The sequence below is a fragment of the Abramis brama genome (genome assembly GCF_963993115.1).
Source record: "Abramis brama genome assembly, chromosome: 4".
NCBI lineage: Eukaryota > Metazoa > Chordata > Actinopteri > Cypriniformes > Leuciscidae > Abramis > Abramis brama.
In genome coordinates this window covers 35,169,085-35,313,263 of record NC_139966.1, presented here as the reverse complement: position 1 = coordinate 35,313,263, position 144,179 = coordinate 35,169,085, and the positions used below count along the sequence as shown (strand labels likewise).

The following is a 144,179-nucleotide window of genomic DNA, read 5'->3' as shown; positions in this document are numbered from 1 at the left end:
ACTTTTCTTTAATTTATTATAATTCTGACTCTTGGTTTAAATTGACTGCACTTCTAACTCCTGGTCTTTATTAATTATATCTGGTCCTTGTGTCTTTAACTAACTGTAAATTTCCTAACAGTTAATGGAGGAGAGTGCACGGGCAATTATTCTTCGGTGATATCCGTGGCTAATCAACAAACAAGGAAGGAAATTTTACTTTTATTTTTGTAGTACTGTCTGTGTGGAAGAGGTTGAGAGAAGGGGGAGTGATAGTTTCACTCAGAAGTGAGTGGATATACACAAGGACCAGCGGGGTGCTGGGTGGCATTGGGTAATGATGTACTAAAGTCATTTGTAACACAACAGACACACTGAGTGGAAGAACGAAGGGCCTGTAGTGAGTACAGGCCGTGCATAGGGTGTAGGCACCCCCACTAGAGCAAAGTGTAAAGACACTTAGAGTAAAGTAAAATCAGTGTAATAACCTTAGTGTAAAATCGTGAACCTGACTCTCGATTTCTCTCCCCTTTCAGATAGTGGTACCCTGAACTAAGTGATTCAGGCAGGTATGGATTTAGGTATTAGATGAGCTAAATAAAATAAATAGAAATAGGGTTGTTTGCCAGGGATGTATCTGGAATGATCCTGAGAAAAATAAAAGTTGTGACCCAAAATTGGCTTGGACCAGTATATGTAACGCTGTGATTTTAAGTATACTTTGCAGTTTCATCACGTAGAAGCCAAGCTGTGTTCAGAGTTTGCCGCCTCCATCTCTGCTGTTATAACTTCAGATGAGTTTTAACCGTGACTAAGATATGGCTGACAAATTGAGTAACTTGATCAGTCCTGATACAAACAATGAGACAGATGAGAGCAAACACTGTAAGCAGCTTTGCTCTGAAAGCCCTCATTTCAAAGAAATTTGCAGAAATTATTAAGAAAATGGTTAGTCAGGGTTTTGATTCTGATTGGAAAGTTAAACAACAACTTGACTGGCTACAAACAAAGAACAAAGAAAGAAATGATAATTTCTAGCCATTTGTGCTTATTAATGGATTTGTAAAATGGGTGGGGCACCATTAACCCACAAAGGAAAAATACCAGAAGTAACAGAGGGATGGTACAATTTGATTACCAAATGTGATGTTTTTGAAAAAGCAGATAGCACAATGAATTGTAAGTCATTGCCTGTTATATCTGCCCCCAAGCTCTCTTCTCAGACTGTTCAAGCAGCTGCCGCTTTGGGCACCGCCCCACAGACTGAGAACCAGACTGAAGCACGTAGGGTGCTGATGAGGCTGGCACTTCAGGGATACGTCATGGATGGGTGTAGGTGCAGGTCCACCATCTGATCTGGATACGGCCGGGGTCCAGCTGACTTCAGTAAACAGGGAGAGACTGGTTTGGACTTCAGGACTGTGTTGTCATCATGTCCAGGCACAGGTCCTTCATCGGATCTGGATACGGCCTGGATCCGGTGGACTGCGGTAAACCTCGGATAAACAGAGAGACTAATATTAGCGTAGACACCATTCTTATGATGTAACGAGTACATCAGGATTTATGGGAAGTGTTTCCGGTTCCGGCTGACCTAAACTATGCAGCCTAATATTGAATTATAGAAGTCTATAATGTGTTATGTGTAAACTAGGCCAAAGAGATGAGTTTTTAGTCTAGCTTTGAACTGACAGAGTGTGTCTGCTTCCCGGACAATATTAGGAAGACTGTTCCAAAGTTTTGGTGCTAAATAGGAAAAGGATCTACCGCCAGCAGTCTATTTTGATATTCTAGGTATTATCAACTGGCCGGAATTTTGAGATCGCAATAGACGTGAAGGACTATAATGCGTTAAGAGCTCGCTCAAGTACAGCAGAGCTAAACCATTTAGTGCTTTGTAAGTAATCAGCAATATTTTAAAATTTATACGATATGTTTAATAGGGAGCCAATGCAGTGTTGACAGAACTGAGCTAATATGGTCATACTTACTGGTTCTGGTAAGAACTCGAGCTGCTGCATTTTGGACTAGCTGTAATTTGTTTATTAAGCGTATTACAATAATCTAGCCTTGATGTCATGAACACATGAACTAATTGTTCTGCATTTGTCAATAAGAGCATATGACGTATTTTAGATATATTTTTAAGATGGAAAAATGCGGTTTTACAGATACTAGACACGTGACTTTCAAATGAAAGATTGGTATCAAAGAGCACACCCAGGTTTCTAACCGACGACGAAGACTTGACAGTGCAGCCATCAAGTGTTAGACAGTATTCTAGGTTATTACGTGAGGAAGTTTTTTGTCCAATAATTTGAATCTCTGTTTTTTCAGAATTTAGTAGTAGGAAATTACTATAGTCATCCAGTTTTTTATATCAGCTATGCATTCTGTTAATTTTGTGAATTGGTAAGTTTCGTCAGGGCGTGAATAAATATAGAGCTGAGTATCATCAGCATAACAGTGAAACTAATACCATGTGTTCCTAATGATATCTCCTAAGGGTAGCATGTACAGAATGAACAGCAACGGTCCTAGTATTGAGCCTTGTGGTACACCATACTGAACTTGTGATCGATGAGACATCTCTTCATTTACTGCTACAAACTGATAACGGTCAGATAAGTATGATTTAAACCATGCTAATGCAATTCCACTAATGCCAACATAATTTTCGAGTCTATTTAAAAGAATGTTGTGGTCAATAGTATCAAATGGCAGCACTAAGATCGAGTAACACTAATAGCGAGATACAACCACGATCGGATGATAAGAGCAAATCATTTGTAACTCTAATGAGAGCTGTCTCAGTACTATGGTACGGTCTAAATCCTGATTGAAAATCCTCGCAGATATCATTTCTTTCTAAAAAGAGACATAGTTGTGAGGATACCGCCTTTTCTAGTATCTTTGACAGAAAAGGTAGATTCGAGATCGGCCTGTAATTGACTAATTCTGTACGATCAAGTTGCGTTTTTTTAACAAGCGGTTTAATCATAGCAAGCTTAAACGTTTTTGGTACATATCCTAATGACAAAGATGAATTAATGATATTAAGAAGAGGATCTATGACCTCTGGAAGCATCTCTTTCAGTAGCTTAGTTGGTATAGGTTCTAACATACATGTTGTTGATTTAGATGATTTAATGAGTTTAGCGAATTCTTCCTCTTCTATAGCAATGAATGAATCAAACTTTTCCTTAGGGAGACTACAATGCACTGCCTGATGCGATACTATAGTAGACGGTTGCATAGTTATAATTGTCTCGCTGATATTATCAATCTTATGAGTGAAGTTCATAAAGTCATTACTGCTGTGCTGCTTGGAAACTTCTGGGCTTGAAGCTTTATTTTTCATTAGTTTAGCAACTGTTTCAAATAAATACCTAGGGTTTTGTTTATTTTCTTCTAATAGGGTTGAAAAATAAGCAGATACAGAGAGGCCTTTTAAGGCAATCCTGTTATGCAATCGAGCTCTCTTTCCATGAAATGCGAAATACCTCTAGTTTTGTTTTCTTCCAGTTGCGCTCCATTTTTCTGGCTGCTCTCTTAAGGGCCAGAGTGTGCTCGTTGTACCACGGCATTGGACTATTTTCTTTAATCTTAAGAGTACAAGTAAAGGTACAACAGTCTGTAAAAAAAGACTACAGTATGTAACAAAATAACATAAAAATAATAAAAATAGTGACCAGCATCATAGCCTTATCATCATATTTTTGTTCTTGAACTCTTTGTGCCCCCCTTTTCTCTCTGTTAGAGAACTCTGTAACATACATGCTTATTGACTATTTAGAGAAGTAAAATTAAGCTTTGAGTCTATATTTGTATGGATGACTCCAATGCTATATTTTCTGAATGTCATAATCATTTGTTAACAAACAAGTATTCATTACTTCAATGAGCTCATTGTATTTGCATTAAATTACTACATTGTTTAAATTAATTCATTTTAGTTAACTGTGATTTTGTATTTGTACATTTCTGAAATACAGTTACCTGATTGCAGAACACTCTAAATTGTAATATGGACTCATTTGAAATTATGTGCATTGTGAAAAGCGCTATACAAATAATGTGAATTGAACTGAATTATTAAAAACGCAGAATGAATCAATAGCATGCATTTCAATCAATAGAATTGTAGAATTAGAATAGAATATAATTCATTCTGCATTTTTATTAGGAGTCATCCATACAAATATAGACTGAAAGCCTAATTGTACTTTATCTCTGGTCTTAAATTAATTTGGGATTCCCCTTGGTTGACCAATCGAGTCTATGTACAGACCTTTTCTAAATTTTTTTTATTATGTTATGCCAGTATTACAGATATAAGGCGACCAACATTACTTCTCTTATAATAGCTTTGGATTGGCCATGCCGTGGTTTCCCATGTACACTTATCTAAAGTAACATTAAATTAAAACAGAGGTAAGATACACCGAAATTTAGATTGGTCAAGCAGCATTTGCTGTTCTAAATGGAAATTCACTTCTTGCCTTTGCAAACCAAGTACACTTGAATTGATGCCAAATATTAGTCGTCACTAATCTGACGCAAAACTTGCGGGAACATATGAATCTGTTTAATCTACTTGGGAAAACAATTTCAGAGTCAGTGAGAATAAAATCAAATATAACAATTTATTTGTCACGGTTCATGAATTCACAGACTCTTTCTTGCTGTGTTGTTGTGTGTGTGTGGTCGCTGATCACCACTCTGATCATCGGTGCCAGCTGAAGCTAATCAGCGGCGCCTACTTATACTCACATTTTCATTGTGTTTGTCAGATCGTTGTGGATGTTTTCCCAGTGTTGTTGTTGTCTCCTGCCTGCTTCCGAGTTCCCTGAGTTTCTCGGTAGAATTAGTGGACCAGTCCAGTCGCTCTGCCTTCTTCTACTGAGGATATTTATCTTCGAGTTCCTGAGTCTGTTCTGAGTTCGTGTTTGGACTGCCTTCGTTTCTTCGCCCACCACGGAGGATCGGGTTGCTCATCAGCGTCCATGCGCTGCCAAGAGAGACTGTTTCCGGGCACTTGCTTCACCAGACTGTTCACTGCAATATTACCATCCTGTTCTCAATAAACATCATTTTACTTGCAATAGAAAACGCTGTTTTACTATGCGTCACAGAACGATCTGACCAATCATGGATTCAGCGAGTACACCTGGTTTGGGTGAGTTCCTTTCCCGAAGCATAGCTCGGATGGATCAACAGGAGGAGAACATGGCCGTTACTGGTCGCGGAGTGCAAGCCTTGGTAGCACAGGTGTCCAAACTAACCCAGCAGCTTCAACAACTTGTGGGTCCCGCTGCGCCACCCTGCCTGTTCCCCTCACTCTTCCAACACCCAGCCGTCAACCAGAGCCACGTTTGCCTACTCCAGAGTCTTATTCGGGTGAGCCAAATTTTTGCAGAGCATTTTTGACCAAGTGCTTGATGTTTTTCTCTCTTTTGCCACAAACATTCAGTACTGAACAGTCTAAGGTGGCGTTCGTGCTGACGCTGTTGTCAGGATATACGGCTCTGTGGGGAACGGCGGTGTGAGAGAATCAACATCAGTGCTGTTCATCGTTCCAGGCACTCTCTGAGGAGATGAAGATGGTGTTTAATCGGGCGGAGAGGCGGCGCGACAACTCACGGATCTTCGCCAAGGTAACAAGGTCTCCGATTACTTGATTGAGTTTCGTACTCTTGCTGCCGAGTGCCTTTGGAATGAGGAAGCGCAGTGGGTTGACTGACCGTATACAGAGGGAGATATACACTCTGGATCTTCCCAAGAACTTGGATGGACTTATTGAGCTGGCTCTATGGGTGGACTCTCATCTACGTCGCCTGGAGCAGCGAACATGTATGACCTTGGTCCCCGGGAGTTTCGAAAGTCCTCAAACCAGCGGCAGCGATACGGTCAGCCCCATCTTCGATCATGAACCCATGCAGGTGGGTAGAGCTTGGCTTTCCTGGGAGGAGAGAGAAAGACGGAGATCCAGGGGACTGTGCCTCCACTGTGGCGGAGCTGGTCACTTCCTGAACACCTGTCCTGTAAAAGACCGGGTCCGGCAGTAAGTATGAAGCTACTGTTGGGCAGGATCTCCATGGAAAAGACCTCATCTTCAACTCTCCTCCCGGTCTTTCTGGCAACCCGGTCCCACCATTGCCAAGCCTTACTGGACTCTGGAGCCGAAGGAAATTTCATGGACTTGACCTTTGCCCGTAAACTCCAGATTCCCATCACATCACTCACGAACAGGATTTCTGTTAATGCACTTAATGGTCAAGAACTTCCCACCATATCTCTCACTACTGGCCGTTTGACACTCATCACATCAGGCAATCATACTGAAGAACTTTCATTTCTTCTTCTGGACTCCCCTCTGGTTCCCATAGTCCTCGGTCATCCCTGGCTCATGCAGCACAGTCCTAGGGTTGACTGGGGTCACAATTCTGTGTCGGCTTGGAGCACTCAATGTTATGCGTCTTGTCTTGTGTCTGCTTGTTTGTCTGTGTCTGGTTCTGTGTTGCAGGAGGAGTCTGTGAATTTGTCAAACGTGCCCGCAGAGTACCTCGACCTGAAGGAAGTGTTCAGTAAGTCCCGGGCTGCTTCTCTTCCTCTGCATCGTCCCTATGACTGTGCTATAGATCTACTGCCAGGTACGTCTCCGCCTAAGGGCAAATTATACTCTATTTCTGCTCCAGAGAGGGAGGCCATGGAGAAATATATTTCTGATACTCTAGCAGCCGGGCTCATCCGTTCTTCCTCTTCTCCAGCGGGGGCGGGGTTCTTTTTTGTGGGGAAGAAGGATGGCTCTCTGCGACCGTGTATTGATTACCGAGGGCTGAACAACATCACGGTAAAGAATACTTTATACCGTTACACGGTAAAGAATAAGAATACCGTTGATGTCTTCAACCTTCGAGCGGTTGCAGGGAGCATCCGTCTTCACAAAATTGGATTTACGTAATGCTTATCATTTGGTCCGTATACGGGAGGGGGATGAGTGGAAAACCGCTTTTAATACCCCCAGGGGCCATTTTGAATACTTGGTCATGCCTTTTGGACTGTCCAACTCCCCTGCGGTTTTTCAGGCACTCGTCAATGACGTGCTGAGAGATATGGTTGACCAGTTCATATATGTTTATCTGGATGACATATTGATATTTTCATCTTCTCTCCAGGAACACGTTCAGCACATCAGACGAGTGCTTCAGAGGTTGCTAGAGAATGGGCTTTTTGTCAAGGCGGAGAAATGAGCTTTTCATGCACAGTCTGTTCCTTTCCTAGGGTACATCATCTCGTCTGAGGATCATCTTCTCGCATGGATCCCGCCAAGGTTAAGGCTGTGGTTGATTGGCCAGTCCCAGATTCCTGTAAGGCCCTACAGAGTTTTCTGGGGTTTGCCAATTTCTATCGAAGCTGCATTTTCCAAACTTAAAAGCCGCTTTGTTTCGCCTCCCATTATGATAGCCCCTGATCCGTCACGTCAGATCGTGGTGGAGGTCAACGTGTCAGAGGTGGGGGTACGTGCGGTTCTTTCCCAGCGCTCTTCCACGGACGACAAGATGCATCCTTGCACGTTTTTTTCCCATCGTCTATCATCTGCCGAACGTAACTATGACATAGGTAACAGAGAGTTGTTGGCGGGCGGTCAAGTTAGCGTTGGAGTAGTGGCGTCATTAGTTAGAAGGGTCGGGGGTACCCTTTGTCGTTTGGACCGACCACAAGAACTTGGAATATATCAGATTCTCCAAAAGACTTAACTCCAGGCAAGCTCGGTGGGCACTTTTTTCCGGCTGTTTTGATTTTGTTCTTTCGTACCGCCCGGGTTCCAAAAACATCAAACCCGATGCTTTGTCTCGCATTTTTGATCGCTCCGAACGCCCGTCCACTCCAGAGTGCATTTTACCTGAGAGACTCATTGTCTCCACACTCACATGGGAGGTCGAGTCGAGGGTCAACACAGCCTTAGAAGGGGTAATGCCTCCGCCCGATTGTCCACCGAGTCGATAGTTTGTGCCGGAGGGACTACGGTCCGACGTTATTCGATGGGGGTCATTGTTCCAACATAGCTTGTCATCCAGGAGTAAACCATACCAGTTTTTTGGTCAGGCAAAGATTCTGGTGGCCAATAACACAGTAGCTCGCGACATTCGTTTTGGCTTGCTCGGTTTGTGCCACTGGTAAGACTTCTAATCGACCCCCAGATAGGTTACTCCAACCGCTGTCTGTCCCTTCGAGACCCTGGTCCTATATAGCGCTAGATTTTATCACCGCCCTCCTGCCCTCCCAAGGCAAGACGGTCGTTTTGACCATAGTGGACCGGTTCTTGAAGGAGGCTCATTTTATTCCCTTGCCCAAATTACCCTCTGCCATGGAGACAGCGGTGACTGTCGTAGATCACGTCTTTCACTTGCATGGCCTCCCGATGGACGTGTTTTCTGACAGGGGGTCCCAATTTGTGTCCAAATTTTGGCAGGAGTTTTGTAGATTACTGGGAGTGACAGTCAGTCTGTCTTCGGGTTACCGTCCATCCCCAAAGCAATGGCCAAACTGAGAGAGCCAACCAAGATTTGGAGAGAGTGTTGCGATGTTTGGTGTCTAAGAATCCTTCCTCCTGGAGCCAGCAACTTTCAATGGTTGAGTACGCACATAACTCGTTACCAGTGTCATCCACGGGCCTCTCTCTGTTTGAGTGTAGCTTGGCTTACCAGCCACCAATTTTTCCTAGTCTGGAATCCAAAGTTGCGGTCCCCTCCACTCACACCTTCGTCCAGAGGTGTCACTGCCCGTGAGACTCTGCTCCAGGTGGGGGCGCGCATCAAGGCTAAGGCCGATCGCCATCGGTTAAGGCCTCCCGTATACGTCGTTGGTCAAAAGGTGTGGCTTTCAACCAAGAACATTCCGCTCCGCTCCGTTTCTAACAAGTTAGCTCCCAAATTCATCAGCCATTCACTGTCACCAAAGTCCTTATTCCGGTGGCAGTCCGACTCAAACGTCCTCCTGCATACAGGAGAATTCATCCCATTTTTCATGTCTCTAAATTAAAACCCATGTTTCATTCTCACATTAGTCCGCCGGCTCCGGTTCCCCCACCGCCGTGACTCGTAGACGGGAAACCTACGTATTCGGTCAATCGTATTCTGGACTCGAGACGGAGGGACGCGGATTTCAGTACCTGGTGGACTGGGAAGGTTACAGTCCGGAGGAGAGAAGTTGGGTTCCTGCTAGGGACATTCTGGATCACTCCCTTATTGATGATTACAATCAACGGGTGAGTTCTCCTAGGGCGAGGGGTACTGTCACGGTTCATGAATTCACTGACTCTTTTCCTCTGACTCACAATGCACTGACTCTTTTCCTGCAGTTGATCAGCGGCGCCTATTTATACTCACAGTTTTCATCTTGTGTTTGTCAGATCGCTGTGGATGTTTTCCCGGTGTTGTTGTTGTCTCCTGCCTGCTTCCGAGTTCCCTGAGTTTCACGGTGGAATTAGAGGACCAATCCAGTCGCTCTGCCTTCTTCTACGGAGGATATTTATCTTCGAGTTCCTGAGTCTGTTCTGAGTTCGAGTTTGGACTGCCTTCGTTCCTTCGCCCACCACAGAGGATCCGGTTGCTCATCAGTGTCCCTGCGCTGCCAAGAGAGACTGTTTCCGGGCACTTGCTTCACCAGACTGTTCACTGCAATATTACCATCCTGTTCTCAATAAACATCATTTTACTTGCAATTGAATCTGCCGTTTTACTGAGTGTCACATTATTATGACCGCCGCTAGCGTAGCTAGCGAAAGCGGTCATATAGGGATTGTCAAAGTTTTTTTTTTTTTTTTTTTTCGTCATCTACTGAATTTTTTCGTCAATGATACCAGGGACACCGAAACACCGGGGAACATGAAATTTGGTGGGCATGTAGCCCCACTAGACTTTTATGGAAAAATTTCGTTTGGTCCCCGGGGGCCACTCCCCCCCCGCGCTGGGCCCCCCCAAACCCAAAAAATGCAGTTTTTCCTAAATAACTACCTGAACCGTGGCACCGAGGATGAAGAATTTTTTATGGTATGTTGGTCTACTAGACTTTTACGGAAAAATTTCGTTTGGTCCCCGGGGGCCACTTACCCCCCCGCGCTGGGGCCCCCGTGAATTTTTCGTCAACGATACCAGGGACACCGAAACACCGGGGAACATGAAATTTGGTGGGCATGTAGCCCCACTAGACTTTTACGGAAAAATTTAGTTTGGTCCCCGGGGGCCACTCCCCCCCCGCGCTGGGCCCCCCCAAACCCAAAAAATGCTGTTTTTCCTAAATAACTACCTGAACCGTGGCACCGAGGATGAAGAAATTTGTATGGTATGTTGGTCTTAAGGGCCCACATCAACCTAGCCCATAATCAGTCATTTGTGATTTGCGCCCCATAAAATTTTTGCGCATAAAAAATTAAAATGCAATATTATTCTGCTTTAATCGCCCCTATCTTCAGTTGAGATGTTCAGAACTGCACCATATTTCATGTGTATGATTAACTTGACATCCTCTGGGGGTATGCTAAGTTTCGTAGAATTTCATCCATGGGGGGGTATAAAATAAATTCATTTATGTGCACATTTAGTGACTGTACACTCATCGGCCTGTAGATGGTGGTGTTGAGCGAAGGGTTGCTGGTTTAGGATGATACTGTCACACACACACATGCAGGAATACAAACAAATGCAAGCATGCACACACACTGACATCCACACGCACAGACACACACCCATACACACACATACAAATCCACATGCACAGACATACACACACAAACACACACGCGCACACACATGTACTGTACGCACGCATACATACACGCACAGACACACAAACACATACACACACACACAGACAGACATGCACATACTACTACTTTTTTTAGGTATATACATAAACACGCAATACAGCCAAATTGCTCCACGTCATTTTTTTTTGTGGAAAGCCAGTGCAGGCCTGAGCGGCGGTCATATTTTGTACCGCCATGCGGTACATCTAGTTATGTCAGGTAAATGTATCATGCCAATTTCATTATCAGTTCAAAGATAATAAATACAAAACATCAAATGCTCTGTAATAAAAACATGCGAACCTGACATTAGAAAATACATGATGCTGAGAGTCTTGACCACTCTCAGCATCACAGGCTAATTTGAGCTACAAATCACCACGAGCCTTCTTCAGCATCTCCCTAAATACTCAGACCAAGGCAGAAACCTCTTTTCAAATGTAAAAGTTCACAGTGGGAGTTTGCATTAATCACCGTCCCAGACTAACTTGGGACAGAGGTTGATTTACATGGAAACATTTGCTAACAATGGGAATTTGCCTGGAAGACACACCCTCCTCTGTGTGTGAGTAATCTCTAAACTCTTAAATACCTTATTACCTTTTGGTTTACTTCTTTGGGAATGAGACCTTTGTACCAGTCACACTTTCAAATGATACCAAACATGTGTAATACTGTATGATAATTATTCACATTAAACCAAATAGATTCTTGGGTGAATTTAGGTGATCTCAGCATGAGAGAGAAGGAATGGGGGAAGAGGGAAAAAGATGTAGATTAGGATGATTCTGAGGTGAGACTTGCGTTTCAAATGGTGCACAAGAGTGAGTTCAAATGTTAATTTCCTTTGTTCTCTCAGAGAGTTGCCCTGTCTTCCAGTTTTTCCATCTCTTTAACCTGGCATACACATCCTGGCATACACATGGAACATTATACATTCCTATTATTCAGATCAGTAAAATGATTATTAAGCTGCGTAAACTAAGTCAGCCGGAACCGTGAACACTTCCTATAAACACCCAATGTACTCGTTACATCATAAGAAGAATGGCATCTACGCTAATGTTAGTCTTTCTGTTTATTCCGAGGTTTACTGTAATCAGCCGGATCAGGGCTGTATCCAGATCAGATGGAAGACCTGTGCCTAGACACGGCCACAACACATCCCTGAAGTGTCAGCAGAGATTGTCAACTGTCTAGTTTACCTGCCAGTACAATACTGAAAATAACATGGCAAACTAGTTGACATGTAAGCTATACATTTAATAACATTAGCCTATCCCAGTATCTCAGGCAAAGATAAACCAGTCCATCACTGGGATAATACAGAAAAATCATTAGCTCTTGAAGTCTCACCTATAGACAGTTTAAGGTGTTCAGTTCACCTACAGTATCTTGCATGTCTTTGGCAGAAATAGACATGTCTTTGACAGAAATGGAGAAAAAACCTTGGAAGAAACCAGGCTCAGTCAAGGGGCCAGTTTTCCTCTGGCCAGATGGACAAACATGGTGTGGTTATGATTCCAGGCTGCATCACAAGTCAGATTGTGGACTGATATCATTCAGTATCAGATATCATTTTTAATATTTCATCCAGTTCCTTCTGCTTGAAGATTGGGCTCTAAGCCTGCATATGGTGTGAGGAGTCATCGAAGCCTGCCATAGGTCTGCGCAGAGGACTTGTCTGGTTCTTGTTGTCTTTGCTGAAGACACTGTGGTGTCGATGAGGTCTTCACACAAGGTCTGTCTTTAGGGCTTGTGCAGTTGTTGTGGTCTCCGCTGACACTCAGGGCTGTTATGGTCGTGTCTAGGTGCAGGTCCACCATCTGATCTGGATACGGACCGGATCAGGCTGACTACGGTAACCTCAGGATAAGGATGCGACAAACTAATATTAGCATTAGATTCTTCTTATGGTGTAACAAGTATATCAGATGTTATAGGAAGTTTTCCCGGTTCCGGATGACCTAATTTATGCAGCCTAACAATCCTTTAACAGATTTGAATTTTAGAAATGTGATAATGTGAATGCTAGGTTAAAGAGATGTTTTTTTAGTCAAGGCAGACTATTCCAGAGTCTAGGTGCTAAATAGGAAAAGGATCTACCGCCTGCAGTTGATTTTGATATTCTAGGTATTATCAACTGGCCAGAATTTTGAGATCGCAGTAGATGTGAAGGTCTATAATGCGTCAAGTACGGGGGAGTAAACCATGTAGTGCTTTCTTAAGTAATTACACTAAAAACACAACTTGAAAGAAGTTGAAATGACTGATTTTGTTGTGTTGGTTCAGCAAAAATCCACACACTGTAAAAAACACAACTTGAAAAAAGTTGAAATGACTGATTTTGATGTGTTGGTTCAGCAAAAATCCACACTGTAAAAATCTCGTACAACAAAAAAAAACTTTACTATTTTCCCCTAGCTTTTTCTTGTTGACTCAATTTTTGTAAATAACAGTTATACAAACTGAAAATAAGTTGTCTGTGACTTTTAGTTGAGTCAACTTGACATTCTTTGTTTTCTGGAGAGGTGCAACTATTCCGTAACAAATCTTTTGTAGTTGAGCCAATTCAACATTTTTTGTCTATTGGAAACAGAAGTTCTTATTAAGAATAAGGTTCAGATGTAGATTTTTTTATTGAAAATGTTTGGTCACCATTTTGGTGATGAGCGTTTCCTTGAGTTGGGCAGTTTGACTCTTGACATTTTATGTGAGTTTGTGGTCTTTGTAACAGTGTATAACAAAACGCATAATTTGTTGCAAAGAAAGCCATAAACTAAAATGATCAGCTGATCTAGATAACGGCATCATAAAGGGGAATAGTTCACTATTCTTATTCCTGAAAAGTGATTATTTGTGAAAAGTACATTATTTTTATCAACAAAACTTTAATGCAACAGATCAGACATTCTGAATTTTGATTTTTAAATACATTGTGGAATTTTTTTTTTTTTTTAGAAACACACAGACCTCAAGAATCAGCATATGAATCTCAACAATGGTGACATGTTTCATGCCACAATGCATGCTGGGAGCCATGATTTTAATACTGTGGTGGCTCCCAGCATGCATTGCAGCATGAAGCATGTCACCATTGTTGAGATTCATATGCTGATTCTTGATTTGAAATGTATCAAAATACATTTACTGGTAAAATATTAATAGAAAAAAATAATCAATTTTGGTCAGAAATAAGATTAGTGATTTATTCTAGTTTATGAGGCTGAAAACTTAAATTGTTGCTAAGAAAAAGAAAAAGCAAGATGATCATGTGTTTTGCTAAACACTGTTACAAAGACCACAAAAACTCACACAAAAAGCCAAGAGTCAAACTGCCCAACCAAAGGAAACGCTCATCACCAAAATCGTGATGACCAAATGATTACCAATAGACAAAAAATGTTGAATTGGCTCAACTACAAAAGATTTGTTACAGAATTGTTCCACCTCTCCATAAAACAAATAATGTCAAGTTGACTCAACTAAACGTTTTTTTATATCACAGACATCTTATTTTCAGTTCTTCAAAAAAAATTTTTTTGTTGTTCAAGCTTAATTTTTTTTTTACAGTAAGAAGGATTTTAAAATGTATGCAATGTTTAATAGGGAGTTTCAGTGTTTGCAGAATGGGGCTAATATGGTCATACTTCCTGGTTCTAGTGAGAACTCTAGCTGCTGCATGTTGGACCAGCTGGGCTTTGTTTATTAAGCGCAGGGCAACCACCCAGTAGAGCATTACAATGATCTAGCCGTAAGGTCATGAACGCATTAAGTAACTTTTAACAGGTGTGATTTTAACCAAAATTTGAAAGTAGCCTAGTGATTTGGCTGATCTAATAGAGAAGGGGAGATCCAAAACAAAGTTTTGGATCCACTCGTGAGAAAGCTCTGTCTCCCATGTTTATATTTTGTCCTACGAACACATAAAAGATAGCAAAAAAATATACTTCCCCCAAAAGTATAGGCATTAGAGTACATTTGTCTAGTGTTACCGGCTCAACACTTTTTGACATCATTTTCGCTCAATGTATTGAATCCAGTGGCTTATTTTATTCTCCGATCTCAAGGATCTGGGGGGAGTATATATAGACAACATGTTGGACAGACCTGGGTGCCTGATTGTGAAGAGCCTTAAAAACAAGTATGAGAATTGTATACTGAATTCTGTAGCATTCAGGCAGCCATTTCAATGAAATTTATAAGCATAAATTCATATTTTTTGGCAGACTTGATCATCCTAGCCACTGCGTTTTGGACGGCAAGTGATATAGCATCAATTCCATAAAAAAGAAAGTTACAATAGCCCATTCATGTGAAGACCAAAGCTCTAATTGCTTTCTCAAGTCTTAGCAAAAAGACGTAAATAAAAAAAAAACTGCTTCTCATAACAGTTTATTTGACTCCATTTTTAAGTTACTGTCCAAAACAAAACCCTGATTTTTCACACTGGATTTCATAAAACCAGAGAGGGGGTTGATTTCAAAGATTGACTCACAACATCACTGTCGGAGCCGAACACAATTATCTCGGTTTTGTCTTTGTTAAGCTTTAAAAAACATTGCAGCCATCCAGGCCTTTGATGTCTTGTAGACATCATTTAATTTGTATTTGACTGTCTTACTGGCACATAAATCTAAGTATCATCCGCTGGCAATGAAATTCAACATTGTATTTTCGGAAGATAGCCCCCAAAAGTAACGGAGTAAAGAATGACCCTTGTGGGTCTCCATTGTCCAATGATAGAAAAATGTAATTTAACACCTTGACCAACACTGTCTCAGTGCTATGGCATGACTTAAATCCTGATAGAAGAGGCTCAACTAATGAATTCAATGTAATATAAGTTTGGAATTGTTTAAAAACCACTTTTTCTAAAACCTTGGCTAAAAAAGGTAAATTTGAAACCGGTCTGAAATTAAAGACAAATTCAATTCAATTCAAAGACAAATCTGTTGTGTTTAGTTTATTAAACTTATTGTGAAGTAATTATATGTAAAGAAATACGTAGACCTTAATGAAGGCACATAGAAGGTTTTGAATGAACTGCCTTCAAGTGATTAGTTTGGAGTTGTGAACTTTTTAAAACGTGTTTTAAAAAACTGTATTATGTTCATTTGTATCCTGATATATATATAGTGTATTACAATCAAATAAAGACATGCTTCCAAAAATATTATAAACAAACATTTTATCAGTGATTTTTGAAGACTATGCAAACTCGTACATCAGTCATATAAAATCAGCTAGTATTAACATGTTTTACCATAAGTAACATTCAATCATATAGGAGTATACATGACTACAAATTCACAAGAAGTATCATGCACTGAATACAACACTGTTGACATATCTGCAACAAAAGCTGCGGGGTAAAAGTCAGCTGGCATCACATCTTATGACCACATATAGTGCAAAATACAATAGTTAATTGGTGATATCAAGAGGCACTTGAAAACACAGAATGACAGAATAAAGTGAACGTGAGTTTTTTCAAAAAGTTGTTCAAAAACAGAACTGGAACAATGAAAGTACACACAACGTCCTGTAAACCTGAAGTGAAGTACAAGAAAATTAATTGACATTTTGCTGTACTTCTGAGGGAAAAACAAACAAACGCTACATCTTACATATTTGTTTTCTTATACATGTGTAAGTGTGTATAAAATGAAGGTCATTGTCATTTCATGAGGTAGAGTACTAATATTTTCTATTACTGCATTTTAAAAATATTCAAATTTATGCACTGTTTTAAGAGGAAGTTACTGAATGTATCAGAAATGTTTAACGTGTGTTTGCAATGAATGCAAATAATAATAATAATAATAATAAATTGCCTGAACAACTAGTTGACAAATCTGTCTTTAAAAAGCTGAAACTGGAATTCTACTTAACAAATTCTGTTTAAATTGCAGTTTAATATTTCAGCATGTGGGTTTGGTTTAGGCTTAATTCGATCTTCCTGACAGCAGTTCAATGGGTTTTAACTAAGGCTTTCTATTTATTGTAGAGCAATTATTTTGGTTAACTGCATCAGCTGCCTCTTTAATACCAAATAATTTCAAACAAATAGCTAATTGAACAAATTTAACACATATTTTGGAATATATCACACATGCACAGGACAAAAATACAGTATTGTAAAAAGTATGGTACAAATGATTGATGGAAAACGTCCTTGCAATTTTTGCTAATACTACAGGTAAGATTCAAACTTAAGACAAATGTAGCTTTTCAACATATTACATTTCCCCCTAATTTTGCAAGACGAAGCCTCATGCACAATCATAGGAAACGTGGCCACTCCTCAAACAATATTTCAAGGGCAATATCCATTTAAAAACATTTACAAAATCTCTTTTTACATAACTTCAATGATATCGAAGCATACCTTGTGTTTGCTAGTAACTGTAATAATAGTCACTTTTATTTAATACCCAAATTGATTTGCTTCAAGAAAAACATGAATGGCTCAGGTTAAACATACCTTTTTTGTAACATGTAAAAACAGGAATATAAATAACAAAATTGGGACAGGATAATGGTAAGACATTGTTAGCCGGCACTGATGCCACTTAAAAGGATCAATGCATTTTGAATCTGAGGAATGCAAAAGTTTATGATGTAACCAAACAGTCCTTTTGTAGTGCATTTTTGTAAACGTTCACAGTACTTGCTTATATATAAATAAATGTATGTATGTATATTCAGTGCAAAAAAAAAAAAAAAAAAATCCATAACATTTTCAAATTTGACTGTGTAACACAGCATGGAACAAAATATAAAAAGTCATTTAGTTTTTAGTTTAGTAATGCATTCAAAATGCATTTGATTGATTTAGCAAGAGAGTGAATGCTTATTCAATGACTGGAATTCAATTGCTTCTAATTATTCAAATGTACGATAAAATCTGAATTTGGATCTAATTTATAATAGTCATGATTCCATGTTGTAACAATAAAATCTGAAAAAGTACAAGAGGTTAAGATTTTTAATAGGTGCAGCATATATATATATATATATATATATATATATATAGCCTATTAAGCCTTATTTGCTGGTCAGTTAGAAGAGCTACATGAGCAAATATTGTATGTACATTTATACAAAAAAAGTCCAAGTAATGTTTACTGTCCTGGTGAAGCTTTGTGATGAAGAAATCTTCTTTTTGACACTCTGAAAAAGTCTGAAAGAGAGAAAAGCATTTTTAATATTAATATTAGTGGCTATACAACTAACAATAACATTATTTGTTTTTTTAACAATGTCCCTGCTCACATCAGTCTGGCTTTAACCCAAAGAAACTGAGAATGTAAAGTGTGCGACTGTATACCTGTGATGTTTGCTTGTCTGCGTTTGACCCCCAGCAATGCAGCCTTTCTCTTCTCTGGCTTGGTTCCCCTCAAAGTTCCTCTGGTCCAAAGCTCCAGATATTTCTCTGTGGCCTTTGCTGGAGACGAACAAGCACAGGATCCTCCTCCAACAGCTGCTTCCACCATTTGCTTTGCCATACCGGGCCTGACCACACAGCTATGGTAGAACGCTGGCACGTCCTGGCACCGCAGCTCCTCCCACTCAATGCAGCCAGGGACAGGCTGGTCCCTCTGAAAGTCAAAGTTCCAGCGTTGTTTGGCGTTCTCCACGCTCATGCAGAAGAGCCTCTGGAAGTCCTGCTGCAACTGCTGGTGGTCCACAGGGCCAAAGAGGTTCCGCCGAATTACTGCTGCCTGAGGTTTTATGTCCTCCTCCTGCCTGGCCAGCAGCCCAAAATCACATGCAGCTGGTGTCACGGACATGTTCCTGTCAAACATGGACAAAAGAGAGAAATGCCCCAAAAGTATAGGTATTAGAGTAAATTTGTCTAGTGTTACCGGCACAACAATTTACATCATTTTCGCTCAATGTATTTGAATCCAATGGCATTTTGGTGATTGCATGAAGTCAGTTATCCTCGTCCACACATTTGTGTGTTTAATGCAAAGGCATTCAGACATTTTAAGTGTGATTTAAGTGTCAAGTTACTTTTTGCACTCACTGTGTATATGGGTAAATGATAAATATAACTGTCCAACAAAGATGCTGTTTACAATACCACTGTAAAAACTATTTTCATGATTTGTTATCACAACTTTTTATCTTTTGTCAAATCAACTTAGAAGATGATTAATGTGGTTCAGATAACATCATATTTTGAGTTTCTATTAATTAAACCAATTTCCTTCATTGTATTAACTCATTTTTTATTTATTTCAATGAACTCAAATTTTAAGGCAACCAGGTAACTTACTTTTTTAAGTTAAACCAACAATATTTTTTTACACAAAAAGAATATGTTGGTTTAAAATGGTTTTCAAAAACCTTTATGGCAACTAATATTTTGATTAAATGATTTTAAAAATGGTAATACAAAAACAAAGAGCATAAACACAAAATTTTGAATGACTTGTTTTGGTTGAGAGTTAAAAAAAAAACATATTCATATCAATTAAAAACTTATTTTTGTCCAATAAATAATATGATTATGCAAAACTACTTAAAGAATCCTTTTATTTAGGCTTTCCCTGTTCAGGATCATGATTTCCTCAGGATGGTATACCCCCCAAAATATAAATTCAGAAACTGAACTAAAAGCTGTATTGTGTTTTTAAATGAATGTAAAAAAATAAGCGGTATATAAATAATTATCTAATATCAAATTATAAATATAATAATCGAATGACGCACTTTGTCTTGTGTGTTATTTTTTACAGTGTGCTTCAAAGAGTCGTACATGAATCAAATCAGTCATTTTAATTAAATGTACTCTGTACGATCGCACTATTTTAAACCACTGAAGGAGAAAATTGTGAGTGAGACTTGTTTACATCGAAAAAGTAGGCGCGGCACGCCTATTAAATTACGAGTACACTAACGTTACACTACTACACTTCACAAGCACGCGCGCACGAGAGGATAGAAAACAACAGGAATGACTGACACCTCCTGTTCCGTCACTCATTACCAAATACCTTTAAAAATCGTTACCAATAAAACAGAGGACAAGCATTTAAAATCCCCCTCTTTATTAGATCATATATATCAATGTCAAAAAAATAAAAAAAAATAAAAAATAAATAAATAAATAAATAAATAATAATAATAATAATAATAATAATAATAATAATATATATATATATATATATATATATATATATATATATATATATAAACACTCACCATTCGAGTAAAAGCAGAACTCTGGATGAGGGAGATTAAATCCACAGCTACCGTTACTAATGCACTTTCTGATCAATGACAGAAACTATCGACCTGAACTACAAACACGACAGGAGAAGCGAAGCTCTCAAACTCATCTGACTGCTAGTAAGTTGTTTGTTATGATGGCAGGACTGCCCACAGTCACGTGACACGCACAACACTACTGCATTCAATAAGAACATTTATGTAACGCAAAGTCAAAAACAAGAAATTATCGACTTAATGCATTGCTAACAACACAAAATAGTCTAAATATATTTGTAAAATTGACGTACCTTTTCCACGTCTTAACCTAACGTATCGTCATACACATGTGGAAAGTAGGTCAAATCCCCCACCACAACCCCCGCGCGCGCGCTTGACACACATTCAGTGTTTTTCTCATGTCACGTTCAGCTAGGCGCGCGACCAGGAACTCCAGTCACGTTGATCTGCAACGTGACGAGGAGGAGCTACACACTGCTTTTGATTTTCTTCTGCTACGACGAAGGGAAGGGATAGAGAGCAGATCTATGGAGCAGATACGAATCAATATGAAGCTATGCTGGGAGAAACGAACCTTTCCTAAGCATTGAATCAATTGAACCAAATGCTTCGCAAAATGATTCACTGTTTCGAAGCGCTCGGGACACACGCAACTGTGTAAATGCAAGAAAGACATGCATAAAAACATGCACAAACCAAAACATGCATAAAAACTTATTTTACAAACCCATTGCAAATGTATTATTAAAAGTATAATATATTAAATGCAATTATCAAATCATCAAATAACAATATGAAGTGTCTGTACAATATGTGTTCTTTTATCAAGTTGCTGGGCTCAAGTTTTGCTTGATTTATGGATAGCTTGTCTAAACAGGTCTATCAGACACTTATTAACTATTATTTAATTACACAAATGTCTCATTAAAAATGTCTACAAATTTATAAAAATGTATAACATTTTACAGAGATGGTACACCCTATTGAATTTATGCTTGATTTAGCTTGTCTAAACAGGTCTATCAGACACTATTAACTATTATTTAATTACACAAATGCCTCATTAAAAATGTCTACAAATTTATTAAACTTTACAGAGATGGCACCCCATATTGAACATTTCCAAACATTTGTGTTGTTGTCACTAATGGTCAATTATGCTGTGACCATACACTGTAAAAAAATATTTTTTTTTATGTTCATTTTCTTTAATTGTAAATTGTACTCAAAACTCTGTCAAATTACAAATAATATCTGTAAATTAGAAATTCAGCTGTTATTAGGTATTGGGACATTAATGACAAATTGCAGTAATTCATATTTTTTTATACAGAAAATATAGGCCTACTGTATTTTTCATACAGTATTTTTTCGTTTTCTTAAATTACATAAAAATATATGTAAAATTACAAATATAATCCGTAATTAAACAACGCGTTTAATTAATGATAAAACGGTCGAATGACTGGCAGCCCAAAAAACCCCTGTAACATTAGAGTAAAACATCCCAAATTAAATAAACTGAAAAACACTGTTATTTTACAGGTATTTCCTGAATTATCACAATATACCTTCATTCTAAAAAAAAATCGTTAAAAAAATGGTCAAACGGCTGCCAAACTAAATCGTAAAATTTAGTTATTTCACTGTTATTTCACAGGTATTTTCTGAATTATTACGAACAAATACCTTCATTGTAAAAAAATCATAAAAAAGGGTCAATTGACTGGCAGCTACGGCTGCCAAACTAAATCGTAAAATTTAAGTAAAATATGCTAATTTAAACAGAGGTGTATAGTCCAGGGGTCAAAAAGTAGAAGTCCTGCCATATGTTTATTCCACCCATGAACTCAGCCAGCTGATTTCACTAATTAGTTCTATCTCCTGGCTGAATTAGCAAATCCAGGTGATTGGAGCAAAATACTGAGGAGGACTTTTACTTTCTGAACCTGGACTTTACACCTCTGGCCACATGTCAGCCAAGAGCAAAAGAAATAAAACAGAACTGGACCTATCTGAGCCACAAAACCTGTGTATATTAAATATGGAGTCATCTCAGCCTTATTAAGCCTGCTAACAAGCAGAATCACTGAAGAAAAGAAGAGAACAGAAATAGAGCCGAGCAGAAACACAAGAACTACTACTGGCTTCAGCCACAGCCTTAGATGAAATCAAGTGCGAATTTAAATAAAGTGCAAAAAACATTGTTGCGATTCATTTACAGCCCATCTACAGCAAACACTGATCATCAAACTTTATTATTTTCAATACAACATCAACTTTTAAACCTTAAAAGTTTATTTCTTTTATGAAAGAAATAAAGTCTGGATTGTAGTAAGTGAAGATGCTGAGATCTTGAGGGATCTGTTAGTGTTCAATATTCTGTTGGGATTTAAAGCGTTTTTCTGTCGACTTTTGTGGGTCACCATTGTGCTGGAGAGTTGAGCCTGTTTTCAATCCAGGATGAGCAGAGAAACACTGATGCTGCATGTTACTTTATTTAAAAGACAGTAAATAATTGCTGAGGCAGTGATATATAGTCACAGAAAACCGCACGCGCTTTAAAAATCAGTAATGCTGAAAGTGAATAAAAATCATGGGCATAAAATATTTTGATCATGCAGTCACACTCAGACATCAAGATTTTGCATATGAATCACAACAACGGTGACAATCAAAACAAAAAAAGCTTCATGCTGCAATGCATGATGGGTGGCTTCATATATAATACAAAACTCATCCTTGATTCCGAAGCTTTTTTGTTTTTATTGTCACCATTGTTGCAACCATCACCAGCCAGCCGTTATCAACCTGAAGCTTTTATCTGCACTCCCACCAAAACTCAGAGGTGTTGAGCCCAGTCTTCATGTGGATGGAAAATCTCATCAGCTGAAAGAAAGAGGTGTTAGAGAGGCCAGCAGGTCTGATCAACTTGAGGCCTGAGTGGGCCCAATACAGTTGCAATAAGCTGTACTGTATAAAGGGAAACTCTGGTGTAAAATAGTCCCTACGGCACATATTGCCAACGCCCCAGTATGAAATTTGGATGGAAAAAATCGTCCAAATACGATTTTTGTGCATATCCGATTGATCCAATCGGATACACAAATAATCAAATTTGGACTGACAGTCTGAACGTAGCCTTTGAGTCCACACTCAAGAAGTAGTGTTAAAGTTAATGAGATAATTAAGTGATTAATTGAGTGTTGATTAACAATTAGTGATGAACACCTGATGTTAACAAGCAGAATCACTAAAGGAAAGAGTCAAGAGTCAGTTTTTATGTCGCCATTATGGAGATCAGTGTTTGCTTTAGTTTGGCTCTTGACCATTGATTACTTCACATAGCTTTTCTCTGGCTGTTATAATTCTGTTTATAAGGCACATTTGTTACAGCAAAGAAAGCCAAGAAAAAAAATCTGGTCATGTGTTTGTGGTTATGGTTTGATCTCATTAAATGTTTTTCAGTGTTAAAGCTGTGATTATAGAGGTGAGTTTAAATTATCTTATTGATTGTAACAGCCCTGGAAATCTTAATCTGTAAGTGATAGAGTAGATCAAACCTTTTCGAGCAGAAAAACTTTTGAAAATCCTTCAGTGTATGAATCTCAACAATGGTGACAATAAAAAAGTATGCTGCCGTGCCTTCTGGGTGCACCAATCGAAATAAAGACGGCACGCTAACAGGCTAGCAAATTACTAGCGTGTTGTGCTAGCAATAACGATTTAGATTGAAGCTAGTGATGTCAGGTTAATGTATGATGTTGAGTAAGTTATATTTAGCAGTATAAACAACAAGGAATGATAGTAAATAATGATCCAAAACAAAGATATACGAAGCTTTTCAGACGCACACAACGCAACACAGCAGAAGCAGGAAGCCAAAGTGAAATGAGATCAGGTGTTAGTGGTTACCTGTTGTAGCCTGATTCAATGTCAATTAAATTTAACAATTCTGTTGTGTTAATATCACATTTAGCCTACTTAACAAATTATGTCTTGCTGCATTAGTTCCACCAGTAGTGCAGCAATCAATTAGAAGATTTTAACTAACGTGAGCATAAACATTTGATTGTCTATGACACACACAGATATCAAAAATCAGCCTATGAATCTCAGCAACGGTAACAATCAAGAAAATATTCAGATAATTGGATCAACTCTGAATCATTGTGTCACCATGACACAATAGACTAATTTGTCATGCTCATGGTTGTTTAAATCTGATTGCTGCTGGATCACAGGGATTGTATCATAAATGTATTAATTGTTCAATACACTTGTTAGAATTGGTTAGATTCAAATGACATCAGTAAATCAGGTTCTTTCATAATGATTATATACCCATCAACAAGTAACCATCATCACCTGATCTCATTTCACTTTAGCTTTTTTTTTGCTGCTGCAAATGTGTTTAACAAACACACTGGCCATAAAAGACAAAAGATGTAATAAGAGTTGAGAGCCCCAACTAATGGAAACACTAATCACAGTTATGGTGACTTCAAATGAAACACATTAGAGTTAAACCTTTGTTAATTCTGAATAACAACTTTTGTAGACGTCTGACAGAAATAAAGTCAATCTGATTAGTAATAAGTGAAGCTGGTAATGCTGTTTGTGCAGTTGCTTAATCCTCCTCTGCTGAGATCTTCACAGATTTTATGTCTTCTATTCTCTTCAGTGGATTTCATCTAAGGCTGTGGCTGAAGTCAGTAGTAGTTCTTGTGTTTCTGCTCTGCTCTATTTCTGTTCTCTTCTTTTCTTCAGTGATTCTGCTTGTTAACAGGCTTATTAAGGCTGAGATGATTCCATATTTAATATACACAGGTTTTGTGGCTCAGATAAGGTCCAGTTCTGTTTTTTGTCTTTTGCTCTTGGCTGACATGTGGCCAGAGGTGTAAAGTCCAGGTTCAGAACGTAAAAGTCCTCCTCAGTATTTTGTTCCAATCACCTGGATTTGCTAATTCAGCCAGGAGATAGAACTTAGTGAAATCAGCTGGCTGAGTTCATGGGTGGAATAAACATATGGCAGGACTTCTACTTTCTGACCCCTGGACTATACACCTCTGAATTTAAATAAAGTGCAAAAAACTTTCCCAGAATTTGATGTCACCATGCTGTCAGTGTTTGGTTTAGTTGGGCTCATGACCCTTGAGTCGTTTGTTATGGCAATAAATGCAGGAGAAAATCTCATCAGATGATGCTAGTCACTTATTGGCGACGTTATAGTCATCATATGGCGACCTGATTCACTGATATGACTTTGAGTCAAAAATCTGAGTATATTATTTGAGGTTATGTAATATATAGAGATAATTTATTTCTGTGTGAAATTATATATATATAATTTTTAATGTAACAAATTTTCACATAACCCTTGTGATATATTGCATCAGTATTATGCAGTAGAATGCATGATTTGATTTGTTAAACATGAAAAGGACTGTCATGGCCGCTCGCGCTAACGTTAACCTAAATGTGCCCTATTATTATCTATACAATCTGATACACATTTGAAGATTTACTGTATCTTGAAGATTGTTGTATTCTATTGTATCTTCTGTTATAAAGATGAAGATTGAAATTCCGTTAATAGTACATAATGTTCTGTTAGTGTTTTGACTACTTTTTGAATTTTGTATAATAATATCTCTAGATAGTGAAGGTATATTAACAATAAAATCGTATATATTATATAAAAAACATACATACAATACATATATATATATATAAAAGGGCCTCATTGATTAATTTTGCCTGGGGCCCCCACTCAGTTTTGGTTCGCCTCTGCCTGTGGGGTACATATGCCTCGAGTGGGTCAGGAGGCTTTTGCTTGCTAAGGCTTCAGCAGATGCCATTGGGGAACAGGGTTTGACCCCATAGGTGATATATTTTCCCTTCAAGGTTGAGTCACGGAACATCACTGGAACAGAGCAATACATCCACACCAAGCAAACTCGAACTAATATAAACTTCTACTTATGATTATTTTTTAATCTTTTATCATATAGTGACCAGTGGTGCTGTAAATAGCTGAAGATTTACATATGCCAAGTGGGCATACGTGTAAGTGGATAATGTTGGTGTCATTGAACTTCAAGACCCTAGGCACAGTTGTTCATAAGTTGTTTATCCCCTCTCAGTGAAACACCCATTGTGAATCCTGTTGAATGTGCCCTAGTTATTGGCGATTCTTGACACGGAACGTTCCGAACACGGAACGTGAAAATAGAGACACCAGCCACCATAGCCACATGTTTGCCGGGAGCCAGAGCGCCTGACATCAAAGCAAATTTAAAAGTGCTGGCTAATGCTAATCGTAAATTCTCTAAGATTATTATTCACGTCGGCACAAATGATGTTCGACTCCGCCAGTCGGAGATCACCAAAATTAATGTTAAAGATGTGTGTGAACTCGCAAGTACGATGTCAGGCACTGTAATTTGCTCTGGCCCCCTTCCTGTTCGCAGGAGTGATGAGATACTTAGTAGATTTTCCTCACTCAATGGCTGGTTGTCTAAGTGGTGTCCGCAAAATAATATAGAATTCATAGACAATTGGAAAAGTTTTTGGGGCAGACCTGACCTGTTGAAAAGAGATGGTATTCATCCCTCCTGGGATGGTGCTGCTCTTCTCTCTAGTAATATGGCACATAGTCTTAGAGCTCAAACATGACAATCTGGGGATCAGGTCAGGAAGCAGACAGACTGGCTAAACCGACCGTCTGCTCTAGCTGTCTCACGTCACCAAGGTCAGATAAATCCCATCACATAGAGCCTCTTTCACCTAGATATCATCATATAGAGACTGTGTCTGTTCCCCGAATTAGGACATACTGTACAAAACACTTCCAAACCCATCTAAGGGTAAAAATTTAATTGATGTTCAACAAATAATAAATAGATATAATACAAATGAGCAAATGTTAAAGCTTGGGTTGCTGAATATTAGATCCCTTACTTCAAAAGCACTTATTGTTAATGATATGATTACAGACTATAATCTAGATGTGTTGTGTTTGACAGAAACCTGGCTAAAACCAAACGATTACATTACTTTAAATGAGTCCACCCCACAAGATTACTGTTATAAACATGAACCTCGTCTGAAAGGCAAAGGGGGAGGTGTTGCTGTAATTTATAGTAATATTTTTAGAATTACTAAGAAGTCTAGTTTCAAATATAATTCTTTTGAAGTGCTGGTGCTTATTATAGCAATATATAGTGTAAATGATAAATCACGTTTGAGATTTGTGCTGGCTACTGTATACAGGCCACCAGGGCACCATACAGGCTTTATCAGAGAATTTGCTGACTTTTTATCAGAGTTAGTACTGGTTGCAGATAAAGTCATAATTGTTGGTGATTTTAATATACATGTAGATAACGAAAAAGATGCATTGGGACTGGCATTTAAAGACATTCTTAACTCTATTGGGAGTTAGACAACATGTGTCAGGACCTACTCATTGTTGTAATCATACCCTAGATCTAATATTATCACACGGAATCAATGTTGATGCCGTTGAAGTTCTGCAGCAGAGCGAGGACATCTCAGATCATTATCTAGTCTCGTGTAAACTTCATTTAGCCAAGGCTGCAAAGCCGACTCCGTGTTACAAATATGTTAGACCTATCACTTCTGCCACTAAAGATTCCTTTATTAATAATCTTCCTGATCAGTTTCATCATCTCAGCATCCCAGATAGCTTAGAAGAACTCTATATTGCGACAGAAACTTTTAACTCTCGCTTTTCCAGCACTTTAGACACAGTTGCTCTGTTGCGCTTAAAGAAGATTAAAGAAAATAGTCCAACGCCGTGGTACAACGAGCACACTCGGGCCCTTAAGAGAGCAGCCAGAAAAATGGAGCGCAACTGGAAGAAAACGAAACTAGAGGTATTTCGCATTTCATGGAAAGAGAGCTCGATTGCATACAGAGAGGCCTAAAAAGCTGCTAGATCTGCTTATTTTTCAACCCTATTAGAAGAAAATAAACAAAACCCTAGGTATTTATTTGAAACAGTGGCTAAAATAACGGAAAATAAAGCTTCAAGCCCAGAAGTTTCCAAGCAGCACAGCAGTAATGACTTTATGAACTTCTTCACTTATAAGATTGATAATATCAGGGAGAAAATTATAACTATGCAACCGTCTACTACAGTATCGCATCAGGGAGTGCATTGTAGTCTCCCTAAGGAAAAATTCGATTCATTCATTGCTATAGAAGAGGAAGAATTCGCTAAACTCGTTAAATCATCTAAATCGACAACATGTATGTTAGACCCTATACCGACTAAGCTACTGAAAGAGATGCTTCCAGAGGTCATAGATCCTCTTCTTAATATCATTAATTCATCTTTGTCATTAGTATACGTACCAAAAACTTTTAAGCTGGCTATGATTAAACTGCTTGTCAAAAAACCACAACTTGATCCTACAGAATTAGTCAATTACAGGCCGATCTCGAATCTACCTTTTCTGTCAAAGATACCAGAAAAGGCAGTATCTTCACAACTGTGTTCCTTTTTTAGAAAGAAATGATATCTGCGAGGATTTTCAATCAGGATTTAGACCGTACCATAGTACTGAGACAGTTCTCATTAGAGTTACAAATAATTTGCTCTTATCATCCGATCGTGGTTGTATATCTCTATTAGTTTTACTCAATCTTAGTGCTGCATTTGACACATTCGACCACAACATTCTTTTAAATAGACTTGAAATTATGTTGGCATTAGTGGAATTGCATTAGCATGGTTTAAATCATACTTATCTGACCGTTATCAGTTTGTAGCAGTAAATGAAGAGATGTCTTATCGATCACAAGTTCAGTATGGTGTACCACAAGGCTCAGTACTAGGACCGTTGCTGTTCACTCTGTACATGCTACCCTTGGGAGATATCATTAGGAAGCATGGCATTAGTTTTCACTGTTATGCTGATGATACGCAGCTCTGTATTTCTTCACACCCTGACGAAATTTACCAATTCACAAAATTAACGGAATGCATAGCTGATATAAAAAAATTGGATGACTAGCAACTTCCTACTAAATTCTGAAAAAACAGAGATTCTAATTATTGGACAAAAAATTTCCTCACGTAATTAGGATTACTGTCTAACACTTGATGACTGCTCTGTCAAGTCTTCGTCGTCGGTTAGGAACCTGGGTGTGCTCTTTGATACCAATCTTTCATTTGAAAGTCACATGTCTAGTATCTGTAAAACCACATTTTTCCATCTTAAAAATATATCTAAATTACGTCATATGCTCTCAGTTACAAATGCGGAACAATTAGTCAGTGCGTTCATGACATCAAGGCTAGATTATTTTAATGCTATAATGGGTGGTTGCCCTGCATGCTTAATAAACAAATTACTTCTGGTCCAAAACGCAGCAGCTAGAGTTCTTACCAGAACCAGGAAGTATGACCATATCAGCCCAGTTCTGTCAACACTGCATTGGGTCCCTATTAAACATCGTATACATTTTAAAATATTGCTGATAACTTACAAAGCACTAAATGGTTTAGCTCCACAGTACTTGAGCGAGCTCTTAACGCATTATAGTCCTTCACGTCTATTGCGATCTCAAAATTCCGGCCAGATGATAATACCTAGAATATCAAAATCAACTGCTGGTGGTAGATCCTTTTCCTATTTAGCACCAAAACTTTGGAACAGTCTTCCTAACATTGTCCAGGAAGCAGACACAATCTGTCAGTTCAAAGCTAGACTAAAAACACATCTCTTTGACCTAGCATACACATAACACATTATAGACTTTTATAATTCAATGTTAAGATGCATAGATTAGGTCAGCCGGAACCGGGAACACTTCCCATAAATCCTGATGTACTCGTTACATCATAAGAAGAATGGCGTCTACACTAATATTAGTCTCTCTGTTTATCCCGAGGTTTACCACAGTCCGTCAGATCCAGGCTGTATCCAGATCTGATGAAGGACCTGGACGCGACGACAGCGCAGTCCTGAAATGTCAACTAGGCTCTTCCCTGTGAAGGCCTCCCTCCCCTCCCTTTACCCCTCCATCTCCCTCTAGCTGGACAATAACTTTATTCTAGAGCTGCTATCAGAGGTGTAAAGACCAGGTTCAGAAAGTAAAAGTCCTCCTCAGTATTTTGTTCTAATCACCTGGATTTGCTAATTCAGCCAGGAGATAGAACTAATTAGTGAAATCAGCTGGCTGAGTTCATGGGTGGAATAAACATATGGCAAGACTTCTACGTCTACTTTCTGACCCCTGGACTATACACATCTGGCTGCTATAAAGCCAAAATAATGTCAGTTACTTTAATTTCCTATTATCCCTATTCCTATTAAAGCGGCTTTGGAACAATCTACATTGGTAAAAGCGCTATATAAATGAAGATGACTTGACTTGATACTACAAATGTGTTTGACAAACACACTGTCACAGTAGCCAAAAAAGACAAAAGATGTCATGTTTTTCTATTTAAAGTTTTCTGCAACCAATGTAAAATTTAAGTTATATGAAATGAACTGCAGTTTCAACTGCAAAGTTGCATTTCTTTATAAATTTAGCTTCTTTATAAATGTGGTCCAAACGCTCAGGTTTTGTCAACACCCTTGGTATTACATCTGAAATTGTATTGGTTTATTTTCAAATAGTTGTGTTAACACGCCTGTTATTATTTCAGACCAGGTTCAGTCACATTCCCTAACATGTTGGAACAGGAATGCAAAATGATGGGAGGACTGTTCAACTGACAGCTCAGGTTTTGTTATTGACTGTTATTTGCTGAGCTAAATAATAACTTACAGTTCCAAAATCTGGTCTCTGTTATCATCTGTAGGTGCAATTAGATGTTTATTGGTTTGGTTTTGCAGTGTGAGTAATGCACCCAGCACAACCGCAAATACTGTTCATCATTAGCTTTGACAGAAATTTTCCTGAATGTCTATTTGCATTTCTTCATCTGTCCATCCCTCTGTCCCTCCCTCTCTCGCTCACTCTCACAAGGCTTCGTATTTCTCAGTTTCTTGTTTCTCTCTCTCCCGAATATTCATTTTGTGTTTATATCTTGACGCCTTTATACACATGGCATGTGATGACTCTTATACCGTCCTCATCATCCCTCTCCAGAACAGCCTCTACAGCCCTGATGCTCTGCACTGCTTCCACTGGGTAAGAGACTGGGGGGGGATGTTCCTCAGATGGGATGGGACAGTTCATAAAAGGGAGCAAATCATATAAAACCTCCTCTTGGAAAAAGCAGGACAGTCTATTGTGATTAAACTTAAAAATGAAAGATTGCAAAGACAAATGTTGAATGTAAATTTGTCAAAGCCTTGTCTGAAATTTGTAGTCTGAAGGTTTAAGACTTATGTAGTTTGCATACTTGGGCAGGTTGAAACGAAGTTAGAAGGTTAGATGGCTTAGACAAAATGAGAACTATGTAGGCCATGTACTGTATTTTAAATGCTTGCAAAGGTGTTCTCCGTTGTTGCTAAGCATGTCTTTGATGGTTGGTGAGGTGTTTTGGTTGCTATGGCATTGCTAAGTGGTTGCATTGCAGTTGTTAAGATGTTTGGTTTGGTTGCTAGACGTAATATGTTATGGATAATTGCTAATGGTAGCTAAGGTTAAGCTAAGGTTCTAAGCGGCTGCAAGGCAACTGCTATTCTCAGCCTCAGATGTCTGAGGCACACACAAAATTGTAAACACTTCAGGGCTGCGTCCAAAAGCTTAAAGGGATATCACCCAAAAGTGAAAAATAGCCCATGTTTTCCACTTCTGATGTCAATCTAGCGAGAAATTACTGTTGTAGTAATTAAATATTTGCTTAGTTTTCACCAAAGCTCACTCTATTTTGCTGTAGATCATTAAACTCTTACACTGCCTCAGAAGTCTTGTGAGGTACCTTCGTGCGCAAACGCTGCATGCAGAGTCATTGCATGATAAGCCTGCCTAAGTTTCGGACGCAGCCATGGAGTTTTGAAGTAGTGATCTGATTGGTTAAATTCCACAGGATTTCCACACGTGTGTGCCACGTTCTTTAACAGTCCGTTAGGAAACAAAGATGTGACTCTCATGGAATAAAAAAGCTGTCATGTTTACAGCTGTGACAATGAACGTTTATCATGGTCAACTAAACATTGGATTTTCATATGTGAATTTCATGGCATAGACACAGCTGTCTGTTATAGTAGGGAAATCAACTTTACATTTTCAGACTGTGAAACAAAACAAACTGTGATTTGTGGCTTTACATGTCAGTCAGACGGCCTTTTCAGCCGTGAAGGTCTGGCTACGCAAGACTAGAGAATTGCTAGGGAATTGCTAAACAGTTGTTAAGGCAGGGTGACTAATCTCAAATAAAATTGTAAATTAGATACAAAAGTGTCATGTCCTCCCCAGTCTAGGGTTGGGGATGTCAGTGACAAGGATAAAAATAAATAAGGAACTATTTTTTTTAACAGCTACGTCCCCTGTCCTGTCCAAGCTCACAGACAATCATGGGTCTACAGGACGAGAGTATAGTTGCAAAACAATGGCTCTTTATTCGCAAAACAACATAAATAACAGGAAGTGTGGATCTTCAGCAGGGATTCAGGCCAAAATAATAAACAAAAATTAATCTGACTAAAGGGATGAAATTTAATTTACCTATCACTTATCTATCAGAGAAAAATCCCAAATTAAATATGAGAGCCTTCCCTTACTCCTTGACTAACCAATAAACAGGAGAAAAAAAGATTCAGAAAGAAAAGGGCAACCTCCTCCCAACGGCTTCCGAAATAAATATTAGTTACAAAGAAACAAGGAAAAACCACTACCACAACGCTACAGCAATAACTGGATGTCTAGGGCAGGAGATGGAGGACAGAACGCCAATGATAATCACTGCGGAGCACAACAAAAAGCTCTCCATCACTGCCATCTTTCCCAGCATTTAAGCACTACTCAACGCAATCTCCCGCAGCTGATCCCAACTAAGCCCTGTACAGAGGGAGAGAGAAAGAGAGAGAAATGCACACAAAACACAATATACATCACATCACCAAGAATGCAAAACAACAACAACAAAAAAAAAACTTTACTTCAAGGGATGTAAGAAAAGTATGAATTCTTGCTGAATTAAATATTAGTTTTACATAATACTTGCATATTTTCTGTATGCTGATCAATTGTTTTTACTGCCAAGCAGGCAGGTTATCGACCAATGCAGTAATCTCAAAATGGCCAAATATTAGCTGATTATAATATAATATATCACAAACCATATATTCTCCAATATATGCTCTAGTCGTAATGCTTTATTCTGTCTTTTTAATGTGCCACCACACTTGCAGTTGACATTGCAGTGTGAGGTTAAATATTTATGCTCTTTCGCTAAATTAAGGTATTTCTTTCAGCTGAAGAGACTTAGAGATCTGGAAAGACAGAAGGACGTCCTGTGGGCTGGCCTACAGGTTGTAGAACAAATACAACTGTGGTACCAGAATCGCCTACGGCTGAATTTACGAAGGCACATTAGCTTCAGCACGGGAGACTTGGAAGGAGAGGTACGTACCATCACAAAACACACCTGAGTAAAGCTGTCACATAAAAACAGAAGTATAGGTTTAGGGTTAGGGTTAGAATAAGTTGACATGTAGTTGCAAAGTTACTGATAGTCAGTGTCTGTTGGAGGACATTCACAATAAAGAGTTAGCAGATATTAAGTAGACAGTCTACTAATTCTCTAATGATAGTTAGTTGACATGTTGACAAAGTTACTTTTATATAGTCAACAGAATGTTCAAAAGGGACCATCAAAATAAAGTGTTACCGAAGTATACACCTAGAGGCCTGTTCCTGCAGACTTTAATTCAAACCCTGCACATTTCTAAATCTCAACACCCTCTTTGGCTTTTTTAGAAAATATATACAAATGCAATTTCAGTTTGGAAGCATAACAACTAAACATCTACAACCAACTTAGAAAAATAGAACTAAAACCCCATCTAAAATATTTTTCCCAAATGTCAGATTTCTAAGGCTTGTTTTTTGATTAGCAAGGAGAGTTTTCTTTACAGTCATAGAACATTCTATAAGTTTTAAAAAAAAAATCAAAATGTGTGGTGCTGTGGATCCCTTGGACCAGGATTGAAAACCACTGGCCAACACGCTAAAAAATGGACTAACTCTAATCTAAACCTTAACAATGGGAGCCCTGGTGTAACTGATATCTACTATCATACTACTATGAAATTGATGTTGCTTAAAAAACATTATTATCTGCTGTTGAATGGCTATCAATGAATATAAAGTTTTTTTCCCCCAAATAATGGTTTTATTATGGCATCAACCAGAGGGTACTTAATATTGCTGTCACAAGCCGCCATAGAAGATCCTCCTTCCCACTTCTGTATTTGTGATTGTATGTCACGTTCAAGTGAAAAGAATAAAAAACTGGGGCTCGTATCATGATGGTAGTTAAACAAACTCAGGGTTATAGGATTAGTTTCGAGTATGACAAAACCAAACCAATATAATCAGGCTTTGTTGGTACTATGAATGCTGATAATCAAATTTGTCTGTTGACTCAAGCTTTGACCCTGAGTTCATGAAGTGTATGCACATGAAAGGATGAAGTCAGTAGCGAACAAAATCACATGCCTTGAAGAAGAAAATAATTTTAGATGAAAGCAAACATACTAAACTTTTTTATTTGTACTTTATTTGATTTTCTTTTTTGACATTATTGTCCGAAATGTGTAAATAATGATCCTGTACCTTACAGGGCAGTTGCTCCTGTGCTCTGCGGTCCTGTATGCAGCGTGTTAATGGGAGCCTGGGTAGTTTGATGAGTGACTCCTGTATCTGGAACAATCTGGCACCAGAAGAGACTGGAGGTTCAGATTGGGACCTCCGGTGGAGCAATGCTACACTGGTCAAGGTGATGATGAGTAATAATAATAGTGGTATTTTTGTTGTTTTTGTTTCTGTTGTGCAGTATCAGATTCAGCATAACATGCACTGTGTGGATTTTATATACAGGAAGTTAATAGACGGAATCAACAGATTTCCATGTTGGAGCTTGAGAAGGCACATCTTCAGCAGCTGGTGTCTTACAGCACATCTGATTGATCACATCTGCACATTTACAATTTTAATCGCAAAATGGTTTCAACCAAATCAAACAGTGAATTGTAAATAGTTAAAATAGCTTTGAAAAGAACATTTTCTATTGTAACCTGTGTTCCATTATTTATCAGAAAAAGACCCATATTGTTGTTTTTTCCCAAAATATTTGTTGATACACATCAAAGTCTGACTTATTAGTGATTCAAAAAATGTAAGCTTACATGAGAATTATGCTTCAAAACATGTTTTCTCTGACAAAATGTGTGATCAATGTAATTATGCAGCTGTCTTTATTCATAATAATTAATATAAGTTCTGGTTCTGTAATAAGGTGAGCGACTTCTGGTTCTCTCTCTCTCTCTCTCTCTCTCTCTCTCTCTCTCTCTCTCTCTCTCTCTCTCTCTCTCTCTCTCTATAATATATATATATATATAAAATATATATGTATATGTATATGTGTGTGTGTGTAAAGCCTTCAAAGAAAAAAATCATTTAGACATAAGCATGACTTTGTGATATGACATTTCGTCTACATCCAACGCACATGGCACCCTTTAGCGTCAATATGAGACGCAGATAGATATGGGCCAGAAGGCGCCTCCTAGCGGTCTAACCCTAACCCTACCCCAGACCTAAACCTACCCATAACCGAACAAAGCTCTGTGCGTGTCATATTGACGCTAAAGGGTGCCATGTGCGTTGGATGTAGACGAAATGTCAAAAGCGTCAGTATATGACGCCATAGGATGAGAATGCGTTGGATATGATGTTATCTGAAATTAAAGAAAATTAATTATCTCATGAGAGGATCAACCAAAACCTTCTAAAAGATTTGAAAACCCATGACCATGTAATTTAAAAGAATGAAAACAATTAATTAATATAATGTAAAATTAATATTACAAGATCACTTGTAATAGGTTTGCTTTAATACAGTCAAGGTCTTCTAAAGACCAGCCATGGAACAGAAATTAGAATATAATAATTTAACAACCTGAGGGATTGTTGGTTTATAGGGGATGAAGAGTGGGGTAAATGTTTATAAATGTTAAAATTACATGTCATTTTATTATTCTGTATTTGGGAAATACACAGACACACACACTATATATATATAAAGTCTTACAGGTTTGGAATGACACACACACACACACACACACACACACACACACACACACACACACACACACACACACACACACACACACACACACACACACACACACACATATATATATATATATGTGTGTGTGTGTGTGTGTGTGTGTGTGTGTCATTCCAAACCTGTAAGACTTTTGTTCATCTTCGCAACACAAATGAAGATATCTTTATTAAAATCTGAGACAGTTCTGTACTCTCCATTGACACAACTACCACTTTGACGCTTCAAAAAGTTCATAAAGAGATCGTAAAACTAATCCATATGGATTTAGTCAAAATTTTCTGAAGAGACACGATCACTTTGTATGATGAACAGATTGAATTTAGGCTTTTATTCAGAGGTGTAAAGTCCAGGATCAGAAAGTTAAAGTCCTCCTCAGTATTTTGTTCCAATCACCTGGATTTGCTAATTAGCACAGTTTCTCAGCCAGGAGAGAGAACTAATTAGTAAAATCAGCTGGCTGAGTTCATGGGTGGAATAAACATATGGCAGGACTTTTACTTTCTGACCCCTGGACATTACATCTCTGCTTTTATTCACATATAAACATTGATCAGTGAACATAAACAGAAGCTCAACCGATCCTGCTTGGTTCTTGCGAAAGCTCAAACGTGCTGCGTTACAAGTACATTACAAGTTACAACCTCATAGGTTCTCACATGTCAAGTGAACATTGATAAATGTTTATATGTGGATAAAAGCCTAAATTAAATCTGTTCAGCGCATAAAGCGATCGTGTCTCCACAGAAAATTTGGACTAAAAAGACGCTTGATTCAATAGAGGGACAGAAATCACACAGATTTTAGTAAAAATGAAAGTCCTGAAGAAACGAAAGGTTTACGTGTTTGGAACGACATGGGTGTGAGTAAATGATGACCGAAATTTCATTTTTAGGTATCCCTTTAAAGGCCACTGTAAATACTGATAATTGCACAAAATATGGCTCACAATATCTGCCAAATGTAAGACATAAATCCAAACATGTCAGATGTCAGTGACACAATGCACAAAGCATGACACAACATTACATCAACATTCATTGCCACTGTCACTGACATCTACAGTAATGTTAGGCCTATATGAAATTCTAAACCAGCAAACGCATTCTTCTTACAGTTTTTACCAACTGCTCATACTAACATAATTACCATAAGCAACATAATCTGTTAAATTAAACAGATGTATAAATTATTTTTAAATTTGGAATTTTATGTACATTTGAAATTATAATTAAATACTTTAAAGAAACAAGAACTTCAATATTATTGTTGTTGTTATTTTTATTATTATTAATGACTCAACCATCCTTTTGATTCAGCTCAATTCAAGTAAATGCAAAACCAAAATGGAATAACAGATAGTCCACCAGAGAGCAGCAGAACCTCATATAAACAATAAATGCAGCATGTTTTCAGAGATCCTGTTTCAGGTCTTCTACAGGTAAACGTTTGGTTCCCAGTCTGGTTTTCGACTTCACAGCTTGTTTTTTTTAAGCATTGTGGTTGTCATGTGAGATAAATCCTTATACTGTAACAAGAATTCATTATATTTATCTGATTTGGAATTTGCAAACCAGTTCTTTAGAAGCTATATATAGATTGGGATCAAGGCTTTACATTAACACCTGCCAGCCCACCAAATGCAGGTGGATTTCAGCAGTGGCATGTAATGTCTGGTATTGTGCCAAATTTTAACTCCCTGGCAAATTATTACCCCCCTCGTTGAGGCCGCTAATCCTAAATCCACCTATACTGGGGACTCAGAGGGGTAATAATCTGCCGGGGGTCAGAATTCAGCACAACACCAGTTCACACAGAGTCATTTACATGCATGGAGCATTTCAGCAGCTCGATTAACAAACTCCACCTTTGCATATGCTATGAGTTTGGGTTGCTAATACCGTTCATCAATACCGTACTGTAAGGTAAATAATTTATAAACCTACACCAACACAGCAGAATGTTTCTAAATATGCGAATTGTTGTTAATCACGATTTCAAAATAAAAGCTATTAATAAGAGTTTGCATGTTTTGGTGCCCACATGTTCTTGTTCAAGAAATTACAGTAGCTGTAGCATATCAATTGTAAAGAAGTGGCCAAATATTAAAGATTAAGTGGACATTTGAATTAAATGTTGATTGACCAATATTAAACAAGGATTGGATCATACTTGAAAGTGTAACACTTTATAATACATACAACTTATAATACATAATGTAAAGTTGATGTTTATATTATAATATTACATTATGTATTTTAAATTCAATAAAACCAAATTACATGCTTTTGATACTTAATTTGAACCAATTATTATTGTCCCATTGTTAATACAGTACATATGCATTTTAAGTCATTTTAAAGGCTATTGCTCACTTAAGTATTTTTATAACCACACAAAAAAATTATCCGATTACTCAATTGTCAAAATAATCGACTGATTACTCAATTACCAAAATAATTCTTGGTGACAGCCCAGATAGATAAAAAATAAAAATGCATCAGCATTGTTTTGCACTTTGTGACTTTCAGTTGAATAAAAGATTATTTTTCCAGTCATATATTTCCTCATTGAAGATTTGTTAAAAAATAATGTTAAAATGTTGTCTTAGGGTGCTCTGATTGATTGAGCACCGATTGTTATCAGTCAATAATAGCTTTTTGTAGTTTGCTCGGTGGTTTTTAACTTTATTTCTGTCATACGTCTACAGAGGTTCTTATTGAGAATTAACAGAGGTTTAGATATTGATGACTTATTGAATTTCATTTGAAGATACCATGATGGTGATCAGTGTTTGCTTTAGTTGGGCTCTTGAACCTTGACTTTAAAACACCAGTTTTTCTCTGGCTGCTGTAACTGTGTGTTTATAAAACACTTTTGTTGTGGTACAAAAGAAAATATGATCAGGTGTCGATGGCTGTGTTTTGATGATGAAAATCATCATTTAGTGACTTGATTCACTGATCTTTTCCAGAGCCTAATCTCTAATTAAACAGGTGATCTTTTATAAGTTTAGTATTATTCATTATAATAGAACTGTGATTCTACAGTGTGCATTGTTGTGACAATCAGATTTTAAAAACCTCTACAGTAACATGCTGACACACACAGACATCAAGAATCAGCATATGAACCTCAACAATGGTGACAATTAACAAACTATTCAGATAAACCTCTGAACATCACAAAACAAGCAACTAAAGTCATAACGAAACCCGCAAACATAAAAGCAAATAGTAAGAATAAAAGAAAATATACAATTAACCTGTGTTATTTATTAATGCCGCAATGCATGCTGGAAGCCATGGATACAATTTGTACTATGCTGGTACCCAGCATGCATTGCAGCATGAATCATTTTTTATGGTCACCATTGTTGTGATTCTTGATGTCTGTGTGAGTCTTAGTAATGACATATATTAAAACCTTTTTTTGCACAAACTGTTTGTAAAATCCTTCAAATTATCTGATTGTCAGAAAACTGCAGGCTTTTATACCGTGTCCTAACGCGATGTGACGCTGCGACATGTGATAAAAGGTATCTTTTCCATGTTAATCAGAGTTTTTATTCTAACCAGCCGCGACGATTCTATTTTTTAGAAACAGTTTCTTTTTTTCTGCAACGTCACTGCTGGAACAACAAACACAAAGTGTGGCAATGATAATCTCAGGTACTGTTTATGTGCTTTATTAAATGTTAAAAGCATGCAACGTGACTTTGAATATCATTTAGTGCTCCCAGCTTTGTAGCTGTAAAAGCAACAGTGGATAATTCACCTCAGATCTTGAAATTAAACAAATGGAAACAAGAACCGAGATTAGACTCATTCATTAGAGATCAGTGAATCAGGTCATTAAATGATGATTGTCATCATCAATACTTAACCATCAACACCAGATCATATTTTTTCTTGGCTTTTGTGCCATAACAAACGTGTTTTATGAACACTCAATTACAGCAGACAGATAAAAACTTATGCGTAAAAGTCAAGGGTCAAGAGCCCAAATAAAGCAAACACTGATCACCATCATGGTAACTTCAAATGAAACTCAATCAGTAAAACATCAACTTCTAAACTTCTGTTAATTCTCAATAAAAACTTCTGTAAACGTCTGACATAAATAAATTCATTTCTGGTTAGTAATAAGCGAAGCTGGTAATGCTGTTTGTGGAGTTGTTTAATCCTCATCTGCTGAGATCATGAGAGATTTAATTTCTTTTTTAACTTCAGTTTATTTCATCTAAGGCTGTGGCTGGAAGTCAATTGTAGTTCTTGTGTTTATCTTTCATTCAGTGATTCTTCTTGTTAACAGCAGGTGATCATCACTAATGCTAAATCAGCACTTAATTAATCACTTAATTATCCAATTATTATCCAATTATCATGCTGGGAACTAAACATTTTCTTTATTTCAACAAATTCAGTTTGAGTTCTGGTTCAATCATTGTGTCCACATAACTTTCGATAATATTTGAGTGCAGTTAACTCATTTTTATTTAGTCCATATAACTTTTACTGTGTGTAGTTTTGACAGCAATAACCTCAATTGAAGTAATAGAGTTGATAGCAATTCACATTTATTAAAATTAAAATGTAACCTTGAAACTTCAGAAGAGGAAACTTGTATTATTTGCCATATTTTGCCATATATTATTTAAATATTTGCCAGTTTCATACATAGTAAATTCCCAGTTGATACTGTAACTGTTCTCCTCTCTTGCTTTATTCCAATTTTTGTGAATTTCAAGGTTCATTTCATCTTTTACTTCACTATAAGTGAGAACTGAGTTGTTAAGTTTCCAGTAAGAAGAGAACACACTCACATTATCACAAGCTAGAAGGTGTGTGTGTGAATAAAGATGCTCTTATGGGCAGAAAATGGTTATGGAAAAAGTATAAAAAGAACCAGATAAAGAACCAGATAAAAAGAACACTGATCCCTTGTTAAGCTTACAGACAGAGCACACATATGATCATTCCAGAACATATAGTTAATCACTAGTTAGTTCTGCCAACCATTTTTCTTCATAAATTTGTCTCTGTCAACCATGACATGTGATGTGCATTGTAAGTCAGCCGGAGTCATAATATCTACACTTTGTAGTTTAACCCTGGCTGCGCATCCAGACACCACTCCTGGTACCAAATTGTGGTGGCAAACAAAATTTTATCACTGAATAAGAGACAAACATGTACCAATTGTCTTTAAAGATTATTTATTCCCTTGCAAGGAAGCAGCAATCATACAGTCATACAGAGTGGCTGCAGAGTGTGACAGTGAAGGGAGGGCATCCTTGTGTTATCTTTCTAGGCCAATTAAAATATTTTTAACTGTACATGGAACATTTTTAGACTTGTTCATCATATTCTATCCTTGAGCGGAGGCCCCTCTGTCACGGACATATAATGGTCACACATTTCTCATTTCCAGTCATGTATACAATGGTCATATACATCATACATTCATAAGATCAATAACTGTTGTTTGTTCTATCATAGTAGCAGATAAGTACGTGCAATCCTTGTGCAAATGATCTTATTATCTGATTATTGTCTTTCTAAGCAATTCCAATAATATAGAAAATCAAACATATAGAAAATGCAAATAAAATACATAACATATTACATTTCTTCCACAGTTCCCCTCTTTTTATCATTCATTGATAATAATAATACAGCAAATATAAGTCACTACATCACATTTATATTCTTCATCTCTGATTTTCATATAAATGATCACTCTCTTAAATTTGTGGAAAAAGATTTTAAAAGAAGAAAGCTTAGGATGTTTTTGTGGGGATAGTCCCTTTGTTATAAGCAAGCATGTAAAGATTTTTATCTGAAGCCGGGCTAAATGAATAAACACTGTTAAAGGGGTCATATAATGGTACATGCACTTTTACAAGTTGATTGTACTGAATTGTGTGTTGGCAGTGCCTGTACACAACCATCATAAAATGATAAAAATCCATCCAGTCTTTTTTTTTAATCACCTTATATGTTTTGCAATCTCTCAAATCAAGCCGTTCGACCTAGTGACGTCACACGGTTGGACGCCCCCCCCACGACTGTTGATTGACAGCAGCGTTTCAACATAGACCCGCCCCCGCATCATCATAGTCCGCCATTGTTGATACTGGAGCACTGTCTATGAGCAGAATGGCGTCTAAGCGATTGTGGTGTTCTGTTCTTGGGTGCAATAAGGAACACAGCAGTCATATTGATGTTCCTAAATCCGAAACGCTGAAGACACAATGGCTGAGTTTTGTTTTCGAAGGGAATATTCCCCACGATCAACGTCAATGCTTTCATGTTTGCACAAATCATTTCACACAGCAGACTGCTTTACAAACGAGGGTCAGTATAAAGCTGGTTTTGCTAAGAAGCTGCTCCTGAAAAAAGGATCGGTACGAGCAAAGCTCATTATCATTTAAAGACACATGCACTTAAACGGCGTGCTGAAAACAGAGTTGTTTTTGACCAGGTAAAATGAGTGTTTTCTTACAATACTAATGAGAATTTTTAATTAAAGTATATTACAAACTTTTAATTTAGACCCTAAAGAATCATATTAGCTTGTACAAAAATGGCATTATATGACCCCTTTATTGCACTCCTGACACTAGGTCAGACCCTCAGTCACCTCAGTATAAACAAGAAATAGTACAGATGCTCAGAATAGGAAAAACATCTAAACTCAATTAATACATTTCACTGTAACTTCTGCTAGTCGTGTCATCATCAACTTTCTGTGGTTTTGGATCCTCATAATTAGACATTTGAAGCATTTGGTATGAGACTGTACTTTTCACCAGTCTCTCCACTAAAAGTGAAATACATTGAATTACACATAGTAGGCACAGCAACACCAAACCTCCTATCACTATCACTGGCAGTACTGTATGACATATCCATTAGCTCCACCCTCCCCAGAGGTTTGGTGAACCATTCAAACCATGAGTTGTCACTTCTGGGTGGTTCTTTTACGCCCATTCTCATGTGCTCAATAATATTGGTTATGTTGTCACTATAGTCTGGAATGTAAAAACAACATGATGTTCCCAAAATTGTACATACCCCTCCTTTCTCGGCAGTTAACATGTCTAACAGCAATCTGTTCTGAATAACAACATCTCTAATTTGTTTCATATCCATCATTAACCATTGTCAAAGCATTCTCAGTACTGTTTGCTATTGCTAACACAGTCCATGCCAACCCATAGATCTTATTCAGTGCTACAGTAGTTCCTCCTAAAAAGATGGACCACCCCACATTAGCTCCCCGAGGTCAATGGGTCAGAAAGTACATATCCTTTGTGGCTACTTGGCAGGGTTCCTGGCAGCAACAGCCTGACAATTTCTTCGGTAGAACATAATAAGCCCTGTCTCCACATTCCCAAACTGCTGAAGTGTCACTTGGTCCGTCGAAAGGACACATAAAGGTCATGGTGTGGGTGCCGTTGGTCAGTGAACAGTTTATTGTAGCATTCTCCACATCAATTCTGATTCTGCATTCAGACCATCCTACTCTCCATCCTGGCTTTGTCGAACAAATGCACACATTCCCTCTTCTGGGCGTTATCCGCAGTGGTTTGTTCATTAAAACTGGTCTGTTTAGTCAAGTCAAGTCAAATTTATTTATATAGCGTGCTGCTTTTTACAATACAGATTGTTTCAAAGCAGCTTTACAGAGATAACAGGAAAATGCAACAAAGTAAGTTCAGTGACGTTTCATTTTGTTGTAAAAAAGTTATTAATTTAGTTAATTTATATATATAGTCGCACTGGAGAAAACCGTGATGTCATCGTCCAACTCAGTTCAGTTCTCATCTAATGGTGTCAATGCAGGCAGATCAATATTATTGTTGAATATTAAATTAAATGTTAAATTTAATGTCCCCAACTAAGCAAGCCAAAAGCCAATGGCAACAAAGGTGAAAAAGGGCGAAAAAGGCGACAGTGCCAAGGAACCTTGGGAGAAACCAGGCTCAGTCGGGGGGCCAGTTCTCCTCTGGCCAACGAACGAACATGATTCAGGCAGCATTATAGGTCAGAAGTCAGATTGGATTGGAACAATCAGAATATTATCCAGTTCCATCTGGTTTAAGATCGGAGTCATCACGCCGTTATGGAGACGAGTTTGTTACATTTTACATGCAAAAGTGCACCACATGTGGTTTTAGCTGCTGTTGTTGTTCTCCCCTTTTCCAGTTCAGCTGCTGCTTTCAGTACCAGTTTCAGGTTCATAAGCCCATTATGAAGCAAATAAAAACAAGGACCAAGACGTCGCCCGCCATGGCGCAGCCGGGGCCCCACCCTGGAGCCAGGCCCAGGGTTGGGGCTAGCATGTGAGTGCCTGGTGGCCGGGCCTCCTCCCATGGGGGCTCAGCCCGAAGGAGTGACGTGGGGCCGCCCTCCTGTGGGCTCACCACCTGCAGGAGGGACCGTAAGGGGCCGGTGCATAGTGGATGCACCGACGACCCAATCTCTGGACACAAAAACTGGCTTTAGGGACGTGGAACGTCACCTCGCTGGCGGGGAAGGAGACTCAGATTGTGCGGGAGGTTGAGAGGTACCGACTAGAGATAGTCGGGATCACCTCCACGCACAGCTTGGGCTCTGGAACCACACTCCTTGAGAGAGGCTGGTCTCTCTACCACTCTGGAATTGCCCATGGTGAGAGGTGGCGGGCTGGTGTGGGTTTGCTTATAGCCCCCCAGCTCAGCCGCCATGTGTTGAAGTTTACCCACGAAAGCGAGAACGAGAGGGTCGCTTCCCTGTGCCTTTGGGACTGAGAGGATATGTACTTTCTCACTGTCGTGTGTGCCTACGGGCCGAACGGCAGTGCAGAGTACCTGGCCCTCTTGGAGTCTCTGGGAGGGGTGCTGGAAAGTGATCCGACCAGGGACTCCGTCGTTCTACTGGGGGACTTCAACGCCCACGTGGGCAGAGACAGTGACACTTGGAGGGGCGTGATTTTTTTATTTTTATTTTTATTTTATTAGGGGTCATGTACAATTTTAAACATAAATGTCACCATTTGATGCATTGTACCAGAGTTAGCCAAAGGCTAATTTACATCTGCAGTCCCCAGGCAGGGAAAAAAACAACAACATACAAATAACACTCCTCCACCCCCCACCCCCTAAACACACATACACAAAACACATTTTGTCAGCACCACATCAGTGTCAGTGGGTACAGATTGAAGTGGTCTTCAGAAAAGATTTCAGTTGTGATTTAAAACTCTTAATGGAACTGCAGCTCTTTATGTCATCTGTTATTGCATTCCACTGTGTAGTGGCTTTAAAAGAAAAAGCAGATTGTCTAAAGGTTAAACAGCAAAGAGGTATGTTGCAGTCAAAAATAGAAGCTATTCTGGTAGATTTTACAGAAATTGCAGGGCGATTGCAAACAAAAACCAGTAAACATGCAGAGGCCAGGCCGTGTAGAATCTTATACACTAGAGTCAAGTTTGAAAAGAGTCTAAAATTTTCAAAACTCAATAAATTGTGTTTCTCTAGGATCTTGCAATGGTGGTACCGAAATGGCTTTTTATCAAGGATTTTTATAGCTTGCTTATATATTGATTCTAGAGGTCTAATGGCAGATTCACTGGCCTGCCCCCAACAGGTGATACAGTATGAAATATGTGATAAAATTAAAGCATGCATAAATATTTTGGCTACATCCATAGGGAGGGATGATCTAACCTGTCTGAAGTTTGCCAAGTTATATTTTATAATTTTTGTCATTTTATTGATGTGTTTCTTGAATTTAAGATTCAAATCTAAAATGATACCAAGATATTTAAATTCAGTAACTAGGTCAATTGATTCATTTTTAATAAAAATGTCTGCAGTTTGAATCTGCCCCTTGGTTTTACAAAAGAACATACCTTTTGTCTTGCTGATATTCAAGGAAAGACAAGATTGTTCAAGCCACACAACAACATCTTGCATGGCATGAGTTAATATCTTAGCTGCTAGCTGAGCATATTTTGCATGTGTGTACAGAACAGTGTCATCGGCATATAACTCCGTGACAGTGTTGTGGAAGATCATTGATAGGGATTGGGAGGAAAAGCCCCCCTGATCTGAACCCGAGCGGTGTTCTGTTATTGGACTTCAGTACTAGTTACAGCTTGTCCATTACGAACACCATGTTCAAACATATGGGTGTCCATCAGTGCACGTGGCACCAGGACACCCTAGGCCGGAGGTCGATGATCGACTTTGTGATCATTTCATCCGACCTCCGGCCGTATGTCTTGGACACTCAGGTGAAGAGAGGGACGGAGCTGTCAACTGATCACCATCTAGTGGTGAGTTGGATCCAATGGCAGGGGAGGAAGCTGGACAGACTCGACAGACCAAAACGTACTGAGTGGACTATGTTCTCCACCTCCATTGTCGACGCGGTCGCTTGGAGCTGTGGTCGTAAGGTCTCCGGTGCCTGTCGAGGCGGCAATCCCCGAACCTGGTGGTGGACACCGGAAGTAAGGGTTGCCGTCAAACTAAAGAAGGAGATCTATCAGGCCTGGCTGGCTTGTGGGACTCCTGAGGCAGGTGACAGGTACTGGCAGGCCAAGTGGACGGCAGCCCGGCTGGTTGTGGAGGCAAAAATCGGGCCTGGGAAGAGTTCAGTGAGGCCATGGAGAAGGACTATCGGTTGGCCTTGAAGAGATTTTGGTAAACCGTAGAACCTTGGATTCAGGAGGAACAGTGCGGTTTTCGTCCCGGTCGTGGAACACTGGACCAGCTCTATACCCTCTCAAGGGTGCTGGAGAGTTCATGGGAGTTTTCCCAACCCATCCACATGTGCTTTGTGGATTTGGAGAAGGCATTCGACTGTGTCCCTCGCGGCGTCCTGTGGAGGGTGCTCTGGGAGTATGGGGTCCGGGACCCTTCGCTAAGGGCTGCCCGGTCCCGGTACGACCGGAGCAGGAGCTTGGTTCGCATTGCCAGCAGTAAGTCAGACTTGTTCCCGGTGCATGTTGGCAGGGCTGCCCTTTGTCACCGGTTCTGTTCATAATTTTTATGGACCGAATTTCCGGTGTCCGGTTTGGGGAAAACACGGTTTGGGGTCTCTGGTTTTTGTGGATGATGATGAGTTGTGGATGATGATGAGTTTTTGCCGCTCACTTAGAGATAGGGTGAGGTGCTCGGTCACCCGGGAGGAGCTCAGAGTAGAGTCGCTGCTCCTCCACATCGAGAGGGGCCAGCTGAGGTGGCTCGGGCATCTGTTCCGGATGCCTCCTGGACGCCTTCCCTGGGAGGTGTTTCAGGCTGGAGGGATTATGTCTCCCGGCTGGCCTGGGAACACCTCGGCATCCCCCCTAAAGAGCTGGAGGAAGTGTCTAGGGAGAGGGAAGTCTGGGCGTCCATGCTTAGACTGCTGCCCCTGCGACCCGGCCCTGGATAAGCGGAAGAAGATGGATGGATGGATGGATCCTGTTTTTTTTTCCTGGTCATACCTGGTTTTGCCGTCATAGCCTGCACAGTAGGGAATGTTCTTCTCATAAGGATTACACTCGAATCTGGCATTTGATCCTTCCACCAGAGTGACTATGTCCCCTGCTAAACTGTGTACTGGAATTACTATTGTCAGTGTTGTTGCCCTTTTGACAAGGTGATGACTCACATTTGCATAACTGTTGGTACTCACAGTGTGGTTGTCAACCTTTTCAGTCTCCTTGATGACCTCCATGGAGTAGATGATTATCAAACAGATCCCCATGATAACACAGTGAATATGCACGTGGTACCCCTTATACCACACATCCCTGGAATTCTGAATGGGTGCCAGGGTCTCTGCACCGCCATTTCAGTCGGCCTGAGGAATAGCACAGCGATAGGCCCAAAAAAGTGCTGTCCAGCTGTACTTAAAGTTCTTTTTTCTCCTGTTGATAAATGGGCACTGTTTCACCTCCGTTCGTGCTTGCGCTTGTCGTCTTGGGGGAGAGCAGTCGAGGTCTGGATCCATTTTCAGCGCTTGCAGCTCAGCCACAGGATACAGATAAGGTGGTGGTGATGAAAGAGACAGAACAGGAAAAGGGTTAATAAGTGTTGGTGCAGTAGGTTTTTTCTCATTTTCATTTATTTCCCCTACTCCCCTAAACGCCAGTTCCCTCTGCATCGATTTTCTTTCTCTGCGCTCTGCCTCATCTAACCAGCACATTATTATTATTGGCTTACAATTTACACACACGTTTAGCACAACACCCTTTTTGTTTTTCACTCCCCTCTACAACTGAGTCTCTCACTGCTGTCAGCCTAGTGACACTTAAAATTCCCTCTTCAGGGAAATGGTATTTGATTAATCCTTTTCTCATCTTACAAAACACCAGTGTATCATATTGATAATTTTTACTCTTTTTACTCTGGGACTTCCCCATGATGGCCAGTTCATCTCTGTGATCGTTTTCGGCGCATGTATAGGAGAGCTTTCTCTCAGTTTTGGTCATCTGGACCCTCGGGGTCGCTTCTCCACTACGTTTCGTAGTCTTAGACTACCGTGGATTAACTGAACCCACTCGACTAGTTTTTCCAGTACCAGTCACCACAGAGTTTCATCAACCATCATGAGTCACTCCCTCTCAGGTACCTTTTTAAATTTAAATTTTGTCTCTTACCAGTCTGAGCTTATGCCACTTCAGTTCTTTTTGTGATTCCAGTGGTGTCCCTCCTGGGCCCTGGCGGTCGGCCCCTCGTCTCTCAAGTTTACAAGGTAGGGCTGGAACTGTTCAATCCAGGATGATCAGTCACCGTCACTGAATAAGAGACAAACATTTACCAATTGTCTTTAAAGATTATTTTTTCCCTTGCAAGGAAAGGTCAGGAATGATACAGTCATACAGAGTGGCTGCAGAGTGTGACAGTGAAGGGAGGGCATCCTACCTCCTTTATAGTCTTGACTCCCAGATTGTTATCTTTCTAGGCCAATGAAAATATTTTCAACCATACGTCGAACATTTTTAGACTTGTTCATCATATTCTATCCTTGAGTGGAGGCCCCTCTGTCACAAACATATAATGGTCACACATTTCTCATTTCCAACCATGTATACAATGGTCATATACATCATACATTCATAAGATCAATAACTGTTGTTTGTTCTATCAAAGTAGCAAAGAAGCATGTGACTCAACATGCAATCCTCGTGCAAATTATCTTATTATCTAATTACTGCCTTTCTAAGTAAGTCAATTAATATAGAAAATCAAACATATAGAAAATGCAAACATAATACATAACACATTTCTTCCACACAACTCCCTCCAACTACTGATTAAGAAGAATTTTTGCATAAATATTTCCAAGTATAAACTAGTATTGACAGGGAGTTTTGGCGGCCATATGTCTATCCTACTATCTAAAGCCACATTAACATTTCCATCCAAAATAAGCATGGAATTGGGATAATTGGTCAATAATTTTAACCAATGTTCCTCTAAATGACTAATAAAGGCTTCATTTTCTTTCTGCTGATGATAACCATAAACAAACAAGAATACATGTCAAATTTTAAATTTTAAGAAAAAGGCAGACATAACGTCCCTCTTAATCACTTTGAGAATAACCTTGCCTTCAAATAGATTTTTTAAAAATGCATAAACCGGCTGAATGTGTCGTACCATGAGATAAAGCATATCATTTAGTGAGATTTCTAAGCCCTAAGGAAACAATAGATAAAGACATGAATCCTTTGCTACTTAACAATAAAATATTTAAATAACCAATTACACTGAACTAGTGTGATGTTACCAGCACATGTTCAGAGATCTTCCTGTGCCCTCATGCCCTTGTTTCTACTGGCTGTGTTTATAAGGCCTTCCTTTGTGAGAACACGTTACAGTTTGTACCCTGGTGGTCTGGCAATGATTTTCCAGCAGCTGATAAGAGCTATCTCCATATCACATAGTACATTTACAGAAAAACCAACACAAAGCCATTTTTACTTATCTATAAGATAAATATGACTTCTTTCCTTTCCACAATTACATGTGGCTACATGCTTTAGCGTCAAATCAAACACAGCTCACAGTCTACACTGGCCTCAGAAAGTTTTTGGACATACAAATCACACAAAATATCAAACAAGGTGGTAGCTGCAAACACATGCTGAAAACTGCAAACACTTGCTCAGAAATAACTTCAGTCGATGACTTAAGGAAGCAATTGGTTTCAATGCGATTTCTTTGGAGAATTTGTTTCAAGGCGATTTCTACTTATTTTTAACAATAGCCTTGTTATTTCAAAGCTTAGACAAATAAGTACCTATTTTTTTGTAAAGAAAATTTGTTCTGTGTTTTCTGTGACATTTTGTAATGTATTGTCTTTTAGTTTGTATTTTGCCTTGTTCAAGCCTGTTTCCTCATCGTTTTTCATCGTCTGGTTTTGTTTTGATTTTGTGAGACATTTCCTTAATACAATCTTAAAAAAAAAAAAAATATATATATATATATTTTTTTTTTACTTGTTTAAAGGCACAGTATGTAAGTTTCACCACTAGAGGTCACATATTCAAAACAATAATAAAGGCGTAGCTTGGTGACACCGTGAATGAGCGTAGAATCATGGGAGGTGTCGTCTTCACTTCCACATCTGACAGGCAGAAACCATGTTCATAATGGATGAGCTATTAAAGTTTATTGAACAGTACTGTGGTATGAAGTCAGGCAGGGCCTAGAGCCTCCTGGGACATTTTACCTTGCTGTTTTAAGTCAAGTCAAGTCATCTTCATTTATATAGCGCTTTTAACAATGTAGGTTGTTTCAAAGCAGCTTTACAGAGATTAATTTAAGGTAAAAGAGATTGTTTTGGCTTTATAGCGGTTCTTTAATAAAGTTATTTTCCAGCTAAAGTTAGTTTTGATTGATTCGTTTCCGTCGCAACAATCATTTGTTATTAAATTAGGGGCCGCTAAGACGACACCATTCTCTCTACACAGACTTTAAACTCGAACCTGTGATAAACGCTGATGGCGTTCACATGCTGTCACTAATAGCGCCTCTGTGGCCCTTTCCGACCGAACACAGCGGGAACCATCACCCGAATATTAGTTCCGCCCGGACTCTTTTCTCACACGGACCCAGTACTTTTCCGTCTCAGCTGTGGCTCATCATCCCATTAGTTCCCAGTACTTTTCCGTCTCAGCTGTGACTCATCATCCCATTAGTTATCGCCTTTATAAGGCGCGGACTTTCTCTTGTTCATTGCGAAGTCTTATCGTTCCCTATGGTCGTAATTCTGAGCGTTTATCTCTGTGTTGGATTTTCTGTGTATGACTCTGGACTGTGTACCCCGTTGACGATTCCTGCTACCTGCCATTGCGACCATTGCCTGTCTATTGAACTGTGTCCCGGATTACCTACGTTGTTCCTGTTTTCTGGTGATTATTCCTGCCTGTTGACGATTCTTAATAAAGCCTTGCAGATGGATTCGAATGTCTCTGACTCCGTGTTACACATGCGCATTAAGAATTGGTTCTATAGTTATGTGCGTTTGAATATATGTGCGCAGGTTTGTAATTCCCTGCAAATCAAGCCTAAACAAAGGTCTTTCCATATAAATTTTGATACAGAATTTTATTTTGTCACTTCGGGGTAGGTACGCGAAACAAATTTTCCCGACAACGCTTTATCTGGAGTGGGAAAGGGATCCTCCATAGGGAGAGACTAGTTGGCACTTCAGCACTGCATTGTCATCGGGTCCAGGCGAAGGTCCTTCGTCAGATCTGGATACGGCCTGGATCCGGCAGGCTGCGGGAAAACCTCGGGATAAACAAAAACACTCAAATTAGCGTAGATGCCATTCTTCTTATGATGTAACAAGTACATCAGGATTTATGGGAAGTGTTCCCGGTTCCGGCTGACCTAATCTATGCAGCCTAACATTGAATTATAGAAGTCTATAATGTATTATGTGAATGCTAGGTCAAAGAGATGTGTCTTTAATCTAGCTTTGAACTGACAGAGTGTGTCTGCTTCCCGGACAATGTTAGGAAGACTGTTCCAAAGTTTTGGTGCTAAATAGGAAAAGGATCTACCGCCAGCATTCGATTTTGATATTCTAGGTATTATCAACTGGCCGGAATTTTGAGATCGCAATAGATGTGAAGGACTATAATGCGTTAAGAGCTCGCTCAAGTACTGCGGAGCTAAACCATTTAGTGCTTTGTAAGTAATCAGCAATATTTTAAAATTTATGCGATATTTAATAGGGAGCCAGTGCAGTGTTGACAAAACCGGGCTAATATGGTCATACTTCCTGGTTCTGGTAAGAACTCGAGCTGCTGCGTTTTGAACTAGCTGTAGTTTGTTTATTAAGTGTGCAGGGCAACCACCCAGTAGAGCATTACAATAATCTAGCCTTGAGGTCATGAACGCATTAACTAATTGTTCCGCATTTGTCAATGAGAGCATATGGCGTAATTTAGATATATTTTTAAGATGGAAAAATGCGGTTTTACAGATACTAGACACATGACTTTCAAATGAAAGATTGGTATCAAAGAGCACAACCAGGTTCCTAACCGACGACGAAGACTTAACAGAGCAGCCATCAAGTGTTAGACAGTATTCTAGGTTATTCTAGGTTATTATGTGAGGAAGTTTTTTTAATTGTGCATATATGCTGCAGTCTGCTGCTGACGCTCATTTCATTTAGTTGCTTATGTTTATTTTATGATAAAGTTATATTTAATGTCCACCTCCTTCTTCCATGAACTTGAACTTTGTTACAGTTACGTTTGGTCACTGAAATTCACAGGTCACTTTATATGACGAATTAAAATTGTGGAGTAACGCAACATTAATAATTAATTAATAATTAGGTTAATAATCATAATACTAGTTGCACACTGCAGTGTTTCACTAAGCTAGATCGATATTAGAATATCATATAAATAAAAGCTGGATGATTTGTCTTGCGAAATGGCATGTAATTAATTTTTTAAATATGCTATGGTGGAGAAAATGCTGTATTACTTTTACTACAATTAAAGCTCTTTCTGATTATGCTGTGCTAGCCACTTGACAAAATAGTGTTGAGCTAACCATGTTGAGCTATATAACAATGATTATATCAGAATGACCAGACTGGTTCGAGCTCATAGAAATGCAACAGTAACTCAAATAAGCAAGGTTACAACCAAGGTCTGCGGAAGAGCATCTCTGAACGCACAACCCATCGAACCTTGAAGCAGATGGGCAACAGCAGCAAAAGACCACTCATGTCATATAAGAACAGGAAACTGAGGCTACAATTCACACTGGCTCTCTAAAACTGGACAATAGAAGATTGGAAAAAAGTTGCCTGGTCTTATTAGTCTCGATTTCTGCTGCTACATTCAAATGGTAGGGTCAGCATTTGGACATAAACAACATAAAAGCCTGGATCCACCCTGCTTTGTATCAATGGTTCAGGTTGCTGCTGGTGGTGTAATGGTGTGAGGGATATTTTCTTGGCACTCTTTACCCTTAGTACCAATGAACATCGTTTAAATGCCACAGCCTACCTGAGTACTGTTGCTGACCATCCCTTTATGACCATAGTGTACCCATCTTCTGACTTCTAGCAGGATAACATGCTTGTCACAAAGCTCAAATCATCTCAACCTGGTTTCTTGAACATGACAATGAGTTCACTAAACTCAAATGGCCCCCACAGTTACCAGATCCTTCTGGAAATTCACATCATGGATGTGCAACTGACAAATCTGCAGAAATTTGTAATGCTCTCATGTCAATATTAACCATAAAAGGCGCTGCCTTTGTGCCCTCGATGCGGACTTCGGCGAAGCTCGTACTTTCGCACCCTTCGCACAATTTCCCTACCCAGGAATCATTATGAAGTTGCGAACGCCCAATCAGGTAAATGAGGGGAGGAGTTTCGTGGCTGTTTGACTTTCATTGGCAAAATACGCTCTTGTGGACTCGAGGCCAGCGCCCCTTAGGTCTGCACTTCCTGACGTCACCAAGTGTGAACTCGAAGGAGGTCCACAAGGCTGGAGTGTGCCATTTGGGATCCAGCCTTTGACTTTTACCTCCTATGTTCAACCTTACAAAAAAGAAGTTTGTTCAAATGTGCTATTAGTACACTTCTTTTAAACTAAAAACAAGTATACTTTCAGTCTACTTTTATGCACTTCTCAGAAATATACTTTATGTACTTTTTAGAAATATAATTAAAATTACACTTAAGTTTACTTGACTTATACTGACAGAAAACTTTACATAGCCTATATTTGGCCTATAATTTTAAGCCTATATTTGGCCTATAACTTTTTTTTAATAATGTGTGTTATTCTAAGTATACTTGGCTTGTAGTTGTGCTTGCTCTTTTGATTTGGTAGCCTATTCAATTCTTTTTTTCACATAGTTTTACACACTGTCTTATTTGATGTATAAAGAAAATAGAAATGTTCCTAATTCTGAGTATGTGAATTTTTTGTGTAGTCAGCTGCACATAGGAAATAACTTTAAACTTTAAATACATGTAAGTATTTTACTTTAAACTTAAAGATGCTTCTACTAAAAAAAAGTAGTTTACTGAGAGTACTTCAAGTGTACTTTTATAAAAATGTGCAACAAGTATTTTAGTAAATTATTTAACATTCACTTGTTACAGTGTAGTTGCAGTACAAATGAAAAACGTAGTTATAAACTAAACGTTCACTACTGTCGCACTTAAAAGTATACTTTTACACTAAAAACATTAAAAAGTGGGCCTATTTAGTCCCAAGTACTGAAATAGTAAACTTACAAGTATAATACTAGTCCATTGATATTAGTATACTTGCTACATAAAGTATACTTAAAACTATCCTTGAACTTTACGTAAGTATACTTTATAAAATTAACTTGAAGTAGACTTATTTTTTGTAAGCGCAATCAACATTAAATAAAAAACCTCCAGCAGGAAGTAAAAGCAAAAGTTTGTTCACACTTGGATCACTTTTCATCTGATAGATCTTGTGCACTTCTATTTGTGAAACAAAATGCAAGCTAGAAGATTTGGTTTCTAGCTTGGTGATGTTTCTGTGATTGTGATCTTGGTGGAAGGCTATTATTGTGCTATTTGCGTATTTGAACTTCCTCCCTCCCGCTGCCTACCACTGAACCATTACAGTCAGGGTACCAGCACCTCTGTTAATTACCAGCTCCTATTCACACGGATGCTGTGAAAGGGCTTTGTTGACACTCTCATTCCACCTTGACAGGCAGCGTTCTTCCAGCCTTCATGGTTCATTGGTTTTCCTCTTTGTTGGTTTTCTGTCTCCCACTGATTCCCGGTCAGTTGCGGTGGTTAAGAGTTTGCTGGTACATTAGCAAGAAAAGAACATGCATGCCACTTCCCAGTAGTTTAACTAAAGCGTGAAGAATAAGCAGAGGTGAAGAGGGTATTTTTGTGGCTTGATGTGGTTTATACTTCCTCTGTTTCCTTTTCAAAGTAAAGAATACATTCCAGAACATATTATCCAGATGGGGCAGGCTTGTTCACATAGGGATTGGGTGTTAAATCTCTGCGTACTTATAGGGGGAAGAGATGGTGAATATGATTTATAATAATATTACATGCTTAAAAGCATGAAGCAATATCAATCCTTAACCTTATTTAGCACATTGAAACAAATAAACAAGCTTTGTAGCATAATTTTCCTGTTATCACTGTAAAACTGCTTTGAAACAATCTGTATTGTAAAGCATGTAAATAAAGGTGACTTGACTTGACAATGAGAAGGACTCATTCTTTTAGAGAATAGTGAAATTAACTTAAACTATTTACTCACCCTCAAATTGCTCTGAACCTGTATGCATTTCTTTCTTCTGCTGAAAACAAAGAAAGATATTTTACAGAATGTTTGTAATCAAACTGTTGTGGGGCAACATTGACTTCCATAGTATTATTATTATTTTTTAAATATATATGTATATATATTAGTATTTTTCCATACTATGTAAGTCGATGGTGCCCCACAACTGTTCTTACACAACTGTTCTTTCTTTCAATTAACATTCTTCAAAATATCTTCTTTTGTGTTCAGCAGTTTAAATATATTTATACAGGTTCAGAACAACTTGAGAGTGAATAAATGATGACAGAATTTGCATTTTTGGGTGAACTTTCCCTTTAGATTTAAATTGGCCATAGCATTATAAAAACATTACAGCATACCCATACAGTATATGCACAGTATTAAAATTGTATCAATTTCTTCTAGAAGATATTAGAATAAAAGCTAGAAATAAACAACCACCTGCCAAAGCATCTCATAGCATTAGGAGTGCTTCTTAAGTACTGGGGCACAGGCCCACATTAAAATAAGTTTTATTTATGTATTATATTGTTATGGATATAAATTGTATTTGCCTGCAGTACAGAGTCGTTCTCAAGCTGCATGCGGAATAAAGAGCTGTCTGATAAAGTATCCCGTTACTATTTCGATGTGAATAAAAACCCCTGAAAATTATTCAGCATACAATGCATTTCAATGTTTGAATCAGCCCGGTCTCACCCCAAAACGTCACGTACTGACGGGTCTTGACCAAACGGCAACATACGACGAAAAGGGTACCCCTAAAACGTCCATATGAGACGAAGACATAAGCGCACCAGTAGCGCTTCCTAGCGGTACCCTAACGCATACCTAAACCTACCCATAACCCGAATCGTCAAATATGGACGTTTTAGGGGTACCCTTTTCGTCGTATGTTGCCGTTTGGTCAAGACCCGTCAGTACGTGACGTTTTGGGGTGAGACTGTGTTATTTGAATCAATCTAAGGGTACATTTAGACAACAATGATGTACTAAAAACAGAAAAGATTTTTCTTTGCGTTTTTCTTGAAGAGAAGATAATGTCAAAAAATTCCCTGTTCAGATAGATCCTTGAAAATGACTAAAAGCGTGTATTATGCATGCCAGGCCAGTAGCAGGCCACTTGAAACATTTTTGTAGTTTACACTGAGACAATAACGGTATCTTTTTCAAAACCTTGTCCTTTTGGGGGCATTTACACAACACAGTTTTCAACTAAAAACAGAATACTTTTTATGCATTTTGGTTTCAAAGTGCAAGTTTTTGAAAACGATAATGTTATCGTCTCCTTGTAAACTACAACACACGAATTTGTGAAGTTTTCCGCTTTTAGTTGAAAATGTTGTCATGTAAACAGCTTCTCCATCATGAAAATTTCTTTTTGCCAACCACTTTGACCAATTAGATCAAAAGATCAAAATTCCAAAATCTGACATTGCTAGTTTCAATTCTAAACACAACATTGTCAAGGATAATGACTTTCAGGTAATCTCCTTGGACTGATTTATCACTAATATTTTATATTATTATTACACAAAAAAATCTTGACAGCATCTTTGCATCTCCCAAGATTTTCAGTTCCTCATTGTGTACAGACTGATTCAATGTAAATCCCACTACCATATTTGTTAGAATGACTGCATCACCCGAAGGCCTGAATCACAACATTAGCTGAAGATGTTATTAGGATGTTGTGGCTATTTCTATCTAACTTCTCTTTTGTAGTACTGGGTCTTATTTATTGCTTACAGTATATGTGCATCGCAACAACTCAAGCTGCAATGGAAATTGATTTAATATTCAATTGCTGTAGATCCCATATACACTATAGTGAACAATACTTCAGCTTCATTGACTAATTTACAAGACCATTAGATTAGGTTTCAGACTGTTCTAAACTGTGGTTTCAAAAAGTATTTGTCAAAAAGTATATCGCTAGCAGTGTAGATATAGACAAAGATATAGTTTCATCAGATGTGAAATTACAATTATTCCTTAGGATCCCTTAATTTTTATTAACATTTTGGTAACACTTACAATAAGATCCATTTGTTAACATTAGTTAATGCATTAACTAACATGAATTAAACAATGAACAGTATGTTTTCACTGCACTGATTGATTTTTTTGCATATTAACAGATGCAACTTTTGATCTTAAAAATGTATTTGTAAATGTAAACTACGATTAATAAATATGATTAATAAATGCTGTATAAAAGTATTGTTCCTTCGTTTGTTCACGTTAACTAATGTAGTTACCTAAGTTTAACGAATGAACCCTTATTGTAAAGTGTTACCAACATTTTTATATATTATGTTTATAGTTGTAGCCTATCTGTCTATTGTGTTTAATGAAAATATGACACGGTCGTCTCGTTTTGTGCTAGAACAAAGTATGGACAGGAGAAAAAAAAAGGAAAAATAATTGTATGATTAAATGAACACATTAAATATTTATAAACATTTTTTTTTTTTTTAAATATATATATATATATATTTTTTTAAAAAACATTGCATATTTTAAACCAGTGTTTAACTTTTTTAATTAAACTGTTCAAATACCCTTTTTACCATTGACATTTTATAACATTATAGTTAACTTTAGTTACATTTTAGTTTAGTTATAACATTTTTTAGTTTTTGAGCAAAGGAATTCATAATCTCAAAAAGTTAAGATGCAGACTTAAAATGAGATTAGAGGCATAGTTTTATGAATGTCTTTTTTCATTTAAGGGCTCATTCAACGTTTTGTATTGGTTTGTTCCTTGATTAATTGTTGTTAAGTCAAAACAACATTCACATACATTTTAAGCATACCTGTACATGCTCCTGAAAAGAAACCATGAACATTTTCAGAATCATAACCAGTATGCAAACAAACACCTCTAAGACATTGGTTAAAGAGTGTATCATCTGGAAAGCAGTACATTTGTTCAAGCTTCATCACATCAGTGTTTTAAAAGTAACGAAACAATAAAGAATTTAATGGCAAGCATACAGTGTCCCAGATCAATGCTGCCGCTCACACTAGTCCTTGAGTTCCTCTGCCCTTCTCTGAAGACAGTCCTGACATTCTCTAAGGTAGACTGAGCTCCAGAAGCTCCTGCAGGTGTTTAATGTAGCTTATGGCCGCCCGCAGTGTCTCTACCTTGCTGAGTCTCTTATCCTCAAATTCCTGTGGTAAATGTTCACGGAGTCTGGCATATCCCTCATTGACACAGCGGACTCTCTGCCGCTCTCTCTCGTTACGTCTGTGGATGAATGCAGGTTCCAAGGAGAGGTCATGCACACTGAAGTTCCCATGGTAGGACAGGTAGGAAAGGCATCCGATGTACCGTTGACCGTTGACTTGCTCTTGGTCATTCTGGGGATTTTTCAGTGCATCTTTGAAGGGGAAATACTGGTGGTTCAAAGACGATCCAAACATCAAGGGATGAGCATATGACACTCGGTCCATTACGCCATGATCAGATCCCATTTCTCTGGAAAAAAAAAGGCATGAAAACATCACATTTCCTCCAATTTATGAAAAGATTTGAATTAGGACAAATAAACTGAGTCACCTTTGCACTGATGTGATATGTCTTTTCGCTTGACATAAAACATGGATGTCAATGCTGAAGATTATTCTTGGGTTCAGTCAGCATATTATCATCATCATCTTCTTTCTGCGAGTAAAAACTTCTTCCTTCCTTTCTCTTATGAGGGCTGGTAAATGAAGTGATGTAACTTAAGGAGGACGTCCTCTGTTCCTACGAGCCAATCGTCTTCTGTAGAGGGTTTTGAAAGAATAGGGGCAGACCGTGCATTGTGCAGTTGGAACAGAGGGACAGTTGAAACACGTTAAATAATTTGCAAGTGCATCACACCTGACCCATGATTTTTGCTCCAAACTTGCATAGTTGTGTCCTCTTCAATTGGGAAAAATTTAAAGGACGTACGGTTCTCTAATCTGTAGATTTTTGGGTGTAAGTTTTTCACTTAACCACCTTCCTTTAACACTGAATAGCTTTTTGTCCTTTTATGATCGTAAAACTTTGATATTTGTGATCTTTAGTCAGTCCTCTAAAAATTGCACATATTTCATAACCAGTGTTGGGGTGTGACGCATTACAAGTAACGAGAGTTACGTAATCAAATTATTTTTTGCAAGAAACTAGTAAAGTATAACCCAATACTTTTTCAAATAAGTTACTTTGTTTTACCAAAAACTGTATTGACCGACATGTCCCCATGTTGAGAGAAATCGGGAGAAATTCGTTCACTGTTCCTTGCTGGTGGAATGATCTTCCCAACCCCATCCTGGAAGCCAAATTTGTCCTATTTTAAAAAAACAGTGAGAACTTAACTGCATCCTGCTAAAAAATCTTCTATGCTTTTACTATTCCTTTGTCTATGCTCTCATTATTCCTTAATCCCTCCCTGTTCTAGCTTATATTATCTTAAACGATGACTGAAATTTTGAATTGCTGGCACTTCTCGTGTTTATTGCTTTCTTAAAGGCCCACTGAAGTGCCTTGGAACACGTAGCTTTGTATGATGCGGTGACGTAATTTCCACTGAAACAGAAAGCTATGGCGGTATATATAGAATGGCTCCTCCCCATTTTCAAATAGCAATAGCATTTAGTTTACCTCACAGACTTTCATTTTGAGAAGCTGAATACGCGGTGATGTTACGAATGAACATTTTGAATGCTTATATCTCCTAAATGCGAATTTCGTCATTGTTTTGGAACACCCGCTTATTCATAATCTTAAGACTAACATATTCATACTAATAGCTAAAAAAAACTTACATTTTGATTTCAGGGGGCCTTTAAGATAAAATCGCTTGTTGTATTTCTCAACTGTAAGTCGCTTTGGATAAAATAATAAATTAATAAATGTAATTGTGTGCGCTGTGTAAACATTTGCTCAACTCACTTGCACAAAAACAGACTCAGTATTCCTCAAAGTGAATAAAAACAGTCAAATGCAAACTCTGAATATTACGCAAACCTGCAATAATTAAATATGTTAAATAACACAAATATACTTTATGTGTTTAATCTCACTTTATTAACCATTGTCTTTGCTGCTGACCTTCAATGCTCCAATTCAACCATAAGAATAAGCAAAAATGACTTTAGATAAAGATCTCATTTGAGTTTCTTTTGATTGTTTTTATAGCTTAAGATGGTGCTTCTCAATACTCAAATGCATGCTTCCTCGTTTCCTTGCTTCTACGTCCTCAAGCGAGTGACCCGTCAGCCATCTTGAAGGACATCTCAATTCTCTAACTGCACCACGAGGAGGCGAGGAATGAAGAGCGAGGAAGCTTCCTGAGGAATCTCGATGCACAGGGATCCTTCCCTCACATACTAAGATGGTGGAGCTGAGACACGAGGAAAAGAAGCGAGGGAAGAAAATGAGGATGCACAAATAAGAAATGAGAAGCACCCAGAGTGTTGGGATGTGTCCGAAATCGCATACTCTCTTGAGCAGGTACTTATTTTGAATAAGTAATTACTTCACGACCACTAAAAAACGTTCTATATAGTGTGAATGTAATCTGTATGCACGACATTCGGCATGTTGTCATTATCAAGTGACCAAACAGCGACGTCGCTTCACTGCCATTTATAAATCCTCTACCGTGGCCTGGGATGTAAGGTGTCCATCGTATGCACACTTCAGAATCTCGCCAGAAGAGTAATCCGGGTACTTTTGCCTACTCTTTAATGAGAACTCTGAATTCGGACATACTTCTTTTGTCACATACTGTTTTTCACCTTCCATATAGAAGTATGCAATTTCGTATGCAGCCTTGCCTTGTGTCCCAATGTCCATTCTATTCATACTAAACAGTATGTGAGATTAGAATAAGTGTGTCCCAAAGCATATGTTGAAAAGAGTATGTCAAAAGTCCCCAGATGATCTATTTCGGTAGATTTTCGAAGTGTGGATCTGTGCACATTATAACAGCTAATATTGCCCACAATCCATTGTGCTTTGGAGGAGGATTCGATCAGAACTAATAAACACGAGTAAAAAGTGTTAAAAAACTACAAAACATGGCTGATATGCGCAACTGATAGTGAGAGGTTTAGATAAAGTTTTGAGTGACTAATAAACAGTCTAAACTGATAAAAAATATTATTTAATGTTATCTGTGTTATTTTCATCTGCAATAACAATGTGGACTTTTATAAAGATGCGTTTGTCTATTAACTTTTTACAATATGGTTACCATTTTAAATTTTCCTCTTATTGAATTTTTGTTAGCCTATTTGTTGTTGCATGTGTTGTAGTTCCATTTGTAATATGTTGTAGAGTTCATTAAGTTTCATAAAATAATTCATAATTTCATAAAATTTCATGTCAACATAACATGTTCTAGTTGTTTTGAACTTTACACATGCATTGAGTGAACTGATGAGTATTACTCATCATAGCCTATCTATGTGCTTTTGGGTCTGTTAAATATGCTGTGGAGTATGTTTGTGTGATGTGTTAATAAATCATGTGTTTTTAAGATTCAGGATCATTTTTGATAAATTAGGGATGGGTCACATTACCTGAAAAGAAATTTGTCTGGAGTGCATGATCTCAAAATGTTTATTGGTATATACCTTGCAAATAACACATATCAACTGTATTCAAAATGAAATATTAAAGTCGAACCTTAAAGTTAACAAAAGTAATAAAAAGAAATAAACATCTAGGTACTGTATCTAAATAACACGTTTAACAAAAAGTGTCCCACCTTACCTGCATTCAATCACACGGCCCAGATGTGGGCCGGATCTGGGCCGCCACTATGTTGCTGTCTGGGTTCTTATATGGTCTTCCGTTGCAAACTAATCTGGTTGTGCTATTTTACCTAATGCAACTTCCATTCTCAAAGCTTTGACCTTTTATCAAAAATATTACATTCTTAAACAAACGGCATGATTTCACTGAATCCACTCATTGTAGGCTTTAAAGATCAACATGGAGAAAATCATCCTAATATTCCCTCTGATATTGCTGGTGCTGCATATACAAGGAGGAGAGTTCTCCAAAAATCCAGTTTGTTTGCCTGCCGAAGCTCCACAGCCGGAAGTTGTGGAGTTCGACAACACAATCTATGCCACTTGTGAAGTAACTCCCAGCCCCAATTTGCCACGTAACCAGCCAAAGATCTTTGGGCAAATCCTCTTCAAGCAGCTCTTCCCCAATGGAGATTTAGAAGTGAAAATCAACCTCCGTGGTTTGCCTGCCATCGATCATCAAGAGCGTGCCATGCACATCCATCAGTATGGAGACCTCAGTCAAGGCAGCATCACTGTTGGTCCTCATTATAATCCAAACGGCATTGACCACCCTCATCATCCTGGAGACCTGGGCAACTTTGCTTCCGAGCGAGGAGTTATGAGGCAGTTCCTGACGCTTCCAGACGCCAAGCTCTTTGGGCCTTATTCTATTCTGGGACGTGCGGTGGTGGTTCATGAGGAGGAGGATGATCTGGGAATGGGTTCAGATGAGGAGAGTAAACTCAGTGGGAATGCTGGACAGATAATTGCTTTTGGTGTGATTGGTATTACTACTCCAAGTCTGTGGCAGAAGACTGAAGCGCTCCCCAAGAAAAGATGTGGAGGAAGGAACTGAGAGTCAAAGATGAGGGAGTCGGATATGGTGGAAGGGCAGATTCAAATAGGATAATCATGATTTTCCTTGTGTATTCTTTGTATGTGCTACATTAAATTATATTTCATAACCTGAACATTCCCATGTTTTTTTTTTCTTGGTCTTTTCAGAGGCTTTTTGGCCATAGCTTCCAATAGTAAATGCACTCTTAAAAATAAATGTAGGGTGAATGCAGGTAAAGTGGGCAGTTTAGTTTGATTTACTGTGCTCAATGGGTTAATGCTTTAAGAGAGTGACAATGGCCTTTAATTAAAGATACACTATTTCTTTAAATGATAAAATGGTTTTGGTTGATGCAATATGACACTGGAGGGTGTGGCTACATCTCAAGGGAGGACACCCTTATTGTTGAAGGTAGACATAACCTCTGACATAAGATTTTATTTTCTAAATTATAAGGTTTCTTGCTAAATGTCAACAAATGGGTATATTATTCTGACAGTTTGTTACTACAGTTAACAGGGAATCAAAATGCAAAAAAAAAAAAAGATTTTAAAATGTGTTGGTTTTCTTGTAAGGTGTTTAAAGCTACAATATGTAAGATTTTTGTAATAAAATAACCAAAATCACTTGCAACGTGTGATATATTTCCTGCAGTTGTGTACTTCCAGTATCCCAAAAGTTCCCAAAGATTTTTAATTTCAGAGAAATTCCAATTTTAAATAATGGCTCGTCCATGTTCACTTGTCGCCTGTCAATGACGTAATATCCGCGTTATCCCTGGTTTCCGCTCGTACTGCCATAGCGACAACTGCGTTACGTCTAGCGGCACGCTCATGGAGTTGTTTCGTTCAAACATTATGGACCATGACAAGCAGACTTTGGGACAAAAGGAGAACTAAAACGAGGATCAATATCGGCGTGGTGTTTTCGAGATGCCGAGAGCTCCACGTCCGTGACAAACTTCGACTTGACAGAGATGTTTTGCACGTACTTTATTAGACAGGTGAGCAAATGTACATAAAACTAATCAATGTTATATAGCTCAACATGATGAAATGTTAGAATATGATCAGTATGTTATTCTAATGTTCATCTAGCTTACTGCTAGTCTCATACAGACAAACAAACACATAGAATAACATTATAACTTTCAACACACTCAAATGCAGTTTAGTGTGATAGTGTAGACCAAGTGAAACAGCGCTGCGTTACCTCACAAGTTTAATTCGCCAAATAAACTGACTTGTTAACCCTTTTCCACCAAGGCAGTGCTGGTGCTGGTTCGGAGCTAGAGCCTAGTTTCAAATCGGTTCTTTGTTTTTCGACACCCAAAGCACCAGCTCTGAACCAGGAAAAGTGGTTCTTAAGTAGCACCAAAACATTGCTGGTCTAGAAGTAAGAACCACTTGCGTCAGGGGCTGGGGGCGGGGTTACCGTGACCAACAAGACGAACAGAAACTTGTGACCGCCATTTTTCAAATAGCACCTAATCGAGCTAATAGCAGCTTGATTGTAATCTCCGTCTATGCAAGTTACGGCGAGCTGCACAAACACGTTGGATTCGCCGTGTTTGGATGCCGATGTAGGTTCGCAAAGCCATGAGCATCAATAGTAACGCAACGACCTCCATTGTTGATGGAAGGCTTGTTCTACCCCTTTTCCACCAACAAGAACCGGGTGCTGGTTCAGAGCCAGAGCCAAAGCTGGTTCAGAGTTGGTTCGACTGACGAGCTTACTAAGAACCGGTTTGCCTTTCCACCGGCTAGAGAGCCACAACAGAGCCAGATCTTACGTCACTGTATACGTCTCATGTTGCCCAGCAACCGCTAGTGCGGTAGCGCCCAAACACAAACACGCCAGGCTTGTTCGAGATGCATCGGCTTCTCGCAGATCGATCGCCGCATGACATCAAAGCACTGCGATAGCGATCTAAAAGCACAAGGAGTCGTATGCTCTCCAAACACTCCCGCAGCTCCGATCGGTCCTCGCCGCTCCGATGCATCTCGAACAAGCCATCAACAATAACGGACGTTGCAATACTATGGATGCTCATGGGTTTGCAAAAATACATCAGAATCCAACGCGTTCGTGCAGCTCGCCGTAACTTACATAGACGGATATTATAATCGAGCTGCTATTAGCTCGACTAGCTGCTATTTAAAAATGGCGGTCACAAGTTTCTATTCGTCTTGTTGGTCACGGTAACCCCGCCCCCAGCCCCTGGTGGTGGTTGAGGATATTCCCCCTTCCATGTAAAGCGCTATATAAATGTAACGAATTATTATTATTATTATTAAAATGTAGATGCAGAATATAACACTTTAAAATATGGACACAATTTAAGTTCATTTACAGTGTTTAGAGAAAACAGACAGAAAAAAGGTTGGTAACACTTTATAATAACATACAGTTGTAAGTAATTTCTAAGTGGTTAGTTAATGATGAATTAATCATTTACATAAATTAAACATTCATAAATGATTAGTTAATGATGAATTAATCATTTACATAAATCTAACATTTTATGTATGTTTTGTAAATTCCGTTACAAGTCATTTACAAGTGATTAGTAAATGATTAACTAATTATTTACGAAACATGACTATGCGTTCATAAATGATTAATAAGTGATATGTTCATTATTGTATGTATGTTTTGTATATTCAGTTGTAAGTCATTTAACTAATCATTACAAAACATGAATATGCGGTTCATAAATGTTTAATAAATTATGTTCTTTTTTTTTTTTGTATGTATGTAGCAATTAGAGGGTGCAGAAAGTGCTGTAAATGCCTTATATACACGTACAGATAATTTGTAACAGGTAGGCTAAGTAACAGAGTTCAACACAATGATGTGTAAACGCATAAATAAATTATTTACAACACTTTCTGCATCCCCTAATCTAAAGTGTAAACTATTCATCACTTGTAAATGTGTTACACATCATTCGTAGATTACCACTTCAAGAATCAATAAGGCATAAGATCAACGAATCGTATCTACGAATGATGTGAATGATCGTATCTACTTTAGATTAGGGGATGCAGAAAGTGTTGTAAATGATTTATTCATGTGTTTACACATCTATAACAGGTGTTGAACACTGTCGTGTGTACTGCAGTGTAAGTGCTGACTGGTGAGGGTATAGACAGCTGTCTTCTCTGAAACACATGGAGTCTTTAAACACTGTGCACCTGATGTGAGCAAAACATACCAACATTTTTAAAAATGAAATAAACATTTATGAAACGCATAGTCATGTTTTGTAAATGATGAGTTAATCATTAACTAATCAAATGTATATGACATAACTGAATCTACAAAACATACATAAAATAATGAACATATCACTTATTAATCATTTATGAATACATAGTCATGTTTCGTAAATGATTAGTTAATCATTTACTAATCACTTGTAAATGACTTGTAACGGAATTTACAAAACATACATAAAAAGTTAGTATATCACTTGCTAATCATTTATGAATGTTTTGTAAATAATTAGTTCATCAATAACTAACCACTTATAAATGACTTACAACTGAACGTTATTATAAAGTGTTACCTAACTTTTAAATGCCTTATTATGCATTAATATGGGGAGAGTCTCCACATGAAAGACCCGTGACTGCAGATCAACGTGCTACTGCATTTCTCTCCAAAACGGTAAGAAATTAAATGAAATGTGGAGGACAAGATGATTGACAAGCCAGTTTACTGTGACAGGATTAGGGTTGCCAACTTTGTCACTATGAGATGAGGGACAAAAGGTGGCCTGGTTTTGTGTGAATATACAGTTTATGGTTTTAAGCCATTTGTCATAATGTTATGGATAACTTAATAAAATATGAATACATAACTCTCATGCCTTTGGCAACGTACAGTAGGTTTAATAATAGTTTGTTAATTTACAGCAGCGTTAACAGTCCTTTAATTGAACCATTACCTATTACATTTACTTTTTGTCTAAGACAAAACACTAGTGACTAGAGGTTAGAAAAAGTTATCCCCTTCATGATAATCTTGCATGTGACAAACTAAGAATAACATAGCTTCTGTATGCTGTAGTTTTGCAGAGGAATCAAATAGCAGAATCAGAACGTGCAACCTCTGTGCACACAAACAATGGTGGGGAATAAATACTTCACATTCTTATTCACTCAAACTATATATTGGAAAACTAAGTTGGAAAACAAAACTTGACAAAATAAATCATTTAAATGCAAAAGAAGAAAAGAGAAGCATGCCTCTGCTCACCAAGTCTACTTTTTCCATGGATATTTTTGACTGCTCTTCAAGCGATTCAAGCAGTCTTCTGTCCTTTTGTGCAGCCAGAGAAAAGTCCTTAATTGACAGGTCACAGTTCACAGATATTTGAGGTTCATTTTTGATAAGCTCTGTGCTGCATCTGTTTCTTGAGTCTGACCATTTAATGGTCATCAGAGAGAAAATTCTCTCTACAAAGGCATTTGAGCCTGGCACACTGAGGACAAATGAGACAATCCTGAACATGTTGATCAAGTTGGCTTTCCCTAAATTTTGGAAAACTGCGACCCACTTCTCACTGGTGGATTTTGTGGGATCCTGTGTGGCTTTCTTTATTTCTTTCTTGCTAGCACAAAACTCTTCATAGAGTTGGTCCATACTCACTGTCTCTGTCATTTTGAGGGTAACCACCACCTGCTCCAGGTTAGTGAAGGAGAGCTCCTCATGTAAGCCGATTGGTTTCAGTTTCATCATCACATTTTCTGATGAGAAATCAAACCATTTGTCAATGTATGCAATGACAGAGTCATAAAACTTCAGAAAGTAATTTTTCTGCTTTGATCTCTGTGCTGACACTTGTTTGTCCATCAGCTGCTTGGTCTGGTATCCAAAAAAGCAGTCTTCTTTCCGCTGAAGCATCTTCAATTTGAATTTTCCCACCTCCTCGTAAACATCTGTGATGCAGAGCTATGTTTCCTCCAGCTTTTTAACGAGTGTGTCAAAAACACACCCCACGTTGTGGAAAAAGCACAGATAAATCTCAGCAGCTGCAGTTTTTTCTTCGTCCTCAAAAATCCTCCTCAGTGCCACAGGACAGGTCTCCCCAAGGGACCTGAAGTATGAGGTGAGAGCTGGCCAGCTCTGCAGGAGACGATCAACAGCTGGATGAAGAGACATCCATCACGTGCAAACATGACAGAGAATTTCATGCCACTCAATGTCAACAAAATCAAAAAATGCATGCAGTTCCTCTCTTCTGGAAGCAGATACTGAGAAGTGGCTGTAGATCTTTAAAACCAGTGACTCAATATCCACAGAGAGCTGATCACAGGCGTGATTGCAGGTGTTATGAGCTATGTGAGCCGGGCAATTAGCTTTCAAAATGCGACTGTTGGCACTGCTCAATAACTGGTAAACGGAGTGGTGTTTTCCGAAGTTAACATTGGCATTATCTGCCTCATAGGCTGTGATGTGTTTTATATCCAGTTCATACATTTTCAGGCAGTTCATCAGAGCTCGATGAATACCATTTGCAGTTTCATCATTATCTTCGTAAAAGTCAAGTAACTGTCACCGCACTCCATCAGACACAGAAAAATATCTCACGCACATTGGAAACATTTTTCTGTTTCCCTTGTTTGATGCATCGGTGGCAACCAAGTAAAACACAGGCTCACCTTCAGACGGAGATAGAACATTCAGGATATCCCGCACAGTCTTTGGTCCTAAAACATTCATTGTGATCATCTCCACTTTCGTTCTCCCCATGCGCATCTTCTTCACAACATTTGAGTCATGAAACAAAGCACCGTGTGTGATACACGAACGAGGCCGCTATTTTGTCAGTTTCCACAGTATTTACCCCGAAGAATCCAACGATATTGCTTGCACCTTTAGCTAGTGTGGCCTTCTTGTGCATTTCTACCAGAAAGACTCGGGAGATAAAATGATGTAACAAAGCATACATTTATTGACAGCCCAGCAAGCATTATAAAGTTCTTTGGCGTAGGCCCCGTCCATAGTTCGTAATCTGAGGGTAGCGGATCTGCATCTCCTGCCTGAAGACGAAGGCAGGGGCGCAGCCGACCCCCCTGGAAGGTATGGACAGGACCATCCTGGTGGTGGTGGGGAGGGTGGAGGTTGTCGCGTCGGCATCTGCGAACTCAAACGTGTAAGTACCGATCTTTTATACAGAAAGTATAAAGATGTGATTGGATAGAGATGAAGGTAATAAGTGACGTAGTAATTAAGTCTTCCTGGCAGAACTTAAGCTAAAGCTTTCATTTCTGTGGAAGCATGTTTAGTCAAGTCATTCTCACCTCCATGGGCAACTGAAAATTCCCTGCGACATAAAGTACAAAAGGCTTTTGTTGAGTCACCGCTGACGGGCTTAATCCACATATTTTTTACTTCCCAATTTTTATTGTAGCTGCACAGTCTTTTCTTTTTTGCAGGTTTATAAATATTTGCAGTTTAATCCACATGCCAAATCAACTGAACAGCGTTCTTTTTGTTTGTTTGTGTGTGTGTGTGTGTGTGTGTGTGTGGAGGAATTGGCGCATTTATTAACGTATACTGATGAGGGGTGGGGGGCTGTGATTGGATGATGACAGGTGTCGGTGATCATTCTCAAGTGTCGTGATCAGCACTGCTGCTGTTGCTGTTGTATCAGTCAGTGGTTAGATCAGCGTAGTAGTCAAAAAACGGGACAAGGGAGGTCCCGTACGGGACAAATAAATTAGGCCCAAAATACGGGACGTCCCGCGGACTCCCGGTTAATTCGGGACAGTTAGCACCCTATACAGGATGCGTGTCAGGATGTGACAGGAGCAGAGACGTAATTGTGATATACTATGTCCCAAAGCTTGTCTACTCTTTTTGCTACACACTCAAAAGTATGTACTTTTTCTTCACAAAAAGAGTGCATACTTTTAGGGCATAGTATAAGTAGGCGAATTGGGACACAATTTCTTCTTCTGTGATTCAGAATGTCAAAGGTTTGTTTGAGCTGCGCCCTCTACTGTACAACCATGAATTTGCATTTCCTTCAGCCTGAGGCTTATTCATTTCACTTTGATGTGAAAAGGCCTTTACATTTGCCAAAAACAGAACTTTTTTGTTGTTGTTATTGTTGTTAAAAAACAACCAAGCAAGCCCAGCCCAGCCCAGGTGAGAAAAAGTAAGCAAAAGTAACACATTTCTTTACATAAAAAGTAACAAAATACGCAATTAGTTACTTTTAAAGGAAGTAACGCAATATTGTACCACATTATTTTAACTCTTTCCCTGCCATTGACGGAAATTTCCATAATTTGTGAGAAAACGCTTTCCTGCCATTGACAGAAATTTCCAGTAGAATCTGTCTGCAGTCTGCAAGACTACAGCAAGACTAAAGCTGCGTCCGAAATCGCATACTTCCCTACTATACAGTAGACGAAAAACAGTATGTGACAAAAGCAGTATGTCCAAATTCACAGTACTTATAAAAAAAATAGGCAAAAAAGTACCTGAATAACCTTCTACTTCCAGCCAGAATCTGGTGTGCATATGATACTATATAAAACATACTTTTTTAGCAGCCCTGAAGTATTACTCAAATTCAAAATAAGTACCTACTCAAGAGAGTATGCGATTTCAGACGCAGCCTAAGAGTTACGTCAACTGCAAAAAGTTACTTCAAGTTATGCTCATCTCTTGCAGTCCGCAGACTGACCCATCCCAGGATTTCCAGCTTTCCGTGTTATCACTGTTGGTAGGGGGCACTATGACACATCTTCTGAAAGAGTAGGCCTATTGAATCTCCTGATCAAAACACAGGCAAAGAAGAAGCAGAAACAAACATTTGCATAGGTGAAATAACACGATCATCAACATTAAACTGCATATCAATCAAAACTGCCTAATGTTACTGAATAAAATGTAGACCCAAGAAGGGTTAATGGCTATTTGAAGCTTTGGGGGTGTTGATGGACTCGATCTACTCCATCTATGTTTTGATTCTGAATCCCCACGTAGTCTTTGACAAAAATGCGATTTCCTCACGTTTTTGCTCAAAATGTTGCTTTTTTAATGAAACTTACCCACATTCAAGTGCTGATAAAAAGGGAATGCATGAAGCTAGAAAAAACTTTTTTTTTTTTTTTCAAAGTACAATTTTAACATAACAGATGCAATTTTTTACATCAAAGCAAATTTGTCCAGGTCTAAAAATATTTATGATCCATATTGGTGATTTAGCAATGTTGAAAACCATGCAAATAATTTTACTAAATATTTGCCTGAATTGGTAATTTGAGTTTATTTGATAGGAACAATGTACAACTAGACCAAATTCTTCTCTGATAAGAACCAGAAGATGCTTTTCACCAGATTATAATCATATAAATCTTTCCACCTGTAGTCCCTTATGGCCTAACCAGAAAACCATGCCAATAACCTTTTGTTTATTATGTTTCAATATGTTTATTCGTTTCAGTGACATTCATTCTAATTCAGATTTTATTTAATATTACTTAACAAACTCTCTGTTTAGTCTGTTTTGGGGAAGGTTACAACTTTGGTTTTCATCATAGTTTCAGAAATGCAAACAATTAAAGATATAGAAATTACAACTTCATTTGGTTTTATGTTAAGTTAGCTTTAAGAAAAGAAATATGACTATTTGTAAAAGTAAATTTTATTATTACATTTGTTTTTAAAAGAGGTAAACTATCTTTCAAATTTCACATTTTGAATCATATTAATTTATGTAGTAAGTTTAGTTTAGACCTGGTGCAACTTAACCACTGACTCGGATCAACTTACCCTTAACCTGGGGTAAATTGAGCCACATGAACACTTTTTTATAAGAAGCCACATTTTTAGAATCCTTTGCCATATATTTATTCTGTTCATTTAAAATGATAGCAAACATCTTGAAATTTCTTTCATTGTACTTCTGCCCAATTTTCTCTTATCTTGAGGACCACATAAGTAAAAAATGGCTCATCTTACCCTACTCTCCCCTACCTGCTGTAGAATCTCAGTTGACTCAAGGCTCAACATCTGACGCCACAAGTGAGTTTCAAGAGTAAGTTAATTAATGAGAATGTGAATGAGCGAGTAATTACTCCCTTACTGATTGAGTGAATGTTCTTTGTTTTTACAATTGTATAACAGTATTTTAATTGTTACATTTTTTGTCATTTAAAACTGTCATTCAATGTTTTAGAGATTAGCTATTCTAATTGTGAACTCATTCTAATTTGTTAAAAAAAAATATATAATTCCTATAGGACGTTTGTCAGTCCTTCGCCAAACTTTGCACACATCAGCTCTAGACCATGCTGACAAGTTATCAAAAGAAATTTGATCTATTAAACAGTTTAGGAGATACAATTTTTACATGTGACTGGTATGACCCATTATGACTGTTATATCTATATCTTGTCTACACAAAGCCTAAACTTCTCAAAACACCATACATATGCAAAACAAGTAATTTTGAGCAAACTTGCTTAGTTTCATGAATTTATGATGCTATCAGGAGGCTAACAGCAAATTCTAAACAATTTGCCATTTCAACAGAAAGATGAAGGCTGTGATATTAATATTGTCCACTAGAGAGAAACACAGGATAAGGAATAATCGGTTTCCATCCCTCTGAACGGAAATAAATGCATTGATGTTGTTAAGTTAAAGTAGTATAAAAGTATAATATTGAGAGTTCCTTGCTTTGCCTTTCCTTATATAGAAATCTTGTGAAATGCTTCTAGATCATTAAATGTTTAACTTTTTAACTTTTTAGACACACTTAAACACACTTTTCAAGTTGCCAGACATGATTAAATATATGTCCATTTAAAATGAAGAGACAATTTTATATGTCTTTTTCACAACAATATATTGTACAATTTCTATAAAGACATGTATTGTTGTGGAATGAATAATAAAACAAACTCTTATGTAATAAAATAAGGTTTTGAGCTGCAACCGATGTCTTCACATCCCTCTAAAATTGTTCTGACAGTCTATGACATGTACTTCTAAATTTAAATGTTAAATATGAGTCATCATATACACCATATATTATGATCCCTAACTTTCAGTGCAGATTCAAGATGGACTTTGCTATAAAAACCACATCACTAAAACTAAAACTATATATATATATATATATATATATATATATATATATATATATATATATATAAATTGTAGCCTATTTGCACACTGCAGTTATATTTTCCTTCTGTTTTTTTTTTTGTTTTTTTAGTAAGCATTGTTCGTTTCTTTATAAAGGAGTCTTTACAAATGACAAAATTAGTAATTGTACAAATGACTTGTACAAAAGTTTTCCAATTATATTTACAATGTTTGCAAAATAACAACGAATTAATTATCTGTGTACATATTATGGAATTTTGTTATAGACAAGAGCCCAGTATCTAACAAGAACATGAATTTGGCCTGAATTTGTAATATTTTCAGGAAGGGCGGCTACATCAAAGACAAAACTGCAAAGGGGAACTACAAACTTCAAAGCTATCAAAAGAAACAGTTTAGCTCATGCTAGCTACATTTTTTTAATGCTTTCTTGTACAGTACTGTGAAGCTTTAGAAAGCAAAGCAGAATCAAATCCATTCCCGGGTTTTAGTGAAAACACAGCCGCCTGGACTGGATTCTGGATTGTGGATTGAGGCAGTGATTGGAGGATATGTTGGGAATGAGAACTGAAGGAGGATGGGAAACAAACAGGGAGTGTTGTGTAGAGAGGCCGCAGTGTTCACATTATACGCAATGATATCAGATAATTGATCGAATAAACGGCGCGTTTTGCGGAATGTGATGTATAACTCGCGTGCAGGGAAGCAGAAGACGATATTTCCAGCATATCTTTTCTAAAAACCCCACCGCATTCATCAAATCCAGCATGCGGCATTTTCACGCGCTAATCTTGGATCTGAAATGGATACAAATGCGATCTGAGACACTGACATATCTGTGATATTCCCTCACGGTGATTCTGACTGGGTTGGTGAAGACGATTGGCATTAAAGCCATCAGTTATTCATTCATGCACATATCATACGGATACTGAAGATCATTTTTTCGTCTGTTGTTTTATATTTTATTGTCAGTAAAGGACTAGTCCAGTCACAGTGATTTCAGCATCACAGGTGAGACGGCATGCATAACAGCCATACAATTTCCTACCATAATAAATGACCAATTACTAGTGTATTCAACTGTTTACATAATCAATGTTTATATGCCACTTTGGCCTTTGTGGAGTAATCCTCAATAAAGTCTCATAAAACACTCCCCATTCTCTCATTAGTTAATTTTATTCGCTCACTAACATTGTTCAACAAAGACGTAGCGTACGTGCGTCATTTCCCCTGAACCGTAAAGAACAAATGCCATTTCCATCACATCTCAAATCATCATTAATTATGCAAATTAACTGATATTTTAAATATTTTTGTAATAAAATGGCCGGCTTCTTTGCTACAGATAATGTCACTGCCATACCTGAGCGTGGGACATTTAAATGTGTGTGTTGAAACAAAAATATTAAAACAGTTTAAATACTGTTTTCAGAAAGAAACAACGATCTCTAAAGTCAATACATAAAAGTCATTTGATCAGAAGTAGCCCTTTTTTTAATGCGACCAGAAGCGTGTGGACGTGTGGATTCACGTGTACCAGATGTGGGCCAGATCTGGGCCGACACTATGTTGCTGTCTGGGAAAAGTTTAATAAAATTGGACAAAAGTAGAAATTCACCCAACAATTAGAATTACCCCATAATTTACTCACCCTCAACAAGCCATCCAACGAGTATGACTTTCTTCTTTCAGCCAAACACAATCGGAGTTAGGCTATATTAAAAAATATCCTGGCTCTTCCAAGCTCTATAATGTGAGTGAATGGTAGGCCTACCTTAGATTTAGATTTTTGAAGCCCAAAAAAAGAGCATCCAATCATCATAAAAGTAATGCATATGACTCATTCAAACAGTGTCAGAAGTTTTCAGAATATTTGTTTTCATCCGTTTATTACAGTGCTAATATTTACCACAGCTTTACAGCACTAACAGTGATAGTGTCTGTGGTATTTTGGGTGAAACTATCGTTACTTTAGTCATTTTTTAATCTCCAGACACTGGTTATCGTGGTGGTAATTCTTTAGATGGTTTTAAATCCAGTCACCTGCGCTATCCATGCTTATTTTCATTGCTTTATGATAGTTTAATTACCCACTGAAGTCTGAGGATGTCACTGTAAATGTTTTGTTTGGAGTGAAAGGCTCTTCAAAATGTCAGCTATGGCGCTTTATGGAGCCAGCCATGTCTTGGATTTTTAATAAAGTATTTCTAAGGAATTGCTTGATTGAATATATAAGATGCTTCTTCTAATTATATAGGCCTACAATTGTGCTATATTAAATTTGGAGTTAGAGAAACTTGGCAGGAAGATCTACGATATTTAACTCTTCCATGAATACACAAGGCACATAGATTTTTAAACTGAAATGCATGGCTGATTTTCCCTCTAGAGTGCATACTTTGGTCAAAAATAATACATATTTTTGTAATTCTTTATAACACTGTTGAATAAAGGTAAATAATTGTTAATGCTCTAGACCAAACAATAGGTGACAAAATTTAGGTTCCCTTTACATTATTTTGATTAAAAAGTATTGATAAAATAAGTTTGTTAAAAGCTGAGTATTGTCGTCATGAATGTAGTAATAAATAAACTACCATAGACACTAGTACTTTCCGTTGTTCATTAATGGTAAACATTGGAAGGAAGGATGCCATGAGTAACAGCATTGATCTGTATTTTTGTTCTTAAGTGGGGAATATGAAGATTTGAACATAGTCAGATTTACTCTCAGATGCTTTGCATGGCCACAGCTCAAATATTGTCTTTAGTGGTGCTGACATAGCAGCTGCTGAATCTGAGAAACCAACCTCATGATGAATGTTCCAGCCTGTTCTTTAGCACTGCAGTAAGAGATCTGAACATGCTCACTAGTTCATTAACTTGAGATGGTGCTGTGGTGTTAGTGGTGCAGATCTTGGCAGGTGACTGAAAGGTTTTAGGTTTGAATTTCATAAAAGGTAACCTGAGTGGCTTTTATCACAGTATGAGTCATTTTATATCACAGTAACTATTTGTTTTTTTCTGCATTAAAACTTGATTTGTTTATTAAATATGTAGTAATACATGCTGTTGGATAATACAATTAATAAATTACTTGACAAATTAAAAGTGCTTCATCTCATTTGATTATTTTCTCTTTTATTTGGAACCTGTGCCCTGTCCCAAATTACACACTTTATGTACACTTGGCTTGACAAACACTTGAGTTCAAAGGAAAAGATTCAACAGTCAAATTAAAGTGTTAGTTCACCCCCCAAAAAATAATTCTGTCATCCTTTACTCACCCTCATTTTGTTCCAAACCTTTATGAGTTTCTTTCTTCTGTTGAACACAAAAGAAGATATTTTGAAGAATGTCGGTAACCAAACAGTTTCTGGTCCCCATTGACTTCCATAGTATTTTTTTTTTTCCAAACTATGTAAGTCAATGGCTTCCGTCAACTGTCTGGATACAGACTTTCTTCAGAATATCTTTTGTGTTCAACAGAAGAAAGAAACTCATACAGGTCTGGAACATTTTGAGGGTGAGTAAATGATGACAGATTATTATTATTATTTAGCGAACTATCCCTTTAATATAATGCAGATAGTTCAAACTCTAAAATCTATTTGGGTTGCCAGTTGAAGTCATTTTGGTGTTTTACTGATTCTGGTAGATGAGCATTTTGTGATCATCAATAAATTTGTGCAATGGCTAACACTTTATTTTTATTTTGTATTTTTACTGAGCAGTGCCATGCACCCCCCATCCAAAAAGCTGATGCCCACATAGAGGTCTCTGAACAGACACCCTCTGGCTGCAGAGGATGCTGGGAATGTGTCGTGGGCGCAGGAAGTTTGTGGCTGCCTCCCTCGCCCTGATCTTTATCCCGGCCCTCACCTGGCTCTATCTGTCATCCGCAAACTTCACAGGTACGACAACACGCATCACAGAATTCATGAGCATGAAACACGGCGCTGAGAATTTCTATAGAAAAGTTGGTAACACTTTATAATAAGTATACAGTAATAAAGAAGGCTACTTACAAATTATTAACAAACTGTTAGTTTATTCATAGGTTATGTATTGTAGTCTTTACATTGTTAATATACTGTATTAATTGGCTATATACAGTTCTTCATTCATGTCACTGTAATTGACAATTCTTATTGTTTAATTAGGTCATAGTAAAGGAATTGATAAATGGTTATTAGGAGTAAATAGTTCTTACTTTAGGAAAATATTAGGTCATGGAAAATGGGAAAATATCATTAAGTGCTTTAAACCAACTTTTATTTGACATTAATTCCATTAATTTTCAGTGTTCCTTGTTTTTATATTAAACACACACACACACACACACACACACACACACACACACACACACACACACACACACACACACACACACACACGTTGGCATGTATAGTTTACAGTAACTCTCCATTGGCATAATGGAGGCATAATATATAACTGTATATCCCCTTATATTAACTCTACCCCAAACCTTCCCTATCACAGAAAGCTATTAATGGTTAATAAGTTGTTAACAAAGCATAAAAAAGCATTAACACTTTACATGTGAGCTAATTAAACAATAATAATTGTGTTACAGTGACAATGAATGAAGTCACTATTTGTATAAAGCCTAATAATATATTAACAACGTAGAGACTAGAATATATTAACTATGAAACAATTATAAACTAATAGTTTGCAAATGATTTTTAAGTAATTTATTACTGTATACTTATTATAAAGTGTTGCTGAAAAAAAATTATAAGTTGCACATAAATATTACAAGTATTATTTAAAATGTTTAAAGATTTTTCTGGTTAATTGAATTAACTTTTAATCAACAGTTTTTTACATTCAAAAAAATGCTTTTGAATGTAATATAAAAATAATACGAATGACATTTCAAACATCATTATCTGGTAAATCTTTAAAATTCTTTAAAAATCTCAAAAATTATGTTCACTTTTTCATAAAAGCATGAAAATTGCTACACATATACAGTTTGGGGCCCTGAACATTTTCAGAAATGGAGCCATCGCAAAAACGCCATTTTGCTTTCCGCCATAACTGAATTATGTATTTTGTATTATATCTCCTGAACCAAACATGATAACATGGAAAATGTGATGTCTACCCCTATGATTTGATGGTCATGGATTACAATGATACAATATACAACATGTTCAGGTGAATAGTTAATGGTGAATTCAGTGACGTTGTGAGAAGGATTACAATGAAATTGCAGTATCTGAGAATATCATCTGAAGCTGGGGCCACACTAAAAGATTTTTAAAATCTTATAATATTTTTTAAATGTGAGAGACTACAAACATGACGATAAAAAAATAATCGATTTATCCATTTTGTTCCTCTAGTGTGTGGAGTGCCGCGATGTGACCAGGAAAGCACATCACACACTAACAAATTCCATTCACAGACAACATAGTCCCACCTGTGAACAAGGGAAATCTCGCAAAATCTCTCGCATCAAACGTGACTTTACTGTAAACAAACATGGCGGATGACCGGCAAGAAGAAATGGTGTTTATAGTGTATGGATTGCTTTTTAAGCCAGGGACACACCAAGCCGGCAGTTGGGCTGTTTTTGATCATCGGCCGACTTAGTTTTTCTGGTGTGTTCCACACCCTTGGCTCTAGTCAACACAGTCGGCTTTCATCAGCGCTTGCTCTTTGGCATGGGTTGGGTGTGTCCGTTACCTTACAGAAAAAAAAAAGAAAAATGTTAGATGAAATCGTGGAGACTGTGTGAACATGAACTTTACATGTTACAGCATGAGCTGGAGGTGAGTCTTCCGTCAGCTCGCTTTCTGATTGGGTATTGTTTCGTTTCACGTGATAATCTCCAGAGCGTGCGCATGTTTGTCCTCAAGGTTCCCCTCACACAACAGGATTTCTGATTCGTTTCGAGATCGGGGGTGGTTCCGAAGTTCTTCTGAGCAGATTCGGTCACTCTTAACACACCTCACACCACAGGAAAATCTGATAAGATAATCCATAGAACCATCAAGATAATTGGGACATTGGCATGTCGGAAGGGGAGAAATTGGTCCAAAATCACCCCGAATATCTTGTAGTGTGTACCCAGCATAAGTAATGAGTTTGACAATGCCATGGAGTTCAGCAGTAAGGATGTTTCTGGTTGACGTGATTGAGGAAATGGGAAACCCCTTCGCAGAGGACAGCAACAACCTTCCAAAGCTGAACTCAAGAGAATTAGCAGACCAAGCTGTTGTGGAAGCTGTTCGGGTTGCAGAGAGGATGGGCCAAGAGCAGTACAAACTATTTGTTGCAGAGAGGATGCAGGGCACAAAACGCATCACTTCCCCTTTGAAGAGGAACAAGCTCCCTCTTTTTAAAACAGCTCCGATAAGAGGACAGTCCAAGACAAAACTCGCTGAAAACTGACTGTGTATTGTTTTCCAGACTATATTTTGCCTGTCAGACCAGTGATGGGAACCTAGAAAACTTCTTCAAAAATGAAAATGCAGGCCTACCCTCCATCACTCTCACTTCATGGTGGACTATGCTTGGGATACAAGGCTAATCTGTCTAGAAAACAGTATAAGCAGTGCCCCAGACAGTGCTTCATGAAACAGTGCCCCAGACAGTGAGGTCTAAATATTAGATGGGTCAGCAGTCATCAACATGCTGAAATTAGGCATAGCTAAAACCTTCAATGACTTTTCCAGCAAGATTTTCATACCTTTTATTAAAGAAAAACTTGAAAGGGTGAACAGAGTAGATGTTGTATGGGACTGCTATCAAATTAACAGCTTAAAGTCCCAGAAGCGGGGAAAGTGGATGGAAAACAGTTAACAAACCAACTGTAAAGGCTTCCTGAGAGTGGATAAAGACAAAACAAAACAGAGCTCTTTTACTTTCTGGCCAGGAAATGTGGAAATGTTGACTACCAAACAAGTTGTTTAGACATGCAGACCCAATCATCTCACCCACAAGAATCAGATCAGATTGTCCCTTGCACACATGAAGAGGCACATACAAGGATGCTACTCCATGCGGCGGATACTGCAAGAAAATAATTTAAAAAGATCACCCTGTGCACTGTGGACCAACTGTTGTGGTTCTAGCCATTGCATATGTGTCAGAACTGGATATTGAGGAGTTGTGGGTGGCATTTGGGACTGGCAAGAACTTCAGATCCATACCTGCCCATGAGATTGCCAAGTATCTGGGTCCTGACAAATTCAAGGCCCTTCCTGTGTTCCATGACATTCACTGGCTGTGCCACAGTCTCTGCATTTGCAACCAGGGGCAAGAAGGCAGTATGGGATACCTGGAATGCAGATGGCATGGCAACATAGGCCTTCATGGCTCTGTCAAAGGCTCCAAAAAGCATTCCAGAGGAGGTCATTTCCATTGTGGAGCTCTTCACAATTCTCCCTTTACGATCGCACCAGCAGCGAACTCAACATCGATCAAACTCGTCTTGAGTTGTTCACAAAGAAAGGAAGGAGGAATGGAGCAAATCCCCCCAACTAAGCATGCACTGGTGCAGTCAAGTCAAGTCACCTTCATTTATATAACGCTTTTTACAATATAGATTGATTGAAGCAGCTTTACAGTGATAATAGGAAATTCATTCAACAAAGATTGTTATGGCCGAACAGCACCTTTAGGAGAAAATCATTGCCCAGCTTAATTAAGTTTTTTTATTGATTAATTTCCGTTGTAAAAATCATTAAAGGAACACTCCACCCATTTGCATTAAGCTTTGCAATGTTAGAAACCCAGTCATACTATTGAATGGTCGTGCAACATTTTCTCATTTTCCCCTGAGACGAGAGAAATCTGTATTTACCTCTTTACACTTTCTCCTACAATGACGCAAAAATCGTCATTTTGCGTCATTGTAGGAGGAAGTGTAAGAGGGGGGGATTTCTGTTAAGACTACAAGCACTAGTTCCCACCCTTTCAAACCCGCCCATAGGGGGTTGGATCTAATGCGCTAACAGACCTATCACAGATCAGTGCCAGTGCGTTTGATTTCACCGGCAGAAACCTGCATGTCCGGCCGTCGAGATCGTCCAAAATGTCCGGGATTCGACTTTGCTTTCTACGGTCGCCATTCATTGTTTACATGCACACCTTTTGTTTTATTTTAACTGAATTCATTCCAATTGGTGAATCTGAATGTAGTGTTTACATGAACGCTAAACAAGTGATCGGTTGATGTGCGTTTTACCATTGCTAAGAAAATACCCGCTCCTCCGTGAGAGATAACGTTAGCCCACGAGATCGGCGCCGCTCATCAGTAATCACGCCACCGGCTTTTGCGTTCTACAGTCGCCATTCATCATGTTTACTGTGGCGAGCAGGACGAGGCTAGGGGCCGCGGGAGAAAGACGCGAGGCCGGTGGCGTGATCGGTTGATGTGCGTTTTACCATTGCTAAGAAAATTCCCGCTCCTCCGTGAGAGATACGAGACCAGTGCGTCTCACAGGTGTCGCTCATCAGTAATCACGCCACCGGCCTCGCGTCGTTCTCCCGCGGCCCTAGTCTCGTCCTGCTCGCCACAGTAAACACAATGAATGGCGACTGTAGAACGCAAAAGCCGAATCCCGGACATTTTGTGCGATATGCGATCTCAAAAACCCGGGCAGACTCACGGAGACTACTAGTAACTTAGCTTAGCTTTATTGTTTACAACTGCTCTCTAACCGGTAGGGGTGGCTTGGGAGTGGCCTCGTAGAGCAGCGAAGCAAGTGCATTCTGGGAGTTGTTGTCTTTCATCCACATGAGCCAAAAATACATTTTCTGGCTTTTCTCAGTCTAGAAAGCTCCAAATTCAAAAATAATTTCACATTTCTTCTACATAAATGACCCAATTTAAATACACATTCATCTTTCCAGAGATGGAGTGTCCCTTTAAGTGTTAACTTAGGGGACGCTTACACAACACCGTTCTCAACTGAAAACAGAAAACACTCAATGCACTCCAGCCGTTTATCCACACGACAACGGCGTCCTTGTGGCCCGAGAACGCAAACCCCGAAATAGGTTCCAAAGTGCAAGCTCTTGAAAATGAGTTTTGAAAATGATACCGTTCTCACGTTCTCATCTCTGCGTAAACTTCAAAAACACGAATCTATGAAAACGGCGATGGCATTATATGTTTATAGGTTCAACAACAACAAAACAATCAAACAAACGTGTTTCTGACATAGATTTTTTTCAAGTAAATCTTTGTGTTTGACACATTCCTTTTAAGTTATGTTGCTACGGTCATATTGAATATTCTACTCTTTACAGTCACTGTATTGTCAAGGTTAATGAACAAAAGGATTAAGCTTTTTAAACTCTACACAACATGCATGCAACAGACATGATATTATAAAGTCTAGCCTAGGTTCTCAGATACTGTGATTTCCTTCTCACGTCTATTCACCTGAACAGTTTATGATGTTTTATATGGTATTGTAATCCTTGACCATCAAAACATAGGGGTAGACATCTTTTCTGTGTTACCATGTTTGATTCAGGAGATATGATACAAAATACATAATTTGGTTATGGCGGAAAGTAAAATGGCCGCCATGGGAACCACAAGGCGTTTTTGCGATGGCTCCATTTCTGAAAATGTTCAGGGCCCCAAACTAGATTCATGAAACAGTTTCATGCTTTTATGAAAAAGTTAACATATCACCTCAAATTTTGCACATATCACCTGGACTATAAAAAAAATTGTGAAATAGTTATTTTTCCATGAAATATGTTCAAGATACATTTTTAAATACTTCTGTGCGTATCTCAATTTTGAAGGCTATCCAAGTGGTCTAAGTGAAAGTTTTCATGTTGGATAGTGTTTTCTTCCCTATTGTGATTTTTATATCTGAGTGAAACAGCTTCTTGAACAAGAACAAATGTAGGGCAGGACTTGGTTTTGTCCACGGGGAATTGATTGGATGGTTTTGGTTTGCTATTGGTGGATCTCATGTGAGTGACTGGTTGTCCCGCTGAGGGCGGGACAACCAGTCACTCACATGAGATCCACCAATAGCAAACCAAAACCATCCAAAATAACTTTCCCTCCCTCTTGCAGCGACATCTCTTCCCTTCTCTGATGATGAGGTCATCAGAGAAGGGAAGAGATGTCGCTGCAAGAGGGAGGGAAAGTTATTTTGATTAAAGATTACGAGGACACGTGAATTAAAATATAAACCATAAACCATTTACAGTTAGTGTTGCAATATATATTTCTGTTAGAATTTCTTCAAGTTAAACCAAATTTTAGTTTTTTCTTTGTGTATATGATATCAAATGAAATGGTGAAATGCTGGTGAAGTGACTCTCAGAGCAGTTCTGTAAGTTCATGTCCTCATATAGTGATGGCAGAGGCTGAAAACACCATGAGCGTCATGCGTACTTCAGTGTGTGTGTGTACTAGACGAAACTGCAGCGCAGTTCACAGAGACTTCAGATTTACATAGCAGTCTTTTTGAGCTTTAATATTCACAGACACTAGTCTATATCAAAATTCTGAAACATTCCTCTTTATACAGTAAGTTGCATTTGTGACTGGATTCCGTCCATATAATTTGCATCGTGGAAATCATAGGGCTCTAGTCAAGTCACCCTCATTTATATAGCGCTTTTAACAATATAGGTTGTTTCAAAGCAGCTTTACAGTGAAAATAGGACATTACAGTAACAGAGATTGTTTTGGCTTTACAGCAGTTCTAGAATAAAGTTATTGTACAGCTAAAGTTAGTTTTAATTGATTGATTCACAACGGTATATACCTCTACATGGTATTTGCCATGTTAAAGTGAGTTAGTTATGTGGGTTATAACCATTAGTAAGAAGGTGGTGTAGTTAGTAGAGTCCCAGTTACACTTTATATTGGTAGTCTACTTTAGACATTCTACTAACTATAAGGAACTTTGCAACTACAGTCAAACCAAAAATTATTCAGACACCAGGTATAATTTTTATATATATTTTTTTTTACTAGTGGGTGCCATATTGTCATATTTTATTACCATTTTCTAAACTATCTAAACTGTGATAATGTGAGAAATGTTGAAGGTGTCTGAATAAATTTTGGTTTGACTGTACATGTCAATAATACTCTCATTAGAGTATTAGTAGACTGTTAGGTTATGGTTAGGTGTTAGGGTTCGGGTTAGTAGAAAAAGTTGATTGAAAGTTGAAAAGTTGATATGTAGTTGCAAAGTTACTTATAATCCATAGAATATATGTTGGGGGACCATTCAAAATATAGTACAGCACACATTTAGCAGACTGTCTACTAATACTCTAATGATTGGTAGTTGACATGTAGTTGCAAAGTTACTTATAGTTGGTAGAATGTCTAAAGTGGACTATTGAAATAAAGTGTCTACATAGCGCTCTTTGTGACCATTGAATAGATGCAGCAATTGTTTAGCGGTATTTGAAAAATTAAATAAATACTTCATTAAGAATGTAGGATAAGTTGCCAGAAGAAATCGGAGTAATGGGCAAAATCTACCTGTGTCGATCGGTTTATGCTTAAGCTGTTTATATACTGATAAAGAAAAACGTAATTACATAATGCAACTGTTAGACATGAACTTAAAAAAAACAAAAAAAACAGTTTGGGTAATCTGAAAATCTGAAAAAAAAGTTGAAAAAGATAATTTTGTAGAGTGTTGATTTTTGACAATGTTGACATGTAACAGTGATATAAACAAGAATTTTCTTGTTTTAGTTCATTCCACTACTCTCGTACTTTATAGTTGATCACAGTGAAGTGTATTTTCACTGTGTGCTGAATGAATGAAGTCACTGTAGCCTGTCTAAAACTGATGATTTACTCCACTGGCTTTTAATGACTTTTGGCTGAAAGTTAATGTCTTTCCTGTCACTTTATTAATGTGAATTAAATATTTACTGCTCTGATTCATGCTCACTGATGTTGAACAGCTCAAATAATGTGTTGAAGTTTGACATGTTGTGAATGTGTTCTTGCAATACATTCTACCCCTGGTGAAAAAAAAAACCTATACCAAAATGTATTTAAAATACATTTATGTCATACTAAGTATACTACAAACCATTAACATAGGCTATTTTCTGACTCATCACTTGAGACTTAATTATATAATTATAATTAAACTTTATTTGGAGTACTTTATTGCACATGTCTTAATATTAAGCCTAAAATGTGTTTTGATATTATTATTAGTAAGGATAGTATGATCTCTGTTTAATATCACTCTTTAAATGCAAGATATTTAAAGTGTACCTAAAGTATAATTGCAATAGTTACACTTTAGCACAATCAGATATACTTAAGTATATCTTTAGTTGAACTTCAGCACTCTTTCTGGATAACTAAAGTACATTAAGTACAAAATGAGTTTAATTTAGCAGTATAAATTTTAATATTTTAAAGTAGTATTTTATTTAAATATACCAATTTAGTATACTAAAAGTACAATTGCTGCGTATTTATATTAATTAAAAAATATGTAAATGTATTTGTAGTATACTTAGCATAAAATAAACGTATTTCAAATACATGATTGAAGTATATTTATTTTTCACTAGGGACATCTTAGCTTGTATTTACTTGTATTTTATATATTGTTTTGCTGCTTTCAAATTGTAGGCAAACATTTTTTTGTGTGAAAAGTTATCAGCACATATTTGAAACCTTTTTAAACATTATCTCTCAGTGTTACTTTGATTATTTGAGTTGAATATATCAAAATAAATGCAACAGTTAATTCAGTCTGAAATTGACATCTGTACTGACATCTTTTGGAATGTATTTCATGAAAAGAACTTAGCATTTGACAAAAAAAAAAATCTATATATATTTTTAAAGTCGGCATTTAAATAAATAAAGTATTTTCTTCTCTATATTGTGATGTATATGCAAGTGAAATTACTTCTTGAACAAGAAAATAAAATATATATATCTGATGAAAAAACTTATAAATGTTGCCTTGCCTTGGAAACTAACTGAAGTGAGTGTAAGTGCAGTAGAAGACTAAGGGCTAGATTTACAAAACAGGGTAAATTAGCGTGAGAGCACAATTCCAAAACAGCGCCGATGGGAATGGAAAGTTCTGCGCATGATCTACTAAATTATACAACACAGATCGGATCATTCAAAAGCCAGATCATTTCCTTAATAACCAGCGCAAAAAGAGCAGCACAAATTAGACATGCTTTTTTGGGCGTTAAATCATGGCAAAAACACCAGTAATTTGACAAGCGCAAACTTCAGTAAATCACCTTGCGTGATTCATTTAAATACTCTCCTCCCATAAATTTAGCATCTGAAAGAGAAACTCCTACAAATGCATATGCAATAAGGTCAGCCTTTAAAATAACACTATCCACGTCTTTTCAGTGCTAGTTTTTCACTGCTTGTCTTTAGTAAATCCTGACAGAAGTTTTTTAACGCCAAAAGAGGGTTTGCGCTGGCGCAAGCTGTTAGTAAATATGGACCTATAATTCCTAATTGGAAATAAATAAAAACTAAAACTGATATAAAAATAAATTAAACCTAAATAGTAATATTTGAAAAGAAATTAAAATGAAAATGGAAAATATAAAAATAAAAGCAAATTAAAAAATATAAATTAAAACTATGATAGTTATATTGAGTATATAAACAATATTAAAATAATACTGCATGTGAGCGACAAGTCGTCCCACTTTCGTGCCTAAAAACAGAGAATGCAAGAAGGAGAGGAAATTATTATGATTAAAGTTTACAAGGGCACATGAATAAAAAAACAAAACAAGGATGTGCACGGATAAATTATTTATAATAAATACTGCAATATTTTGATAAAATTTTTAGAGAATAGAATAATTATACTGTTCTGTTTCAAGAACTACATTTATTAATCATTCCCTATTAATTTTAATATAGAAATTGAGTGTGTTGCATAGCTGAACATCATGATCAATTGCGCACAGAGAGAGAAATATGTTTTTCCCCCCATCATGCTTTGCTTCAGACTGTAAATGTTGAAATGAAGTGTTTGTGTATTTTTAAATATGATTAATATAGTGCGACATCTGTTGTAGTGTTTAATGATCTCTTATTTTGGCATTCATAGCGGATTCTGTTGCAGTTTTGGTGGTTACCATTGAATCCATTACATCAAAGTTTTTAGAGTGTCATTTTTTTATATTTTTTTTTATAGGTTAATTCAGATGGGTAAAATGTTTTGGTGTGATGCCCCTAAAACCTAATGCTATTTGTGAAAAAATATACTTTGATATTTGTAAAGAAAAAAACAAAACAAAAAAAACATTACCTTAAAGTATTATTAAAATGTGTAAACTAACATGTATTTAAGGTGTAAGGAAAATACTGTTACTTTTTTACTTGGTGGTTACACAACTTGACATTTGACATGACCTAAAAGTTCTCAAAGCCATATGAGCTGCATGATTCTGGATAAACTGAGTCACCATTTTGTTGTTGTTGTTTAAAATAGAGATCACCATTCTGAACAGACAGCTAAACAACATAACATTTTGTCAGAACCTCTGTTTGTCATTAATTGCATGTTAATTGCTGCAGTCTATTTAAGATATACAGCATTTTATTACGTTTTTTACATTTTTTAAGTCACTTGTCACCACCTACTGGTGCAACGATGTAATTGATACAATCTTTAAGTGTCTTTAAGTTATTTCAGAAGGTGATTTACTCAGTTTGGTACACGTTCTGTCCTAGAGGTGGCTTTCTGTGTTCTTGCACTTGATTGGCTTAAAATCACTTGATAAATCACTCAATCATTCAGATAGGTGTTTATAGTTTTAGGGGTCCTGAGACGACAGACAAAAAGAGTCTAGAACCGCCCTTGGTATGCGGTGAGGCTCCTTCTTTGGCATGGAAATCTTCGGTTAATTTCTTCTGTTCAGTCTATCAATGCAATTTGAATGCACTTCTCTTCGCGTCGGGTGGTTCTTTTCCTGAATGCAGATTCACTCTCTGACAGTAGGTGGCACTTTTAGAAAAGCAGAAATGCCCTGGCACAAAAAGTGCTTTGTTACTTTCTGATTCTGACTCCCGCTTGTCACGGAGAAGAAAGGAAATCAAACCGTATTCATATGATTTCATTCAACTATTCAGACTTTTGTGTACACAACAGTGTTTATCAAACAACATCAAATACAAGAGTACTGAGATGAGAGCCGGTGCATTGACTGCATGCAGATATTTGTGTCAGTCTGAACAGCTGCATTAACAGCCATTTATTCAAATTAAATAGTTTATCGGACCGAACATTCGTCTTGGTATGAACAGGCGTTAAGATCAAGATCCAGTTGCCATCTGTATCCTTATCATTCATGTTTCTCGCATGTTCGTAAGCCACGTAACATGGGTTCATTCTACACTGTCAGGAAAAAAATTATGTTTGTACCTTTTGGGTACAGCAGCTTGTTTACAGGGACAACTTTTTACCTTATCTACCCCTTAAAGGTGCAAATTAAATACCGTTAAGATACTGCTGTAAACCTTTTAGGGGTAAATAAGTTACAGAGATTTCCCTTTGAGTGTAACAAGCTGTTGTACCCTGACAAAAAATTGTATCTTAATATTTTCTGGAATTGTTTTGTTTTGCTGAGTGTGTTTTTGTGCTGGTACCTTATATTTAGTCCTTTAGTCTTGTTGGTGGTTAGTTCACAGCTGTGAAAGAAATGATCTGTAACCATTAAACTGATTTCCGGGTCATTTAAACGTAAATATAAGAGCTATTTTATTTCTAATCTGAATAAACGCAAGCATCGTCTATGTAGTTTCATCTAATCTAATTCATACATTAATTATTAATCAATAACCTTAAATATGTAACTATTTGATTATATTGTATTTAGCGGCTATATATATAAATGAAATTTTTTACATCAAAAATTAACCATCACTGAACTTACTTAAGCTGGACTATGACACTATTTTGTTCTAGAAACAAACTTTGTTGCATTATTTTCCTGTTATCTCTATAAAGCTGCTTTGAAACAATCTGTATTGTATAAAGCGTTATATAAATAAAGGTGACTTGACTTGACTATTGCAAATTTGCAATAGGTAGCACTTTAATGTTAATACTGAATCAAAACTAGTTATTTATTGTTGAAAGGGTTTAATAACAGTGTTTGGTTATGGTTACACTTACATTGGTTACAAAAAAGTTAATAAAACATATAGTTAATTGTACCAGGATGTGTGTGTGTGTGTGAGAGAGAGAGAGAGAGAGAAGAGAAAGAAAAAGCCCAGAGCAACAGAGTGCTGCAGGGATGACGTCAAACAAGACTAATTCACTAGTGGTTCCCTTGAGATTTTCCTTTGGGGTTTTTCCTTTAAATTAATTAAATCAAGTCAAATAAAGGCTGTGGTTAACTTGATGATACTTCGTTTTGTTCTCCTACGTAAATTACACACACCCATACTGAAAATGTGAATTTTGAAGCATTTATGTTTATTGCATTATGTTTGTGTATCCTTAGAAAAAGTGCATCTGCACTCATAATTTGGACATTTGACAAGCTTTATTGCTGCAGTGTGTGTTGATGGACAGATGTTAAACTAGTAAATGATCCTCGACTGTCTCTGTTTCCTCCTCAGTCAAACCGCTGTCTCTGTCACCGTTGGATCCTCAGTCATCGGTGCTGATCGGTGCGGCCGCCGAGCATCAGGCTTTGGAGCTGCGGCTACGAGACGTGGAGGAACATAACCATGCGCTGCGGAGAGAGATTAGCCTGTTGCCCAGGGTCCCGACCCATAGCAGCCATCATAGCAACGGTCGCCAAGGCAACCACTTGCACACCCATTCCACTGAAGAGGGTACAGGTGATAGCGAGGCTAAAAAAGGAGTTGCCTCGGGCAACAGCTCGGACTGTGTGCCTCAGCCTGTGGTGAACAAATGTGAAGTTAGTATTCTGAATTAATACCTTACACAGATTCAGACATTATCAATACCCTGACCTTGATCCTGTCCTCAAGTCATATGTTTTGTTGAGGAGAGGTCAGGTGTGTTGTTACTTAACTTATTGATCAGGCTTACGATTTTATGATTTTGGATGGCAAAACAAGTGAACAAATCCCACAGAGTTACACTGAAGGAGGGACGGATGGAAACTTGCTTAAAACTTGCTTGTGATGTCAAATTTGTATCAGAAACTGGTCAGAAAGATCCCTTTAGCAACTGCATAGAAAGGCCCTAGAAACCAAGAATACTCTGGCAACTGCATGGCAACACCCTAGATACCACCCAGAATGCTCTAGCAACTGTGTACCGGTTCAATTTATTGTTTCAGGGTCACGGCTTTGGTACGGATCGGTATGTGCTATGTTCAAGGGTGAAAAAAAGAACTACTGTTAAATAAAAATAAAGAAAAAAGGAACAAATAATCAAACAGCACAAATAAATACAACAGAACAAAGATACAAATAAAATAAACAGTTTTTCATGTAGGACTAACAGTAGTTTTTAGAGACAGAAATTGAATAAAGTAATCAAATGTAAAATAACTGCATAGTCTTCACTGTATGAAGTAAATAAAAATGAATCCTTATTAAAGTTACATAAGTCAATTTGATTAACATTAAAAACACAGACAACAGCAGGAATTTTAGGCTGCTGTGACTTTAAGACATAATGCACAGATCCAGTATACTGATTCTGTACTCATAACAGGGAGGGACTGGTTGACACTTCAGGACTGCGTTGTCGTCGTGTCCAGGCGCAGGTCCTTAATCGGATCTGGATATGGCCTGGATCCGATGGACTGCGGTAAACCTCGGATAAACAGAGAGACTAATATTAGTGTAGTATTATGCTAATGTATTATTTGTATGCTAGGTCAAAAAGATGTGTTTTTAGTCTAGATTTGAAATGACAGAGTGTATCTGCTTCCCGGACAATCTTAGGAAGATTGTTCCAAAATTTTGGTGCTAAATAGGAAAAGGATCTACCGCCAGCAGTCGATTTTGATATTCTAGGTATTATCAACTGGCCGGAATTTTGAGATCGAAATAGACATGAAGCTCGCTCAAGTACTGTGGAGCTAAACCATTTAGTGCTTTGTTAGTGATCAGCAATATTTAAAAATTTATATGATGTTTAATAGGGAGCCAATGCAGTGTTGACAGAACAGGGCTAATATGGTCATACTTTCTGGTTATAGTAAGAACTCTAGCTGCTGCATTTTGGACCAGCTGTAGTTTGTTTATTAAAGGGATGGCCCAAAAATGAAAATTCTGTCATCATTTACTCACCCTCAAGTTGTTTCAAACCTGTATGAATTTATTTTTTCTGCTGAACACAAAAGAAGATATTTTGAAAAATGTCGGTAACCAAGCAGTTGATGGACCCCATTGTATATTTTTTTCCTACTATGGAAGTCAATGGGGGGGGTCCATCAACTGTTTGGTTACCGACTTTCTTCAAAATATCTTCTTTTGTGTTCAGCAGAAAAAAGAAATTCATACAGGTTTGAAACAACTTGAGGGTGAGTAAATGATGACCACCCATAAGATCATTACAATAATCTAGCCTTGATGTCATGAACGCATGGACTAATTGTTCTGCATTTTTCATTGAGAGCATATGACATAATTTAGATATATTTTTAAGATGAAAGAATGCGGTTTTACAGATACTAGACACGTGACTTTCAAATGAAAGATTGGTATCAAAGAGCACACCCAGGTTCCTAACCGACGACGAAGAATTGACAGAGCAGCCATCAAGTGTTAGACAGTAATTCTAGATTATTACGTGAGGTTTTTTGTCCAAGTTTTTTGTCCAATAATTAGAATCTCTGTTTTTTCAGAATTTAGTAGGAAGTTGCTAGTCATCCAATTTTTTATATCAGCTATGCATTCCGTTAATTTTGTGAATTGGTAAGTTTTGTCAGGGTGTGAAGAAATACAGAGCTGCGTATCATCAGCATAACAGTGAAAACTAATGCCATGCTTCCTAATGATATCTCCCAAGGGTAGCATGTACAGAGTGATAACTACAAACTGATAACGGTCAGATAAGTATGATTTAAACCATGCTAATGCAGTTCCACTAATGCCAACATCATTTTCAAGTCTATTTAAAAGAATGTTGTGGTCGAAAGTGTCAAATGCAGCACTAAGATCGAGTAACACTAATAGAGATATACAACCATGATCGGATGATAAGAGCAAATCATTTGTGACTCTAATGAGAGCTGTCTCAGTACTATGGTACGGTATAAATCCTGATTGAAAATCCTCGTAGACATAATTTCTTTCTAAAAAGGAACATAGTTGTGAAGATACTGCCTTTTCTAGTATCTCTGACAGAAAAGGTAGATTCGAGGTCGGCCTGTAATTGACTAATTCTGTAGGATCAAGTTGTGGTTTTTAAACAAGCGGTTTAATCAAAGCCAGCTTAAAAGTTTTTGGTACGTATTCTAATGACAAAGATGAATTAATGATATTAAGAAGAGGATCTATGACCTCTGGAAGCATCTCTTTCAGTAGCTTAGTCGGTATAGGGTCTAACATACATGTTGTCGATTTAGATGATTTAACGAGTTTAGCAAATTCTTCCTCTTCTATAGCAATGAATTAATCAAATTTTTCCTTAGGGAGACTACAATGCACTCCCTGATGCGATACTGTAGTAGACAGTTGCATAGTTATAATTTTCTCCCTGATATTATCAATCTTATAAGTGAAGAAGTTCATAAAGTCATTACTGCTGTGCTGCTTGGAAACTTCTGGGCTTGAAGCTTTATTTTTTGTTAGTTTAGCCACTGTTTCAAATAAATTCCTAAGAGTTTTGTTTATTTTCTTCTAATAGGGTTGAAAAATAAGCAGATCTAGCAGCTTTTAAGGCCTTTCTATATGCAATCGAGCTCTCTTTCCATGAAATGCGAAATACCTCTAGTTTTGTTTTCTTCCAGTTGCACTCCATTTTTCTGACTGCTCTCTTAAGGGCCTGAGTGTGCTCGTTGTACCACGGCGTTGGACTATTTTCTTTAATCTTCTTTAAGCGCAACAGAGCAACTGTGTCTAAAGTGCTGGAAAAGCGAGAGTTAAAAGTTTCTGTCGCAATATCTAGTTCTTCTAAGCTATCTGGGATGCTGAGATGATGAAACTGATCAGGAAGATTATTAATAAAGCAATCTTTAGTGGCAGAAGTGATAGGTCTAACATATTTGTAACACGGAAGTCAGCTTTGCAGCCTTGGCTAAATGAAGTTTACACGAGACTAGATAATGATCTGAGATATCATCGCTCTGCTGCAGAACTTCAACGGCATCAACATTGATTCCATGTGATAATATTAGATCTAGAGTATGATTACGACAATGAGTAGGTCCTGACACGTGTTGGCTAACTCCAGTAGAGTTAAGAATGTCTTTAAATGCCAATCCCAATGCATCTTTTTCGTTATCTACATGTATATTAAAATCACCAACAATTAGGACTTCATCTGCAGCCAATACTAACTCTGATAGAAAATCAGCAAATTCTTTGATAAAGTCTGTATGGTGCCCTGGTGGCCTGTATACAGTAGCCAGCACAAATCTCAAACGTGATTTATCATTTACACTATATATTGCTACATTAAGCACCAACACTTCAAAAGAATTATATTTGAAACTGAACTTCTTAGTTATTCTGAAAATATTACTATAAATTACAGCAACACCTCCCCCTTTGCCTTTCAGATTCATGTTTATAACAGTAATTTTGCGGGGTGGACTCATTTAAAGTAATGTTTTAGCCAGGTTTCTGTCAAACACAGCACATCTAGGTTATAGTCTGTAATCATATCATTAACAATAAGTGCTTTTGAAGTAAGGGATCGAATATTCAGCAACCCAAGCTTTATCATTTGCTCATTTGTATTATATCTGTTTTTTATTTGTTGAACATTAATTACATTTTTATCCTTAGATGGGTTTGGAAGTTTTTTGTATGTCCTAATTCGGGGAACAGACACAGTCTCTATATGATAATATCTAGGTGAAAGAGTCTCTATGAGACTCTTAAATAGATTCTCTATTTAAGTGCAAGAAGACTTCAATTAAGTGAACTCAATTTAGTATTCACGTGGTGAGACGCGGCTTTCCATGTGTGCGCTTCAGATGTGTGCACACACAAAGTTCTCTTTCGCATCTTCTTATGCTTGAATTTTTAAGTTGGCAAGGCTTAAAAACATGTGCAAATAATAAACTTTTGTAATGGTGCAGCACTGACCCGATCGGGACAGTGACCGTTTCGTTAGCATCTTTCACTTCACTCCCGGGCCATCGGGTGGTCCTTATTGTTGAGTCCTGCCCAGCGCTTCCGTTATTGTTTTGTACCTGTCTGATTTAGCACTGAGTGTGTGTTTAAACAGAAAAGCAGTGTGTGGTCTCACCTGCGCTCACACACTATCAACACGGCACACGGCAACAAAGTTTACAAAGAGTGACAGTTTTGTCCACGTTTTTTGACCATCGCTGTTGTAATGTATTGGGAAGCCAGAATGTTCCCAGACAGGAGATTTATATGATGCATGCGGCGGCTCTATCAGCAGCTTGTCTCCTTCGATTGCCATGCTGAGCTGCAAAACACCCACATGTGATAAACTGTGATGTCAGCAATAGATTTACCTACTAGCAGTTGATTGGACAGCTATTCTCACATGAAACGCATGCGAAGCATATCCATCGAAAAAAATTCAGAACAAAATGGCTTCTTTAAAAACCTGTCCTCCTGGGCTTCTTCCAGTTTTCTCAAAGAAGAATCTATGAGAAACTTCTCATCAGATTTTGAAAGTTTTCTTTGCCTTCCAGTTTTTTTTTCCATTTCATTTAGGTTTAAGAGAGCCAGGTTCCTGCTATTCTAAGGGGAGGCCACTAAATACTTGCCTTTTTAGCCTATAGAAGCCTTTTTTCCTGTTTTTGTTGTTGTTGTTGTTGTTTTTTGTTTTGCTGTTTTTTAATACTGCATACACATTTCCTGTATTTTCTGGTTATATTCTAATAAAGAGACTGAGAAATAAGTATATATGAGGTCATTATACCATTGCTAAAACATCTGGTGGCCTAAGACTTTTGCACAGCCATATTATAGATGTGTCATCTCTTATGAACCGCGGTGCAAGTGCATGCTGAACCCTGGGTGGAGAATGGTACAGTTCGATTATCAACACTCCCTAGAAACCACTCAGAACCTATATCCAGCCAGAACAGCTTACCAACCTAGAAATCAAGAAGCAATGTCCTAGAAATCAAGAAATACTACTGATACTCTTAGTCTACACAAACTGCAATTGTGTCACCGCCATATAAATCACCCAGAACACTCTAGCAATAGCAAAGCATAGCAATACCCTAGCACCCACTTTGAAAACTCTAGCAACCGCATATGAGCACCCAAGAAACCATCCAGAACATTTTAGTAAACGCATAGCAATGCCCTAAAAACCACTCCAGAACACTTTAGTAACCATCCAGAAAACCCTAGCATCTACATACAATGACCACACAAATAACTGCATAGAAATGGCTATGAAAATAGAAATAACCCAAAACACTCTTGCAACCACATAGCAACACCCTAGAAACCATCCAGAACACTCTAACAAAAGCATAACACCCTAGCAGCCATTGAGAAACTGCATAACAACCTAGCATTATGTCTTTTACATTTTATAAAATTGATTTTGAAGATTTAGTATCATATTTTAAAACCATTATTTATTGCATTAGTGCTGCTTCAGACTGTTGTGAACACTACTTGTCTTTCTCATCACAGACCATTCACATTGCCATCGTGTGTGCGGGGTACAATGCGAGCAGAGATGTCGTCACTTTGGTCAAGTCAGTTCTGTTTCACAGGTAAGTTTAGAGTCATTGTGGTTGTCCACATTCAGAGGATATTCACGGCTCCTTATAGTGAGCAGTATTTAGTTAGGATGTTGCCTCAGAAGGTGGCTGCTTATGTAGACACACTCTAAAAAATGCTATGTTGGCTTTAAAGGAGCCGTATGTAAGATTGTGGCCAAAACTGGTACTGCAATCACTTTCAAATTACTGTAGAGCGGTGTATCCCCTCCCCCTCCCCCCTGACTCGAGGTTGCCAGATAGGCTGCAGGATCCAGCAGGAACGTAGGCTGCTACGTAGCTGTGGTAACTACAGCAGAGCTGGCAACCCCGATGCCGAAACACTACTGACTTTGTGATTGGTAGATAGGTGGAGGGTGGCGCTTCAGGCCAAAACACAATATGACAACATCAACATCAGTTGAGGGCTGCAACTTCACTTTTTAAATGACAATATCCTGGCCGGATAAGTGTTTGAAATGAACATGATTTCTTAATGTCTAGTGACATATCAGGGCCATTTTATGATTAATTGAAATACATTTCTTACATACAGCTCCTTTAATTAACTTTTTTTATGTCAACAGGTCCCACGTAACTAGGTTACGTTGGATTTATGTAACATTATTTATTTCAATTAACTTAAGTTAAATTAAGACTGTTAACCTTATTCAACTAAACGGCATTGGATTAACCTTATGTAATTAACAAGTTAATTGAAATAAATAATGTTACATAAATCCAACGTAACCTAGTTACGTGGGACCTGTTGACATAAAAAAGTTAATTAAAGCCAACTGTTGACATAAAAAAGTTAATTAAAGCGAGAGTGAAGTACATTTTTGAACAGAGCTTGAGTGTCCAACTGCATCAAAAATGTTGGTGACCTAACTGGAATTACGAGTCAATCTTTTTATCATAGGTATTAGTCCTATTTATTATTATTTAAGTTAGGCTTGGGGTAATAAAAGTAAGAATGCTGAAAACCGAGTGTGACAACGAATGTTTGTTCTCCCACTATGTGTCAGACGGAACCCACTCCACTTCCATATTATCACGGACTCCATTGCTCGGAAGATCCTGGCCGACCTCTTTCACACCTGGATGGTGCCAGCCGTTCATGTCAACTTCTATGACGCTGATGAGCTGAAGGTTTGTGTGGCCACTGCTTTGCTCAGTAGAGCTCAACGGTGATGCATATTTTCAGCAGCCTTGATGCCAGAAGTATTTTTCCTGATTAATTTTCTTTTTAGAGATTAAAACTTTAATAAAGGTTCTGATTCATAAACTAAATCACCCAGCTGTAAAATTAATTACAACTTGGATTTAAAGCAGTGTTTATTAATAAATAAACTACTTGTAATTATAATACTGTTATAAATGTCAGACCAATATAAAACTATTGACTTCAAATTTCACACTTTTTTGGCGCTGGCACAAAATGACCAACTAAAATCATTTCAAAATGTGAATGAGTACTAGTCAGGTGAAATCACTCTATCACTCTGATTGGATTATAGAAGCAGACTGATTGCTATAAAAGAAGGGAAGAAGTTCTTCCAATCATTGTGTTTATGTGTTAGCAATGGTTACTTCAAAAGGAATCACTGCAAAGAAAATTGCACCCGAAAGAACCATTTACCGGATCATCAAGAACTTCAAGGAGAGAGGTTCAACTTCAGTGAAGAAGGTTTCAGGACATCCCAGAGTGTCCAGCAAGCACCAGGACAGTCTCGTCCTGAGTAGTCAGCTACAGAATCATGTCACGATCAGTGCAGAGCTCATTCAATATTGGCAGCAGGTGTCCACTACTCATTACTCCGAATGTGTGTGCACTAACTTGGATGTGTTAAATGTAGAGGACAAAAATTCCGAGTATGTGTTACCATACTTTGCTTTCACTTCACTTCACTTTCCTTCCCTTCCCTTCACTTGACATTCAAGGATCTGGGCTTTCTCACAATTTTGCCCAAAAACACTGCCATCTATCAAACTGCCATATATCAAACACTGCCATGTATCAAAACATCCTGCAAGAGCAACTTCTCCCAAACAGTGCCAATACTGCACAATGAGGCGAAGACTTTTGGACAACGGCCTGGTGCAAACAAGGGCAGCAAAGAAGCCACTTTTATCCTAGAAAAACATTAAGGGCAGAAAACAATTCTGCAGGAAGTACAAGGATTGGACAACGGAAGACTGATGCAAATTTTTTTTTTCTAATGAAGCCCCCTTCCGACTATTTGGGACATCTGGAAAATCGATTATCCTGAGAAGAAAAGGTGAATACTACCACAAGTCTTTTGTCGTGCCAACAGTGAAGCATCCTGAGACCATCCATGTGTAAGGTTGCTTTGTGGCAGTTGTGGCCTAATGGTTAGAGAGTTGGACTTGTAACCCAAAAGTCGCGGGTTCGATTCTTAATACTGACAGGAAATGACTTGGGTGCTCTTGAGCAAGGCATTCAACCCTCAGTCGGGCGCCGCAGTGAATGGCTGCCCACAGCTCGCGGTGTGTGTGTTCACTACTCACTACTTATAATGATGATGGGTTAAATGTAGAGGACAAATTCCAGGTATGGGTTACCATACTTGGCCTTCCCTTCACTGCCCTGCACTTTTCATCCAAGGATCTGGGCTTTTACATTTTTGCCCCAAAACACTGGCATGTATCAAACACTGCCATGCATCAAACACTGCCATGCATCAAAACATCCTGCAAGTGCAACGTCTCCCAAACATTCCAGGAAAAATTTGGTGATGATTCATGCATTTTCCTGCATGATGGAGCAGCATGTCACAAGGCAAGAGTGGCTCAGAGATTATTGCATTGAAATTTTGGATCCGTGGCCAGGCAACTCCCCGGATCGTAATTCCATAGAGAACATGTGATTGATTCTCAAAAGGCGAGTGGACAAGCAGAAGCCTAAAAATTTTGATCAACTCCGAGCACTAATAAGGCAAGAACAGATCACTCAGGATTTGGCCCAAAAACCTGGTATCCAGCATGCCAGAGCGAATTGCAGTGGTTGTAAAGAAGGGTCAACACTGTAAATATTGACACTCTGCATATGTTGAAAGTTTTTGCCATGAAAGCCTTTAAAACTCATGAAATGCTTTTCAATGTGTTCCAGTATACCATTAGCCTGGATGCCAGCCGAACTTAGCCCCGCCCACAACATTTTAGGTCGGGAAGTTCGGTCTGGACTTGATCCGTTGTGGAGCAACTATGCTCGAACCAGAGCTGTTCTGACCAATCAAATTGTCAGGGCGGGCTTTATACGATGATGGACAGATGATCAACAGTAACGCAATCATCCACGTCACCAAAGAGTGCTTGGGTTGAATTCGTTTGATGACTGCCGCTGGAGAATTGAGATGTGTAGATTCCGCCATCGCGTCTGTTATAGAAGATATCTACAGCACATTATCTGTTCATTAGAGGAACAGAGAACCGTGATCAAGGCATTTGTCGATTTTGTCAAATCTTTAGGAGATGGAGTAGTGTAGAGAATAATATTCTGGTCTTATGTTGTGTTATTATACAAATCAAATAAAGTAACAGTTAAAACGGTTAATAATTGAATCAGAGCAGTAAAAAACATTTACATATAACAGTCATTTCTAACAGTAATCTTCATAAGCTTTGTTGGAGCTTTGTAATGCTCAGTGATCATCATCAATGATCAGAATGCCCATGCACATACAGACATGGTCATTTGGGCAGTTCAACCGGGAATAAACCCCAAACCACTGAATCAGCACCATTTTGGTTAGTCCAAACATGTAATACTTTCTGACATTTAAATCAGTGGCAAAAAGTATTGCAGCTGCCTTATTTGGCATTTTGATTGGGAGATATTTTTTTCACAATCCGAAAATTTACCAAGGACCCCACGTCTATTTTAGACAGTGCAACGCTGCTCTACGGAGTAAATAATTTGAAATTACACACATACTTCCTGCTTTTTCATTTTTGCAGTCTTGCAGTTTTTAAATTCATTTGATGTTTTTTGTTTGCTCTCTGTGTGTTCTCTTCCAGTCTGAGGTGTCTTGGATCCCTAACAAGCATTATTCTGGCATCTATGGCCTGATGAAGCTGGTGCTGACCAAGACGCTGCCCTCCGACCTACAGAAGGTCATCGTCCTGGATACTGACATCACCTTTGCCACAGACATCGCTGAGTTGTGGGTCGTCTTCCACAAGTTCAAAGGTACTTTTGAATAAGATTTCATTGAAATGATAGCTGTTTTTGTGTCGATTGCACTTTACAAATGTATTTTAATGAAATAATGCAAGTTTTGTGGCTGGTGAGCTTTCAGATGACTGCACATTAGTGATGGCCGCTTTCGAAACACTGCTTCATGAAGCTTTGAAACATTTACGAATCTTTTGTTTTGAAAATCACTGGTTCGGAGCTTGTATCAAATGCGCCTTTGCGCCTTTAACTGCATTATTTGATCTCATGCCTGAAGTGTTATCGCAGTTACTCGCATGTACTATACTCACGTAATCAGCCAGATGTGGGTGGGCAACCTGTACCGGATTGACCTTCGACATGAAACCCTGTTGCTTAGAAACAATGACACGCTCTTGTTGAATATGTTTGATTATTGTGTCTTGAAGAACAGATGAAAGGAAAGCTAGAGAAGTGCATGTCTTATTGACCGTTTGTTAGGATCTTCAGTACTCCACACACAAATGTGATTTAATGTCAATGATGTGACACTCATTTATTTATTTTGTCCTATATGCTAATTCACACCACATACTTTTGGAGGGATTTTTTCAGAATTTTTCATTTCTGTATTGAAATTCATGTTCATGTTTTTAGGGGGCATAGAGTCAGAAATGTCAGGGTGATACAGCTGTTCTGATATCACAGTGAAGAGAAAAACCTGAAAAAAAGATTAAAATTCTTGAAAAGAAAAACTTAAGTAGCTGCATGATTTAATATTTTTTTCTGCTTATTAATATTTGGAAAAAGTCTAAAAGTGCATCCAGCATGCAGAAAAATTATAAATCTCTACTCAATCTCAATAAAAACAAACAAAAAATCTGATAATTTTGACCTTTAATAAAAATGTAATGTTAGGTCAGTTTGTAAAATGTCATTTGGTGCAGCTCCCCAAAAATGTAATATATGATGAATTCAGAAATGTATATCAAACATTTGAGCAAGACACAATCATTAGCTATGTTTCCATCCACGTATTTTTTGCAAATTTTGAGATATCACATAAAAAACACTGGATGGAAACGCCAAGATGCGCATACATTCTAAAAATGTGCATAAAAAAATTGTGCTCTCGTTTGAATCGGATCTTTTTTTTATCCGATAAGAAAAATGCGCATAAACTACAATGGAAACACATTTACTAAATGAATTCCTCTATGCGCATCACAGAAACATGTGACTTTGCGATTGGATGACATAACTGGACTAACCAGCGCAACAATCTTTTTGCACAGCGTCTGAAATGGTGTTTTGGTTGTTCTGAAATGCCTGAGCAAAGTCTGTCATCAAAGCCAAACATCAGGCATCCTCTGAAACGTGTTTATTTCATTTCGTCTGTGCGCTCTGAGAAGCAAGTTATTTATTAAATATGAAAATTACTTTATACAGTGGCTTCTCCTACTTTTCTTAGTGATATTTAGTAACTCAGATGCTACAGATCAGTAATGTAAATTAAGATGCTAAGTCACTGTGGTGGTGTTTGTGTGTTTCAGGTCAGCAGGTTCTTGGTTTAGTGGAGAATCAGAGCGATTGGTACCTGGGGAACCTGTGGAAGAACCATCGGCCTTGGCCAGCATTGGGCAGAGGCTTTAACACCGGTACGTCAGCCAGATTTCTGATTATCACGCTTGAAGGGAAGACCAGTTTTAGAACAAATACCAAAGATTCTGATAAATAAAGATAGTCATTTTTTAGATTATACAACATCCACTATATTATAAGTGCTGTGTGTGTGTTGAAGGTGTGATTCTGCTGTTGTTGGATCGTTTGAGGAAGCTGAAGTGGGAACAGATGTGGCGGCTGACGGCAGAGAGAGAGCTCATGAGCATGCTGTCTACATCACTTGCTGATCAGGTAAACACATGGGCTCTGTTTCAATCCCCACTGAGCTGCCCTGCTGTCTACTTAGACAGTATAACATTATAAGTGACTAATTTTCAATTAGGCACATTTGTATGATGCAACATGCAGCAATACCAATAGCGCTTCACATAAAAAGCACATGGGAGACACCTCAATTGATTTGTTTATCAATAAATAAGAAGTACACAGGGATTAAAGTTCTCCGACGCTACAACAGATTTACGCCAGTTGGATTGCTGAGAGGTTGTGCATAGTGCAGTGCAGATCAGATCAGATCAGATCAGATCAGATCAGAGTCAGAAATGAACAGACTAGAGGCAAGAAATGGCACCAAAATGCCCCCCAAATTGAAGATACAGGGGCAAAAAATTGCTCATAAACAACTAAACAAATCAATGACTGTCGCAATGAAAGTGATGTGAAAATGAATGAAAAGTGTTGAATGCGGAAATGAATGTTGAATCAAAGATTTCTTTTTATACATTGTTTTTTGTAGAATTGAGTATAACAAATCACGTTTTTGTTAAGTATATGAATGCAATAGCCAATCAGAGGTGTTTGTTTCTGTGTACTCACTGAATGAATTTTGCACTGTGTGAATTCTATCATCATAAACAACAAAATGCAGATGCAGTTTTATTTTAGAGTAGAGCTGCTTTAGAAAATTAACATAATATAAATTTTATGAACAATATTGTGCCTGCAGGACATCTTCAACGCTGTGATCAAGCAGAACCCGTTCCTGGTGCACCAGCTGCCCTGCTTCTGGAATGTTCAGCTGTCGGATCACACCCGCTCTGAGAAGTGCTACAAAGACGTGTCCGACCTCAAGGTGACATCACTGTGGAGCTGACACAAGGGGGAGCACACAATTTCTTCACACATATCCACCTTATTTTGCAACACTTTATTCTGTGAATATGTGAGACTTCTGTTTTATTAACCGCTATAGGTAAATAACTACAAGAATAACAAAGTGAATTAAATGGTGAAACTATACCAGTGTGTTCATAATTACGCCAAATAATATGGTAAGACATACAAGTTTTCAATATTAAGCTGCATAACGAGCTGTTTTTACAGCTAAAAATAGGGAAGCTGATGACACAGGAAGTCAGACAGAGGCCGTGCATCTCTTATGTTAAAAATAAGGTGGATAGCTGACGGGATAAACACCTCATCTACATACACTATATTGCCAAAAGTATTGGGACACCCCTCCAAATTCAGGTGTTCCAATCACTTCCATGGCCACAGCTGTATAAAATCAAGCACATAGGCATCCAGACTGATTCTACAAACTTTTGTGAAAGAATGGGTTGCTCTCAGGAGCTCAGTGAATTCAAGCGTGGCACTGTGATAGGTGAAAGTCCATTCGTGAAATTTCCTTACTACTAAATATTCCACGGTCAACTGTTAGTGGTATTTAGGGCTGGACCCGAATATTCGAATATTCGTTCGGTGGGTTGGTATTCGATTTGAAAATTTGACATTTGAATATTGTTTTTTTGTTTGTTTTTTTGCACACCTGGGATCCCCCACGAAATGGTTCTCATTCGCACTTGAATAAGGCCGGCGACACACTGGCTGCGTGGCGTGTCAGTTTTTATTTCGGCTCCCATGTTAACAGGTTGGAGTTTGCACACTGCCTGCGTGAGACGCATCTCAGGCGCGGCTCGAGCCATGGGAGTGTTCTCTGGCTAGAGCGCAGAACAGCGGAGTTTGTATGGACCGAAGTGCATGCCTGAGCCTTGTGTTTTGGGTTAAGCTGCGTTGCTTTGACATTGTGGAAAATAGAATAATAGAAACAAAATGTATTAGCCTTTTTTTACCCGTTATTATCAGTCTAAATTAATCTCGTTTTTAATTTAACTTAATTTCGTTTTTCTTTATTTAAATTTTGTTTTTCTTTATTTAAATTTAGTTTTTTCTTTATTTAAATTTAGTTTTTCTTTATTTAAATTTCGTTTTTCATTATTTAAATTTCGTTTTTCTTTATTTAAATCTACCCTTTACTGTGTCAGTAATTTGTTAGTCAGAAAAATATTAGACTACCTTAAAAGTATTGCTTAATTTAACAGACCTGTGTGTGTGCGTTTTATATCACACTAGTGCAATGTCCGTTCTCGGAGCATAAGCCCTGCCCGCGTGAGGTACGTGCGCTGCTTCCCGCTCGCGCTGTTCTGTAGTTTACTAAAAGTTTATTAATTCTGAATGAATTGTCGCGTCTCGCGTGTCCATCTATATTGCACCAAATGCGACACTGCACTCCCTTGTGAAGTCGATTGGATGAACGGTTCTCGAAATAATAAAAATGCAAACGGACATACAGACACATAGAGATTCCTGCCTTTATTAGAGAGAAGAATATGTTGCATATTATAAGTGGAAGCATTTGGGAACGGCAACTCAGCCACAAAGTGGTAGGCCACGTAAAATCACAGAGCGGGGTCAGCGGATGCGCAGAAGTCGCCAACTTCCTGCAGAGTCAATAGCTACAGACCTCCAAACTTTGTGTGGCCTTCAGATTAGCTCAAGAACAGTGCGTAGAGAGCTTCATGGAATGGGTTTCCATGGCTGAGCAGCTGCATCCAAGCCTTACACCATCAAGTGCAATGCAAAGTGTTGGATGCAGTGGTGTAAAGCACACCACCACTGGACTCTAGAGCAGTGGAGACGTGTTCTCTGGAGTGACTAATTACGCTTCTCTATCTGGCAATCCAATGGACGAGTCTGGGTTTGGCGGTTGCCAGGAGAACGGTTCTTGCCTGACTGCATTTTGCCAAGTGTAAAGTTTGGTCGAGGGGGGATTATAGTGTCGGGTTATTTTTCAGGGGTTTGGCTTGGCCCCTTAGTTCCAATGAGAGGAACTCTTAATACCTAGACATTTCTGACAATTTAATGCTCCCAACTTTGTGGGAACAGTTTGAGGATGGCCCCTTCCTGTTCCAACATGACTGCGCACCAGTGCACAAAGCGAGGTCCATAAAGACTTGTGGAAAGCCTTCCCAGAAGAGTTGAAGCTGTTATAGCTGCAAAGGGTGGGCCAACTCCATATTAAACCCTACGGATTAAGAATGTTTATTAAAGTTCATGTGCATGTAAAGGCAGATGTCCCAAAATTTTTGGCAATATAGTGTATGTGCTTAATATTGAAAGAAACAACAAGAGACCAAATCAAGCAAAGGGTTGATTCATATAATTTCCCACATTTCTGAACTCCAGGTGATTCACTGGAACTCGCCGAAGAAATTGCGTGTTAAGAACAAACACGTGGAGTTCTTCAGGAATCTCTATCTGACGTTCCTGGAGTATGATGGGAATCTGCTGAGGCGCGAGCTCTTTGGCTGTCCCAGTGAAACAGACCACAACTCAGAGAATGTGAGTTTTATCACTGTGCTTCATGTTGCCAACTTCAACTGCAACTTTTAAAGTTGTAAAGGTCTGCAATGATTTCTTTGTTCAGGCAGCATGAAAGAATAACACTTGTTTTCCTAATATTCCTGCAGCTCCAAAAAACCCTATCCGAGCTGGATGAAGATGACCCATGTTACGAGTTTCGTCGGGAGCGCTTTACTGTGCACCGCACACACGTCTATTTCCTGCACTATGAGTATGAACCAACCTTAGATAACACAGACGTGACGCTGGTGGCCCAGCTTTCTATGGACAGGTAAGAAAACATAGGCCCACTTACAACACCTCCTCACCAACGGATGTTTAATACATCATGCCAATATAAGGCACATTAAATCAAATTGATCAAAACTTGATCAATGGATGATTCCATTTAACCCTCTATGATATGCATTATGTTCTAGCCATGAAATATTTTTTTCAAATAAGTTTTTAATTACTTGAAATAGCTTCAATCATACAAATCAAAAAATATTACTTAGGGAAACCACAATGGAAAATAGTCAAATTTCTATAAAATTATGATTTTATTTTCTATTTAATTGCACAATTCTTTTTGAATACTTGTAACTCATCCAAACCAAAAATAAGTAGATCCCTATCATTTAATCCCTATCATTTGGCTAACTCATCCTCACTCTCATCACATAGGGCTAACTCTTCACTCTTCCTATTGCCCTTTCCAATAAAATATAGCATTTTCTGAAAAGAAGAAATCAATTAGTTGCATAAATACAACTATACTACATTAAACACTTCAAATAAATAATTAACTGCAATCATATTGTTGTTGATAAATTAGTTACACTGAACAAAATTAAATTAGTTACACTGAACAAAATGATAAACGCAACACTTTTGTTTTTGCCCCCATTTTTTTCTATATACACAAGGCCTATTTCTCTCAAATATTGTTCACAAATCTGTCTAAATCTGTGTTAGTGAACACTTCTCCTTTGCCGAGATAATTCATCCACCTCACAGGTGTCGCATATCAAGATGCTGATTAGACAACATGATTATTGCACAGGTGTCCCTTACACCGTGTCCTAACCAGAAATAGAATGCGATAAGATTCCAGCGACAAGCAATTTGCCTGTCCACACCAGAAGCGACGCAACTGCGAGATGCGTCAAAATCAATCAAAACCCACAGCCAATCAGAACAATGTGTGGGGAGGCTCTCGCGGCAAGTGCACGGTACCAGAGATCTTGACGGCACTTGCAAGAAAATGGATAAGCAGACTACATAATAGATTATATGATCAAATTCACAGATATAACACCATTTAAACATTATTTAAAATACATAATGAGTTACTAAAACATTATTTGTCAAAGAATAGACTTGTTTGTTCACAGTTTGAACGTTCTTGTTTCCATTTGTTTAATTTCAAGATCTGAGGTGAATTATCCATTGTTGCTTTTACAGCTACAAAGCTGGAGCACTAAATGATATTCAAAGTCACTTTACATGCTTTTAACATTAAATAAAACACATAAACAGTACCTGAGATTATCATTGCCACACTTTGTGTTTGTTGTTCCAGCGCGACGTCGCAGAAAAATAGAAACCGTTTCTAAAATAGAATCGTCGCGTGTCGCCATCATGGCTGGTTAGGACAAACACTCTGATTAACATGGAAAAGATACCTTTTATTGCGTGTCGCGGCACATGTAGTTAGGACACGGTGTAAGACTGACTGGTTTTCGGACCCCCCTGGACCCACCCCCCAATACAGTAAAACTATACATTTTAGAGTGGCCTTTTATTGTGGCCAGCCTAAGGCACACCTGTGCAATAATCATGCTGTCTAATCAGCATCTTGATACCCTTGCACGCTGTACAGTTTGTAACAGTGACTTCAGCATTGCCCATGGCGGGTTAAATGATTGTAAAAGACATGTTGAGGTGAGTTCAACAAGTTTCATTTCATGTGCATATTATTCAGACCGGCGAGTTGCTAAGGCTACATGAAAACAACAAACTCATTAGACTTGTTAAAAGTTGCAATGGAATATAAATACAAGCAGTTTATACTTTATATTATTCGGGATACCTCCCTGAAATGACTTTTTGCAGGTTGGGATGTCTGTATTTAAAGGGGTGGTTAATTATGATTTCACTTTTCTAACTTTTTAGTTAGTAGGGCTGGGACGATACACCTATCTCCCGATTCGATACTATCACGATACTTGGGTGCCGATACGATATGTATTGCGATTTTTTTTTAAAGAATTGCGATTCTACAAGTATTGCGATTCGATATTGCAATATATTACAATTTTTTTAACACTAGACCATCGGGAAAAGTTAAATCATACACTTATACAGACTGTACGTGATGTATAAGATGAGTCATATTTACAAAAACAAATCATCACATCTTTCTGACTTTTATTTCAGAAGCATCATACAATACTACATTCTCCTGAATAAATGATTAAATAACAAATACATTTTTTAACAGTCACTTGTCGCCACTTAGTGGCGAAACAATGTAATCGATAAATGCGTAATTTTAAGCACCAAGTTTCTATCAAAATTTTGATTGCTATCGTAGACATCAGTGTTCATATTTGAACTTTAAACTATTATCCAAGTACTTCTATGATCATTTTAAATATTGCATCACAGAAATAATGATACTATGAGGTTGAAAAGACTGTTTGTGAAGCTTTTTCATGACTACTCTCTCCGGATCAGCGGCAGCGCCAACACAGCTTTGAATGTTGCGATATGATTTTGTCAAAGTTTAATAGACAGACGAATTGAAATTTCTATTTTAGAATCGAAAAAAAATAAAAAAAATAATTTGCGATAGCTAGGTGAATTGATTTTTTTTCCCCCCAGCCCTTAATAGTTAGTGTGCAATGTTGCTGTTTGAGCATGAACAACATCTGCAAAGTTGCAACGCTCAAAGTTCACAGCAAAGCAAGATATTTGCTTTTAAAGAAATAGTTTTACTGACTTTTAGTTTTATGTAGTTTTATGACAAAAACAAACGGCTGGTAGGGACTACATGAAATCCCTCCTGGGTTAGTGACATCGCTAACCCTAGAAGTTACATAAACCCCGCCCCCAGGAACACGCAGTCCGTGTTGAGGAAGAGTTGTTGTAGTCGAGCACATTTGTGAGTCTGCTGAAGCTGTCGCATCCGTCTTTTCACATACAATACAGTACGTAACACAAATGCAATAGCATGTCACTCTGTAGGCATCTTACAACAGTTCCCACACAAGCAATTTTTTAGATTATCATGACAGAATATGCTAATTGAAGATAGTTAACTACACATCAGCAATATAAATTCATCAACTAAGAATTCAGAAACGTCCTGTTGCATTCTACATATTGTCACTTCTTGTTGAGTCTCTCAGACATTATTGTCTGACTCCAGTTTAAACATAAAAGGAAGAACAGTTTCTGCCATTTTAGTGCTTGTCTGTGTGAGGTAATCGGAGCTGCTAACACACACACACACACTAATTTTACATCTTGTAAAAAGGGCATTATAGGACCCCTTTAATGTTGTAAATGAACACTGAAATGAGTTTCCTGCTAATTGAACCGCACTGTATCCTAATACTCTACTCATGATCATACGCAATGGCATTCACGCTTTGGCCTGAACTCAATTAAAATGATTTGCCTTGTCATCATTCATCATCCTGATGACATTAAGTAGCAAACTGCTTCTGGAAAGAACCACATTGGAATGTTTTGAGTCAAAGCTTCACGGCTTTTGTGATCAGTGTAATGAGGGATGGCTCTGTTTAGTCAGGCATGTTCGGGCTACTTCAGACAACTCATCAGTCAGTACCAGTGGCGGAGGGTTATCGTTCTTGTCAACAGTGACGGATGCAATCCGCTGTCATCTTGGAGGGAATGACCTCTTTGACGGCCAAGTATAGCACTCAAGAGCAATAAGGTTGTCAGAGTAGATGCCACATCTAGTTCGACTTGAATGAAAGTGAAGTTTTGAGGGATAGAAGTGCAGTCAGTTCAGTACGTCATGCTGTTTGTGTATACTTAGGTGTTTATCATTCAACCATTGATATATTGAAAATGTTTTTTGTTTTTTTTGGTGTTTAAAATGGAATTTTTACACAATGCACTTTCTTGGTCACTAATCAGTAAGCAATTTTGACTTTTAGTATATATACAGTGAGGAAATAAGTATTTGAACACCCTGCTATTTTGCAAGTTCTCCCACTTGGAAATCATGGAGGGGTCTGAAATTGTCATCGTAGGTGCATGTCCACTGTGAGAGACATAATCTAAAAAAAAAAATCCAGAAATCACAATGTATGATTTTTTAACTATTTATTTGTATGATACAGCTGCAAATAAGTATTTGAACACCTGTCTATCAGCTAGAATTCTGACCCTCAAAGACCTGTTAGTCTGCCTTTAAAATGTCCACCTCCACTCCATTTATTATCCTAAATTAGATACACCTGTTTGAGGTCGTTAGCTGCATAAAGACACCTGTCCACCCCATACAATCAGTAAGAATCCAACTACTAACATGGCCAAGACCAAAGAGCTGTCCAAAGACACTAGAGACAAAATTGTACACCTCCACAAGGCTGGAAAGGGCTACGGGGAAATTGCCAAGCAGCTTGGTGAAAAAAGGTCCACTGTTGGAGCAATCATTAGAAAATGGAAGAAGCTAAACATGACTGTCAATCTCCCTCGGACTGGGGCTCCATGCAAGATCTCACCTCGTGGGGTCTCAATGATCCTAAGAAAGGTGAGAAATCAGCCCAGAACTACACGGGAGGAGCTGGTCAATGACCTGAAAAGAGCTGGGACCACCGTTTCCAAGGTTACTGTTGGTAATACACTAAGACGTCATGGTTTGAAATCATGCATGGCACGGAAGGTTACCCTGCTTAAACCAGCACATGTCAAGGCCCGTCTTAAGTTTGCCAATGACCATTTGGATGATCCAGAGGAGTCATGGGAGAAAGTCATGTGGTCAGATGAGACCAAAATAGAACTTTTTGGTCATAATTCCACTAAACGTGTTTGGAGGAAGAAGAATGATGAGTACCATCCCAAGAACACCATCCCTACTGTGAAGCATGGGGGTGGTAGCATCATGCTTTGGGGGTGTTTTTCTGCACATGGGACAGGGCGACTGCACTGTATTAAGGAGAGGATGACCGGGGCCATGTATTGCGAGATTTTGGGGAACAACCTCCTTCCCTCAGTTAGAGCATTGAAGATGGGTCGAGGCTGGGTCTTCCAACATGACAATGACCCGAAGCACACAGCCAGGATAACCAAGGAGTGGCTCTGTAAGAAGCATATCAAGGTTCTGGCGTGGCCTAGCCAGTCTCCAGACCTAAACCCAATAGAGAATCTTTGGAGGGAGCTCAAACTCCGTGTTTCTCAGCGACAGCCCAGAAACCTGACTGATCTAGAGAAGATCTGTGTGGAGGAGTGGGCCAAAATCCCTCCTGCAGTGTGTGCAAACCTGGTGAAAAACTACAGGAAACGTTTGACCTCTGTAATTGCAAACAAAGGCTACTGTACCAAATATTAACATTGATTTTCTCAGGTGTTCAAATACTTATTTGCAGCTGTATCATACAAATAAATAGTTAAAAAAATCATACATTGTGATTTATGGATTTTTTTTTTTTAGATTATGTCTCTCACAGTGGACATGCACCTACGATGACAATTTCAGACCCCTCCATGATTTCTAAGTGGGAGAACTTGCAAAATAGCAGGGTGTTCAAATACTTATTTTCCTCACTGTATATATATATATATATATATATATATATATATATATATATATATATATATATATATATATCATTGTGACATTGTGACAAAATGTTTTTATATAAAAACTGAAGGAGTTGTCTGAATCTTAGTGATGGTGACGTTGAAGTCGTGGGACTGTGGTGGTTTATAGCCTATCTTTAGCTTTTTACTTCCAGCGACTGCATTTGTGCTTCAAAATTCATAGAAGTTGTGTTTTATCTGTGATAATTATTTTGATGGACAAAAAGTGCAAGTATAAACTGTTGTTGATCACAGAGCTTGTTTTTAGTGATAATCCAGTGTGATAAACTAGTGTGATGCTAACTGCCGGTTGCCCTACAAAGTGACGTCATACCTGCACCATTATATTGCATTTCATTATGTTTTGCCACGGAATAAAACAATTTTTTTTTATCTCACAATTCTAAGATTTTTTTTAATATTCTGCCTTTTTTTCCTCAGAATTGCGAGTTTATATCCCACAGTTCTTCATTTTTTCCCTCTGAATTGACGTAGACTGACAATTGCGAGTTATGAAGTCCAAATTGGAAGATATAAAATTGCGATTTCAAGAACAAAGTCAGAATTTTTACTTTTTTTCGCTGTTATCAGGAAAAAATGCAAGCTTCACATGAACACTTAGATATGTGCCAAATAATAGCACACATTTATCTAGCTTAACATTAGAGTGAGCGGCCATGTAAAGTAGCTAACGTAAAGGCTACTACTTACATGTTTCAAATGATAAGATGAACATTTGGATTTCCTGCCGGACATAGTGTAATCAACACAGAGACCAGACTTGTTAACAATCTGTCCGTCACGGACAGCATGACTTCGCCACTTCCTGTGGAGTTTTTTTTTTCTTTTCTGCGACTAACAGACTAATTAAAATTTGGTAGACTAAACCTGGTCAATTAACGTTTAGTCCAGTGTATCCTTTTTCAAACTCTTCCTAATCAAACACACCTGATTCAACTCATCAGCTCCTTAGTAGAGACTCTAAGACCAAAAATATATGGGTCAGATAATGTAGACATCCAAAATGTGCACTGTTGGTCTGCCTCCAGGAACAGGGTTGGAAAATTGACAGGCCTGTGCTGCAGTTCTATGGATGTTTTGCCCTCCAGCTCTCCATGCCCAGTCCAGTCACCAAAAACTGAATAGAGATCGGTGGCCGTTCAATCGGTGCCCCGTTTAAATTATTTTATTAAATGTTGTCATTACAAAACGTCTGGAAAGAAAACAATAGAAATGAATTGGACAGAAGGGGTGGGAACCTTGTCCTTGCTTCCACTGAAGCACATTATGCTCTTTGAATCATTATTAAATCACGCTGGGGAAAATTTCTATTTAAATAAAATAAAAGAAATGGTCTCGGACCCACTGAATCAGATTGTATGTTGTTATGTTTTTGGTCAGTTACTGGAGTGTTCCTTTGTTCCAGGCTGCAGATGCTAGAGGCCATCTGTAAACACTGGGAAGGGCCCATCAGTCTGGCCCTCTACCTCTCCGATGCCGAAGCCCAGCAGTTTCTGCGATACGCTCAGGGCTCAGAGGTTCTGATGAGCAGGAGCAACGTTGGATACCACATAGTCTATAAAGAAGGCCAGTTCTACCCTGTTAACCTGCTGCGTAATGTTGCTTTGGGGCAGGTCAACACACCCTACATGTTCCTGTCGGATATTGACTTCTTACCCATGTATGGACTCTATGAGTATCTCAGGTAAGACAAAACCTAAATATGGAATGGTAAAACAACGTTGGTCCATTTTGGTTTGATCTCATCTCAACTGTTGACCACAAACCTAAATCTGTGGTTACAGATTGTTATTACTTATCATTAAAAACTCTAAAACTAAGCCCATGTGCTACTTTATTTAACCCCGAAACAGTATATTTTAAATTCATATACTTATAATTTGAGTAGGAAACCGTGTAATGGAGCCTTTTCAAAGACTGTGATGATGTGTTTCCACAGTTATCAACATCGCAAATCTAATAAAGTTTTAAATATATATATATATATATTTTTAAATGTAATACATTTATAATGCTATACTTTGTGTTATATTACCTTGTCAGTAAATGACAAAAACGAATTAACACTGCTGTGAGGGTGTTTCTAATGCAACAGCTGAGGGAGCGATGGCAAATTTGACATCTGTAATCAATTTCTCAAAAAAAAAAAAAGTAAGTTGTGGAAATGCAGATTTTTTTTCTTTTGCTTTTAGATTAAATGCAAATGCAACAATTATATTTGATGTCTCCCGTTCATCGCTATAGAAGTTTACACAACTATGATGACTTCTGCTTCTGTAAAAGTAGTTCCAGGCAGGTCTTGACCGCATTACAGTTCCATATCACTTCGTGTAGTTAATGTAATAACGGAAAATAGAATACAATTCATAACAAGAAGAAAATGACAGACGATTAAGCTTGATCTGCCATTTTTGATGTCTAACTTCACAATCAATGGAAACGTGCAGTTTAATTTTAATAAATAAAGTATATAGTATATAGTTCTATCTATAATCAAAAGAAAATTAAACTGAATATATAAATAAATTGATAGTCGTGCTACACGGGTTTTCATTATCATTGCAGATAATGTAACAAATAAATAAAGGCCTTGTTAAAATGGCTTTGTGTTTTATTTATTAGGCTAGCCTACTGTCAATAATAGAAAAAAAAGGAATTAACGTAATAATTAAAACAATTAATTAAATTAAATAATATTGATTCCACACGTACTAGATGTGGGCCGGATCTGGGCCTAAACTATGTTGCTGTCTGGGTCTGTACCAATATGGTCTGTTCTAGAATCGTGCACACACGTTCAAGCCTTCGTGCATATTTGATGCACACTTTTGTAATGAATAACTCGAAAGTTTACCTATCAGACTGAGACATCGTTGCCATAACACGTTGATATGGGTTACTCAGGTAATTGTTATAATTACTACGTAGTGATAGATGGCTCTTTAAATTTCAGCTCCTGATCTCGGTAACTTTAATGTACCGGAGTATCGGATTGGGACTCGGTATCAGCAGATACTCAAAATTCAATTCCTCGAATCGGATTGGGGGCACAAAAAACTTGATCAAGACATCCCTAGTGAAAAGGGTCCATTCTGGTACTGTCACCCCGTTTTGGTGTGCTATGCAATAATGCATTATAATAAAACACACAAAAAAAAAAACATGACAGTTGTCTTTTAAAATGTTTTGCCAACCCTGGTACTCTCAAAATGTTTCGGGGTTATTTGGCAAGTGCAAGCAGGTGTTGATACTTTTGTATCACCACATTATATATTGTCAACATTCTTGCACTTCTTTATAAAAAATCTGTTGAACATTTGTTAAGGAAATACTGATAAAGACTGTAAGAGAAATTTGCCTTAGATTAAACCATGTGCTCATAAACATTTTTGATGTCACTTTGTTAAAATATGATGTAAGAAAAAAAATACAAGTGAAGAAAAGTCATAACATAACAGGGGTGAAACTTTTGGGAGAAAGAGATATTGTACACAGATCTGTACCTGAAAAACTCTGGTGTGCTTGTTTGCTTCAAAAAAAGACGAGATACTAGACTAAAGATACTAGACGAATACCAATGTAACTAATAAAAGCTGAAAGCAAAACTCATTTTGCTCTGAAAATAAGAAATACAAGAGTGCCAACCCATGTACATTAAATCATGTTTTCCATTATTGGTGTCAGCAAAATGTTCTCAGGTTGTGAATGTGATTTGTACAAGTGATCTGTTCCACAAGTAATCCATCTTGTTTCTGTTTTAGGAAATCAGTTGTTCAGCTTGATATGGCGAACACTAAAAAGGCTCTTGTGGTTCCGGCGTTTGAAACACTGCGCTATCGGCTGTCCTTTCCCAAATCTAAAGCAGAGCTCTTGTCACAGCTCGATATGGGCACTCTGTTCACATTCAGGTAAAAACAATACTAAAAAAAAATAACAATTCTCAGAAATGTTCTAAATATATGGCAGATGATATTTTCTTAGATTTGTGACTGAATCTTTCATGATTCTTTTTAATCAATTCATTTCAGTTATTCGATTTAACCAACCTTATCACAAACTTATCTGAATATTATATATTTAGTTATATTTATTATTGTTATTTTTTTTACGCATTTGCACTTTCTTGACCGTTTTATGATGACTTTATAAAAATTAATAATCATTTACTTGTCCACAGATATCATGTCTGGACAAAGGGTCATGCTCCCACAGACTTTGCCAAATGGAGAACCGCTACAACACCGTACCGAGTTCAGTGGGAGGCCGACTTTGAGCCGTATGTGATGGTCAGACGAGAAAGCCCCGAGTACGACCGGCGCTTTGTGGGGTTTGGGTGGAATAAAGTAGCTCACATCATGGAGCTGGACGCTCAGGTAACACTTGTATGCATTAATACTATTTAAATTTCATTAAAAAGCTTTTTTGGATTTCATAATAGTCTCTGACTAGACGGATATGTGACAGATTAGTAATTTTTTTTTAAATGGTAGAACCCATCATTTTAAAGGATTAGTTCACTTCAGAATTAAAGGACAAATCCAGTGAAAAATGAACCTGGGCTTAATTAACACATGGTTACCGAGTCGATCGTTCCCTGCGATGCGTTTTCATGAAAATCGAATGTATAGAGTTTTATCTTTAAAAACAGATTAGCTCATAACAGTAGTATATGGGGCATAGAGTAAGTAAAAATAAATCGCTAGTTAATACCACTAACAAGGCTCAAAATAGCCTCACACTAACACGGTAACATAATGAGGGTCCTTACATACAAACCGAAGCATTGAGAACTTTGTAAGTGTACAGACAGTTTAATAAGAACTGAGCCACGAACGCCGTCGATAGGATAGCTGGTCGATAGGAATTACGTTTGTGAAATCTAACGTAGCACGGCGTTCGTGGCTCGATTAGTCGAGACTGTTTTCCAAGATGGATCCTGCATGTCAACGCGTAATGTACTGTCTTTATAAAGTATCTTCTTATTAAACTGTCTGTACACTTACAAAGTTCTCAATGCTTCGGTTTGTATGTAGGGACCCTCATTATGTTACCATGTTAGTGTGAGGCTATTTTGAGCCTTGTTAGTGGTATTAACTAGCGATTTATTTTTACTTACTCTGTGCCCCATATACTAGTGTTATGAGCTAAAATGTTTTTAAAGATAAAACTCTTTACATTCGATTTTCATGAAAACGCATCGCAGGGAACGATCGACTCGGTAACCATGTGTTAATTAACCCCAGGTTCATTTTTCACTGGATTTGTCCTTTAAAATTTCCTGATAATTTTCACATCATCCAAGATGTTCATGTCTTTCTTTCTTCAGTCAAAAAGAAATTAAGGTTTTTGAGGAAAACATTCCAGGATTTTTCTCCATATAGTAGACTTCAACGTGAATCAATGGATTAAAGGTCCAAATTGCAGTTTCAATGCAGCTTCAAAGACTCTACACGATCCCAGCCGAAGGAATAAGGGTCTTATCTAGACAAACCATCGGTCATTTTCTAAAAAAAACTAAATATATATATACTTTTTAACCACAAATGATTGTCTTGCACTAGCACTGCAATGCACCGTGCATTACGTAATCACATAGGAAAGGTGTCTAAGGCTGTCTATGCATCAACAATGCTATCAAAAAACATGTCCGCCATCGGTCAATGAATTACTGTTAAAAAACTTTAAATCCATATATTTCCTATGGTAAATTTCCTGTATTGGCTGAAAATAGTCATTTCCATCTATAATTGAGATGTTAACAGGCTTGCTAAATAAAACATATCTTTTTACGCATGTGCTTAAAGGCCTTAAACCGCTTGAACCCCGATAATTGCAGCTATATTTATAACTGTAATCTTATTTTCTGAGAATAAATTGATCTTTCACCATGTGATGTTGTTTGTTGTGTATTTTTAGGAGTACGAGTTTGTGGTTCTGCCCAACGCCTACATGATCCACATGCCGCACGCGCCCAGTTTTGACATCACCAAGTTTCGCTCAAACAAACAGTACCGTGCTTGTCTGAAGACGCTGAAGGAAGAGTTTCAGCAGAACATGTCTCGGCGCTACGGTTTCGCCGCGCTCAAATACATGACAGTGGATAACAACAGCTAGCCGAGCACATTGTCCAAGAAACCGAAACAATAACTGCCACGAGCTGATCCTGGAGCGCTGTGTGACAGCACCTTTACGGATGCGTTCAGTGGAACTGAGAACGCAGGGTTATTAGGAGGCACGGCTTGTGATCATCCATTCATTCAGGGATCTGACGAGACTTTATCAGTGGTGTTTGACACCAGTGCTGAGAATTAAACTGTTGATTCCAAGTCACTTTTGTGGGAAGGCAAGCAGATTCAGCAAATGGAAACTTCTAGAATAAATGATGTCTGTTGTTACTTATTAAAAATGGACAACAACACTGATGCACTTCAGATTAAAGCCTTGAATCGGTCTCTCCGTCTGTCAACCTATCTTTCATTCTGACTGTCTAACCATTTGCCAGCCTGTCTGTCTCTTTGCTACCTTTTCTAACATCCGACTCTCAGAGTATCAATATATTGGTTTGTTTACCTATCTGTTGACCTTATGCCTCTATCTTTCTCTCTCTCTCTTTTCATCTCTACAATCATTCTTTCTGTCAATGTGTCTGTTGGTCTAATAATTTGTCTTTCTGTCTAAAAACTGTTTATCGAACAATCTATATCCCTCAATCTATATCTGTCAAACTATGCTTATTTCTGTCTGTCTGACAATCTATTTAACAATCTGTTTATATTTCCATCTAACAATTTGTCTGAATATCTTTATATCTGTTTGTCTCTCTCTCTATATCATTTGTCTGTCTAACAATCTATGTAAATCTGCCTATATCTAACAATCAGTCTATATATATATATATTTTTGTCTTCCTCTCTCTGTCTGTCTCTCTATATATCATCTGCCTATCTAACAGTCTATATTTCTCTATATATGTGTGTCTAATTATCTAGCTCTCATTATATCAACAATCTCTCTCTCTCTCTCTCTCTCTCTGGATTCAAGGTTTCAGTCTCTGTGTTGACACAGTTGTTGTGTGTTGTGAAGTAGTTGGAAATGTGTTCATTCTCACTGCAGATGTGAACAGTGTAATAAACAGGGATCTTCATTCATCGGACTGGCAATAATACGTAACGAGAGGCCAAAGTGAACACTTCATTGACACATTAGAGATGGTTATTTAAATGGCATCACAGCACACTAACAGACTTATGCACTCAATTGCAGGCTTAATTAACAAACTTAATCATTTTCTTTATTATTTGTAAAAGATAGTGTAGTTGCTGCTGCTGCGGTGTCATGAGTTGTTATTCTCTATCGGCAAACAACATGTCTGACTCAGGCTCGTGTTCAGAGAATTATCTGCTGATATTTTGCCTTTTTTACCACCCGACAGCACACAAGCTCAACGTGTGTTAGTTGCCATCTGCCATACGTCTCTAAAACGTGTCCTGTCTGATGTTATATACTGAGATTCATCAGTTTATCACCTATATGATTGTGAATTTTTTGTGAATCAGATATTTTCAAGATGTTTGTACACTTCAACCGACTTCACGGCAGCATAAGTGTGTTTACTGCGGTATCAATGAAGTGCTTTTAATCGGCTACAGTCTGTGCCGTGTGCATTACAGTAAGCCTGCGAGATCTTTATAAGTTGAGCTCATTCACAGGACTGCTGCTTTATTTCATCTTACTTTATTGGTTTGAAGGAAAAATCGAGCATTCATGCTAATGTCCTTGTAGCCCCTTGCGGCACAGCTGAGAACGCACTCGCACTTGCATTACCAATTGCATTGTGACAAATTTTGGAAGAAGAGTTTGTGTTTACATATAATACAAGCAGATACAAATAATCTGTGAAAACAACATGAATGTGATGATGAATGTGTGCTGCTTATATTCAAGACAGGTCCATTAGATTAAATCTGGGCTAGTTGTCACTTTCATTTTTTATTGAAACGTGATTAACACAATGTGAGGTCGTATTTATTTTTTAATGTGCAAAAATTTCGGACAATGCAATGCAATAAATGCAATGCAAATATTATAGGCTGTTTTCGAGATAATTCAAACTGTAAAGCAGTTTTAAAAAAAGCGGTGAAAATGTAAGATGAGTGTCATGGTGCTTTTATTGAGTTCGTTTGTTCAATGTGCATTACAAAATTTGAATAGTAAATTTTAGTTGGGCATTCATTTACATGGGACTTCAGAGCATTTTAAACAATGTTTTTTTTGTTTTTTAAAAAAAAATTATTAACCACTTTTTCAATATCGTCACCTTCCTAAGATAATTGACAAAAATGACAAAAATTGACAGCTGCATCAAGAAGAACGAAAATCTACTCAACCTCTCAATTATTGGTTCAGTTTTTTGTGTTTTCTGAGAAACCTGAAAAAATGACTTGGAAAGTTACTACTAATTGCGTTACTTAGTTACTTTTATGTAAAGTAATGTGTTACGTTACTTTTTCTCACCTGGGCTGGGCTTGCTTGTTTGATTTTTAATAACAACAACAACAAAAGTTTGTTTTTGACTAATGTAAAGGCCCTTTCACACCAAAAGTGAAATGAATAAGCCTCAGGCTGAAGGAAATGCAAATTCACTCCTGTACAGTAGAGGGCGCAGCTCAAACAAACCTTTCAGCTGTGCTGACATTCTGTATCACAGAAGAAATTTCAGCAATATAAACTAAAAAAGAAAATTAAACAAATGTGATCTTTATCTAAAGTCATTTTTGTTAGTATGGTTGAATTGGATCATCAAAGGTCAGCAGCAAAGACTTTGGTCAATAAAGTGAGATTAAATACATAAAGAAATTCTGAGTTTGCATTTTACTGTTTTTTCTTTTTGAGAAAAACAGATTTTGTTTTTGTGTAAATGAGATGAGTACATGCTAATGTTCACATCATGGGGTCAGAAGAGGTGTCAATCAATACATGGGAAAACAAAGTTGAGTTACTTTTTTGAAAAAGTAACTGTTGTGATTTAAAAGTTTTGCTAGTTACTTGAAAAAAGTAATCTGATTACATACCTTGTTGTTGTAATTCGTTACCCAAACACTGGTGACAACTAGCCCCAGTCTCCTGTATTTGATACATAAGAAGTAAAACCAGCAGATTAAGTTATTAATGGACAGCATATGTGTGTAAAATCTGAAGGATACTCGGTTCCAACCATCCATTATTTTGTATTCGTTTGGAAACCGTCCACGTCACTGAAATGTCCTGATGTGGAAGCCTTACGTCCATGCCCTTCTGTGGATATACATGTTTCATAATGTTGCTACTGATGCTCATCGATATGTTTGCTTTGGAGCTGTGCCATTATTTTCCAGTATTTCCTGAGGTTGTACGCGAGATGTGCTGAGCTGTGTGTGCACACTAGCTGATTGATGTGTGTTTAATATGAATATAAACAGCCACATGTCCAGGATAACACTGATAAAACTGCTTCTGAATAAAATCGCATCATGTTGTCTTCTGCTTATTTTACTGTAATGTACACGACGATGCTGAAACAATGTTTCACCATTTGAGTATTTCATACATTCATTGCATTATCTTTATGAATCTCCTAACCACATAAAACAATTCAAAATCTTTTTTTTTCTTTTCATATTCGTATAGGCTATACATCATGTGACTCTCCACAAGACCATGAAAAAACAATGTAAAAAACAAAAAAAACAAAAAACATTTTAAGAAATAATGTGAAATGCACTATTCCACATAAAACACGTGATGTGAGAGCAATTAGTAATTATAGTTTTTATTTTTATTTTTTATGATTAACCCTTTTCCTTCCCTCGCTTTTTGTAACGCATCTTTCCCTCGCGGGTCAAAATGACCCGAAGTCCTAAAATTATACTTGATTTTTTTTTTCTTCAGAAAGCTTATTTTATTTCATTTTTTTCTCTCTATATATTTTAAAGCAATTTTTTGGGAGATTTTTTTTTGTCATTTTTTTTATTTCATTTACCTTTAAATTTCTAGATTTTATCAATAAATAATAAATGTATAGTAATTTAAGCACATTCCTCAGATTCTTCCAACTTAAATTCAAAATAATTCACAATTTCATGCATAACCCTTTTAATTCAGCTCAAAATATCTTACATTGGGTGTCTTTGCCGATCTCTTGGGGCAGAAAAAATAATATGACATGATATTTCATGACTATAGCCACTAGATGGCCTTATTGCTCTATTGGAGCAAATGAGCTGAGCTGTTCCGCTGGGTCCTAAAGTCAGTTATTTTCAGTATGCATTCAGATCATAAACTGTAAAAAGAAAAAAAAGATGTAGACATAATACAATTATTTTGTGTACTAAAGCATTCCTCGCATTCCATTCATTCCTAAGGGGGTCAATTTGACCCGCGAGGGAAGGATTTGTTACTTTTCAACAATTTCACAAAACTGCTCGAAGCCATTAATTTTGTTTTTGTTGTTGTTGTGTGTATTCGTGGTTCAAGTGCGACAAAAGTCCAAGGGTCCAAGACCCCTCTGATGAACATTATTTTTTAAAAAACTTTTTAGAAAATGATTTTGACCCGAGGGAAGGATATATTGTACAACACCTTCAGGAGAACATTAAAGAGCATCAAGAGAAAGTTTTACATGTAACAAACGAGGAAAACATAGATACACAAAACGGAAACAATGATAAGCAGATTTGCAAACTAAACCTCATCAATAGAAAATCCAAAAAATCCTCACATTGTTTCAATAAACTTCCACATTTTTATTCCTAGTTTATTAGTGATGTTAGTAGAAGTGGCTCCCTGTATGAGCGACGCCTACGGCATTACGTCAGGAAGAGCACGGGGTGTTCCCGACGCGAGTCATGCGCACGCGTCGCGTCTCAGCTGACGGAAGTGCAGGGCGCTCGTGTTGTTGTGCTCGGGCTCTTGTCATGAACAGGGTTGCCGTGAGATGAGCGGTGTGATCGTCTCATGACCTCCGCGAGCATCATGGCAGCGCTCTCGGGACAGAGCGACGACCCCGCCGAACCGGACCAGTCCCTGCAGCACATGCTGAAGGCCATCGCGGACGAGCGCAACCGCCTGAGCGTCAAACAGGACCTCAGTGGACTGGGTCAGTAACGATACATTCAGCCGTGAACACTCACAGCCTCTCTGTCCTTCATGAACGCCGCAGACACGTCAGCAGAACTTGGTTTTATCATGTTATCCAGGCGCGAAAACAGGCCGCGGTCATCAGCTTTTGTTTCAGCCGGTGGTCCTCTATCATATGACATCATTATTCATGAGGCGCGCCGCCGCGCTGTCGAGCCTGTGATGTCATAGTGCTGTCGTGTCGTCTCACTCCAGCGTTCAATTCGATATCTATCTATCTATCTATCTATCTATCTATCTATCTATCTATCTATCTATCTATCTATCTATCTATCTATCTATCTATCTATCTAATCACAATACAACTCCCTCATAGCGAACACCTGTTGAAAATGACATCACTCAGTGATGTGTGGTACTGTCTGTATATACCAGATATTTATAATTTTGCTTTGTGAAACTATATTGTGGCTGATTGATTTCATTGACTGTCCCTTTGGCTTTTTCCGTTCTATTAACAACACAGCAAAAGGTTTTTGATGAACTCTTTGGCTGTTAGGTGCTTTTTCTGCAGGGAAGCTGCTCTCATATTACAGTGTCCTGTTTGTCAGGGTCGTTCTAGTGATAACTAACTCAAGTCACATGCAAATTCATCATCAAAGATCATACATAAACACATTAGAGTGACTCTCTCATATTCTGAATCATATAGATATTTCAGTTCACCTCACTCAACTAAGCCAAATTGCACACAAGAAATTTTAGACATTTTTTAGACATTTTCCATTTTCCATTTTTGATTATGGTCTTTGTGCGTCACTCTCTCTCTCCCTGTCGTCTTTCTTTGATGTTTTGTCCCTGTTAAATATTTCATTCTCTGTGCGACACACTGTTAATGTTTTGCGTTTTGCACGGTCTTCACTTCTGCTTTTGTGAACATCTTCCTCTGGTTACAACTGGCACGTCTCATAAGGTGTTACATTTTTTGATAACACTTTACTGCACCGTTCAATTTGTTAACATTAGCTAATGCTTTAAACTAAAAATGAACTTCTTATTATTAGTCTAGATTAATGTTAACTAACACATTATTTTTTCATTGTTATTTCGTGTTTTGTTCATAAATAGTACATTAATGTTAATTTACACAACTTTAAAATTTTGAAATTTGGGTCACTGTGACTCATTTTGCTGGATCAGGTCACAAATGTTGAAAAAAAATGTAGAAATGAGCAAATGCTGTAACCTACTCTATTAACTTAATTTCACCTTATTCTGAAATGTTAAAAATTCCCTCAATCCTGTTAGTTAAGCATATAGCTACTAGGAGGTGGATCATTTTCAGGATATGTTAATAAACCAGTTTTTGATAAAAATTGTTAATACATTTTCTGTTCTTCACAGCATTACAAACTTTATCCAGCTGTGTTACCAGAGAAACATATCATACTCTTGCTGGTTACTGGGGAAATAGCAGTATATAAGTAGATATTGCAACCTTATGCCGAGTTAACCTCAAATTTAGCCGTTTAAGCAAAAAGAAGAAAGTCTAGGATGGCTTGAGTGTGAGTAAATCATGGGCAAATGAGGCATTAATCTGGTAGATTCAGAACTTAAGCTTGTTGAGTGGTAGATCTTCAGGCAGAACTGAACATCTTCCTCTTTCTAAACGAGGATATGAGAGTCCAGGTCATACGATCATTTCTCTTTTTGGCAGCTTGAGATCCATGGAAGTAAATGTCATGTTAGGAGCCACTACTATAAAACACTTTCCACTTGCAAGGTGCTGATGCCAGAGCTGGAACGGTTCCGGTTTTCACAACAACTCTGAGTCTGGACAAAACTAAATGGCTCATTAACAGCAATAAAGATGTCACTAGTGGACAACATCCAATGTGACGTGTTTAGCGGCTCCTGCCACTTTATATTCCTTGCTTGTCTGAAACTAAACTATTTTAGATATATCTATATATCGAAATATAATTGAATTGATAGCTAGCTAGTAATTTAATTTGTTATATATTTAACTTGAGGATGCTTCAGAAGCAGCTCATGATGACATGACGGAATTCAATTACTTTTGATTACTTTTGAATAGGTTTTAAATATGTTTTCAGACCTTGTAAGACTCATATACAAAGTCTATAGGCTATTCATTTCATCTTTTGAGAATTGGGGCCATTTACACGTCACCGTTTTCATTCAACTAAAAACGGAAAACTTTATGTGTTGTGGCCGTTCATTTACAAGACAATGACGTTTTGGGGACTGAAAACGCAAACTTTTGAAAACGAGTTCAAGTTTTTGAAAACAATAACGTTATCGTCTCTGTGTAAACTATAAAAACACAAATTTGTGAAAACGGTGAAAAACTTTTCTGTTTTTGGTACATTGTTGTTGTGTAAACGTACCCTAGAATGGAATGCAAATGACTAATTTACCATTGGTTAATAATATTATCTATGCAGTGAGAAAGGAAAGTCATTTCAGAGGTGGAGCAACTTATTAAAATTTTGGCATAAGATTATAAGCTTTAATCGATGTGTATTAAGCAAGTAAATGGGATCAATTTTGACTGCAATATTGTCAAAACTGTTTGTCAAGTTTACACTAACATTCAATATCACCAATAACATCTGATAATGGTCAGAATTTTTCTTAAGCTGAAATCCATATACAAAACTTTATTTTTTGCAGTCTGTCCACTTATTGTATATGTGTGTGTACTAAAAACAAACATATTGTGCATTTACTTTTTCGGTGCATTTAAGTAAAAACACTTGTACTTGATTCTTGTTTCTTGTGACATATTCTTGTTTTGTTTAGGGTGCTTCAAGGATGACCGTATAGTGTTCTGGACATGGATGTTCTCCACATACTTCATGGAGAAATGGGCACCCCGTCAGGACGATATGCTCTTTTATGTGCGTCGCAAGCTCTCGTATGTCAGTACAGACGAAACAGAAGGGAAAAAGGTGAGATGAACCTATTCATTGTCAATCAATTAATTGATCCAAATATTTCACACCTAATTAAAACATTTCATACATGCCTTAGTTTTTATTTTATTTTTTGTGAGCACTGCAACAAACGGTAGTCATACATGTTTGGAAGGACATGAGTGTGAGTAAATGATTAAAGGGTTAGTTTACCCAAAAATTAAAATTATTCCATGATTTACTCGCTGTCAAGCCACCCTAGGTGTATATAACTATCTTATTTCAGACAAACACAATTGGAGATATATAAAAAAATATCCTGGCTCTTCCAAGCTTTATAATGGTAGTGAATGGGATCCAATATTTTGAAGCCCAAAAAAAGTGTATCCATCCTTCCATCCTAAAAGTAATCTATGTGAGTCCAGGGGGGTATTAAATGCCTTCTGAAGCGAAGCGATGGGTTTTTGTAAGAAAAATTAACTATAATGAATGACTGACTTCCGGCAACAGCCATACGTACATTCTCGAGAGAGTGGCGTTCCTGCGCTTGACGCAGGACGTTAGCGTAGTGTAAGCTATGATGAGCAGTGACAAAATGCGGTCACAATCTAGAAGTCCAAAATGAGGATTTTTTCAAAGAAAAATGTTGGAGGATTTCGATATAAGAGAAGAGGAGCTTGAGTTTGTTGTCCAGCTCTATTTGTCTGAACCGCGAGAGGCGTCTAAGCTTCCGCTGCTCCTACATCCTACGTCATACATAGCGTCAGAAGTTACTCTTTTGGCGTAAGTCGACTTGCATAGGTCGTCTGCTAGAAGCTAGTTATTTTAACTACGTAAGTTATAAATATAGATATTTTTCTTACAAAAATCATTGCTTCGCTTTAGAAGGCACTTATTAACCCCCTGGAGTCATATGGATTACTTTTATGATGGATGGATGCACTTTTTTGGGCTTTAAAATATTGGGCCCCATTCACTACCATTATAAAAGCTTGGAAGAAGCATGATATTTTTTAAATATAATTCAGATTGTGTTTGTCTGAAATAAGATACCTAGGATGGTTCGAAAGTGAGTAGATCATGGGATAATTTTCATTTTTCATTTTTTTCATTTCTGTCCTTTGAATAGTTATTTTTAGGTAAACTCTCTTTAACGCCCAGTATGTCATGTCTCCTTTACTCTGTTACTTTATCACCTTCTCCCAAACAGGAAAGAATTACAGAGTAAATAAATAAATTAAGTCACAAACATCTGTAGTAATTGCTGATATAACTGAGAAAATTGCTTTATAATCAATCATCTGGACATTATTTAAGATTAATGAGATGGAGAACTTCTCAGATGTCATTTTTGATGCAGTTGGCAAAGCTGATTTATGAAACGTAAAACTGTAGTTGGCATTTAAAAGCACCTGACAAGGCTAAACATAGATTGTCCGAGATGTTTAATCTTGCCTACATTAATAATATGACATATTATGCCAATCAGAGAACACCAAAAAGTGAATGTTTTGATACCAAAAAGACAATTTTGAAATGTCCAAGCACTAACCAGACGGAGAATGCAGAAAGAATCTGAAGTTGTTTTATTTGCTGTAACGATGACTTGCTTTGGTTTCAGGTGGAGGTGGAGGTTTACAGAAGAGACTCTAAAAAGCTGCCTGGACTTGGTGATCCCGACATCGATTGGGAAGAGAGCGTCTATCTCAATCTCATCCTGCAGAAAGTAAGCAAACCTCAATGATACGACGCCATCAGGGTTTATTTGTGCAATGTCAACAACTCAAATAAACCCACTATTTCTGCGTCATTGATGTTTTCATAATGCTGTTTTTGGTGTGGTTTTGCCTATGAAGTCTTTTTGTCCCACAGCTGGATTACGTGGTCACATGTGCAGTTTGCACACGCTCAGATGCAGGAGACATCCACATCCACAAAAAGAAATCACAGGTAAGACAACATTTGTGCAGTTTATGTATTGGGATATACAGAAAGGGAACAGGGTTGACAGTCTTAAAGTTCAATTTGTCGTTTTTAGTCTAAGCTCAAGGTTAGGATACTAGAAGGTGTTTATTATAAAAAAAATCGAATAAATGTTTCAATAGTCAGTTGTTTACTAAAAAAAAAAATCAAAGCAACAGGGTTAACAGTTGCTTAGATTTGAACTGTGAGACTGTCAACCCTGTTACCTTTCTGTATTATTATATCCTATTACCTTATCCTATTACCTTCCAGCACTTAAGGTGGAATATGATGCTATTTTCTAAAAACATGTTCCAGATGAAAACACAGACACAAAATAGACGTCTCCATGATGTATGTGTGCTATGAGGAAAACCGAACTAAACAAAGTGATAACCGAGACATTTACTAGTCCTTGAAGAATTTACTTCCTTAAAGGGTGATGACATGTCTGTCATAGTATTGGGCAAATAATCACTCAGCAGTGTTTTACCATTTAAATATTTAATATCTTTAATTAATGAATTACTTCTGTGTATATTCTAATGAAAACAGCGTTTTCAACTGTTTTCAATGAAAACATTTCAAATGTCAAACCGTTTCAACTCAAAGTGTTTCAAATGTTTTCAATTAAAACATCTTTATTTTACAGCAAGTGTTTGCCTCTCCAAGCAAACACCCAATGGACAGCAAAGGGGAAGAATCCAAAATGAGCTACCCCAACATCTTCTTCATGATTGACAACTTTGAGGAGGTAACTCTCAAATGTGCTGCTGGAGCAACGATGCTAGAACAAAACTGCTAGTGTACTGCAACATCATGAGGTTAATCAAAGGTGTGTGTCCTCCGAGATAAGGAAATGAAGTTCATTAGCTTTCAGGTCATATCGCAGTGATCGCTTTCTGAGGTGTGTACGAACAGGTTGGACAGGTTTATGTGATTTTGCTGATGTTGTTGACACACTAGCACATTATTTTTTCTGTCAGATTACACAAACACAGATTAAGCCCTGTCTTAAAACAACCGTATTTATACATCCAATCAAATGTTAGACAATACGTGTGTTGGCTGACGATCAGATTTTCTCATTCAGAAAAGGCTACAATCAGTTTTAGCACAAAAAGTTGTTTACCAAAGATTGTAATTTTCATTTCGGTTACGTCATACTGTAATATGTAAGGAAGTATATCTGTCAGGTGAGGTTTCGAGTCATAAATGCTCGAGGAGTGATTTGTACGATTGTCAGAACTTAAAATTAGTCTTAAATTAAGATCAATTTTGTTCTGTACTCCAAACTAGAATTTAATATCATCATATATAGAATCTGTAACAAGTGAAGACAGTTAGTTTAGTGAAGTTAGTTTATATGTATATATATATATCTATATATATATATATATATATATATATATATATATTCACATAGCTAGAAATGAGATAATGTGCTTGTTAATGTTTACTAATGAACTTATTCAACTACATAATGATTAGCAGATCATTATTTAATGTAAATTGAAATGCTTTTAAATGTTATTAAACTTTCAATTCATATAATCAAGCACTTTTTAAAAATCTCCAAAAGATTTTGACAGATGGTTTACAATGATTAAAAGCATCATTAATAAATCATTAAACATAAATCAAGAAATTTTATATAATGCTATAAGATAAGATGCGTATTAATGTTTAAATGATCTGTTAATCATTGTGTAATGTAAATAAAATGCTAACGTTAAACTTCATTAAACTTCAATTTATTTATTAGCTAATGCACTTTTTTACATTTACAAATGTTGTGAAAAAATTAGTTTAAGCACTTCACACACTCTTCATGTTAACATAATATTCATTAACTCATAACCACAGTCTGTAAAGGTCACACAATTTGGTCTTTGTTTGTGGTGTGTGTGCAGACTTCTACTATTTACACATCTTTACAAATCATTTATTAATTATTTGGTCATGTTTTGCAGTAGCCGATCTAAAGTTGAAACTATTCGTTATTTGTAAATGTTTAAAAACGTTTACTAATCATTTAGTACCTTTATGGACAGTCATCTCAATGGCAAAAGTGTCCGAAAAGACCCAAATTCACCCTTTTTACACATCTTTATAAATCATTTATAATTATTTGTTCACCTTTTTGCAGTACCCAATCTAAAGTTGAAACTATTCAACATTTGTAAATGTTTATAAATGTTTACAATTAATCATTTAGTACCTTTATTTGTATTGTACTTTTAGCTACTGTAACAATGTTTGTGTGAAGGGTGGTTAGTTAAGTTTTGCTAAATATTTACTTTAGACAACCCCAAACCCATACGTAATTTGGATGCAAAGCATGTTTTATTGCCTCAACACTTAGTATACTATATTCTTAAACAGGATATTTTTGAATCATACATCAACAAGAAAAAACAAATACATTTTTCAAGAAAATACTTGTTCATTTATCAAAACAATGCAACATAAACAGTTTGAACCATGTTCCCTTAATCAAATTGACCCCTGTACACTGTTTGATTGATTGATTGATTGAAAACTTTATTGAACAACAACAATCAACACGAAGTGTTCAAAAGGATAAAAAACACAAAAAGCCCATAGGCTTGTTTCCATTGTGGTCCTTAAGATGGAAGATGAGTAACAGTACATGTACTAACAACATTGAGGACAATAAAGAAAGGGGGCATAAAAAATACAAAGAAATAAAAAAACACAATAAAAAGAACGAAACAAGGACTAAATTCCCAAAAGACAAGCAGACACACAAGCAGACAATACAGTATTCCTACTACTTCAAGGATTTCTATTTCCTTTCTTTTTCTTTTTTTTTTTCTTTATAAGTTTAATAACCAATTTTTATTTTACCCCTTAACCCTCAAACCTTGCCCATACCACCAAACCTGTCCCTAACCTTACCCGTATATCACCTCAATATCAGCAAAAGTGTTTTGCAATAGAACATGAAATACAATAAGTACATTGTACCTAACAATTATTTTGATGGAAGTATACCTTAAAGACACCTCATATATAAAGTAAGAACATTCATTTTTATATTGTTAAATTTTCTGTTGAACATCCGGATCACTCATAGCTACCAAACACCTTTTTGCATTTGTACATTTAAAAATGTCAAAAAAAGAAAAAAAAGAAAAGTGCATTAAGTAATATATATGAACTGAAGTTTAATGACATTTGTATAGTTTCAAAAAGTGCTTGATCATATGAATTGAAAGTTGAATAACATTAATTCACATTAAATAATGATCTGTTAATCATTATGTAATGCTAAATAAGATCTTATTTTATCTCATATTTCTATCTATGTGAAAATATAACAACTAATTACGTTAACGTTTGTAAAGTTTGTTAATGACTTATTAATGAAAGTTGTTATGAATGTTGCCTTTTTATGTCTATAGTTCAGGGCTGTGAAACGATTAATCGCGATTAATCGCATCCAAAATAAAGTTTGTGTTTACATGATATGTGTGTGTGTGTGTGTGTGTGTGAACTGTGTATAATTATTTTGTATATATAAATACACAACAAATTTTTCTTAAATATATACATGCATGTGTATTTATATATAAAATATTTATATTTCTATACAGTATACATGCAAATATTTCTTAAATATATACATGCCTGTGTGTATGTACAAAATAATTATACACAGTACACACACATATATTATGTAAACACAAACACAAAGTCGCGATTAATCGTTGCACAGCCCTACGTTTATTTAGTTTTAGTGCTTTTGGTGCTAATTTAGTTTTTTAATTCAAACTAAATTGAAATGAGAAACATTGCCTTGACAACTAGCTGAAATAAAACCATTTAAACCCGTTAATTGTCACCCCCCCCCCTTTTTTTGAGGATGGATTTGAACTTAAATCCTTACAATTCATAAATGTTTTTGAATAGAGACCTAAAGTTGGGACAGATTATTGGAGAAGTGAATGCACTTCAAAAAATGAAAGTGTACAAACTTAAAGAAGTTTAAAGGGATACTTCACCGATTAGCATTAAGCTTTATCAGTAGAAACCCGGTAGTATTTTCAAATGACCGTGCTTCCCGCCCTCATGTCCCCCTGAGATGAGAGATTTCTGTATTGTGTGTCTGAAAAAACAACTCAGATGACGCAAAAATCGACATTTAGCGTCATCGGAGGCTTTTTTGGCCAGATGCTAGAGACTACAGCCATGTAGCCATGTAGGAGCTAGTTCCGCATGTTTTCAACCCGCCCATAGGGGGTGGGATCTCACGATAAAACGGCATCTTTTCAGTTTCTAGTCAACTAGTAGCCTAGTTGTATCAATTCTGCGGGCAGCGAAGCAAGTGCATTCTGGGAGTAGTTTGTCTTTCATCCACATGAGCCAAAAATACATTTTCTGGCTTTTCTCAGTCTAGAAGGCACCAACTTCTAAAATAATTTCACATTTCTACTACATAAATGACCCAATTTAAATACACATTCATCTTTCCAGTGGTGAAATATCCCTTTAAGTTTATTGTAAAGCAAATGTACATTTTGTTATTTTGTACAAAGAATATATTTTGGACTCAAAGATTTGTTGATTTCTAAATTTGAAGTTGATGTGTCTCAGAAATGGAGCCCACTAAAAAGTCCAATTTCAAAATGGTTTCACAGGATGAATTTTTGTGCGTTTTAAGCTTTGGAATGATACCTTATTTATGATGAATACAAACATAAGTAACAGCCTGTATGATTAGTCCGTCTGAATGAGCAGTGGTGTAATTGTCCTGATTGGCTGTGATTGGTGTGTGTATTCTGGGCAGGTTTTCAACGATATGACTGTTGGGGAAGGTGAGATGGTCTGTGTGGAGCTGGTGGCCAGTGACAAAAGCAACACATTCCAGGGCGTCATCTTCCAGGGCTCCATCCGCTACGAGGCCCTCAAGAAGGTCTATGACAACCGGGTACGCTTCCGTGTGTGTGTGTGTCCAACGTTTTCATTATCTCGTATATGCTTCATGTGTGTATTTTATGGTATGTCTTGCCTTGATAGGTAAGTGTGGCCGCTAAGATGGCCCAGCGGATGTCATTCGGCTTCTACAAGTACAACAACATGGAGTTTGTGCGTATGAAGGGTCCTCAGGGGAAAGGTCACGCTGAGATGGCCGTGAGTCGAGTGCCCACTGGAGACACCTCACCCTGTGGAACTGAAGAGGACCAAGACTCCCCCATCCACGAGAGGGTCAGTTCAACTCTGCTTCTGTTTGCAATTCATCAGTCATAATATGCTGCAATTTAAATTACTACACAAATACTGAGTTTGCATTTGTTCCCTGCATTGAAAATAAATGTGACTGTGCTTTGCGTTTTTAAAAGCTTTGAAACTGTTGTCCCACAATGTAGATTCATATACACTATATTGACAAAAGTATTGGGACACCCCTCCAAATCATTGAATTCAGGTGTTTCAATCACTTCCATGGCCGCAGTTGTATAAAATCAAGCACATAGGCATGCAGACTGATTCTACAAACATTTGTGAAAGAATGGGTCGCTCTCAGGAGCTCAGTGAATTCAAGCGTGGCACTGTGATAGGTTTCCACCTGCGCAATAAGTCCATTCGTGAAATTTCCTCACTACTAAATATTCTATGGTCAACTGTTAGTGGTATTATAACAAAGTGGAAGCAATTGGGAACAGCAACTCAGCCACGAAGTGGTAGGCCACGTAAAATCGGGGTCAACGCATGCGCAGAAGTCGCCAACTTTCTGCAGAGTCAATAGTTACAGACCTCCAAACTTCGTGTGGCCTTCAGATTAGCTCAAGAACAGTGCGTAGAAAGCTTCATGGAATGGGTTTCCATGGCTGAGCAGCTGCATCCAAGCCTTTTACACCACCAAGTGCAATGCAAAGCGTCAGATGCAGTGGTGTAAAGCATGCCACCACTGGACTCTAGAGCAGTGGAGACGTGTTCTCTGGAGTGACCAATCACGCTTCGCTGTCTGTCAATCTGTCAATGGACGAGTCTGGGTTTGGTGTTTGCCAGGAGAATTGTACTTTTGCCTGACTGCATTGTGCCAACTGTAAAGTTTGGTGGAGGGAGGATTATGGTGTGGGGTTGTTTTTCAGGGGTTGGGCTTGGCCCCTTAGTTCCAGTGAAAGGAAATCTTAATGCTTCAGCATACCAAGACATTTTGGACAATTTCATGCTCCCAACTTTGTGGAAACAGTTTGAGGATGGCCCTTCCTGTTCCACATGACTGCGCACCAGTGCACAAAGCAAGGTCCATAAAGACATGGATGAGCGAGTTTGGTGTGGATGAACTTGATTGGTCTGCACAGAGTCCTGACCTCAACCCGATAGAACACCTTCGGGATGAATTAGAGCGGAGACTGCGAGCCAAGCCTTCTCGTACAACATCAGTGCCTGACTTCACAAATGGGCTAGAAGAATGGTAAAAAATTCCCATAAACACTCCTAAACCTTGTGGAAAGCCTTCCCAGAAGAGTTGAAGTTGTTATAGCTGCAAAGGGTGGGCCATATAAACCTTTGGCAGTATAGTGTATATAAGAATGGATGCTGTGCTAGACTATCATTAGCCTCTTTCACACAGCAATCCCGGTAAATTACCATAAAATTACCAGAACGATTTTTCTGGTAAATACAGAAATGCGCTGTTTGCACAAGCAACGGCATTCTGTCTTTTTACTAGTAAGATACCATTCACTCAAGGGATGCACCGATGCCAGGCCCGATACTGCACTTCTATACCCGTACTCATTAAAGTGCTCCGAAACCAACTACAGAGACCACCCAGTGTATAAAGTACAGTGCTTGTGACAAAGAAACACAGACAACAGAGCAAACAGAGAGCACAATGGGTATATCAGGGAAGGATGTCTATGAAGTAAATGTATTGAATTAATAGAATGTTAAACAAACTAAATATTTATGCCTATATAGCTGCTGTGCACAAGCTGATTGGAGTGAATTGAGCGTGCAGCGGCACAGGCGCTCAAGCTTGTGAGCGCACATCCCTTTTTCACAGACATCGAGAGAGAGAGAGAGAGAGAGACTTCTGTTGTATGCTCTTGATTGCTGATCGTTCACTCAGCACATATGCATCATTTGTGCAACTAAAAACATGAACTGTTACATGATTTATGTATAAGAAGTGGTACCAACCCTACATTATTACAGGAAGGCGGTACAGTAATCACATGATGTTTTAAAAAATTGTTCTATGTGTAAACATCCCAGGAGGCAGTGCTCAAATAGACTATTAAATCGAGTTCAAAATATTGTCAAATTATAGGCTGAGTATAGGCAAGTATCCTTGTGAAACAGTCAGTTATGTCTTAAGTGAACGTAAACAGTTTTGTAACAGTATGTTGGATAAGTACAGCTCTTAAAGTGACAGCAGCCTAATAAACCTATTGCTGTCTTTGTCCTCAATGCTAATCTAACAACAAAAGACAAAAAGAAGTTCACTCACTGATCTTTACTGGTTGAGCCCTGCTGGAGCAGCTTTAAATATTCACTGTGCTATTAAATTAAAGATAAATTAGGCAAAATATAGTCCTGCAGTTAGTACAGTAAGCTCTGACAGAGCTTTATGATTGGTGGTGGTTGAGGAGATTCCCCTGATTGCTGAGAAAAGCAATATATAAATGTAATGAATGAATGAATTGGCCCAAAGCAGACTTCTTATGTCAAAGCATCACCTTTTATTCTTTGTTGACACAGCATCATACCAGTAGTTTTCTGGTAATGTTACATTTTCTCATCATTTAAAGGTAATTTACAAGTAAAGACTGTATGTGTGAAAGAGGCTATTGTCTCAAACATCATGTGATATAAATCAATATAAAAAAAACAACAGATTTTGAAAATACAGTAGCCGAAAAAATCCCTAAATTAACTAGTCCTCTTAAAAAATACCAAATGCTAACATTATTATTTTCCATAACGTGGAACACATGCATAACTGATGATAGCATAGGTTTGTGTTAAACAACCCTTTAAAAAAAGTGTTCCAACTTTGATTTTCATTGGGGCATCAATTTAGCACATTAATCTAGTACAAAAAAAATAAAATAAAATAATAATAAAATTAATCAATCAAATCTTGTATCATATAATTAATTCATGTGCATTTTTAAACGAACTGACAGTCCTGTTTTCCTTCTAGGTGACATCATTCAGCACTCCCCCTACCCCAGAGAGAAACAGACCCTCCTTCTTCTCACCTTCACTTCGCCGGAAAGTGCCCCGAAACCGAAATGCTGAGATGAAGAAATCGCACTCGGCCAACGACAGTGAGGAGTTTTTCAGAGAGGAGGATGATGAAGGTACACAAACACACTGGAACAGTAGTGACATTAAACAACAGTGAACCGTTTTAGTGCCGTATCTTATTCTTTTTAATTTTTTAGAGGTCAAATATATATATAAATATATATATATATATATAATTTTTTTTTATTTTTTTTTGAAAATGACCGATCGTTTTGCTAGATAAGACCCTTATTTCTCGACTGGGATCGTGTAGAGACTTTGAAGCTGCATTGAGACTGACATTTGAACCTTCAAACCGTTGGTTGCCATTGAAGTCCATTATATGGAGAAAAATCCTGAAATGTTTTCCTCCAAAACCTTAATTTCTTTTCGCCTGAAGAAAGAAATGTGAAATATGATTGGCTACCATGTTTGTTGATTTGTCAGAGTGATATTTAATGAACGTATTAGCATGTGTACCAAATTTCAACTTCATGGATCATAGAGTTGTGGAGTTACCGTGGGTTTGAAGTTGTAACGCATCCTATGGGTGGAATTTAACAAAACTTGTGTGCAGCCTCAGAATATCCTGGGTAGGGTTGCACCAGCCGTTCGTAAGTGCTTTCTTAAATTGGAACGTAAAGCCCACACTAGAGGCTTAGTAACTACTAGCATTTTTTAACTAACTCTGTACTTTATTCCGTTGCACCATTTGTTTCGTAAGGCAGAACGTTGCTAGTAGGTCGTAAACTTATTATAAAGTAATGCGTAGTAACATAATGTGACGTTTAGTCTCTGATCCAATAGCAGCCTTCAAATACTTGAGCAAAAGTTGTTTGAAATGCCGTGAATTTCAGTTTATCCTTCATTCTAACTTCTTTTGCCTCACGTTACTAATGGTAAAAATAAGTTTCCATTAAATACGATAGCCTACTTGATCATTAATAACATAAGTGTTTTTATATGTAAATAACATTCAGAAACTGTATTTGAAATGAAATTAATGTTTTTTGTATCAATATTTATTTATTGATCCATAAGACATTACATTTATTGATTGACTGATATTTGACATGCACAACAACATAGACGGGCTGTTTAGGATGGGTTCGTGTTCAAGAGCCACTAACAAAGTAATCTTTTCACATAATGTTCTCTCTCTTAAAATGTAAGCGAGTGTAAATGTCAGAATTATCATATATGGCTAAAGAATTGAAGTCTGTCAGGTAAAAGAAGAGCTTATTGATGCAGTTCAGTCCGTCTGATATTTTAATGGTATAAGGATAAGTTTAATGGTGCAACGCAAAAATATTTAGAAGTGCGTAAGTTGTAACTTAGTGTCCATTTACGCCAAAACTAGGCTAAGTTGTAACTTACACACAGCTGGTGCAACCGGCAACCTTGATGTGTATCAAGTTTTGTTAAGTTTGGACATTGCGTAAATATATATTGATCAATAAAACGGATAGATCAATTTGTGCAAATGGATGTCGCCGGGACAATTCATTAACATATCTTTACAACATTTTCACGGTGGAAATTAAACTGCCAAAAAGATACATTTTTAGATTTTACTCCAGGTAATTCAAAGGAAAAAAGAATTTTGAATCTAGCCCACACGGTTCTGGAGATAAAATAGTTAAAACGGTTAGGTTGTCAGGCTTTCCATCCCAAGTAAAATGTAAGGTTCTTTTCTCTCTCCTCAGACCTGTGCAACACTACAAACCTGCGCTCCCGCTCTCTATCAGGGACGGGCCGCTCGCTGGTGGGTTCTTGGCTCAAGCTGAACAGAAAAGAGGAGTATTTTCTGCTGTATTCTCATCTCACCTATGTGACTCTTCCTTTGCATCGTATCACCACAGGTACAGCACACCTGCCCTCCATACAAATGGCAAGCCGTTTTAGCTTAAAATGTAGAGTAAGATCTCTATAATTGGAATTCTTTCTAGTAAGAATGCAGTCGAAGAGCTCTGTAAAGGCATTCTTTCTAGTAAAGACAATTTTAGAGCTCTGCAGTAGCGATTCTTACTAGTAAGAACTGCATTACAGCGCTCTCTATTCAGCACATTCATTATGATTAATCGTGCCTCGTCATTTCATAAAGTTGCGTTTTTAATGATGAATAGCAGCATCCAATGATCTTTTAAGAATTATATATACTGTAAGTAATACTATTTTTTAGTGTTGATTAAATCATAATATTATGGTTTATAGAGAAGAAAGATAGGTAGGCTATGTACTGTAAGCTCATGAATTTGCACTCAAACAGAAAATATATACACAACTATATGCATATTTATTTATGGGTTGTAAATTACCTGGTTGTAAAATGATGCCTATTTTGTTCAGCATCGCAAGGGTTTTATTCACATTATCCACTCACAAAATATTGCTGAGGCTGGGTCCCGTTACATCACGGATGGTCATTTTGGCTATGGGTTTGGATTTGGCTGTGCGATATTTATTTAACGTCTACAGTAATATCGTAATTGTCATTTTAATGTTATTGAGTATGTCACTCACTTTGCAAAAAGCAAACAAAAACACGTCTTGAGAGTTCAAAAGCATTCACTGTGTGATGAAGCCTATTAGAATGAAGTTAGATTGCCCCTAGAATTCAGGTTATGGGGGAAAAAAATATCCCTGTATGTGTTTTTTATATATTTATGACTTGGGGTTAAGTAATATGAATATGACACAAGCAAGAGTGACGTTTTCCCAAATATCAGCATTTTAACTTACAAGAGTTAAATATTGAGTGAGTTATATATACAGTATTGTCTGTTTTTGCTCTGTTTAGCCAACGAAAATTCTGTTTGCGTCATTGAATCATTATTTTCCTGTTATCACTGTAAAGCTGCGTAAAATGTCTCAATGTCTGACAAATTTATAAACTGTCGGACAAAAAAAAAGAAAGAAAAAAGTGTGATTTCTGTTTTATGCAAGTTAAATTCCCATATAGATGTAATGAAAATGGTACAATAGTGCCATTTTCCATCACTCTATGTAATTCATATATAATTATTGGAAAATTAAAACAATCATGATGGATAAAACAAGAGAAAGAAATACATTTTAAAACTCATTTGTCACAGTGATGAAAAGCCTAACATACAGCGGGGGAAATAAGTATTGAACACGTCATCATTTTTCTCAGTAAATATATTTCCAAAGGTGCTATTGACATGAAATTTTCACCAGATGTTGGTAACAACCCAAGTAAGCCATACATACAAAGAAACAAACAAAAATAAGTTCAGAAATTAAGTTATGTGTAATAATGTGAAATGACACAGGGAAAAAGTATTGAACACATGAAGAAAGGGAGACGCAAAAAGGCACGGAAAGCCAAGACAACTGCTGAAAACTTACAGTAATTAAAAAGCAATCCAGCCCCCTGTCAGTGGAAATTAATAACAGCTGGTTCAGTCCCAAATGATGGCCTACAAAAAGGTCTCATTGCCAAGGTGTCACACAAGACACATCTCATGATGGGTAAAAGCGAAGAGCTGTCTCAAGACCTTCGCAACCTAATTGTTGCAAAACATAATGATGGCATTGGTTATAGGCGCCATTCTAAGCTTCTGAATGGTCCAGTGAGCACTTTTGGGGCCATAATACGGAAGTGGAAAGACAATAATTTCACCATAAATTTGCCTCGACCAGTGCTCCTCGCAAGATTTCTGATCAGAAGAGTTGTCCAAGAGCCAAGGATCACTTGTGGAGAGCTTCAAAAAGACCTGCAGATAGCAGGTACTGTTGTCTCAAAGAAAACAGTAAGTAATGCAAGTAATGCCATGGCCTGTATGCACGCTCACCACGCAAGACTCCATTACTGAAAAAAAAGCATGTTGAAGCTCATGTAAAGTTTGCTGCACAACATTTGGAAAAGCCAGTGAAATACTGGGAGAATATAGTGTGGTCACATGAGAGCAAAATTGAACTGTTTGGATGCCATAATACACACCATATTTGGAGGAGAAATGGCAGTGCGCATTACCCTAAAAACACCATACAACTTGGTGTTGGCTCTTGGACAACTCTTCTGATTATTCTTTTCACTCCTCTGTCAGAAATCTTGCGAGGAGCACTGGTCGAGGCAAATTTATGGTGAAATTATTGTCTTTCCACTTCCGTATTATGGCCCCAAAAGTGCTCACTGGACCATTCAGAAGCTTAGAATGGCGCCTATAACCAATGCCATCATTATGTTTTGCAACAATTAGGTTGCGAAGGTCTTGAGACAGCTCTTTGCTTTTACCCATCATGAGATGTGTCTTGTGTGACACCTTGGCAATGAGACCTTTTTGTAGGCCATCATTTGGGACTGAACCAGCTGTTATTAATTTCCACTGACAGGAGGCTGGATTGCTTTTTAATTACTGTAAGTTTTCAGCAGTTGTCTTGGCTTTCAATGCCTTTTTACGCCTCCCTTTCTTCATGTGTTCAATACTTTTTCCCTGTGTCATTTCACATTATTACACATAACTTAATTTATGAACTTATTTTTGTTTGTTTCTTTGTATGTATGGCTTACTTGGGTTGTTACCAACATCTGGTGAAAATTTCATGTCAATAGCACCTTTGGAAATATATTTACTGAGAAAAATGATGACGTGTTCAATACTTATTTCCCCCGCTGTATATAACACACGCCATTACTAGTAAGAATTGAATTAGAGAGCTCAAATGTTACTAGTAAGAATTTAATTAGTGCGCTCAAATGTTACTAGTAAGAATTTAATTAGTGAGCTCAAATGTTACTAGTAAGAAATGAATTTGAGAGCTCTCTAACTTAATTGTTGCTAGTAAGAATGCAATTACAACGAGTAACGCTGGGAACATTTTAAGCTAAAATGGCTTGCCATTCATACAAACAAACTTATTTTCTGTACATTAGCCTTGAACATTAATTGTAATGCTAATGGCTCTAATGTTTCCTTTTTAGATATTCTGGAGGTGAGACAAAAGCCAATTTTGATGACATAGCATTTCCAGACTCCTCAAAAAACAGTTACCAAGTGCCTCCTCACATCAGGCCCCTGAGGAACCGCCATCAGAGAACCAAAAAAAAACTACAAACAGTACACAACAGTGACGGAGAAGAGGAAAAGGGAACAAACTCCATCAAGAAGTGCCTGTTCTTCAGCGAGACACCCTCCAGAACGGCTCGAGACCTGGAACTAAAGTGATGCGAAAGGGAAGTGTGTATTGGGAAATGAAACACAAAAAACGAATGTCGTTCTTGTAAATACACTGCTGCTTAGATACTCAGTGAAATGCACCGACCACAGCCGTCTCCCTTCCTCCCTCCCTCAAGAGACACTCGTAGGTTTCACTATATTGCTGATTTTGTGCATAGTATATTTTCCAAAGGACGTTTCCTCGCAGCTCTAGGCCTTAATACATCACTAACCAGCTGATATACAGTATAACACACGCCATCCTTTTGATAGCCCATTGCTAATGTCCAGCAAACGTTGTCCTTTACTTACACGATTGTCGTTACTTGATGTTGTCGAGGGGATTTATGATATCCAAATACTAGTGAACATGACGTATCTCCTGAGAGGAATGGCGCGTTTCTTCGGAGAAGGATGACGACAGCACCTGAGCACAGTTCTTGGAAACATCTCCGTCCACAAAGACACTTTCTTAAACGTGACACTGCTTTTTTTTTCTTTCTCCGCTGTGATTTCTTCGCGTTTGGTGACGGTCGACTTCGAGTTTCAGTTTTGAAAACTCTTTTGCACTAAAGGGCTTTTGGAGTTGAACATGTTTAGCCAACCCAAAGTGTCAGTATTACTTTGTTTTGTACTTACGTGTGTGTGTGTGTCAGCTGAATGTAATAACTGATCCGACAGCTTTAATATCCATTTGATATTTGATAGGGAGATTTGCCAGCAGCATTTTGAAGTTGTTGTTCAATCTATTTTAAGACCCTAGTCCTGTTTTATTTCTCTTTATGCTGTATGTGCGAAGCTTCAGTGGAAGGCTGTTTTTAAGGAAGTCCCAGTTTGTTAAACGCTTTACATGCGCTTTTTGTATCAAGTGGTAATTCAGCAGTAAATGTGCATGTTGTCATATTTATGTTGGTAATATATATATATACACCTTTTCTGTACATCTTTATGAAAATACACATAAAAAAGCTCTTGTTGATTTTTTTTTTTTTGCTTAAAAGTGTTTTGTCGAATATCACACAAATGGGCTTAATGGGCTTTCCTTTCTATTGGCGCTTGCAACACCAAGGTCATGGGTCCCAGTGAAAGCAAGAACTGATAAGAATGTAAATGTGTACCTTGAAATGCAATTCAAGTTGCTTTGGATAAAAGCGTCTGCCAAATGTAAATGTAAATGTGAAGGGTTAATAATATGAAGGGCAAATCAATAATTAGTTTCCCCCCAAATTATTACCTTTCATGAATTAACATTTAAAACTTAAAGGGATAGTATACCTCAAAATGAAAATTCTGTCATTTACTCACGCTCATGTCTCACAACCCGTAAGACTTTCATTCATCTTCAGAACACAGATGAAGATCTTTTTGATGAAATCTGAGAGCTTTCTGTCCCTCCATTGACAGCTACGCAACTGACACTTTGACGCTTCAAAAAGTTCATAAAGAGAACGTAAAACAAGTGGTTTGGTCCAAATTTTCTGAAGAGACGATCACATTATATGATGATGAACAGACTGAATTTAGGCTTACAGTTTAGAATGACATGAGGGTGAGTAATTAATGACAGAATATTAATTTTTGGGAGAATCCCTTTTAAGTATCATTTAGTGATGGACGCTTTCAAAACACTGCTTCGTTCATGAAGTTGCAAAACATTTACAAATCTCTTGTTTCGAAACGTGTGCAAGTGCCAAGCCACCTCATTTCAGCAAATAAGGCTTTGTTACTTCATACAAGACAGTGATGACGTATTTTTGTAGGCCAACCCGGAAGTTGACATCACCCTGGTTTCCTTTGCATTTGGAAAATTGTAGAAAATAAGCTCTGTGACCAACAAAAATGTATGATTCTCACACATCTAGTTTATCATCATAATCTTGACAAATTAACAAAACTTTTATGAACGTTCAAGTTCAAATGCAATTGGCAGAAGTAAAGAGCTATAAACGAACTACACCATGGTCACATGACTTCAACATTACCATCACTAAGCTTCTGACAATTTTCAGTTTTCCCTGAAGTAGTTTATAGTAGTTTGCAAGAACATGATTATAAACACAACAAGGCTGTGAAAGTGAAAGTGAGTTTTTTTTTTTTTTTTTATGCTTTATTTGAACATTCAGTTTACTACAGTGTGGAACAACAAAATTAGAACACGACAATTAGTATTAAGAATAACAAATATAAAGAATAGTAAAAGAAAACACTTCAACAACACCATAGCACAAAACAAAAACAGAACTAGACAGCTAGACTAAAAATAAACGAGAATGAAAAAAAGAAAGAAAGAGGCCATTACTTGTATTAAAAGAAATTTAAACATTAAGGTAAAAAGTTTGTTGGTCATGCAAATTGTACTTGTTCTGAGTCCTTTGGGGTTAAGAGAAGATGAAATTGTAATCAAGTAATGTTTTATCTCGTGTAAGAATACCAAAAAAAAAAAAAGGTTTACAATTCAAAAACTTACATTTATGAATATAAAATCTACATAGGAAAAGAATTAGATTTATTATAAAGCAGGCATTTGAATTGCTTCAAAAAATCAAAAAATAACAGTTTTGGGATTCATTGAGAAATTTTGAAAGATATTGCTTGAGATAAACAAACTAACATCTTTCC

The 144,179-nt window shown here is 37.6% G+C and overlaps 6 protein-coding genes across 8 annotated transcripts; 4 read left to right on the top strand and 2 right to left on the bottom strand.

Annotated features, from left to right (window-relative positions):
• Window positions 1-15,963: 15,963 nt before the first annotated feature.
• cdkn1d (cyclin-dependent kinase inhibitor 1D) lies at window positions 15,964-20,476 on the bottom strand. Of its 2 annotated transcripts, none has more exons than XM_084110943.1 (3): window positions 20,323-20,476; window positions 18,123-18,589; window positions 15,964-17,975 (listed from the first exon to the last, which is right to left on the bottom strand). In XM_084110943.1, the coding sequence occupies exons 2-3, from the start codon at window positions 18,583-18,585 to the stop codon at window positions 17,917-17,919; spliced, it is 522 nt and encodes a 173-aa protein (XP_083967069.1). In that variant the 5' UTR covers window positions 18,586-18,589; window positions 20,323-20,476; the 3' UTR covers window positions 15,964-17,916. The 2 variants fall into 2 exon arrangements, with proteins under 2 accessions (XP_083967069.1, XP_083967068.1); XM_084110942.1 differs by lacking the exon at window positions 20,323-20,476 and adding an exon at window positions 20,006-20,262.
• Window positions 20,477-31,037: 10,561 nt separating this feature from the next.
• sapcd1 (suppressor APC domain containing 1) lies at window positions 31,038-35,477 on the top strand. The gene is made up of 4 exons (XM_084113116.1): window positions 31,038-31,207; window positions 33,439-33,588; window positions 34,809-34,964; window positions 35,066-35,477. Exons 1-4 carry the CDS (start codon window positions 31,121-31,123, stop codon window positions 35,153-35,155), a joined length of 483 nt encoding a protein of 160 aa, XP_083969242.1. The 5' UTR covers window positions 31,038-31,120; the 3' UTR covers window positions 35,156-35,477.
• A 23,739-nt stretch (window positions 35,478-59,216) lies between these two features.
• On the bottom strand, window positions 59,217-59,597 carry LOC311082178 (achaete-scute homolog 5-like; the record flags this gene model as incomplete). Its single annotated transcript, XM_084112917.1, has 1 exon — window positions 59,217-59,597. The coding sequence occupies one exon, from the start codon at window positions 59,595-59,597 to the stop codon at window positions 59,217-59,219; it is 381 nt and encodes a 126-aa protein (XP_083969043.1).
• A 3,517-nt stretch (window positions 59,598-63,114) lies between these two features.
• On the top strand, window positions 63,115-63,771 carry LOC311082177 (extracellular superoxide dismutase [Cu-Zn]-like; the record flags this gene model as incomplete). The annotated part of the gene is made up of 1 exon (XM_084112916.1): window positions 63,115-63,771. One exon carries the CDS (start codon window positions 63,115-63,117, stop codon window positions 63,769-63,771), a length of 657 nt encoding a protein of 218 aa, XP_083969042.1.
• Window positions 63,772-74,404: 10,633 nt separating this feature from the next.
• Window positions 74,405-121,598, top strand: large1 (LARGE xylosyl- and glucuronyltransferase 1). Of its 2 annotated transcripts, XM_084111473.1 has the most exons (16): window positions 74,453-74,758; window positions 74,866-74,904; window positions 77,631-77,810; window positions 90,518-90,822; window positions 96,683-96,765; window positions 97,779-97,902; window positions 100,792-100,963; window positions 102,481-102,585; window positions 102,729-102,841; window positions 103,557-103,682; window positions 106,076-106,231; window positions 106,360-106,523; window positions 113,499-113,777; window positions 115,855-116,001; window positions 116,271-116,466; window positions 118,010-121,598. In XM_084111473.1, exons 3-16 carry the CDS (start codon window positions 77,705-77,707, stop codon window positions 118,205-118,207), a joined length of 2,274 nt encoding a protein of 757 aa, XP_083967599.1. In that variant the 5' UTR covers window positions 74,453-74,758; window positions 74,866-74,904; window positions 77,631-77,704; the 3' UTR covers window positions 118,208-121,598. The 2 variants fall into 2 exon arrangements, with proteins under 2 accessions (XP_083967598.1, XP_083967599.1); XM_084111472.1 differs by having other exon boundaries at window positions 74,405-74,904.
• Window positions 121,599-122,860: 1,262 nt separating this feature from the next.
• On the top strand, window positions 122,861-142,531 carry kiaa0930. The gene is made up of 10 exons (XM_084113048.1): window positions 122,861-123,227; window positions 126,035-126,183; window positions 127,769-127,873; window positions 128,020-128,097; window positions 128,762-128,863; window positions 132,923-133,063; window positions 133,153-133,341; window positions 136,292-136,451; window positions 138,084-138,239; window positions 141,326-142,531. Exons 1-10 carry the CDS (start codon window positions 123,086-123,088, stop codon window positions 141,364-141,366), a joined length of 1,263 nt encoding a protein of 420 aa, XP_083969174.1. The 5' UTR covers window positions 122,861-123,085; the 3' UTR covers window positions 141,367-142,531.
• The last annotated feature ends 1,648 nt before the right edge of the window (window positions 142,532-144,179 follow it).

Coding starts and splice junctions, on each gene's coding strand:
- kiaa0930 (XM_084113048.1), top strand. CDS start 123,086: ATGACCTCCGCGAGCATCATGGCAGCGCTCTCGGGACAGAGCGACGAC. Junction 133,342..136,291: donor ACTCCCCCATCCACGAGAGG/GTCAGTTCAACT, acceptor TTTTCCTTCTAG/GTGACATCATTCAGCACTCC. Junction 136,452..138,083: donor CAGAGAGGAGGATGATGAAG/GTACACAAACAC, acceptor CTCTCTCCTCAG/ACCTGTGCAACACTACAAAC.
- cdkn1d (XM_084110943.1), bottom strand. CDS start 18,585: ATGTCCGTGACACCAGCTGCATGTGATTTTGGGCTGCTGGCCAGGCAG. Junction 17,976..18,122: donor CAGACAAGCAAACATCACAG/GTATACAGTCGC, acceptor TCTCTCTTTCAG/ACTTTTTCAGAGTGTCAAAA.
- large1 (XM_084111472.1), top strand. CDS start 77,705: ATGCTGGGAATGTGTCGTGGGCGCAGGAAGTTTGTGGCTGCCTCCCTC. Junction 100,964..102,480: donor CGTCTTCCACAAGTTCAAAG/GTACTTTTGAAT, acceptor TGTGTGTTTCAG/GTCAGCAGGTTCTTGGTTTA. Junction 102,586..102,728: donor GGGCAGAGGCTTTAACACCG/GTACGTCAGCCA, acceptor TGTGTGTTGAAG/GTGTGATTCTGCTGTTGTTG.
- sapcd1 (XM_084113116.1), top strand. CDS start 31,121: ATGGCATGTGATGACTCTTATACCGTCCTCATCATCCCTCTCCAGAAC. Junction 31,208..33,438: donor CTCTGCACTGCTTCCACTGG/GTAAGAGACTGG, acceptor TATTTCTTTCAG/CTGAAGAGACTTAGAGATCT. Junction 34,965..35,065: donor GCAATGCTACACTGGTCAAG/GTGATGATGAGT, acceptor TTTTATATACAG/GAAGTTAATAGACGGAATCA.